The following is a 107,004-nucleotide window of genomic DNA, read 5'->3' on the forward strand; positions in this document are numbered from 1 at the left end:
CAGTAATGTGCCGTGTATCATCGTCTGCGCATGCCTCTCGTGCATCGTGGATTAGGTTTGGCGGGGGCGCCGGCTACCAGCTCTGCTTGTCTGTTACAGCTGGGTGATGTGGGGGGAGATGCGCGAGCTATTCTGGGACGAGGCTCTTTGGTTTGCGGTCGCACTATAGCGCCATTTAGTTTCACTTATGTAATGTGAGTTATGCGCAGGTGATACAAATAGTATATTTTCAGAAATGTAAATTGTCACGGGGAATTTTATGAAAACCTAATGAAAATGTTTTTAAATAATGCTATGGAAATTTTTTAAAAAGTCAATTAAATTAAAAAAAAAAAAGGAAAGTGCTTCAGTATTGGACAAAACCCCTAACGCCCACCATGAAAGCTGGAACACCCACTAGCGGGCGGTAGGGACCAGGTTGACTCCCACTGCTCTATACCAATGATGGCTAACTTTTTCCAGACTGAGGGCCCAAAGCGCGCAAGCGCGTGCATGAATGCACATGTCTGGGCTCAAACCCTCAAAATGTGATATCCGTGCACCCCTGCACTCACCCCACACACATGCGCACATGACCCCCCTGCACGATAGTGTGACCCTCCCACACACACACACATGCGTGGCAGAGACCCTAAAACCAGCTGGCCGGTGGGAGCTGCGTGCGCATTCGTGGCAGAGCTGAACTGGGCCGACGACTCGTGTGACATCAGAGATGATGCCGCGTGCCTCCTCTGGCACATGTGCCATAGGTTTGCCATCACGGCTCTTACAGGTCCTTGACTTACAACAGTTTGCTTAGCGACCCTTCGAAGTTACAACAGCACTGGAAAAAAAGCGACTGATGACCGTTTTTCACGCTGACGACCGTCGCAGCATTCCCCATGGTCGTATGAGTTACATTCGGATGCTTGACGACTGGTTCATATTTATTTATTTATTTATTTAATCATATTTTTATACCGCCCTATCTCCCAAGGGACTCAGGGCGGTTTACAGCCAAGTAAAACATAAATATAAATACAAGTTAAAACCCCAATTTAAAAAACTTATTCAATACGGCCGAATATTAAAACCACAATAAAATAGTAAAACCCCATTAAAACCAAATTTAAAATTTAAAATTCTAGTCCAGTGCTGCGCAAATAAACAGATGTGTCTTAAGCTCGCGGCGAAAGGTTCGAAGGTCAGGAAGTTGGCGAAGTCCTGGGGGAAGTTCGTTCCAGAGGGTGGGAGCCCCCACAGAAAAGGCCCTTCCCCTGGGCGTCGCCAGCCGGCACTGCCTGGCTGACGGCACCCTGAGGAGTCCCTCCCTGTGAGAGCGTACAGGTCAGTGGGAGGCAATCGGTGGCAGCAGACGGTCCCGTAAGTAACCCGGCCCTATGCCATGGAGCGCTTTGAAGATAGTTACCAAAACCTTGAAGCGCACCCGAAAGGCCACAGGTAGCCAGTGCAGTCTGCGCAGGAGAGGTGTCACATGGGAGCCACGAGGGGCTCCCTCTATCACCCGCGCAGCCGCATTCTGGACCAACTGGAGCCTCCGGGTGCTCCTCAAGGAGAGCCCCATGTAGAGAGCATTGCAGTAATCCAGACGAGATGTCACAAGAGCATGAGTGACCGTGCATAAGGCATCCCGGTCTAGAAAGGGACGCAACTGGCGGACCAGGCGAACCTGGTGAAAGGCTCTCCTGGAGACGGCCGTCAAGTGGTCTTCAAAAGACAGCTGTCCATCCAGGAGAACGGCCAAGTTGCGCAAGTTATGACGGTTGCAGTGTCCTGGAGTCATGCGATCTCCTTTTGCGACTTTCGGACAAGCAAAATCCATGAGGATTCACTTAACAATGGTGTTACTAATTTAACAACTTCAGTGATCCACTTAGCAAACGTGGCAAGAAAAGTCGTAAAATGGAGGGGGCAAAACTCACTTAACAAATTTCTCACTTAGCAACATAAATAATCATCCTCTTTTAATGACCCCATAATCCCTTGTGGGGTGGAGTCTGGGCAACTGAATGGAGCTAGCAGAGTGATTTAATGTCCAGATGCCCTTCCTGTTGCCAATGTGGAGTTTTGTTCAGCGGATATGTTCTCATTGTGCCCAGAGAGAGAAATATCTGCCTCTTCCTAGGATCGAACTCACAGCCTCCTGATTGTGAGGTGAGAGCTCCAGCTCTAGGCTGCCTCACCACTCAACTTAGCAACAGAACTGTTGGCCTCCGTTGCGCTCGTAAGCTGAGAACTACCTGTACTGCACTTAGGCAAGAAAAACCAAATGCACAAGGTGTAGAATAGCAGGTGAAAGGCTAAATAGCAGGAATATTTGAGAAGCTGTTGTTACAAAGAAGTGTGTGGTGGGGGGGGGGGAAGAACCCAATCTCCAACCCCTGAGACAGTGTTGAAATCCTCCGCGGATTGCCACCGGTTCGCTGCCCACTCATGCACGGCGTGCGGCAAAAGCAATCTACAACTACTACATTGCAAAAACATATAGATTACACATCTCGATCAGGGCAAAGCAATAGTTTACATAGACTTCTGTAAAGCTTTTGATTCAGTGGTACACGACAAATTACTTCTAAAACTAAAATTCTATGGCATTTCTGGGCTCCTACATAAATTGATAGCTGTCTTCCTGTCAAACAGGCAACAAGTGGTCCAAATAGGAAGCGCTCTATCAAATCCTGTACCTGTTAATAGTGGTGTTCCACAAGACAGTGTTTTAGATCCAGCACTCTTCATACTTTACATAAATGACCTTTGCGATCATATTAAAAGCAACTGTGTTCTCTTTGCTGATGATGTTAAACTATTCAACACCACCGACAATGCAACTACCCTTCAAAAAGACCTTGACTATGTGTCAGATTGGTCTAACAAGTGGCAACTTCAAATCTCAACCAACAAATGCTCTGTCTTGCACATTGGCAAAAAAATCAAAACATAAAATACAAATTAGATGGACATGACCTTGTAGATGACCCTCACTCTGTCAAGGACCTTGGAGTACTCATTTCTAAAGATCTAAGTGCCAGAGCCCACTGTAACAACATTGCCAAAAAGGCACTAAGAGTTGTTAACCTAATCTTGTGTAGCTTCTTCTCTGGTAATATTGTACTACTAACTAGAGCATACAAAACATTTGCTAGACCAATCCTTGAATACAGCCCATCTGTCTGGAACCCGCACTGCATATCGAACATAAATACAATCAAGAGAGTCCAGAGATATTTCACAATAAGAGTCCTCCACTCCTCTGCTCGCAATAAAATATCTTATGCCACCAGACTCCAAATTTTGGGCTTAGATAACTTAAAACTACGCAGACTTCAATCTGACCTAGGCATAGTACATAAAATTATCTACCACAATGTCCTACCTGTCAATGACTACTTCAGCTTTGACCACAACAATCCATGAGCAAATAATAGATACAAACTCAAGGTAAACCGCTCCAAACTTGATTGCAGAAAATACAACTTCAGTAACAGAGTGGTCAATGCCTGGAATGCACTACCTGACTCTGTAGTTTCTTCCCCAAATCCCCAAAACTTTAAGCTTAAACTGTCTACTGTTGACCTCATCCCATTCCTAAGAGGTCTGTAAGGTTTGCATAAGTGCACCTGAGTGCCTTCTGTCCCTGTCCTAACATTACTTTTGTTTTTACTTACTCTTTTCATGTATCCAAATTATGTTTATACTTTTACCTGTTACCTTATATGTTGTTGTGACCCAGGCCCAAGTAGGTGGTAATAAACTTAGTCTGTGGAAAAACAAACTTTATTCGAACAGCTGGGAATTACTTCATTCCCAGCATCGTTCAACTCAAATGCCTCCCAACACAAATTCCTCAGTTATCTCACAAATCTTAGTCCAATTAGGCAAACTGCCAAAGGCCCTTCCTGGCAAACATCCAGAAGCCACAAAAACAAAGATGTATATGAAGCAGAAGACGAAGCTGAAGACGCAGCTACAACGTTGTTTTCCGGCAAAGGCCAAATGCCGTTGCTGGTCTGTTTTAAGCCTTATGGGAGGGGCCAATCATCTCTTGGCCCTACTCCCGAGTCGTCCTCTTTGCCTGAGCTGCTCTTGCCTTCTGGCAACTCTTCTCATGCGTGCATTAGGGACAGGCTCCTCCTGTTCCTCTGCCTCACTACTATCAGGCTCCGAAGGCTCTGGAGTCCACACCTCACTTCCCGATGGCCCTGGCCACACCTGAGCCTCATTCCTGTCTGACTTCGTTGCCAGCTCCGTAGGCTGCTGACGGACCACAACATATGTGATTAACAAAATAAATAAATAAAAAAATAAAAAATAAAAAAAATAACTGTAGTCTGCATAACTGGAAGGCACTGAACCTAAAAAAGTTGGGTCATGGACTCGTGGTTGGTTTTTTCCAGGATAACCCAGAAAAAACGGCAGCCACTGAACGAGGGGATTTCTATATCACCGGAGACAGAGCGGTCAAAGATGAGGAAGGCTATTTTTGGTTTGTTGGCCGGGCCGATGACATCATCAATTCTTCTGGGTAGGTTTATCTTTTTCTACACCAGGGTGGGTTGCTTTCCTTTCCCATTCGCAGAAGGGTTAAAAAAACCGACAGCGTCTGTTTTAGATATCGCATTGGACCTTTTGAAGTGGAGAGCGCTTTGATGGAACACCCAGCAGTGGTCGAATCAGCTGTTGTCAGTAGCCCCGATCCTATTAGAGGAGAGGTAAGCTAGGCCCTTATTGTCGTGTCCCACTCCTCCGCTGACGGCCGGGTCAGGGAAATCCGAATCAGGCGTGCCTCTGCAGCTCTGCCAAAGTCCTAGCAAAGTCCTCAGGGCAGGCAGGAGACCAGAAAGTGACTTCAGCAAGATATGTTTAGACTTTGCCTGACTCAGAGAATGCCAGAAAGCAGGTCCTTTATATAGGCCATGGGGTGTGGCTCCATGACTCAGCACTTATCCAGGCCTGCCCCTCCCTTCCTTCTGTTGCCTCCGCCTATCAAGTCTTCTGACGCGAGGGTCACTCCAGTCGGCAGCTGTTGGCAATTGACCTCCCTCAGGCTCACATGCTGTGGAGGAGGGGGAGGGGTCTAGTTGCTCCGTTTGCCTGGGCATGGAGCCAGAGCTGGGGGCTGGAGATACTTCCTCCTCTTCAGCCTGTCTGGGCATGGAGCCAGGGCTGGGGGCTGGAGATACTTCCTCCTCTTCAGCCTGTCTGGGCATGGAGCCAGAGCTGGGGGCTGGAGATACTTCCTCCTCTTCAGCCTGTCTGGGCATGGAGCCAGGGCTGGGGCCGGGAGGCATACTAGGACATTCCTCCGTGTTCGGAAGCAGATAAGCAGGCCCCGGCTGTGGTGAGATTGGGCGAGACACAACACTTATGCCATCAATTATCCCATAGAACAGAATATTTGTAGCTCAAGGTCAAAAATGTGGGATCCTTGGCACTCTCTGAGCTTGGCTGTTTTCTTGCAGACATTTCATTCCCAAACTAGGTAGCATCATCAGTGCTAGAGGGAGGAGGGGGAGGAGGAGGAGGAAAAGGACTTTGGGATCCTTGGTGCTCTCTAAGCTTGGTGGTTTTCTTGCAGACGTTTCATTACCCAACTAAGTAACATCATCAGTACTAGAAGGGCGTGGGGTTTGCAGAGAGGAGGAGGGGGAGAAAGAGAAGGACGATGACTGAAGGGTTCTTGGTGCCCTCTGAGCTTGGTTGTTTTCTTGCAGACATTTCATGACCCAACTAGGTAATATCATCAGCTCAACTAGGAAACCTGATTAGGTAACATCACTCACACCCACTGATGATGTTACGGCACCTAGCTGGGTAATGAAATGTTTGCCCGCCAACAACCAAGCTCAAAGATCATCAAAATCTCAACAAATCATGTTACCCACACCAAGAAACACCCTGTAATGTGATGTAGAATAGATAGAATAGAATAGAATTTTTTTATTGGCCAAGTGTGATTGGACACACAAGGAATTTGTCTTGGTGCATATGCTCTCAGTGTACATAAAAGAAAAGATACCTTCATCAAGGTACAACATTTACAACACAATTGATGGTCAATATATCAATATAAATCATAAGGATTGCCAGCAACAAGTTACAGTCATACAGTCATAAGTGGAAAGAGATTGGTGATGGGAACGATGAGAAGATTAATAGTAGTGCAGATTCAGTAAATAGTTTGACAGTGTTGAGGGAATTATTTGTTTAGCAGAGTGATGGCCTTCGGGGGAAAAACTGTTCTTGTGTCTATGTAAATAAATTAATGTAAATTGAGGACTACCTGTAGTTAAGTCACTCCCCAGGAACCGTTTCTCAACCAAGAAAGAACAATGAATAGGCTGAATGGACAGAAGTCAGCTGTTGGGGGAAAAAAATGGGAAATAGCTACAGTAGGAAGTAAATTTACAAGAGCAGGCTTGAATTGTGGGCCCACCTGCATTGGCTAATCTGAACCAGGATTGAGATAATTCATGGAGTAACTTTATGACCAAGTTTCTCAAGGCGTTCACTTCCCAGGTGTGTTTGTGCCCACACAGGTCGTCAAAGCGTTTATCATCCTGTCTCCTGCTTTTCTATCCCACGATCCAGAAGCGTTAATCCAAGAGCTCCAGGACCATCTGAAAAAATCGACCGCTCCATATAAATATCCAAGGAAGGCAAGTCGGAGCGGGAAAGTTGCGGAAAAGAATGGTTTTGATGTCGCAAACGGAGAACCTTTAGCTCTGGGTTGATGAGTTGATGTTTGGTGGCTTTGGAAAATGCAGAAGCGGGAATTCAAATTTATTTTACTACCAGTTCCGTGGGCATGGCTTGGCGGGTGTGGTGTGGCTTGGCGGGCATGGCTTGGTGGGCATGGCAGGGGAAGGATACTGCAAAATCTCTATTCCCTCCACACTCTGGGGAAAGAATATTGCAAAATCCCCATTCCCACCCCACTCCAGGGGAAAGATACTGCAAAATCTCCATTCCCACCCTACTCCAGGGGAAGGATACTGCAAAATCCCCGTTCCCTCCCCATTCCAGGGGAAGGATACTGCAAAATCCCCATTCCCTCCCCACTCCTGGGGAAATAATAATGCAAAATCCCCGTTTCCACCCCACTCCAGGGGAAAGAATACTGCAAAATCTCCATTCCCACCCTACTCCAGGGGAAGGATACTGCAAAATCTCCGTTCCCTCCCCATTCCAGGGGAAGGATACTGCAAAATCCCCATTCCCTCCCCATTCCAGGAGAAGGATACTGCAAAATCCCCATTCCCTCCCCGCTCCTGGGGAAATAATAATGCAAAATCCCAATTCCCACCCCACTCCAGGGGAAGGATATTGCAAAATCTCCATTCCCTCTGGGACCAGCCAGGGGTGGTATTTGTCGGTTCTCTGACCTACTCAAAATTTCCGCTACCGGTTCTCCAGAACCTGTCAGTAGCTGCTGAATAGCACCCCTGATGGGTAGGGTGTCCACAGGATACGGCATCAGCCCTTCAAGGTAGACTAGACTTAGGATGGCCTTTGTGGATTCTAACGTTATTTTTATTACAGGGAGTTCTCGACTTACGACCATAATTTTGTTGCTAAGTAAGACAGTTAAGTGAATTTCCCCTTATTTTTACAATCCTTCTTGCCACCATTGTTAAGTGAATCGCTGCAGTTGTTCAGTCAGTACCACGGTTGTTAAGTGAATCTGGCTTCCACATTGACTTTGCTTGTCAGAAGGTCACAGAAGGGGAGTTTCCTCTTCAGGCTCTGGCCTTCTAAAGAGCAGTCAGGGTTGATCTCCTCTAGGACTGAGCGGTTGGATCGCCTTGCAGTCCAAGGGACTCGCAGGAGTCTTCTCTAGCACCAGAGTTCAAAGGCCTCAATTCTTTGGCGCTCAACCTTCCTTATGATCCAAATTTCACAGCCATCCATTGCAACTGGAAAAACCATCGCCTTGACTATACGCACTTTTGTTGGCAGGGTGATGTCTCTGCTTTTTAGGGTAAAAAAAAATTCAAGATAATGGGCCAAAGACGATTCAATTGCACTGTTGGGGCACACTATTCTAACCATTTTTTGACCATGCCCTGTGCATGCTCCTGCAGCACAGGATTATATAAATCTATAGGGTGGTCCAATATATAGGTTATGGGATCTGAGAGCCTGATTTATAAGTTGTCTACAAGTGGACGCAGTGGCTCAGGGGCTAAGATGCTGACCTTGTCGATCAAAAGATCGGCGGTTCAGCGGTTCGAATCTCTAGTGCTGCCGTGTAACGGGATGAGCTCCCATTACTTGTCCTAGTTTCTGCCAACCTAGCAGTTCGAAAGCACGTAAAAAATGCAAGTAGAAAAAATAGGGACCACCTTTGGTGGGAAGGGAACAGCGTTCCGTGCGCCTTTGGTGTTGTCATGCCGGCCACATGACCACGGAGACGTCTTCGGACAGCGCTGGCTCTTCGGCTTTGAAACAGAGATGAGATCACCCCCTAGAGTCAGGAACGACTAGCATGTATGTGCGAGGGGAACCTTTACCTTTACCATACAAGTGAAAGGTCCTTTTTGCAATCTAGCTATAGGTCTGAATTGTTAAGTGAATATGCAATCAAGCATGATTAATGGGCAGTGAATCAGTGGTGGTAATTCAATTTTGTCGGTTCTGTGGGTGTGGCTCGGTGGGCGTGGCATGGCTTGGTGGGTGTGGCAGGGGAAGGATACTGTAAAATCTCCATTCCCACCCCACTCCAGGGGAAGGTTACTGCAAAATCCGCATTCCCTCCCGATCAGCTGGGATTCGGGAGGCAGAGAATAGATGGGGGTGGGGCCAGCCAGAGGTGGTATTTACCGGTTCTCCGAACTACTCAAAATTTCCGCTACCGGTTTTCTAGAACTGGTCAGAACCTGCTGAAAGCCACCTCTGGAATGAATGTAGCCTGATTCTTAGCAGTGTTTATCTAAGTAATTTCCCTTTGCCTTCTTTATTTTATTTTTATATTTTATTTTATCGCATTTTCATTCCCTCGCCTAGCCAACCGCCTTGGGATTCCCACATGGCCCCTCCCTCCAAAATTCACATGAGTTCAGTGCTGCCGCGAAGGGGCAAAAAGAAAGATCTTTTTTTTTTTCTTTTTCATTTCCCCCCGAACAGATAGAATTTGTCCAAGAGCTTCCCAAAACGCCAGCGGGAAAAATTCAACGGAGCGTCTTACGGCAACAAGAATGGAGCGAAATCAAGCGGCGGCTTGACCTTCCCAAATAAAACGTTTATCCCGTCCTCTGCTGTCCCAGTTTTCATTCATTCTGTTATTCCGAGCAAATTGATTCCATGCTAGAAGGTTTTAAGTCAAATTTAGCGTTCTTTTTTTTGTTTTTTTTGTTTACATTTATACCCCGCCCTTCTCCGAAGACTCAGGGCGGCTTACAGTGTATAAGGCAATAGTCTCATTCTATTTGTATATTTTTACAAAGTCAACTTATTGCCCCCCCAACAATCTGGGTCCTCATTTTACCTACCTTTTAAAGGATGGAAGGCTGAGTCAACCTTGGGCCGGGCTTGAACCTGCAGCAATTGCAGGCTTTGTGTTCTTAATAACAGGCTTTTACCAGCCTGAGCTATCCAGCCCGTTCTTGGTGAGTGGCATTCAAAAGACTGAGCTCTTCTTATCTTTACAGATTGAAATGGAAAGAGATGATATGATTGATTGATTGATTGATTTTTCATGACAGAGAAGAAGAGGAGTAATGGAAACCGTCTTCATTCAGGCATGGATTTCATGACATGTAGTCCTCAACTTACAACAGACGGTTTAGCGACTGTTCAAAGTTACCACAGCACCGAAAAAAAGGTGACTTATGACCGTTTTTCACACTTACGACCGTTGAAGCATCCCCCAATGGTCACATGAACAAAATTCAGACACTTGGCAACTGACTCGCCAGCAAAGTCAATAACTTTTGTAAGACAAAAGTAACACAGCTGTGTTACTAACTTAACGACTGTGGTGATTCACTTAACAACCATGATAAGAAAGGTGGTAAAATGGGGCAAAAATCACTTAACAAAAATCTCACTTAGCAACAGTAGTGTTGGGCTCAGCTGTGGTCGTAAGTCGAGGACTACCTGTATTCATTTTTTGGCACTCTTGTTTCTAATGTGAAATCTATTGTTTCCTGAATAGTTTGTTGAGCTGTGGGCTAGTCGCCAATACAAAATAAACAATAATGGTAAAGTTGTTTTAACAAACGGTGACATGATTAAAAGCTAGAATAAGTGATAGAAATAAGAAAAGGAGGAATATTAGTGTATACATTTTTATATAACAAATATAAATACATTTTTATATAACAAATGAAAGTAATAACAAGAGGAAATGTGGAATAATTGAATAATGATCGATTGTAACCTACTATAAATGTGTATTATTATTTGAAATACGTAAGTTGATAAACGTAATAATTCTGATTAAATTTATTAGTTTTATTTGTATTAGAATGTATGCTACCCTGCTGCCCCACTGTTCACGCAGTGATTTGAGATATTTATAAAAAATAAAAAAACCGTTTAAATATATAAACAGTGAAAGTGTCTTAATTAAGAACACCAAATAATATCTTGGATCTCCCAAAGCATAGCATGAGTTCAAAATGAGTTAAGTTCTTGGAGAACCTAGACATGATGCACAAAGTTCACAGAAGTTGGACAAGTATTAGGAACAAACCAGTGGTAAAATCCAATTTTTTTTACTACCGGTTCTGTGGGCGTGGTGTGTCTTGGTGGGCGTGGCTTGGTGAGTGTGCCAGAGAAAGGATATTTATTTTATTTTATTTTATTTATTTTGTCACAACAATATATGTAGGAATCATACAAAAGATTATATAGTATATAAACATATATGGGTAAATATAAGGAGGTATAAGCATATATATAGAAAGAAGAAAAGAAAAACAATAGGACAGGAACGGTAGGCACGTTTGTGCGCTTATGCACGCCCCTTATGGTCCTCTTAGGAATGGGGTGAGGTCAATAGTAGAAAGTTTTTGGATAAAGCTTTTAGGATTATGGGAAGAGACCAGAGTCAGGTAAAGTGTTCCAAGCACTGATGATTCTGTTACAGAAGTCATATTTTCTGCAATCTAGATTAAAGCGGTTGACATTAAGTTTAAATCTATTAGTTGCTCTAAAATCCCCATTCCCTCCCCTCTCCTGGGGGAAGGATATTGCAAAAATCCCCATTCCCACCCATTCCCACCCCACTCTGGGACCAGCCAGAGGTGGCATTTGCCGGTTCTCCGAACTACTCAAAATTTCCGCTACTGGTTCTCCAGAACCTGCTGGATTTCACCTGTGGACAAGCCCAGCCTAACAAACTTCTAAGTTTCCACATATGAAGTGAATTTTAATTATATATTAGGAACCAACATACTAACACAAAGTGGAAGAGAAGAGGCTATATTTCTCTTGCGTGATCACGTGCGATCAAGGTGTGATCCAGCAGGTTCTGACCAGTTCTGGAGAACCTGTAGCGGAAATTTTGAGTAGTTCAGAGAACCGGTAGTAAAAATACTGACTGGCCCCGCCCCCATCTATTCTCTGCCTCCCGAGCCCCAGCTGATCGGGAGGAAATGGGGATTTTGCAATAACCTTCCCCTGGAGTGGGGAGGGAATGGGGATTTTGCAGAAACCTTCCCCTGGAGTGGGGTGGGAATGGAGATTTTGCAGTATCCTTCCCCTGCCACACCCACCATGCCACACCCACCAAGCCACACCCACAGAACCGATAGTAAAAAAATTTGAAACCCACCCCTGGTGTGATCATCACCAATTTTTTATCCTGCAATATTTTGTGCAAGACCTACGAAATCCTACTCCTTTCCCCCAGTTCTTAAGTCACTAATATGCATATAGTTGGGGTTTTACACGGACTGAAACCCTTTGCTGTCTTGGCTCCTGCTTTTTTATCTCACAATTCAGAAAAAAAAAATTAATCAAGAAACTCCAAAACCTCTTGAAAAGCTCCTTCCATTTTTATGTCCTTCCTTCTTTCACTCTTCGCCTTCCTTCCTTCCTTCCTTCCTTCCTTCCTTCCTTCCTTCCTTCCTTCCTTCCTTCCTCCCACCTTCCTTCCTTCCTTCCTTCCTTTCTTCCCTGTCTTTCTCTCCTTCCTTTTTTCACTCTGCCTTTCTTCCTTCTTTATTTTCTTCCTTCTTTCCTTGTCTTTCTCTCCTTTCTTCTTTAATTCTTTTCCTTCCTTCCTTTTTCCTTCCTTCCTTCCTTCCTTCCTTCCTCCTTCCTTCCTTCCTTCATTCCCTGTCTTTCTCTCCTTCCTTCTTTCACTCTGCCTTCCTTCCCTGCCTTTCTCTCCTTTCTTCTTTCACTCTTTGCCTTCCTTCCTTCTTTATTTTCTTCCTTCTTTCCTTGTCTTTCTCTCTTTTCTTCTTTAACTCTTTGCCTTCCTTCCTTCCTTCCTTCCTTCCTTCCTTCCTTCCTTCCTTCCTTCCTTCCTTCCAACATCTGCCTCTCCCAGGACCTTAGGAAATACATGATAGATGGATACAAATGTCCAATCCAATCTAAATACATAGCCAACTCTGCAACCAACCATAATAATTGCAATTGTCATGAATTTCTCTTCTAACTATACCTCCTGTTCAATTACTTTTGATCATGAATACCATCATCCCCAGTTGTATTTTCTACTTAATTTGGGTTTATTTCACTATGTAGGGTTATATGCTAATTTTAAATTTATTTTTTTCTATTTTCCCCTCTGATTTTTAATGGCTTCTTTTAGTGTAATTCAATGACATTGCAAAAAATGGTGAGACCTCTGACCACAGCATGTAGAAATCGAATCAGTTAATAAGTTTACATGCAACTCCATAAGTGAAGTAAATAATTAGCACGTTTAAAAATAAGCAACTGCTATTATTTCCACTAAGCGTATTATTTACAGTAAGTAAATTAAGTAAAAGTATTATTTACAGTAAATAATACACTAAGCGTATTATTTCCACTAAATATTTACAGACCCCTCGCATCCTGGACATAAACTGTTTCAACTCCTACCCTCAAAACGACGCTATAGAGCACTGCACACCAGAACAACTAGACACAAGAACAGTTTTTTCCCGAAGGCCATCACTCTGCTAAACAAATAATTCCCTCAACACTGTCAAACTATTTACTGAATCTGCACTACTATTAATCTTCTCATAGTTCCCATCACCAATCTCTTTCCACTTATGACTGTATGACTGTAACTTTGTTGCTGGCAATTCTTATGATTTATATTGATATATTGACCATCAATTGTGTTGTAAATGTTGTACCTTGATGAAGGTATCTTTTCTTTTATGTACACTGAGAGCATATGCACCAAAGACAAATTCCTTGTGTGTCCAATCACACTTGGCCAATAAAAATTTTTATTCTATTCTATTCTATTCTATTCTATTTGCGCAGTTGACTGGACGTTTGTGTTCTGCTATCCTCTCTCTCATTCCCACCCTTCGTTTATTGGCTCGCCTGCAAAAAAAAAAAGTAACTTATTTTTAGCAAGGATTGGCTACATTCATGCCAGAATAAGCTGCAATAAAGATCTAAGGAATCTCGTCAGACCATTCAGGTTATTGCTCCACTGGTAGACATAAACCTTGAAGTGTCTGGATTAAGATGATTGTGTAATTCAGTCGTTCTGTCAATAGCCATGGAAAAGCTTGAAAGGGAAGATAAAGCTTCGCTGAAGGATGGAGATGCAAGGTCTCAAAAGATTGAATTACATCATCGAGTAGGGGGGAAAAAATCAAAGAAAGATGGTTGTCCAGGACTCATGGGACAATCTCAAATCCCCAAGACATCTGACCTTTGAACGCAGGGGATGGAGGAATGGGAAAAAAAATCAGGATAATTAGAATTCTGTGTATTGTTTGCTGTGTTTATTTTTGGGCCAGAGTTCATCGTTTCTTCCTTTGAAAGGAGGAGTCAGTTTTAGGATAATATTTGACAAGCGTGTCAGTTATTAAAGGAGAAACTCGTGAGTTCTTTTGGATTGCACTCTGTCCTGCAACCATGGAATTTTATCTAAGGGGCACCGTGTCCAGTTAGTTTTCTCCAAGGAAAACGGAGTTCCGTTTTTAAGCCACCAGACAACTTGGAAAGGCAACCAACATACAAAGAATTTTCACAAATCTTCTCCAACCAGTTTCTTCACTAGCCCATCTTGCAGGTCAGTCTCTGCGTGGCCCAAACTCATGTTCCATGTTCAGCTTGAACCAGATTGAAATTTTAGTCTCGTCGTCCAGGTTATTATTTAAGTTCTAATGGGTTAGTAGTAGCGTGGCCCCTGCGGAAGGACTAGCTTCCTGAGTTAAATGTTTCTTCCCAAAATTGCTCCCAAATCTTCAACAGGGCGTTGACAACATTAGCTGAAATTTTGCCCTCCAGTTGTTGTTGAATCTTAGCAACCATAGAGAGAAACTTTCTTCAGAAGGATCTGTTTCTAATTGGTTGGAACCCTGACACCTAACTTGGTCCTTCAGCTCTTTCCCTTTTTGTATAATTTTTTTAAAAGGGATACAGAAAACGAATTAATATAAAAAGGGAGAGATGGAGGGAGGGAAGGAGATGAGGGAGGAAAGGAGATGGATGAGAAGTAAGGAAGGAAGGAAGCAAGCAAGCAAGCAAGCAAGCAAGCAATTTAGTTATATGTATTCAAGGAAGGAGGGAATTTAACTATAAAGAAGGGAGGGAGGGAGGGAGGGAGGGAGGGAGGGAGGGAGGAAGGAAGGAGGCAAGCAAGCAATTTAGTTATATGTATTAAAGGAAGGAAGGAATTTAGCTGGGAGGGAGGGAGGGAGGAATTTAGTTATATATATTCAAGTAGGAAGGAATTAGCTATAAAGAAGGAAGGAAGGAAGGAAGGAAGGAAGGAAGGAAGGAAGGAAGGAAGGAAGGAAGGAAGGAAGGAAGGAAGGAGATGGGGGAAGGAAGGAGCTTGATGAGAAAAGAAAAAGGAAGGGAGGGTTCAATTTCCTTTGCAGCAAATATAAGTACAATTACCAAATTATCTCTAACTCTGATATAGAAAATAGACAAAAATGAATTAATACAAAGGGAAGGAAGGAAGGGAAGGAAAGAGGGAGAGAAGGAAGGAAATGAGGGAAGGAAGGAGGTGGATGAGAGAAGGAAGGAAGGAAAGAAGGAGATGAGAGAAGAAAGGAGATGGATTACAAACTAAAAAGGAAGAGAGGGTTAATTTCCTTTGCAGCAAATATAAGTACAATTACAAAATTATCTCTTACTCAATGAAGTCACTTTTTTTCTATTATCCTTTCCCACCCCCAATCCTTAAAACCCACAAGTCATAGGTCCCTGTTTTTCTATTTCATGCCAAACTCTATAAAGGATTGCCAGACATCCATAAATGCAGATGTTGTTCATTTAGCCACCTCTGCGTGTCATCATCTTCACCAACCATTTCCTCCATTGTGGATAGCTTGACTCTTCCAATTTTTGAGCCTATAACAATCTTGCAGCAGCGGTCACCTACAAAAACAAAGCTTCCCTAACTTTTCCCCAAGTTTTCCAAAAGATTCTAGATTCAGTGGTATTTTAAATTTCCAAAATCTACTGGAAGAAAAAAGAAGTACCTACAATAGAAGAATGGATATTGAAAGTTGCCAATTTGGCTGAGATGGCGAAGATATCAGCCTTTTTGAAAGACAATATGCAAGAAAGATACTTAAAGGAATGGAAAAAATGGATTGACTATATTCAACGTAGATATCAGACTAAGAGTTATCAGACTGTCTTTAAATGATTATGATGTATTATTTTTGATTGTTTTCGGGGGAAGTTAGGAATTGATGATTGTAGGGGTATAATTAAGTTGGGACGAAATTTTTTTAGCATATGTTTGTTTTATTTTTAACTTATACCTTGTGCTCGTTCCGGGAAGTCGGGGAGGGGTTGTGAAGGAGGGGAGGGGGGGAAGTGGGGGGGAAATTTTCTGTAAAACTTTTTGAATTAAAAAAAAAATTCCAAAATCTTCTGAATTAATATACATATTTGTGTCTGTATTTTCTTTTCTTTTTTTTTACGTGCACCAAATGCGATAAAAATGTCCCTTCATTCTCTTGACCCATCAACTCTTTCAACAGCGAACGTGTTTATTTGAAAGGGCGATTATAAAAACTTGCAACAAGGAATACTTTGAAGGACTTCAATTTCCCCGCTGATTTTGATACTGTGATCTTGTCCTTTTTAATCTCCTTCTGTCTTGTAAATTGAGTCTCTGGGGGCTAATACTGGCTAACACCACTGCATTTCTTTTTTCCCCAGCCATGAAAACTTCACTTTCTTTCTACACGATATGGAAAAAGATCCCTAGATTAGTTCCAAGATACTCCAGATATCTCAGTTCTCCTATATCTGCACAGTATGAAGCTGTAAGCCAGGGACAGAATCAACTGCCAGAGTATTTCAACTTTGCCAGTGATGTGCTGGATAAATGGACTCAAATAGAAAAGGTAAAATCCCCCCTCACTTTTTTTTTACTTTTAAAAGCATTTTTTTATAAGCTCTTCAGCTGAAGAGGTTGTAGAAAAGATGCTTTTAAAGGGTTCTGACGATCCCAGCTGAGCCGCACGATCATCAGAGGCTTTTTTTTTAACTTTTAAAAGCATTTTTTAAATAACCTCTTCGGCTGAAGAGGTTGTAGAAAAGATGCTTTTAAAGGGTTCTGACGATCCCAGCTGAGTTGCCTGATTGCCAGAACCTTTTAAAAGCTTTTTTTTACAACCTCTTTGGCCGAAGAGGTTGTAGAAAAAAATGCTTTTAAAAGGTTCTGATGATCCCAGCTGAGCCGCGCGATCATCAGAGGCTTTTTTTTTACTTTTAAAAGTATTTTTTCTGCTGAAGAAAAAATGCTTTTAAAAGTTAAAAAAAAACCCTCTGATGATCGCACGGCTCAGCTGAGCATGGGGAAGGCAAGGATTTTTGCTACCGGTTCATTTCACCCCTGCCCTAAACCATTCCTTTTAGCAACTGATGGAACTGACTGAATAAAATGACTTCCAAATGGCCTTCGCACTTAAGGACCGTCATAGCATCCCCATGGTCCTCTGAACAAAACGAGGGCGCTTGGCAACCAAACACCCGAACTTTGATCACAGGAACATGGAGACAATGTGATTCTCGTTAAAGGTGAGGACCGTTAAGTCATTTTACTTGTATTTACACGTGTAGTTGCAGGACCGTGCGACTCTGAGTAAGCAATAAAGCTCAGGGTTAAAATGAGTGGTGCTCTCTGAGCTTGCTTGTTTTCTTGAAGACGTCTCATGTCCCAAACTAGGTAACATTATCAGTGCTAGAAGTGAGTGGCATTTTCAGGGGAGGGAGGGAGAGAGGAGGAGGAAGAGGAAGAGGATGACCGTGGAGTCCTTAGTGCTCTTAGTGGTAAGATGTATAATTAGAGTGCAGCATTGCAAGCTACTTCAGCTGACTGCTAGCTGCAGTTCGGCCGTTCAAATCTCACCGGCTAAATTAATAAATAAATATGTATTTATGCATATTGGACATAAATACAATCGAGAGAGTCCAAAGATATTTTACGAGAAGGGTCCTCCATTCCCCTACCCGCAATAAAATACCTTATGCCACCAGACTCCAAATTTTGGGCTTAGACAACTTAGAACTACGCAGACTTCAATCTGACCTAACCATAGTACATAAAATTATCTACCACAATGTCCTACCAGTCAATGACTACTTCAGCTTCAATCACAAACAATACACGAGCAAATAATAGATAGAAGAAAATAAGAAAAAAGCTGATTGACAGGTGGATTGGCTTTCCGGAATACCCCCAATCAGCTGTTCCGAGAGGTGAATTTTAGCAACAGATTCCTTGGTTGTGAGCTCTGTGCCTTGCTTTTTTTTTTTTGCTTTTTTTTTTTCTGCCTCTGAAACTCAGTTTCGGGGAAAAAAACATTCTGCCTCTGAAAGCCTCCAAAAAAAAAAAGCCTTTGAAGCTCTGTTTGGGGCTTCTTTTCTGAAGCTCTGTTTGGAGGCTTCTTTTCTGAAGCTCTGTTTGGAGGCTTTTTTTCTGAAGCTCTGTTTGGAGGCTTTTTTTCTGAAGCTCTGTTTGGGGGCTTCTTTTCTGAAGCTCTGTTTGGAGCCTTTTTTTTCTGAAGCTCTGTTTGGAGGCTTCTTTTCTGAAGCTCTGCTTGGGGGCTTCTTTTCTGAAGCTCTGTTTGGAGGCTTTTTTTCTGAAGCTCTGTTTGGGGGCTTTTTTTCTGAAGCTCTGTTTGGAGCCTTTTTTTTTCTGAAGCTCTGTTTGGGGGCTTCTTTTCTGAAGCTCTGTTTGGAGCCTTTTTTTTCTGAAGCTCTGTTTGGAGGCTTCTTTTCTGAAGCTTTGTTTCTAATGCTTTTTTCAGCCTCTGAAACCACCGTTTGAGAAGCTGGGCTGGGCTACATTCAGAGTATAAGATGCACCCAGATTTTCACCCTCTTTTTTTGGGGCGGGGGAGTTGCGTCTTATATGCTGAAAAATATGGTAGATATTTCTCTCTCTCTCTCTTTCGTCGGGATCCATGTTGTAGGATGGAAAAAGATCGTCCAACCCAGCCCTGTGGTGGATCAATGGAAGAGGAGGTGAGGTCAGATGGAGCTTTGAAGAGATGGGGCTCCACTCCAGGAAAGTAGCCAACATCCTCACCGACCGATGTGGACTACGCAAAGGCGACAGAATCCTGGTCATTCTCTCCCGGAACCCGGAATGGTGGCTGGTGATTATGGCTTGCATTAGGACAGGTCAATTTTTTAAAAATGTCATTTTTATTTCTTTTATTTGTTAAATTCATTTGCTGCCTGTCTTGCCTATCCTAGGTGGCTTGCAAGAGTAAAAAGGATGGCATGAAAAGAGTGAAAACAAAACAGAAGTAAAGTCGTTTTAGGAGATGACCAGACTGAGCCCAAAAAAGTCCCTTCATCCCCTCCAGCACACCTTGAATTCCCTTTGACTCATTCATTCATTCATTCATTCATTCATTCATTCATTCATTCATTCATTCATTCGCCAAACAGAAATGATCTATCGCCAATTTTTGGCTTTGACCAAGAGTGGTGCAGTGGCCTAGAGGTGGAGCTCTTGCCTCACAGTCAGGAGGCTGTGAGTTCAATCTTAGGTAGAGGCAGATATTTCTCTCTCTGGGCACGATGAGAATATATCTGCTGAATATTACTCCGCATTGGCAACAGAAGGGCATCCGGCCAGTGAACAGTCAATTGCCCAGACGCCACTCCGGAAGGGATTATGGAGTCATTAAATGGAATTGATGATGAATTTGCTTTGACCGTCAGTCGTTCAGACTCCCTGTCTTATCAACCTTGCAGGAATTGTAGCCATCCCCGCAACATTGCAACTAACCGCTAAGGACCTCGAGTACCGACTCCAAGCTTCGGAAGCCAAATGTCTTATCACTACAGAGGCCTTTGCATCTACTGTGGACTCCATTGCCCCGCGGGTCACCTCTCTGAAAACCAAGCTGCTGGTATCTTCCGAAGGCAAGCGAGAAGGATGGCTGGACTTCGATGAACTGCTCAGGTGAGCCACTTGGGGAGTGTATTTCTCAGACTGCACACTTGTGAATTTATGAGCTATTGTTCTGTCCCCCTTCGCCTCCGTCTGAGCGATGGCTTAATTAGCCGGCACTATCAGCTCTGGCAGCAAAATAGCGACCGTCTGCCAAGTGTCTCTGTTATCTCTCTCGACGCCGATGAGTCACCCAGGAACAAATGTCAGCTCTTAGTTAAGCAGTTAATTTGCCTGCTACGAAGAGGCACAGCAGCTCTTGCTGCCTTTATATCCTGTGGAGTGTGGCTCCATGAATCAGCACTTCTTAGGCCTGCCCCACCCCTGCTTCTGTTGTTCCCGCCTCTCCTACCTACGAAACCTAGGGTCCAGCCAGGCCTGATTGCCATCAGCTGAGTCTGGAGGCGTGGCCTGGGGGGGAAGAGTCAGGGGATGGAGGCCTCGTTATCTCTTCCACCTGGCCTGCCTCTGGCTCCTGGAGCTGAGCCAGGGAAGCCGGTGCTCCCGAGGTAAGTCCTGACGGCCCTTCCCCCTCACTTTCCAAGTCACTTTCTGGCAGGAGGCCCAGCTTGGGGGGCGCAGACACAACAGCTATATACTTCCTCACGCGGTGATCTTTCCTTGGTGGAACCTGAAAGAAGCAGTTTGGTTTTAGCCTGACTGTCTAATTTCCCCCGCCCCCCCCCCAAGTTTGATTCAAGATGCCGATTTTGAGATCCATCAAGTGGGGAGGGAATGGGGATTTTGCAATATCCTTCCCCCAGTTGTGGGGAGGGAATGGGGATTTTGCAGTATCCTTCCTCTGGAGTGGGGAGGGAATGGGGATTTTGCAATATCCTTCCCCCAGGAGTGGGGAGGGAATGGAGATTTTGCAGTATCCTTCCCCTGCCATGCCCACCAACCCACACTATGCCTCCCAAGCCACACCCACAGAACCAGTAGTAAAAAAAATATTTTGGATTTCACCACTGGGAGGAAGAATTCAAAATTGGAAGCCCTGTTTTCCGACAAGGCAGCGCAAAATTTAGTGCACAGCAACTGTTAAATAAGGATCAGCAAACTTTAGTTCAAAGTATTAATGCGTTTAAAGACAAAGAGTTTCATCCAGCCAGAATAATAACAGAGGGATGGATGAATAAATATTGTGATAACCAGCAGTATTATTATCATACAGGGTGGCTTGCAAGAATAAGAAGGAAGGCATGAAAAGAGTACAAACGAAACAGAAGTAAAATAATTTTACGAGATGACCAGACTGAGCCCAAGAAAGTCGCTTTGTCCCCTCCAGCACACCTTGAATTCCTCATTCATTCATTCATTCATTCATTTATTCGCCAAACAGAAATTATCTATTCGCCAATGTGACTGAATGTGACTGCATCAATAATCTGCCTTTCTAATGTTTTTTCACATTTGCTGGGATATTTATTCCACAGAGAGGCGCCCGCCGACCATACTTGTGCAAAAACCAAGATGCACGATCCCATGTTGGTTTATTTCACCAGCGGAACCACAGGGGCTCCCAAGATGGTTGAACACACTCAAGGGAGTCTGGGATTCAGAACCCTCATTAGCCAAAGGTATGAAAGAAGCTCCCTCAAAATCCCAGTGAAAATTTATAATAGTGAATTCATTGTTAGCAGAGGTGGGTTGCAGCAGGTTCTGACCAGTTCTGGAGAACCGGTAGCGGAAATTTTGAGTATGGTGGTGCTCTTATGCACGCCCCATACAGACCTCTTAGGAATGGGGTGAGGTCAATAGTAGATAGTCTTTGGTTAAAGCTTTGGGGATTTTGGGAAGAGACCACGGAGTCAGGTAGTGCATTCCAGGCATTAAAAACTCTGTTACTGAAGTCATAGTTTCTGCAATCGAGATTGGAGCGGTTCGCTCCAATCTATTGTGTGCTCGTGTATTGTTGTGATTGAAGCTGAAGTAGTCTTCGACAGGAAGGACATTGTAGCAGATGATTTTATGAGTTATACTCAGGTCATGCCCAAGCACAAAGGTGGCTTTGTGGATCATCAAATTGCTCCTTGTAATATGATTTCCTTTGTTTTATCAGGACCTGGTTGCACACAACCCCTTCAGACCTTGTATGGAGCACAGCAGATACGAGCTGGGTGGTGGCTGCCCTGGGTTCATTTTTTGATCCGTGGGTTTTGGGATCCTGCATCTTCATCCATAACTTACCAATGTTAGAGAAAACGACCATTCTAAGGGTAAGTTTTAGGGTTCCAATGGATGCCCTAATTAAATCATGCGCCTCAAGCCAAGCTTCGAAAGAAATCCAGTTATTTATTAGGAGCTTCAGGTCTTCATGTTCCAAGTGAAGCCAACTCTGACCCCGCATAATTTATGACCCAATCTTGACCTGTTTCCCCCACCCTCCCCCCAGGGTGTGTCATCAGTCACATTCACCAATGGAGCAATTTCGCAGGTTGTAGGGATCACTCCCCTCTGGCCGCTGTGGGTAACCCTGGGAGACAACCTTGAGAGAGATATGTCTGGAATGTGCTTTTGTTTTTGGCTGCCGTGCTGCTTCGCCGTTTTCCCATCCCCCTTGCCTATGGCAACTTGAGAGGAGGCCAGGAATGCTTTGCGAGTTGACAGTAAAATGACATTTCTTGAACAGAGTTTCTCGTGCTTCTTTATTCATTGGAAGAACCTATACAGCCACCTATCTCATCGAACAATCCTAGAGAACTCACAACCAATATTTGAAGATTATTTATCGAGATCTAACCTAGCTCCATTCTTGATGAGTTGCTTGATACCCTACGCCTAATGATATATTTATTGATATTTCGCAATTCTGGACTACCTATCTTCCTCAAAGAGGAACTCTGGGTGGTGTACAGTACAGTATCAAAATATAAAACAGTATATGAGAATGAAAAATGGTAGAACTGAAATTTAAAATTAGAATTATAAAAAGATTATAAAAGCATAAATCCATAAACTTTATAAAAAGTATACATTTATAAAGTTGATAAGAGTATAAAAGTATAAATTTATAAAATTACATTTTATATTGTAAAACAATAGCAAAACCATGAAAACTGCATGTCCCAGAAGTCAAGCTATACTCATGAGTGTCTTCCTTTATGCTCCAGCCAGAGGTGGGTTTCAAAAAATTTTTACTACTGGTTCTGTGGGTGTGGCTTGGTGGGCATGGCAGGGGAAGGATACTATAAAATCTCCATTCCCTCCCCACTCCAGGGGAAGGTTACTGCACAATCCTCATTTCCTCCTGATCAGCTGGGACTTGGGAGGCAGAGAATAGATGGGGGCGGGGCCAGTCAGAATTTTTACTACCGGTTCTGTGGGTGTGGCTTGGTGGGCATGGTAGGGCTTGGTGGGTGTGGCTTGGTGGGTGTGACAGGGGAAGGATACTGTAAAATCTCCATTCCCACCCCACCCCAGGGGAAGGTTACTGCACAGTCCCCATTTTTTCCCGATCAGCTGGGACTTGGGAAGCAGAGAATAAATGAGGGCGGGGCCAGTCAGAATTTTTACTACCGGTTCTCTGAACTACTCAAAATTTCTGCTACTGGTTCTGCAGAACTGATCAGAACCTGCTGAAACCCACCTCTGGCTCCAGCCTAAAAGATACGCAGATACATCTTCCAGTATGAGTAGGTGAAGTATCTTGAACTTCACCTTTGTGTCTTATCATTTCTTTGCATCAGCTCATGTGTGCTAGAACTCAACTCAATTAGCCTAATGTTGAATTGAATTAAACCCTTGGATTAGTTTAGTTTGTCATTTGTGCACAAACTTTCCTTGGTTTCTTATTGTACACATATATTCTTTTTAGACTCTCTCCCAATTTCCAATCACCGCTTTCCTGAGTCTTCCTACCTTCTTTCGCATGTTCTTGAGGGAAGATTTCACCAGGTATAGTGGGAAGCAACTTTTTAAAAAACTGTATTTTTGTACGGATGTGCCTCCTTTCAGAACCCATGTTGAAGCTTATCATTCCAATCTGCTCCTGAGGGTCAATGGAATAACCTTGATTCATTTTTGAGAACGCAATGTTTCTAAGCTGATAACACACTTAACCCCACCCCACCTAGTTTTGCTTACTCTTTTACAGTTAACAGTTCTTAAAATGAATCTTATTCTCAATAATACTTCTAGCAGAATACTTTTGGTGCTTTTTTTATAACCTGCCCCAAAATATTAATGTCCACCTTCCTAATAATCTTGTGTACTCTCTCATTAAGTTACAAGTTCAAGAGTCTTCAATACTGTATAAGTGGAGGAGAACCGATAAATCTTGAGGTGATGGAACAATGGAAGAACAAAACAGGACTGGACATTTATGAACTATATGGACAGACAGAAGCCGTGAGTTTATATATTTCTATCTATATTTAATTTATAGTGACAATTATTTTAAAACATTGTAAAACTCCCAGACACCTCTAGAGCAGTGTTCCTCTTCTTCAATAATGGCAAACAGATTAAAAATTACAGCAGCAAGAATTGTTTTTGTGCAAAATTGGAAAGCAGAGAAAATACCTCTGAAAGGAGAAATTATTAGAAAATTTTTAGATTGTGCAGAAATGAACAGATTAACTTTGATGATTAAAGAAAGAAAGGATTCAGAATATTTTAAGATATGGGATAAATTTTACCATTGGTTAGAAGAAAGATACAGATAAGCAATGGATAATTATGTAAAAAAATGACAGTAATGAATTTGTAGAAAAATGGTAATAGTTTAAATTGAAGTGAAGAAAGAAGAAACAATAAAATGATGGAGCCAGGAGGAAAACACCGAGACGCCACACGGAAGCAATTGCTGATGTTTTAAATGTATGTTTGTCTATAAAATAAAAAAACTTTTTTTTAAAAAAAATTAGAGCAGTGTTCCTCAACCTAACAATTTTAAGGTGTGTGTGGACTTCCATTCCCAGAATTCCCCAGCCAGCATCGATGGCTGGGGAATTCTGGGAATTGAAGTCCATCGATTTTAACATTGCTGAGTTTGAGAAACACCCCTCTAGAGGATGGAATATTGTTTTACCTTTAGAAGAAGAGTAAAGAAAAAATATATATTATTGACATATCCGTAGTAGTTCGGTAGCTTTTGGTTTCGAATATTTCAAATGTTTCCTACTGAGCAAATATTTTATGTTTTGGGGCACTAAACTTATAGACACTACTGAGGGTGAAAAAATAGACAAGGTGATTAGGAATCCAGTCCTAATCCAGTGGTGAGTTCCTACTGGTTCGTCCCGGTTCGCGCGAACCTGTAGCGGTGGCAGCTGGAAGCTCCGCCCGGATGTCATCACAGACAGTCTGCGCACACGCAGAAGGTTCTGTGGATGTGCAGAAGCGATGTGCGCGTGGAAAGCGTGTGCCCGTTCACGAGAGTGAACCGATAGCGACGATAAGTGGGACCCACCCCTGATCCAGTTCCAATTGATTTAAAATGATTTACCGTTGTCACAAAATAACTGACAGGAATCAGCATGATAGGATGAAATGACAGTCCTCTGCATACTTTTTCATGGGTAAATCTATTGAAACAGATTTCTGTGTGAATATGTGTGGGCCAAATTGTATGTGTTTCTCAAACCATGGGGAAGAAATGAGGAGGCTGGGTGTGTTTGTGTGTATGTGCATGTGTATTTCTTATAAACTAATTTTCTTTTATATAGGGCTCAATCTGTTCAGTTTCCAAAGAAATGAAAATTAAGCCGGGCACCATGGGAAAAGCCCTTTTTCCTTACGATGTCCAGGTTGGTATTTTTAATCTTCTTCTTCATATTGATTTTCAGATAAAACAAATTCAGGCCAGGGGTGAAATCTACTTACCTTCCTTACCGGTCCGGAAGTGCACGCACCGCGTGTGATTGCTTTCTTTACTCGCGTGTGTGCATGTGTCACAGGCATGCACAGACCTTCTTTTGCTCATGCGCAAAACCTTCTGCGCATGCGCAGAAGGTAAAAAACACATTACTTCTTGGTTAAAATCAGGAAGTAATGACACCAGGGCGGGTAGGCGGAGCTTCACTCCACCATCGCTACCGGATCGCCGAACTACCGGCCACGATCGCTACCAGATTGCGCGATCCGGTCCGATCCGGGAGCATTTCACCCCTGCTTCAAGCTATCAACATAGATTGCAGGTCGTCCTTGACTTATGAGCACAATTGAGCCCCAAATTTGGTTGCTAAACAAGACAGTTGTTAAAGGAGTTTTAGCCCATTTCACAACCTTTCTTGCCATGGTTGTTAAGTGAATCACTGCAGTTGTTTTAAGTTAGTGACCCGGTTGTTAAGCGAGCCTGGTTTCCTTGTTGACTTTGGTCGTCAGAAGGTCACAAAAGGGGATCACATGACCCCGGGAGACTGCAACCATCATAAATACCCATGTTTTTCCCGAAAATAAGACCCTTATAAGCGCTTATTTCAGGGTTCAAAAAATATAAGCGCTTGGCCTTATTTTCAGGGAGGTCTTACTATTTTGGGGCGCGTGGAAAAAGATGGGGCTCCTCTTGCCATCTTACCTGATTTCCCGCTCTGTCTCCCTAACCCTAACCAGAGGAAATGGCGGGGATTGGCCACTCATGCGCTTAAATATTTTTGGGGAGGGCTTATTTTCAGGGAGGGCTTATTTTCAGGGAAATACGGTAGTCCTCTACTTGAGGTTGCGCTCAAACGCCCGATTGGGCTTATTATCAGGGGATGTCTTATTTTCGGGGAAGCACGCTATAAAGGTCTGCAAACTTGGCTCTTTTAAGACTTGTGGACTTCAACTCCCAGAGTTCCTCAGCCAGCTTTGCTCTGAGAGTTGGAGTCCACAAGTCTTAAAAGAGCCAAGTTTGCAGACCCCTGGTATAGACCAGTTGCCAAGCCTCTGAATTTTGATCAGGTGACCACGGGAATTGTGCAACAGTCATAGGTCACTATCTTTCAGTGGGGTTGTAGTTTCAAAGAATCATTTAATTGGTGGTTTTAATTTGCAGATTACCCATATATCCGGATAAAGGCCAGTAGTTGAGTGGCTTATTTCTTTTCTAGATTGTAGACCAAGAAGCCAATATTTTACCTCCTGGAAAAGAAGGTGAAATAGCGATCAGAATAAAGCCTGAAAGACCCCTTGGTTTGTTCACTCAATACATTGTAAGTAAACTCTCTTGCAGCCTTGGGAAAACCCCAGTAATTGTCTTAAGGCTCGGGAAGATCCTTTGTTTAATAGAAGAAATTGGAGAATGTGTCACAATCTTCCTTAATTTTGCTCAACGTTTTTAGAGTTCTTAATTTCTCCCTGCAAAAAAAGAAAAAAGGGGGAAAAAAGTCCCAAGATGTGTCTAAAGCATGGCCGTCCAATCTTGGCAACTTTAAGACCTATGGACTTCAACTCCCAGAATTCCACAGCCAGCCATGCTGGCTGGGGAATTCTGGGAGTTGAAGTCCACAAGTCGCCACAGGTAGATGGATACCCCTGATCTAAAGAAGCAAGAACTGACTGAGGAATTCTGGGAATTGAAGTCCACAAGGCTTAAAGTTGCCAAGATGGGACACTCTTGGTCTAGACTAGAGAGTAAATTAGATTGTGTCCTTTTCTTTGTAGGGGAGATCTTTACATCTTTACTGACCTATCACAGTGGCCAATGAAAGGCTCCCTATGGACTTCCAAGTGGTAGTTATATGGCTAATTGTATCCTTCTGAAATATTCTCCTCAGAATGCACCTGAAAAAACAGCCGCCACAGCACGCGGGGACTTTTTCCTCACTGGAGACAGAGGAGTGATGGATGAAGATGGGTATTTTAGGTTTATCGGACGAGCTGACGATATCATCAAATCATCTGGGTCAGTTTCCTTTCTGTAGGTTGTTTCCGTAGCTTTGCGCTCCCGAGTTAAGAGGGAATCTTCCAATTTTGCAAACATTGAGCAAATATCACAATGCCACTTACAAATCAAAGCTCTGTTTAAAAAAATGCAGCTGAACCTGGGTTCTCTTCAGTACCAAGATCAACCAATGAGGTCGACCAGGATTTTCCTTCCATCTATACATTCTCATGGTATTTCCTGTCAATTCTCAAAGCATCCCCAGGCTGCTGTCAAGTTGCCATAAGCAAGGGGGGGATGGGAAACCGACGAAACGGCACAGCAGCCAAAGACAGATGCACATTTCAGACTTACCTCTCGCAAGGCTGTCTCCCAGGGTTACCCACAGCGGCCTGAGGGGAGCGGTCTCTACAACCTGCTCTGTTGGCGAATGTGATTGATGACACACCCTGGGGGGAGGGGGGAAGCAGGGTCATGATTGGGGTGTAAATTACGTAGGGTCAGAGCTGACTTCACTTGGGAATATGTCGACATGAAGCTCCTAATAAATAATTGGATTTCTTTTGAAGCGTGGCTCAGGGGTCATGATTTAATTAGGGCATCTGTCGGAACCCTGACTTTTCCACTGAGATCACTTAACAACTGCCTCACTGGAAATTTTCGGCTCAATTGTGATTATAGCCGTGGTGGCGCAGTAGTTAGAGTGCAGTACTGCAGGCTACGTCTGCTGACTGCCGGCTGCCTGCAATTTGGCAGTTTGATTCTCACCAGCTCAAGGTTGATTCAGCCTTCCATCCTTCCGAGGTGGGTAAAATGAGGACCCAGAATGTTGGGAGCAAAAGGCTGACTCTGTAAACCACTTAGAGAAGGCTGTAAAGTGGGGGGACAACAGCACCAAAATGACTACTACTGTAAAGCATTAACTATGGAGTGGTATATAAATCTAAGTGTTATTGCCCTTCCTTCCTTCCTTCCTTCCTTCCTTCCTTCCTTCCTTCCTTCCTTCCTTCCTTCCTTCTTTCCTTCCTTCCTTCCTTCCTTCTTTCCTTCTTTCCATCCATCCATCCATCCATGGTGCACAGTGGTTAGAATGCAGTATTGCAGACTGACTCTACCCACAAGCAGGAGTTCGATCCTGACAGGCTCGAGGTTGACTCAGCCTTCCATCTTTCCGAGATGGGTAAAATGAGGACCAGTATGTCAGGGGCAAATAGGCTGATTCTGTAAACCATTTAGAGAGGGCGATAAAAGCCCTGTGAAACTGTGAAGTCCAAGTGCTATTGCTGTTACAATAGCAATCTAGAACTACCAGTAATTCTACCGGCTTCTAATTTTACTGGGTTGACCTAGACACAGTATTGTGTATGGATTGAAGAGTCACTGCATACTTTATGTTCCAAATGTGCCCATCCACAATAGATTTTAGGACCATTTCCCTCTCGTTTATAAATGTGTACATTTCCCCCGTATTGACCGCTTTCGGTCCCTTTTTCCTAGGTATCGTATTGGACCATTTGAAGTGGAAAGTGTGCTCTTGAAACATCCCGCAGTAGCTGAAGTTGCAGCCGTTAACAGTCCAGATCCAATCAGAGGAGAGGTAAGAAGACCCCACCCGCTCCAGCGATAATCTCTACCCACTAACATTTAAGTCAGATTTGAATCCAAACTTTTTAAAATGTATTTGTTCATTTGTTTTCATTAGATTTATATTCTGCTTTTCCACCAGAAGTTGAAGTTGGCAAAGCTAACATTCCTTCCTTCAATGCCCCCCCCCCAAAAAATGCTTTCGTGACAGCTGAGGCTGAGAGACCCAAAGTCACTCAATGAGGTTTCATGGTTGAAGTTGGATCTGTCTTAGAGCTCCTGGTTCAACCCCTTAACCACTGCGCCATTCTGCCTCTCAGAGCTGGTGGAGGTTGTAATACTGAACAGGATCTGCTGTAATTGGAAAGTTTGTTCCTTCATGCTAGGAAAAAATCAAATTTGGATGACTCCCATTTATTTTAATCAGTATGAAATAAACAGAACTGAACTTGAGGAAATTTCTAAATCGGAATAGAGTAGAGTAGAGTAGAGTAGAGTAGAGTAGAGTAGAGTAGAGTAGAGTAGAGTGGAGTGGAGTATAGAGTAGGGTACAGTAGAGTAGAGGAATAGAATAGAGTAGAAGAATAGAGTAGAGTAGAGCAGAGCAGAGCAGAGTAGAGTAGAGTGGAGTGGAGTGGACTGGAGTGTAGAGTAGGGTACAGTAGAGTAGAGGAATAGAATAGAGTAGAAGAATAGAATAGAGTAGAGTAGAGTGTAGAGTAGAGTAGACAAATAGAATAGAGTAGAAGAATAGAGTAGAGTAGAGTATAGAATAGAGTAGAGGAATAGAATAGGGTAGAAGAATAAAGTAGGTGTAGAGTAGAGTAGAGTATAGAGTAGAGTAGAGTAGAGTAGAGTAGAGGTAGAGTAGAGAGTAGAGTAGAGTAGAGTAGAGTAGAGTGGGTGGAGTGGAGTATAGAGTAGGGTACAGTAGAGTAGAGGAATAGAATAGAGTAGAAGAATAGAGTAGAGTAGAGCAGAGCAGAGCAGAGTAGAGTAGAGTGGGTGGAGTGGACTGGAGTGTAGAGTAGGGTACAGTAGAGTAGAGGAATAGAATAGAGTAGAAGAATAGAATAGAGTAGAGTAGAGTGTAGAGTAGAGTAGACAAATAGAATAGAGTAGAAGAATAGAGTAGAGTAGAGTATAGAATAGAGTAGAGGAATAGAATAGGGTAGAAGAATAAAGTAGAGTGTAGAGTAGAGTAGAGTATAGAGTAGAGTAGAGTAGAGTAGAGTAGAGTAGAGTAGAGTAGAAGAATAGAGTAGAGTAGAGTAGAGGAATAAAATAGAAAGAATACAATAGAACAGAACAGAACAGAACAGAACAGAACAGAACAGAACAGAATAGAATAGAATTCTTTATTGGCCAAGTGTGATTGGATACACAAGGAATTTGATTTCGGTGCATAAATTCTCAGTGTACATAAAATCTATATGTGATAAATCATGATCATAGACATCATAAAAATACATTCATCGTAAATCATAAGATACAAAGCCTAGTGATAGTCATAGGATACTAAATAAGCAATCAACATAAATCAGACTAGGAAGCTAAAACAATATAAATTGTAAAGATCATGTGCTTAGGATCTAAATCATGTGCTTAGGATAGCTCTGTGAGATTCCTCTGAAATGAAAACATGAACCTTTCATCTTGGGAAGAAACATAGTCTAAATAGAATATACGATATTACATTCCATATATCTGTTATTCTTTTATATTCTTCTGTAAATGCACCCTGGAATTTAATTTCCGAGAATTTTAGAAGGTTTCAGGAGTGATAGGATACATTTTTTAAAAAAATCATTGTTTTGGGGTACTTGGGCATTTCCCATCTTTGCTTTTTAGGTAGTAAAGGTGTTTGTGGTTTTGTCTACGGACTACGCGACACACAACAAGGAGAAATTAACCGTGGAACTTCAGGAATATGTGAAAAAAATGACTGCTCCGTACAAATACCCAAGAAAGGCAAGTATTTATTCCAATATTGGAAGTGTGCTGAAAAAGAATCCCCCTGGAGATATGAGCATCCTTATTGCTCCCAATGGCACAGAATTGAATATAGACTAGTAGAATAAGAGGGTTAGAAGGGACCTTGAAGGTCTTCTAGTCCAGCGGTCACCAACTGGTGGTCCGTGGACCACTGGTAGTTCGCGAGAAAATTTTGGTGGTCCGCAGAAACATTATTTGCATTTTTTAAAATATTGCACTAAATCAGGGATCCTTAAACTACGGCCCCTTGGACTGGATAAGTGCAATGAACATTTGTGCTGCTGCAGAGTGTCTCTCCCTTCGGGTCAGAGGGGGGCAGAAATTCCAACTTGGGGTCTGCTTCAGCCTCCTGGTGTGGGGCTTTGGGTGAAGGCTGGAGAGAAGGGACGCTGGTGGTGAGAGCCGGAGGGCCTTGTTCCAGTGGGACTGCATCATGGCCTGGAACTGGCTGACTATCCCAGCCCGCTGAGCCGTCAGGTGCCCGTACCTGGCCTTGCACTCCCGCAGGTCTTCCCTCTGTTTAGAAAGCCTATGCTTGTAGTCCTGAGTGAGGTGCTTCTGTTGAGCCTCCTTCTCAGTCAGATTCAATTTGAACTGAGCAGCTGTTTTGCCAACTCTTTCTCGTGGTGGCTGCTTAGCTCCAACAACTGCTTTCTGTTGGGGCCCTAAGGAACCCGGGCAGGCAGGCAATGAGTGGCTGGGAGGGGAGGGGTAAGTAGAGGCCGGCGAGTTGGCCACACCCATCCAGTCACATGACCACCTAGCCACACCCACCCACCCAGTCATTAGGCAGATCATATTAGTGGTCCGTGGGATTTAAAATTATGAATTTAGTGGTCCCTGAGGTCTGAAAGGTTGGAGACTCCTGTTCTAGTCCAATTCACTGCTTGATCAGGAGACCCTATAAAATTCTGGACAAATGGCCGTCCAATCTCTTCTTGAAAACCTCCAGTGATGGAAGCCCACTCACAACTTCCAGAGGTAAGTCAGTCCACTGATGAATTGTTCTCACTATCAAGAAAGTTCTCCTTAGTTCTAGATTGAATTTCTTTGTAATGATTTCCCAGCTGTGTCTTCTTGTCCGTACCTCTTGCACTTTGGAAAATAAATGTCTCCTTTAGAGCCCCTCAAATATGGGAAGACTGCTATCCTTTCACCCCACTGCTTTTCTTGGTTGAACTAGACATACCTAGTTCCCTCAATAACAATGCCAAGAAATATTGACATTATACATGTCCATTCGTTAACAATTGACTTTATGAATGACAATGAACAAAATGTAAGAGTTGCCTCTCCTGAAACGATTGTTCTGCTAGTGATCTTTTCAAAATCCAATGACAAGAGCTTCCTTCTCGGGAAACCTAGTCGCTTGCTATATTTTCCGCTTTGATGGCTGCTTCCAAAAAGAAATGAGACTGTCTAGGTCTTGGCGATAGGAAACGCTGGCCATCGCATCCTCTCGCTGGAAAACTGGATCGCCTTCTTGTAGCAATCGAAATCTTGGCGTTGACGTTCCAACCGATTGAAAGAGTTTTCGTCGCGGATTCCAGAGTATCCATCGCTGATTAGTCATCAAGGTTGCAAAGACAGTCTCATCAAGATCTGCACTACATGGACCTTGTTTTGCACGTTTCTGTCTTTTAATAGGTGGAATTTGTCCAGCAGCTACCAAAATCCCAAACGGGGAAGATCCAACGGAATGAATTAAGAGATCGAGAATGGGGCCGAGTTTAAATCTATAGCAAGCTTGCTTTATCTGCACAGTTTCCTTTCATGGATGTGATCCAAAAGCCTGTTAACTCTTGAAATGACCTGTTCTTTGGCTTGACTTTGAATGCTCCTACTGAAACCTATAGATGCCGTACATTAAAAGCAGTCTTCCATGAAACCATGTAGCAAGAAGATGTTGTTGAGCCGCGGTGGCACAATGGTTACAATGCAGTATTGCAGGCCAGAGTGGTATTCAGCCGGTTCAGATCGGTTCGGGCGAACCGGTAGCGGCAACTGCGGGTGGTTGCCCACCCACCCGGATGTAATGCTGTCCTATTTAACCATGTTTTGAGGCTGGGCGCATGCATGGAAGGTGCGCGCATGTGCAGCGAAGCGAGGGTGCGCACGTGGGGCGAACCGGTGGTAAGAATATGTGAAACCCACATATGCAGGCTACTTCTGCTGACTGCCGGCTGCCAGCAGTTTGGCAGTTCGAATCTCCCCAGGCTCCAGGTTGACTCAGCCTTCCATCCTTCCGAAGTGGGTAAAATGGGGACCCAAATTTTGGGGGGGCAATAGGCTGACTCTGTAAACTGCTTAGGGAGGGCTGTAAAGGCCTGTGAAGCAGTATATAAGCCTAAGTGCTATTGCCCTTCCTTCCTTCCTTCCTTCCTTCCTTCCTTCCTTCCTTCCCTCCTTCCTTCCTTCCTTCCTTCCCTCCCCTCCTTCCTTCCTTCCTTCCTTCCTTTTAGAATTGCAGGCTAATTATGCTCACAGCCTGGAATTCGACCCTGATTGGCTCAAGGTTGACCGTGGGCCTTGAGTTTGACACCCCTGTACTAGACCAAAGGCAGGAGATAACTCTAAACATATCAACATTTCGCCCAGTTCAAGATCTATTTCCCCCCAATGGGTGTGATAGTCCATTTTTTTTTCAAGAAGGAACACAGCCCAACCAGACAACTACATGAATAGAAAATTATCTCACTGTGAGGTTCCTGCTTGTTGCAGGGGCCATTTGGTGTGTGAACTCCAACTGTTTTTGCATTGCGTGTGAATCAATTGTGTAGCTTTTGTGTTATTTTTGTGTAAAGTGTGATAGGGTTTTTTCCTGAGCTCTCTGTGAGGTTCCTGCTTGTTGCAGGGGCCATTTTGTGTGACGTCCAGCTGCTTTTGCATTGTGTGTGAGTTCAGTTGTGTAGCTTTTGTGTTATTTTCGTGTAAAGTGTGATAAGTTGGTTTTCCCGGTCACACGCCCACCAAGCCACAAACACAAAACCGGGAGGGAAAAATTTTTAATCTCACCACTGGTCAGACTAAATTAGCTAAACTTTATCCTCACCCTCAGGGAAGTTTCTCCCAGTATTTGCTTCGTTTCCCACTTGAACAGTTAAATAAAAATACAAATAAACAAAAGAACTGTGGCGGGAATATTAAATAAGACTCAAAAGCATGGCATGCCACAGCCCAGTGCCGGTCTAGGGACCAGGAGTTGGAGACCCTTGATCTAGAGTAGGGGTCTCCAACCTTGGTCCCTTTAATACTTGTGGACTTCAACTCCCAGAGTTGAACTCTGGGAGTTGAAGTCCACAAGTCTTAAAGGGACCAAGGTTGGAGACCCCTGATCTAGAGGACAAGTGGAATGGGGTGGGGTGGTGAAGATGCTGGACTTTCTGACTGGGGAGAACCAGATTCAAATCACCTCCTAGAAATTCTCTGAATTCCTCTTTCTCAACCGAGACGCGATGCCGGTTATTGTCAAGATACACAACAGATCTCTGTGTAAGCTACCTTGAGGTCCTAGACCAGGGGTGTCAAACTCAGTTTCTGTTGTGACTCCAGCCCCCGAACCTGGCCCTATGCCCGAAAATGACTCTGAGAGTGAGGGGGAAGGGCCAGTAAGGCTTACCTCGGGAGCACCGATGCCTTTGGCCTGGCTCCAGGAGCCAGAACCAGGCCAGTCAGAGGACGTAATGAGGCCGTCATCCCCTGATTCCTCCCTTCCTCAGGCTACGCCGTCACACCCAGCTGATAATAATCAAGCTTGGACTAACCCGCGCTTCAGAAGATTAGAGAGGCGGCGTCATCAAAGGGAAGGGTGGGGCAGGAGCCCCACCCCACAGGATATATAAGGAGCTTTGGGACTGCTTGCACTCCACGGGGAGCAAAAGATTAGCTGAACCGTTTCAAAGAGAGCTGAAGTCTTACTCTGCGAGTCATTTGTTTGAACTTTGGCAAGCAGCTGTGATTTCTCTGCCAGGACTGATAAGAGCCGTGAATCCACTGGCTGTAGGCCAGCTCATTACTCCGAAGTGGAGAAGGAGACAGAACAGTTTCATTGAGGGCCACATCAGGGTTGTGTTTGACCTCAGGGAGCTGGGCTGGGTGTGGCCAGGGTGGGTGTGGCCAAGGTCATTCCATTTCATAATAACATAATATGAGGGACCTTGGAGGTCTTCTAGTCCAACCCCCTGCCCAGGCAGGAAACCCTACACCATTTCAGACAAATAGCTATCCAACATTTTCTTAAACATTTCCAGTATTGGAGCATTCACAACTTCTGCAGGCAAGTTGTTCCACTGATTCATTGTTCTCACTGTCAGGAAATTTCTCCTTAGTTCTAAGTTGCTTCTCTCCTTGATTAGTTTCCACCCATTGCTTCTTGTGGGTGCGGCCAGCTCAATGTCACTCATGTCGGGGCATCTGTGGCGGCCCAAGCACTCTGCCAGCAAAAATAGGCTCCTGAGCTCCGTTTCCAGCTGCGACGGCCTCCTGCAACCTTCTGCCAGTGAAAATGGAGCTCCCATTTTCCCGCTGGCAGAGGTACCGTGGGCCGGATCTGGACCGTGGGCCTTGAGTTTGACACCCCTGTACTAGACCAAAGGCAGGAGATAAATCTAAACATATCAACATTTCTCCCAGTTCAAGATCTATTTCCCCCCAATGGGTGTGATAGTCCATTTTTTCCCCAAGAAGGAATACAGCCCAACTAGACAACTACATGAATAGAAAATGATCTCACTCTGAGAATGCTGACCTTGTAAACATCTGGGATAACCTTCACTTTGCACTTGTGGTATTCCCATTAACCATCATTCAAACTTAGTCGGAATTACGTTAACGATGAAACTGTCAGAGAACAACCCCGTTAGTCCGTGTTAGATAAAAAGTAGGTGTCTGGTACTAACACACTAACAAACTAAGCTAACAAACCATGTTCCAAGACCTAAACCGCAGCTCCTGAAAATTCCTTCCGGTTCATCAACTCTGAATGTGACATAGTTAGAAGGAAGCATAAATAACAAAACTCGCTTTCTTATACTCTGAAACCACCAAGATATTTATATCCTGAGCCACAAACTTCCTTTTTGGATATATGAACTGATCGTCTCTATTTAACTACAAAGGAGATCCACTGATTGGGAATCATACTAGGTCATTCAGACTAACGCATACTCGATCCACAAATGATTAAGTTGATGGTTTGGAGACCAACGGCCCCAGACGTGAACAAGACGGGGTTAATAATCATGATATAGACAGGTTCATAAAAAGAGGAGACGGGTTCAAATAAAATGCTGATGCGCGCGATTAAGTATTAACGAAGGTTACAATGCTTAGTTTTTAAAAAGGGAAGCTCTGCAAAATCAACCCGCCCTATGCAAGACCTGCGTTCACACCTGGTTGTTATGCTGGACAGCTGAATGATGTCTGTCCCAGCCAAAAGAAAAAAATAGAACGAATTTTTTTTTTAATTTACATTTATATCCCGCCCTTCTCCGAAGACTCAGGGCGGCTTACAGTGTATAAGGCAATAGTCTCATTCTATTTGTATATTTACAAAGTCAACTTATTGCCCCCCCAACAATCTGGGTCCTCATTTTACCTACCTTATAAAGGATGGAAGGCTGAGTCAACCTTGGGCCTGGTGGGGCTTGAACCTTCAGTAATTGCAGGCTGCTGTGTTCTAATAACAGGCTCCTTACAGCCTGAGCTATTTTATTAAAATAAAATTCCATGCAATCCATTAAGGTGCTCCTTAAAGCCTCTTTCCAGAGTGTTCTCAGTCTGAGAAAGCAATTAACTCTACAAGCAAATCCAAAGATTAATTTGCAGGCAAGACAATTGCTATCTATTTTCTGCATTCTGGTCTAGCAGTGATTTCTGGCTGAATCTTTCCTTGAAAAATCTTTCCCCATTTCGCCCTTCCAGGTAATCCTCGACTTACGACCGGAACGGTGCCCAAAATTTCCATAGCTAAGCGAGACAGTTGTTATGTGAGCTTTTGCCCCATTTAGCAACCTTTCTTGTCACAGTTGTTTAGTGAATCAATGCAGTTATTAACTTAGTAAGACCGCTGTGAAGTGAATCTGGCTTAACTGTTGACTTGGTTTGCCAGAAGGTCGCAAAAATTGATTTTTTTTAATTGATTTTTTATTTATTTTATTTATTTTGTCACAACATCATACAAAAAGATTATATAGTATATAAACATATATATGAGTAAATATTAGGAGGTATAAGCATATATATATATAGGAAGAAGAAAAGAAAAACAATAGGACAGGAACGGTAGGCACGTTTATGTGCTTATGCATGCCCCTTATGGTCCTCTTAGGAATGGGGTGAGGTCAATAGTAGAAAGTTTTTGGTTAAAGCTTTTGGGATTATGGGAAGAGACCACAGAGTCAGGTAAAGTGTTCCAAGCACTGATGATTCTGTTACAGAAGTCATATTTTCTGCAATCTAGATTAAAGCAGTTAACATTAAGTTTAAATCTATTGGTTGCTCTAGTATTATTGCAATTAAAGCTGAAGTAGTCTTTAACAGGAAGGACATTACAATAGATGATTCTATGAGTTAAACTTAGGTCTTGTCGAAGGCGATGGAGTTCCAAGTTTTCTAAACCTAGGATTTCAAGTCTGGTGGGGTAAGGTATTTTGTTGTTTTCAGAGGAATGGAGAACTCTTCTTGTAAAATATTTCTGGACATGTTCAATTGTATTGATGTCAGAGATGTGGTGAGGGTTCCAAACAGGTGAGCTGTATTCTAGAATTGGCCCAGCAAATGTTTTATATGCTCTGGTTAGTAGTATAGTGTTTTTGGAAAAGAAGCATCACATCACCCCAGGCAGTGGTGGGATTCAGCCAATTCAGGAGAACCGGTTGCTAACTTTCTGAGCAGTTTGGCAAACTGGTTGTTGGAAGAAATCATTAGGGCAATGAACCGGTTGTTAAATTACTTGAATCCCACCACTGATCCCAGGACACGGCAGCCGTCATAAGTATGAGTCTGAATTTTGATTGCGTGACCATGCGTGTAGGGATGCTACAATGGTTGTACGGGTGGAAACTGGTTGTAAGTCACTTTTTTCACTTTTTACCATTGTGACTTTGAACGGTCACTAAACGAGGACTACCTGTTATCATCCTTTCTGATAGAGTTGAGGAGGGCTAAATGAAGCGGAAGTAGTTGTATGGTGGTCAGTACAAGTTGAAGCTAGAACAGCTGCATTCGTATAGGCTACACGTGGTCACGGTTTCAATGGCTGGTTTGGGGCAGGGGGTCTCCAACCTTGGCAACTTTAAGCCCGGCGGACTTCAAATCCCAGAATTCCTCAGCCAGCTTTGCGGGTTCCTACTTTTGCTGGCTGGGGAATTCTGGGAGTTGAAGTCCGCCAGGCTTAAAGTTCCCAAGGTTGGAGACCCCTGGTTTGGGGAGGGGGGATTCAGTAGTTGCATGGTGTAATACAGGGGTCTGCAAACTTGGCTCTTTTAAGACTTGTGGACTTCAACTCCCAGAGTTCCTCAGCCGGCTTTGCTTTGCTGAGGAACTCTGGGAGTTGAAGTCCACAAGTCTTAAAAGAGCCAAGTTTGCAGACCCCTGGTGTAATATAATCAGAAGCTCGCTCCTGGCACAAGACTATGTGAGCCCGTTCTCACAACTTCTAAGAAGATTCCATAATTATTGATTTCATTTTTTATTAAATTTATATGCTGCTCATCTGACTATCCAAAGTGGCATACGGTTGGGTAAGAAGGTAAAATATAGCTCTCCCAAGTATTTTGGGTGATATTTCTGAGAGATTTTCTACTCTTTGATGGTGTTCTGACCTAGGCCTCCCTAGATCATGAAGCCGACTCCTCGTCCCGATAAAACCCCTTTTATTTAGTTTAAAGGGAATTCCTCACCAGCAAAGTTCCCAGCCAACAGTCTTTCAAGAGATTTCACAACTACAGACCTTTATCAGGCTTGGAGAGTGGCCAGGGTGATATCTTCCAAACGCCACTCTGTAGTAGACAATACTTGGCAAGAAGTCAGGAACAGATCTTCACTCTAATGAATTGAACTAATTGTCTCCTGCAAACTCCCCTCCCATTCGCTCCTCTTTATTCTCTATGGGAGGGACCATTCACCGTCCACCTGTGGCTTTACTCCTGAGTCGACCCTTGTTCCTTAGCTGTTCCCTTCATCTGGCAACTCTGCGCATGCGCACACTGGGAACAGGCTCCAGCTGTTCTTCTGCCCACTGATGTCCAACTCTGAAGGCAGCTGACAACTGTCAGATGGCCCTGGCCCTATCTCTGCCTCTGACGCAGAGCCCTCATCAGAGCCTTCCCCAGACTCCAGGACTGGCCCATGTTCCTCCCCAATCTCCTTACTGTCTGACTCTGCCATCAGCTCCACTGGCCGCTGGCAGGCCACAACAGACGGGGTCAAGTGAGAATGCATCAGAAGTGTGTTGTGATAGATTTCACAAAGCCCAGGAACAAGTATGGCTAGTTGCAGAACATTGCAGAACAAGAAGCGATGGATATTTTTGTGGTATCGAGGAGGTTATGAATCCCTTCCCCATTAAACCAAGACATGGTTAGAAAGAAGATCAAGAATTCCTACCAAGATACTGGGGGGAAAAACCTGGCACACATACCCAGTTTTCAAGATTTTTCAACTTAATCCCTTTTTCCTAGCAGTAAATCTACCCATGGAGAGTTTATGAGAACCTTACACAAAATAATATCCTCATCAGACTCAGGGGTGAAATGCTACTGGTTCGGGGTGTTTCGGCAAAATTGGTAGTAAAAAAAATGCTTTAAAAAGTAAAAGAAAAGTTCCAATGATCGCACGGCACAGCTGATTGTCTGAACTTTTTAAAAAAAAAATTTTTAGAATTTTTTTACTACCGGTTCAGGCAATAGGTAGTAAAAAAATGCTTTAAAAAGGAAAATAAAAAGTTCCAACAATCAGCTGTGACAATGAGCTCTGCTGCGTGATCCTCCAAACTTTTTTTTTTACTTTTTAAAGCATTTTTTTTACTACCTATTGCCCGAACCGGTATTTTTGTGTAAAGTGTGATAGTTTGTTTTTGAGCTCTCTGTGACTCGGTAGGTTCCTGCTTGTTGCAGGGGCCATTTAGCGTGAACTCCAGCTGCTTTTGCATTGTGTGTGAGTCAGTTGTGTAGCTTTTGTGTTATTTTTGTGTAAAGTGTGATAGTTTGTTTTTGAGCTCTCCGTGACTCGGTAGGTTCCTGCTTGTTGCAGGGGCCATTTAGCGTGAACTCCAGCTGCTTTTGCATTGTGTGTGAGTCAGTTGTGTAGCTTTTGTGTTATTTTTGTGTAAAGTGTGATAGTTGGTTTTCCCAGTCACACGCCCACCAAGCCACAAACACAGAACCGATAGGGAAAATTTTTGAATCTCACCACTGGTCAGACTAAATTAGCTAAACTTTATCCTCACCCTCAGGGAAGTTTCTCCCAGTATTTGCTTCGTTTCCCACTTGAACAGTTAAATAAAAATACAAATAAACAAAAGAATACACTGTAAGCCACCCTGAGTCTTCGGAGAAGGGCGGGATATAAATGTAAACAAACAAAAAAAAAAAAACTGCAGCGGGCATATTAAATAAGACCCAAAAGCTTCATTCGTAGTGTTCGTCTTACAGACTGCATCTGATTAAAGAGGTCATTAACGAGAAGGACAACCTCAGCAACCTCTTGCTGGGGTTTAAAAAATTACACAAGCAAAGAAGTCCAAGGAGGAAAGAGCAAAAAACTAAAGACAGTGACGTCAAATGTGATTGAAAACCAGTCCTCACTGCACCTGTAAAGCCCTAATGCAAACATGGCAAGAAATTAAGAAAAAACATTATATGAAAATCCCTAACTGGGTTTCGATGATGGAAGCAATGATCCATCCAAATACTCTGAATCTACAACCATGTAATCAAATTCTGCCTGCTTTCTTTTTCTGGCTCCTCCACATTTTTCTAGCCCCATTCCTGAGTTTTTCCAAAGAAAGGGCTCCATCCTATCTCGGTGCTACGGTAATTGAGTCTAGGAGGTATTATTTAACCAGTACAGTTAACACCACGGGATGGTCCGATGAGAACCAAAGTACAAGAATTGCAACACCGAATTGCAATATGGAAATATCGTTTCATGTCCCATTCGCTTCTTGCCAAGACTCTGTGGCTGAACCTTTTTTTTTTTTTTTGGAGTCTGGAGTGAATGAATTTAAAGGGACCCTTTTCCCTTAGAATTGGCCTACAGAGCTCACATTTGGAATGCGTGTAATCAGCTCTGCACCATTGAAGACAGTGTGAACGTTAGGCACCAAGACGGCGGTGACTCAGACGGTGTTCATCAAGCTAATACGATGACAAGCCTAGAATATTCATGAGATGCAAAGGGTATGCTTGAAAAACATATCACAAAAAGCAAGGCGATTTGACCTTAGTTTCTTCCTACTACATCCTGAGTCAATTTCAATTAAGGTTTATTACCTCTGTACGCATCATCAGGAAAGGAAGATGTGCAAAACGATGTCTCCTTTTTTTTTGGTGATGTCTCCATTTCCGTGATAACGCTCTACACAGGAGTGGGTTTCACATATTGTTGCCACCGGTTCGCCGGCCTTCCGCACGCTCGCTGCGTGCCCGCGCACCTTCCGCACAAGCGCTTTGCGCGTGCGCGTGCCTTCCGCCCATGCGCCTGGCCTTGAAAATGTGGCTAAATAGGACAGGATTACGTCTGGGCCAGTGGGTGCATCCGGGTGGGTGCGCAGACCCACCTACAGTTGCTGCTGCCAGTTTGCCCGAACCGGTCAGAACCGGTCCAAACTGGCTGAATACCACCGGTGCCTCCTCAAAAAAAAAGGCAATTGGTAGACCGGTGCCTCTATTTTTAAAGAAGGTAGACCAGTGCCTCCCAAAAAAAGGCAATTGGTAGACTGGTGCCTCCCAAAAAAAGGCAATTGGTAGACCGGTGCCTCCCAAAAAAAGGCAATTGGTAGACCGGTGTCTCCCAAAAAAAGGCAATTGGTAGACCGGTGCCTCCCAAAAAAGGCAATTGGTAGACCGGTGCCTCTATTTTTAAAGAAGGTAGACCGGTGCGCTCCCAAGTTTTGTATACTTTATTATTTTTATGATTTATTATTATTGGCCATGACCATTCAGTCACCTGACCACCAAGCCACGCCCACCAATTAAGCCACGCCCACAGAAGCGGTAGGGAAAATTTTTAGATTTCACTCCTGGTGTGGGCACACATGCGTGTGACTCCCCTTTGCCCCGCTGCTGGCACGTGATGGCAAAAAGTTTACCCATCACTGGTCTTTACAAAGAAAAAGTGACTTTTCACATGAGTGACATAGTGTAAGATTAACATTTGATTACAAAATACTTCAGGAAAATGTAACCACCTTTACCCTATATACAAGACGATGTTCTGAGTCAAAGTAAAGCATTAACTTTAACAATAATTTATCCCTTAAGTATTAAAACATCCAATTTTTTCATGTGCCTTTCCTTTGGGGAACTCGCGTTCTAATGAGGAGGCCTTTAAATCATCAGCAAAGGTATATATTCCATTTTAAACATTTTTGTCACCTGAAAGCATTTGCAGACTCCAGATTGAGAAGTCTTTTGTTTTTTAAATGAGTATCTGAGAGAATAATTTGGATTTGATCTAGGTGCATGAGAAAATAGGAAGTAATGCCACCATGAAAGAAATGGGACAGAAATTAATTGTGGGTTTTATGGATAAAAATTCCCCAGGTATTTTGAGATTTAATGTATAGTTTTTGATGAATCAGATATATAAGTTAACCTATACTTTAAAAAAGGACACAGTGGCTCAGGGGCTAGGACGCTGAGCTTGTCGATTGAAAGGTCGGCAGTTCAGCGGTTCGAAACCCTAGTGCTGCTGTCTAACGGGGTGAGCTCCCGTGACTTGTCCCAGCTTCTGCCAACCTAGCAGTTCGAAAGCATGTAAAAAATGTAGAAAAAATAGGGACCACCTTTGGTGGGAAGGGAACAGCGTTCCGTGCGCCTTTGGTGTTGAGTCATGCCGGCCACATGACCACAGAGACGTCTTTGGATAGCGCTGGCTCTTCGGCTTCGAAACAGAGATGAGCACCGCCGCCCTAGAGTCGGGAACAACTAGCACGTATGTGCAAGGGGAACCTTTAGCTTTACCTTATACTTTTAAAAAAATTATATTCTCTAAAGAAGGGCCTCTGACATTAATTTTTGGATTAATTGATGTGCCGTCAAATAATTCTTGATTCTTAACCGTGAGAACACTGCGTTAACGATGTTCGATGATCCATTTGTCCATCTAAAGGAGACTATTAGTGACACAGGCTTGAGAACAGAGGTCCTTTGTGCCCTTGTGAGCTTGGTGGTTTTCTTGCAGATGTTTTAGGACTCAAGCTAGATGATATCTGCCCTGCTAAGGAATGGGCTTTGCTCTCAATTTATATTTTAATGGCGTGCATGGTCAGTGTTGGTGGAAGTGGTATTGCAGTTTCTTTGGTTGGGCTGTTTACTGATCAGTTTGTTTGGCATGTCTGCAAGAAAACCACCAAGCTCGGAAAACACTTGAGACATTCAAGGAGAGACTGGACTGCCATCTGTCAGAAATGGTGTAGGGTATCCAGGAGTGAAATGCTCCCGGTTCGGCCCAGTTCGGCCGAACTGGTAGCAATGACAGCCGGTGGTTCGGAGAACCGGCAGCGATGGCAGCTCGAGGCTCCGCCCACCCACCTGGTCGTCATTACCTCCTGGTTTTAACCAGGAAGTAACATGTTTTTTAACCCTCTGCGCATGCGCAGAAGGGTTTGTGCGTGCGCAGAGGGTTGGCACGCGCAGCGTGTGCACTTCCGAACCGGTAGGGAAGGTAAGTAGATTTCACCCCTGGGCGGGAGGTTGGATTAGATGACCTACAAGGTCCCTTCCAACTCTGTTAATTTGTAATAAACACCGAGGACCTCACATTTCAACATCTTCTTGGCTGTCCGTGGCATTCTCCAACACCTAACTTCCAAAAGTATCAATATTTTTCCTATCCTGTGTCTTCAAAATCTTTTTGCTTGCATAGAATAGCACAGAGAATACCATGATTGGACGATTCTGATCACTATAGATATAGGCAAATCTCAATATTTGAATCTCTTTTCCAAGATCTTCATGGCTACCAAGATCTACCAAGGTCTATCAAGGCTATCCCTACTATTACAGTCTAAGACTTGAGGTTATAAAAATAAATTTCTGCTCGCCCATTAGGCAGCATGGAGCCTGCAAGCTGCTTGGCTTCCTTGTTCAACCTTCATCACAATTAGGTAAAGGTTCCCCTTTCACATACGTGCTAATCGTTCCTGACTCTAGGGGGCGGTGCTCATCTCCGTTTCAAAGCTGAAGAGCCAGCACTGTCCGAAGACGTCTCCGTGGTCATGTGGCCGGCATGACTCAATGCCAAAGGCGCACGGAACATTGTTCCCTTCCCACCAAAGGTGGTCCCTACTACTTGCATTTTTTTTAATGTGCTTTCGAATTGCTAGGTTGGCAGAAGCTGGGTCAAGTAACGGGAGCTCACCCCATTACACGTCACTAGGGATTCAAACCGCTGAACTGCTGACCTTTCGATCGACAAGCTCAGCGTCTTAGCTACTGAGCCACTGCGTCCCTATTTCGTGACAATTCGCTCCCTCAATTTTACTCCCTGTTTACTTTAGCTAGACGAGATATTACCCACGGTTGGTGCTATGAAGTTTCTCTCCAGACTTCCTCGCTTCCAGTCTGCCGGTCTTCCTACGTTCCCTTGCAAATTCAACAGTCAAACCACTCGTGCATTTACATCTTTGGCTAACTTAGATTCGGAGCCTCGTGACAAAGATGTGCCAGAATATTTTAATTTTGCAAGCGACGTCCTTGATAAATGGAGCCAAAGAGAAAAGGTAAGGTTGCATTAAAGTTCTTGAGAATTTCTATTAGCTTTCCTTTTAACTCTCTGATAGTATATAGAGAAAGAATTCAATTTTACAGGCAACTCTGACAATTAATCGTGGTTAATTCAGGCTGTTAATTTAATTGTCATACAGGTAGTCCTTGGCTTACAACCATTCATTTAGTGACCACCTGGAACTACAATGGCACTGAAAAAGTGATTTACAACTGTTTCTTGTACTTGCAACCGTTGTAGCATCCCCATGGTCACATGATCAAGATTTGCATGCTCGGCAGCCAGCATGTATTTATAACAGTGGTAGCTGCTGATCCAGTTCTACCGAGGAATGATTGAGTCTGTCATCTGCACCTCCATAACTTGTCTGGTTTGGCTCCGCAACCCAACAAGACAGACACAGACTTCAGAGGATAATTAGAACTGCAGAAAAAACAATGGCTACCAACCTGCCTTCCATTGAGGACCTGTTTACTGCACGAGTCAAAAAGAGGGCTGTGAAAATATCTACAGACCCTTCACATTCTGGACATTAATTGTTTCAACTCCTACCCTCAAAACGACACTATATACACCAGAACAACTAGAACAAGGACAGTTTTTTCCCCACATGCCATCCCTTGCTTAACAACTAATTCCCACAAGACTGTCAAATAATTTACTAAGTCTGTATTACTATTCTTCTTCTCTTCCTTACTAGTATCTATCTTCCCACTTATGACTATAACCACAGTTCTTATATCTTTCAATTTATATTGTTTTTATTTGTTTCCTATTATGATTTGATAGCTTATTCGTAACCTAAGTGTTGTATCTTTTTATTCTTGATGAATGTATTTTATTCTCCTTATGTACACTGAGAGCTTATGTACCAAAGACAAATCCCTTGTGTGTCCAATCATACTTGGCCAATAAAGGATTCTATTCTATTCTATTCTATTCTATTCTATTCTATTCTATTCTATTCCCAGGGTCACGTGATCACCATTTGCAAATAATTAGAATTTCCACTGCTAAGCAAGGCAGTTGTTAAGTTAAGTGGACCCGACTTTACTAACCTTCCTTGCCTTGGTTGTTAAGTGAATCCCTGCAAGTTGTTAAGTAAATTATGCATCTGGTAAGTGAATTTGCCACCCCCCCCCTTGACTGCTTCTCAAAAGCCAGCTGGGTGGGTCACAAATGGTGATCACATGACCATCGTAAATATGTGCTGGTTGCGAAGCACCTGAATTTTGATCACGTGACCATGGGAATGTTGCAACGGTCATCATTGCAAAGATCAGTTGTAAATCACTTTGTTCATGGCCGTTGTAACTTCAAACCGCCACTAAACAAATGGCTGTAAGTCAAAGACTACCCCTACCTATCAATATCGTTCTGCAATTGGTCCCAAGTAATCCAGTAAAATTTACTGAGCGCTGCAGTGGCCTAGAAGTGAAGATACCCGTCTTCCACTCAGAAGGTTGAGTGTTCAATTCTAGGCAGTGACTGATGTTTCTCTATCAGGGCGCAAGGATACGATATCTGCTGTGAACTCGGTGTAGGCGTCAGGAAGGGCATCTGGCTAGTAAACGCTCAGCTCCATTCTCCAAAGGGATTACAGCAGTGGTGCGTTCCAATCGGTGTTACCACCGGTTCGCTTCACGCATGTGCTTTGCACGCGATTGGCGCACACGTGATCGATTCACTTGCACGCATGCCAAACTTACACTTTGCACAAGTGCATTGACTTCCAGAACAGCTGAGGCATGGCAATCCGCACTGCCACACCTTTCAGCTGGGCTAAAAATGAGGTATAAAGGAAGGAATAGCGCAGGGGCGGCTGGGAGAGCCCAGAAGACGTTCGGAGCGAACCGGTTCGCTCTCACATCAACATCTCTGCTACCGGATCTCCTGAACCAGGGAGAACCGGTAGCAACCCACCACTGGATTACAGGGTTGTTAAAAGAAAAAAAAATGCAGTACGATTTACTGTTTCAAGACCGGGAGACAGTTCTATCTCTGAGGATGGAATCAAGATCATGTGAAGTGTTAATACCACTTTATAATGCCTTGGTAAGGCCACACTTGGAATATTGCATTCAGTTTTGGTCGCCACGATGTAAAAAAGATGTGGAGACTCTAGAAAGAGTGCAGAGAAGAGCAACAAAGATGATTAGGAGACTGGAGGCTAAAACATATGAAGAACAGTTGCAGGAACTTGGTATGTCTAGTTTAATGAAAAGAAGGACTAGGGGAGACATGATAGCAGTCTTCCAATATCTCAGGGGTTGCCACAAAGAAGAGGGAGTCAAACTATTCTCCAAAGCACCTGCGGGTAGAACAAGAAGCAATGGGTGGAAACTGATCAAGGAAAGAAGCAACTTAGAACTAAGGAGAAATTTCCTGACAGTTAGAACAATCAATAAGTGGAACAACTTGCCTGCAGACGTTGTGAATGCTCCAACACTGGAATTTTTTAAGAAAATGTTGGATAGCCATTTGTCTGAAATGGTGTAGGGTTTCCTGCCTCGGCAGGGGGTTGGACTAGAAGACCTCCAAGGTCCCTTCCAACTCTGTTATTATGTTACGTTACGTTACGTTACGTTACATTACGTTACGTTACGTTACGTTACGTTACGTTACGTTATGTTATGTTATGTTATGTTATGATGTCCATAATATCATTTCTCCTACATTGTCTGCCAGGAAGGGAAGAGGCCTTCCAATCCAGCGCTCTGGTGGGCTAGAGAGAATGATGAAGAAGTGAAGTGGAGCTTTGAGGAGTTGAGCTACTTATCTAGGAAAACTGCCAATGTGCTCTCAGAGGCCTGTAACCTGTGCAAGGGAGATCAACTCCTCATGATACTTCCAAGGGTTCCTGAGTGGTGGCTGCTCAGTTTGGCTTGCATCCGAACAGGTCAGTCCAAAGGGTGCTCCATGTATCAAGGGATCTTGTAATGGCATGTGGAAAAGACCTTGGAAGAGGGGGCAAAGAGAGGCTGCCTACGGTATGGTCAGATAAGAGCAGTGGTGAAATCCAATTTTTTTTTTACTACCAGCTCTGTGGGCATGGCTTGGGTGGGCGTGGTGAGGTGTGGTGTGGTGCGGTGTGGCTTGGTGGGCATGGCAGGGGAAGGATACTGCAAAGTCCCCATTCCCACCCCACTTCTGGGGGAAGGATACTGCAAAATATTTGTAGCTCGGGTTGAAACGGGGGGGGGGGTCCTTGGTGCTCTCTGAGCTTGGTAGCTTTCTTGTAGATGTTTCATTATCAAACTAGGTAAAGAAAACAACCCAAATCCTAACCCTCTATTCTATTCTACTCTACTCTACTCTACTCTACTCTACTCTACTCTACTCTACTCTACTCTACTCTACTCTACTCTATTCTATTCTATTCTATTCTAATATTCTACTCTACTCTAGTCTATTAATATTCTATTCTATTCTATTCTATTCTAATATTCTATTTTAATATTTTATTCTATTAATATTCTATTCTATTCTAATATTCTACTCTAGTCTATTAATATTCTATTCAAATATTCTATTCTACTCTACTCTATTCTATTCTATTCTATTCTATTCTATTCTAATATTCTATTCTATTCTAATATTCTACTCTATTCTGTTCTATTCTATTCTAATATTCTATTCTAATATTCTATTCTATTAATATTCTATTCTATTCTAATATTCTACTCTACTCTAGTCTATTAATATTCTATTCTAATATTCTATTCTAATATTCTATTCTATTCTATTCTATTCTTTCTCTCTCTTCCTTTTTTTCTCACAGTCCTTTGTTCTGCTTTGCCAGGCATTGTCTTCATTCCAGCTACAATCCTCTTGACGGCTCCAGACATATTATACAGGCTCCAGCAATCCAAAGTCAGCTGTATTGTTGCCAATGAGGCTACCGCACCGTTAGTAGATGCCGTGGGCTCCGAATGCAGCTGGCTGAAAACTCGGATCCTGGTTTCCAAGAGCAGCAAAAGGGAAGGTTGGCTGAGCTTCCATGATTTGCTCCAGTGAGTATCCTTCCTATTGCTTCAAGACCTTTGCGAAACCATCTATAAATATTACCCATCGATGATGAAAATCCTGGCATTTCTGTCAAATAGCATCTAAACCCACAAGCTTTATTGTGTACAGGTAGTTCTGGCTATGTCCATTTCTACTCCAATTTAGAGATTTCTTGGGTGTTCTGTCTCCTTCCCAACTTCAGATCCACGAGCTGGCCTTCAGCCAGTGGATTCACGGCTCTTATCAGTCCTGGCAGAGAAATCGCAACTGCCTGCCAAAGTTCAAACAAATGACTCACGTAGCAAGACTTTCAGCTCTTTTTGAAACGGATCAGCTAAACTTTGCTTCCCGTGGATTGAGAGCAGTCCCAAAGCTCCTTATATATCCTTCCTTTTGATGAGGCCGCCTCTCTAATCTTCTGAAGCGCGGGTCAAGCCAAACTTGATTATTATTATCAGCTGGGTCTGAAGGCGTAGCCTGGGGAAGGGAGGAATCAGGGGATGACGGCCTCATTACGTCCTCTGACTGGTCTGGTTCTGGCTCCTGGAGCCGAGCCAAAGGAATCGGTGCTCCCGAGGTAAGCCTTACCGGCCCTTCCCCCTCACTCTCAGAGTCACTTTCGGGCATGGGGCCAGGTTCGGGGGCTGGAGTCACAACATTGGGCTAAGCCTAAGCTCCATATGTTGCTTGGCTCTGCTAACCTTCCCTGCTTCTAAATATCTATGAAGCTTCTCAGTCATCCAGCTCATGGTTGTCCCATTCTTTTGGAGAGTTGTTGAGGCCACTTGGTGGTTTGTCTGTGTCCTCGGGGTCACCCGAATAGTGCAAATCAGGGGTAGGCTTAAAATTTAGTAAGGGGTTCTCTGCCCAGTTGCTTGGTGGGTGTGGCCATGATGAGTGTGGCCTAGTTAGCCTCCTGCACCTCGGTGTGTGTGGGGGGGGGTTATTTTTGCCCTCCCCACCCCGGGCGCTGGAGGAGTTCCTTGAGCCTCCAGGAGAGCAAAAACAGCCTCCCCAGAATCCAGAGGTTCTCCCGAACTTCCAGTAGGCCCGTTTTTCGCCCTACTCGATCCTCCATGTCGGCCCTGCACTTACCTGTATCCAAAATGGGCCATATGGGGACTCCTGGGAGGGGAAGGGAGGAGTGGGGTGGGTGGGGCAGGGCCAGCCAGGAGTGGGACTTGGGGGGAGGGTCTCTGAACTGCACAGAATCTTAGCTAGAGGTTCTCCCGAATTCCTGCGAACCCCCAGCAGCCCCAACCCTAGTGCAAATGGGTGTGGAGCCTTCTTGGAACTGCTGCAGATAAACCTTCCAAGTGGCCTCAACGCCTCTCTAAAAAGGATGCAAATGACCAGCTTTCTGCAAGAAACATAAACCCTTCCATTCCCCACCATCATCCAGTCAGAGCTGAAGAAGCTTCTTGGATGGGAAGCAAAACGTCTTCAAAGAAAAAAAACAGAAAGTCCAGTTGCCTATTGGAAAAAACGCCCTTTGGGGCTTCCCTGCTTCTGTTTTGCAGAGCCGCCTCTGACCGGCATCAACCGGTTCAGACGAAGAGTGTCGATCCGATGACCATCTACTTCACCAGTGGGACCATGGGCTACCCCAAAATGGTGCAGCATTCCCAGAGCAGTTTGGGGTTTGGGCTGGCCAGTATTGGAAGGTAGTTCTACGGGTCTCCCCTTGACCCATCTCTATGTATTTCTTCATTGATTAATTGATTGATTGCAGGTGGTCCTTGACTTACAACCCATTCGCTGGTTCAGAGTTGCAAGGGTTCAAAGCAAGGGTGAAACCTAGCCAGTTCTGACAGGTTCTGGAGAACCTGTAGCGGAAATTTTGAGTAGTTCAAAGAACCGGCAAATACCACCTCTGGCTGGTGGTATTTTACAGTTATTTCACAACTGGGGCAAGGAAGGTTATAAAATGGGGCAAAATTCACTTAACAAACGTTTCGCTTAGCAACAGAAATTCTGGGCTCAATTGTGGTCTTAAGTCGAGGACTACCTGTGTAGCAATTTCTGAATAAACTCATCTTGCGGCTTCTGTTGGCCTGATCCCTTTTGAGAATGATGACCCCTACATCATCATCATTTAACGACCACATAATCCCTTGCGGGGTAGAGTCTGGGCAACTGAATGGAGCTAGCAGAGTGTTTGAATGGCTGGATGCCCTTCCCTGTTGCCAATGCGGAGTTTTGTTCAGCAGATATATTCTCATTGTATCCAGAGAGAGAAACATCTGCCTCTACCTAGGATCGAACTCACAGCCTCCTGATTGTGAGGCTAGAGCTCCACCTCTAAGCCGCCATACCACTCTATAATTTGAGTCTGAATGTGGTTCACAAAATATCTATTGGCTTTTTATTATTATTATTAACAGAGAATGGATGGGTCTGACTTCTTCGGACATTGTGTGGGGTCTTTCTGATCCTGGCTGGGTAAAATTTGCCATAGGATCTTTCTACTCTACTTGGAGCCATGGATCGTGTATATTTCAACATGGTTTGCTCCAGTTTGATCCCAAAGTAGTTTTGGAGGTAAGAACTCAGGTGCCTTATTTGAAAAGTCCCATACAGATAGATAATGATTCTCCCCAAAGGTGCATATAGTTTCAAGGTTGACTCAGCCGAGGTGGGTAAAATGAGGACCCAGATTGTAGGGGCAAATAGGCTGACTCTAAACCGCTTAGAGAGGGCTATAAAGCACTGTGAAGCAGTATATAAGTCTAAGTGCTATTGCTCTTCCTTTTCTCCTTCCTTCCTTCCTTCCTTCCTTCCTTCCTTCCTTCCTTCCTTCCTTCCTTCCTTCCTTTCTTCCTTTCCGTCTTCCCTCCCTTCTTCCATCCATCCATGGTGCACAGTGGTTAGAATGCAGTATTACAGGCTAACTCTGCCGACTGCCAGCAGTTCGATCCTGACTAGCTCAAGGTTGACTCAGCCTTTTATCCTTCCGAGGTCGGTAAAATGAGAACCCAGATTGTTGGGGAAAATATGCTAACTCTGTAAACCGCTTAGAGACAGCTGTAAGGCATTGTGAAGCAGTATATAAGTCTAAGTGCTATTTGCTCATGTCTGATTACCCACCCACCCCAAATTGTCTGAAAAAATTTACTGATTTCTTCACTACAATTCAAACTTGAGAAAGCATGAAAATCAGTATCCATTCTGTCCAGACCCCCTCTGTTCATGGAGAGTCTCAATCATGTGCGAGGGATCATGGAGTCTTAGTAGACAACCATTTAAATATGAGCCAGCAGTGTGGGGCAGCTGCCCAAAAAGCCAACACAGTTCTGGGCTGCATAACAGAGGGATAGATTCAAGATCACGTGAAGTGTTAATAGAATAGAATAGAATAGAATAGAATAGAATAGAATTTTATTGGCCAAGTGTGATTGGACACACAAGGAATTTGTCTAATACCACTTTATTCCACACTGCATGGAATACTGCATTCAGTTTTGGTTTCCACGATGTCAAAAAGATGTGGAGACTCTAGAAAGAGTGCAGAGAAGAGCAACAAAGAGGATTAGGGGACTGGAGGCTAAAACATATAAAGAACAGTTGGAGGAACTGGGTATGTCTAGTTTAGTGAAAAGAAGGACTAGGGGAGAGATGATAGCAGTCTTCCAATATCTCAGGGTCTGCCCCAAAGAAGAGGAGTCAAGCTATTCTCCAAAGCCTCTGAGGGCAGGACAAGAAGCAACAGATAGAAACTAATCAAGGAGAGAACTAAGGAGAAATTTCCTGACAGTTAGAACAATTAATCCGTGGAACAACTTGCCTCCAGAAGTTGTGAATGCTCCAACGCTGGAAGTTTTTAAGAAGAGGTTGGATAACCATTTGTCTGAATTGGGGGTTGGACTGGAAGACCTCCAAGGTCCCTCCCGACTCTGTCATTCTATTCTAATATAGAGCAGTTCTTTTTATCTTTATCCAGGTCATAGTGGTCCCAAAGCTATTAATTTATCTGTGTTTGTAATTGATATAGGTTTTATCTTTTGTGATTGTAAGCCACCAGAATTACCTTGAGGTAAGATTTTAAGGCCTATAGATTTTATAAACAAGCAAACTGTGCACTAGCATCTAAATGAGAGTTATAGGGGAACGCTACAAGATTTGGTTATTTGTATATGTATTACTCAATTATATTTCTCTATGCCAACTGCCAAAACCTCACTCAATGGTATTAAAATGGCTCCCTCCCTTTTACTCAGTCTCTTGCCAAGTATCCGGTGACAACCTTCTGTGGCACACCAACCATATTTCGGATGCTGCTCCAACACGATGTTAGAAGGTACAACTCATTTGCATAAGAAGACCCCCCCAATTTTGGGGTGCTTTAGCTTTTGTGTAATTTTGTATCACTTTTGGAAGATGTGAAGGACCGGGATGAGGGACAAATAGTTCTCCCAGAGAAGATCTACCTATGTCGGAGATGGGGAACAATGGCTCCTTTATGTTCTGAAGGATATGATCTGAAGGATATTGCAAAATCTCCATTCCCACCGCACTCCAAGGGAAGGATACTGCCAAATCCCCATTCCCTCCCCAATCCAGGGGAAGGATACTGCAAAATCTCCATTCCCACCGCACTCCAGGGGAAGGATACTGCAAAAATCTCCATTCCCACCCCATTCTGGGGCCAGCCAGAGGTGGTATTTGCCAGTTCTCCAAACTACTCAAAATTTCCACTACCAGTTGTTCGAACTACTCAAAATTTCTGCTACCGGTTCTCCAGAACTTGTCAGAACCTGCTGGATTTCACCCCTGATGTAAGGGTAGACTTGTGATCACAATTGAGCCCAACATTTCTGTTGCTAAGTGAGACATTTGTTAAGTGAATTTTGCCCCATTTTACAATCTTCCTTGGCACATTAGTTAAGCAAATCACTGCCATTGTTAAATTAGTAACACAGCTGTGAAGTGAACCTGGCTTCCCGATTGATTTTGCTGGTCAGAAGATTCATTAAAAGGGACTCCGGGACACTGCAACCCATCATAAATATGAGTCCATTGCCAAGCGTCTAAATTTTGATCACGTGCTGCTTACAGTCGTACGTGTGAAAAATGGTCATAAGTCTCTTTTTTTGGTGCCCTTGTAATTTCCAACTATCACTAAATGAACTGTTGTAAGTCGAGATCGATCTGTAATCAATCCAAGTGATCCATTCTTCATATTTTGGACTTCATTGATCTACTTGAAGATCCCTTCTCCGAAGAATATTGCTTTCTCCTTCTCTTCGTTCAGGTATAAGTTCAAGAGTCTGCAGACCTGCTTGGGTGGTGGAGAACCAAGTAATCTAGAAGTGCTCAAAGAGTGGAAAGCAGAAACTGGGTTTGATATCTATGAAGGCTACGGGCAGACAGAAACTGTAAGTTTGCAACCAGTTGTGTCTTTAATATAAATGTGTAGGGTGAAAAGGTGCGCAACACAAACTCTTGGAACTTTTCCAGACTGTTGTGGCCCACCAGCGGCCAGTGGAGCTGGCGGGAGAGTCGGACAATGAGGAGGTTGGGGAGGAACATGGGCCAGTCCTGGAGTCTGGGGAAGGCTCTGTTGGGGGCTCTGCGTTGGAGGCAGAGATGGGGCCAGGGCCGTCTGACAGTTGTCAACTGCCTTCGGAGTCGGACATCAGTGGGGCAGAAGAACAGCTGGAGCCTGTTCACAATGTGCGCATGCGCAGAGCTGCCAGGAGAAGGGAACGATTAAGGAACAAGGGCCAACTCAGGAGTAAAGGCACAGGTGGACGGTGAATGGCCCCTCCCATAGGAAACAAAGAGGAGCGAAAGGGGAGGGGAGTTTGCAGGAGACAATTACTTCATTTCGTGAGGGTGAAAATCTGTTCGTGTCTCTCAGAGACTCCTTCCCAAGTATTTCATTGTACAGCATTGCGTTTGGAAGATATCGGCCTGGCAGCTCTCCAAGCCTGATACGGTCTGTGGTTGTAAATTTTCCCCTTGAAAGACTGTTTGCCGGATGTGAATGAGAGGAATTCACATTAGCTTAATAAAAAGGGGTTTTGTCGGGACAAGAAGCCTGCTTCGTGCTTTTGTGAAGCCTAGATCAGAACACAGATTTCCTCAGACTTCAGTCCACAAAGCCAGAATGCGATGGGGTCAATGCACGCATGTCAGAAGCACCAAAGTCCTTCTGGGTTGGAAGGATTAGCCGGTGACATCACTGTCACCCAGGGGATGCCCAGTTGAAGGCTTCTTTTATATCCCCGGCAGGAGCTGGAGTGAAGGACGGGAGCTCAACCCCACCCGAGGCAGCTGTCGGGTCTCAAACGTGGGCTTGCTAACCTCTTGCCCAGTGGTCCAACCACTCACGCCAGCCAGCCAGCCAGCAGTAGAGTAGTAATGTCAGTAAGTGTTGGAATGAGACTAGATACATCTAGCTTCAACTCCACACCAGACCATGGAGTTCCCAAAGTAGCTACGGACCAGTCCTTGGTACTTAGTCTAAACTACTTTATAAAGTTCTTGAAATCTAGTCGCTTTGTAGCAATGGGACCTCCAAATCCACAGGATGTAACTCAGGGGTTTTTACTTAGCTTTACTATCAGTAAATTAGGATGTCCAGGCGGGTGGGCAGAGCCTCTTGCCGCTTTTACTACCGGTTCGAAAGAACTGGACAGAACCAGGAGCAACCCATCACTGATGTAACTGGAACGCACACCTGTTTTCCCCGATGTTGTGCTATCCAAATATATTGGATGACCATCCCCAATACTTTCTATCAACACAGCCATGCATAAATCTTAAAATAACTTGGTTAAAAACCAGGTATTTTGACCCACATGTACTTGTTTATTAAGCAGAAGAAACTCTGGGTGCCAAGCAAAATAAATAGTGCAAAAAAAATTAGTTAAAACAATAAACAACGATGAGGCCCTGATAAAATTCACATCCATCCACTATAGGAAGTCCTTGAGTTACAACCATATGTTTAGCGACCATTTAAAGTTGCAACAGCCCTGGAAAAAATGAGATTTTCAGCCGGTCCTCACCCTTACAACGATTGCAGGCTCCCCAGAGTCCCATGATTAAAATTTGGATAATAAGTATAACTTAATTGCACTCCTATAATTTGTCCTCACAGTCCATGCTATGCGGCACCGGGAAAGGGATGAAAATTAAACCTGGATTCATTGGAAAACCTCTTTCTGGCGTTGATCTCCAGGTAAATCCGTTTTGTCATGGATTTCATCAATGCAAGTAGTGGAGTAGTGCAGTGGCCTAGAGGTGGAACTATCACCTCACAATCAGGAGGCTGCGAGTTCGATCCTAGGTAGAAGCTGATATTTCTCTCTCCGGGCACACTGAGAATATATCTGCTGAACAAAACTCCGCATTGGCAACAGGGAAGGGCATCCGGCCATTCAAACACTCTGCTAACTCCATTCAGTTGCCCAGACTCTACCCCGCAAGGGATTATGTGGTCGTTAAATGAAGATGATGATCATCATCAATAAAAGTAGTCTTCAACTTAAAACAATTCGTTTAATGACCTTTCATGGTTATAGTGGCCCTGAAAAAAGGGGCTTATGACCGTTTTTCACGCTTAACAACCATTGCAGCATCTCTGTGCTCACGTGATCAAAATTCAGATGCCTGACAATTGATTCACATTTATGACGCTTGCTGGATCCCAGGGTCATGCCATCCTTGCTTTGCGACCTTCTGCCAAGCAATTTAGAATGGGGAAAGGCAGATTCACTTAACAACCATGTTATTAAGTTAACCGCTGCAGGTGATTCGCTTAACAACGGTGGCAAGAAAGGTTGCAAAATGGGGCAAAACTCACCAACCAAATTGCTCACTTCACAGCAGAAATTGGGGGCTCGATTGTGGTCATAAGTCGAGGACTACCTGAATTGTAAGGTGGGGAAATTCCTTGGCATAGCATAGCCTAATACCATGAGAATATTACGTTACAATGAATCTGCTAGCCAAGGAGGTCCTGTCCAGAGGTTGGCTGGTGGGGGTTCACAGGGGTTCGGGAGAACCTCTAGCTAAGATTTTGTGCAGTTTGGAGAACCCCCAAATCCCACTCCTGGCTGGCTCCTCCCCACCCACCCCATCCCACCTAGGAGTCCCCACGCAGCCCATTTTGGATGCAAGTAACTGCAGGGTGCGCATGGAGGCTCAGGGAGGGTGAAAAATGGGCCTACCAGAAGTTTGGGAAGAGCCTCCAGAGCCTGGGGAGGCTGTTTTCACCCTCCCGGAGGCTCAAGGAAAGCTTCCAGAGCCCATGGAGGGCAAAAATGCCCCCTGCTGCCATGGGGCAGGAGGCTGACTAGGCCACGCGCACCATGGCCACGCCCACCCAGCAACCAGGCACAAAACCCCTTGCTAAAATTTTTGAAGCCGACCCCTGGTCCTATCCCAAAAAAAAAAAAAGAAATCAAAAGGGAATCTTGAATGACCATTTCTTTCTAGATCATTGATGAAAATAACAACCGTCTTCCTCCTGGAGAAGAAGGAGACATCGCCGTGAAGATCAAGCCGCAAAAGCCTGTGGGTCTTTTCAGTGGTTATGTGGTAAGGAAGAACCCCCTCCAACAACCGAGCAAATATCGAAAAGTAAAAGAGGTTAGGGGAGACACCTCCCAGCCGTTGTCCCTCAGCCCTAATAATGATCGTGGAGAAGCTACAGAAATGAACCAAGGATGAAGCTTCAAACGAAGCATCAGTCCTTCTCGGTTCCCAACCTGGAAGTTGGAAAGCTACAACAAAGGCGACAATTGTTGGTTCCAAAACCACCCCACGCCAGTCCACTTTGGGCGAATCAGTGATATCATGGTGGTAGTGAACATAAGGAGATCTGATTGGATAACCAGGGAGGTGGGGAAGAGTATCGAACAGAGAGGGTTGAGGACGTTCTACTTTGTGATCCTGTGGGTTTCAACCAGGGGTGAAATCCAGCAGGTTCTGACAGATTCTGGAGAACCAGTAGCAGAAATTTTGAGTAGTTCGGAGAACCAGTAGCGGAAATTTGGCTGGCCCCAGAGTGGAGTGGGAATGGATATTTTGCAATATCCTTCCCCCTGGAGTGGGGAGGGAATGGGGATTTTGCAGTATCCTTCCCCTGGAGTGGGGTGGGAATGGGGATTTTGCAGTATCCTTCCCCTGGAGTGGGGTGGGAATGGGGATTCTGCAGTATCCTTCCCCTGGAGTGGGGTGGGAATGGGGATTTTGCAGTATCCTTCCCCTGGAGTGGGGTGGGAATGGGGATTTTGCAGTATCCTTCCCCCAGGAGTGGGGAGGGAATGGGGATTTTGCAGTATCCTTCCCCCAGGAGTGGGGAGGGAATGGAGATTTTGCAGTATCCTTCCCCCAGGAGTGGGGAGGGAATGGGGATTTTGCAGTATCCTTCCCCTGGAGCGGGGAGGGAATGGGGATTTTGCAGTATCCTTCCCCCAGGAGTGGGGAGGGAATGGGGATTTTGCAGTATCCTTCCCCTGGAGTAGGGTGGGAATGGAGATTTTGCAGTATCCTTCCCCCAGGAGTGGGGAGGGAATGGGGATTTTGCAGTATCCTTCCCCCAGGAGTGGGGAGGGAATGGAGATTTTGCAGTATCCTTCCCCTGGAGTGGGGTGGGAATGGGGATTTTGCAGTATCCTTCCCCCAGGAGTGGGGAGGGAATGGAGATTTTGCAGTATCCTTCCCCCAGGAGTGGGGAGGGAATGGGGATTTTGCAGTATCCTTCCCCTGGAGCGGGGAGGGAATGGGGATTTTGCAGTATCCTTCCCCCAGGAGTGGGGAGGGAATGGGGATTTTGCAGTATCCTTCCCCTGGAGTGGGGTGGGAATGGGGATTTTGCAGTATCCTTCCCCCAGGAGTGGGGAGGGAATGGGGATTTTGCAGTATCCTTCCCCCAGGAGTGGGGAGGGAATGGGGATTTTGCAGTATCCTTCCCCTGGAGTGGGGTGGGAATGGGGATTTTGCAGTATCCTTCCCCTGGAGTGGGGAGGAATGGGATTTTGCAGTATCCTTCCCCAGGAGTGGGAGGAATGGGATTTTGCAGTATCCTTCCCCTGGAGTAGGGTGGGAATGGAGATTTTGCAGTATCCTTCCCCCAGGAGTGGGGAGGGAATGGGGATTTTGCAGTATCCTTCCCCCAGGAGTGGGGGGGGAATGGAGATTTTGCAGTATCCTTCCCCTGCCACGCCCACAGAACCGGTAGTAAAAAAAATTGGATTTCACCATTGGTTTCAACAAGCTGAATGATGCGGCTACTACGGGCCCATGCAGAGCCTATGGGGCTTCCACCCTATGATAGTCCAGTGATGGATCACATTCACAAGTGTGGCCATACCCATCAACGACGTCGCAGCCACCCAGCCAGGAATGTGAGGTGTGGCTTGTCTGCTTCTTTGCCCTTAGAATGATCCGGAAAAAACGGCCGCTACTGAACGTGGGGACTACTACATCACTGGAGACCGAGGACTCATGGATGAAGACGGGTACCTCCAGTTCATTGCAAGAGCGGACGATATCATCCTGTCTTCTGGGTAGACTTTGTTTGCTAATGCTTTGCAAGATATCTGAGATGCTTAACACCAACAATGGCAGTGCAAAATCTAGATGCCTTCGTAGGCCAGATACTCAATCCTGTACCACAATGATAGACTACCACCCCCAAACACACACACACACACACACACATACCAGAGAGAGAGAGACAGAGAGAATAGAATAGAATAAAATAGAATAGAATAGAATAGAATAGAATTTTTTTATTGGCCAAGTGTGATTGGACACACAAGGAATTTGTCTTGGTGCATATGCTCTCAGTGTACATAAAAGAAAAGATACGTTCATCAAGGTACAACATTTACAACACAATTGAGATTGGTGATGGGAACTATGAGAAGATTAATAGTAGTGCAGATTCAGTAAATAGTTTGACAGTGTTGATGGAATTATTTGTTTAGCAGAGTGATGGCCTTAGGGAAAAAACTGTTCTTGTGTCTAGTTGTTCTGGTGTGCAGTGCTCTATAGCGACGTTTTGAGGGTAGGAGTTGAAACAGTTTATGTCCAGGATGCGAGGGATCTGCAAATATTTTCACGGCCCTCTTCTTGATTCGTGCAGTATACAGGTCCTCAATGGAAGGCAGGTTGGTAGCAATTATTTTTTCTGCAGTTCTAATTATCCTCTGAAGTCTGTGTTTTTCTTGTTGGGTTGCAGAACCGAACCAACCCAACAAGAAAAACAAAAAAAAAGAAAAAGAAAAGAAAAAGAGAGGGAGAAAGAGAGAGGGAGGGAGAGGGAGAGAGAGGAAGATCCCATCAACATGAATAAAATCAAAACTCATGGAAATGAGGTCAACAATTCCCTCAGCACTATCAAAACATTTCCACCGAGGAAGCGAAAATTTGAGGTCTCCAAGGTGTGTGCTGAGATTGGCTCTTTCCATTAAGTGACCTTCCAATGTCCATGTGTTACTTTTTGTGCACGCTCAGAGGTACATTGGCTCCTTCAACTGAAGTATACAAACAAGTTCTAGATAAACGCATCAAGCACAATAAACTTGCCAAAATCAAATGCTTCCTGTTAAATTTGGAAAGCAATGAAGTATTTTAATTCTACATGGTAGCTCCCAGTATCCATTAGCCTTTGGCCTATCAACATCTGGGTAGCCAATGATGGGCAGCGACTCTTCAGAGATCAGACTGGAGCTTTTGGGCTTCAACCTACAGTCTCCCTTGATTTATGGTATTCTCTTGTTTAGATATCGCATTGGCCCATTTGAAGTGGAGAACGCTTTGATGAAGCATCCGGCCGTAGCTGAAGCCGCTGTTGTTAGCAGCCCAGATCCCATCAGAGGAGAGGTAAAGTGTCCATAATGCTGTGTGTTATGTCCCCTGGGTCAAGAACCCAGCCAGGGTGTAGAACATAATCACTCCAGGTCACCAAATTGCTGAGAATCCCTCATCAATCCCTTCTCATGTGCCTTCTCATAGATGGGGATAGATGGGGAACTCATCAAATGTACAGGTGACATCAAGCTGGCAGGAATAGCCAACACTCCAGAAGATAGGCTTAAGATACAGAAAGATCTTGACAGACTTGAACATTGGCTGCTATCTAACAAAATGAAATTCAATGGTGAAAAAAAGCAAGGTTCTACATTTAAGCAAGAAAAACAAAATGCACAGATACAGTATATGTGGTACCTTAGTCAATAGTAGTAACTGTGAGAGGGATCTTGGAATCCTAGTGGACAACCATTTAAATATGAGCCAGCAGCTGCCAAAAGAAGCCAACACAGTTCTGGGCTGCATAAACAGAGGGATAGAATCAAGATCACATGAAGTGTTAATATCACTTTATAATGCCCTGATAAGGCCACACTTAGAATAGTGCATTCAGTTTTGGTCACCACGATGTAAAAAAGATGTTGAGAGTCTATAAAAAGTGCAGAGAAGAGCAACAAAGATAATTAGGGGACTGGAGGCTAAAACATATGAAGAACGGTTGCACAAACTGGGTATGTCTAGTTTAATGAAAAGAAGGACTAGGGGAGACATGATAGCAGTGTTCCAATATCTCAGGGGATGCCACAAAGAAGAGGGAGTCAAACTATTCTCCAAAGCACCTGAGGGTAGAACAAGAAGCAATGGGTGGAAACTCATCAAGGAGAGAAGCAACTTAGAACTAAGGAGAAATTTCCTGAGAGTTAGAACAATTAACCAGCGGAACTGCTTGCCTCCAGAAGTTGTGAATGCTCCAACACTGGAAGTTTTTAAGAAGAGGTTGGATAACCATTTGTCTGAAGTGGTGTAGGGTTTCCTGCCTAAGCAGGGGGTTGGACTAGAAGACCTCCAAAGTTCCTTCCAACTATTCTATTCTATTCTATTCTATTCTATTCTATTCTATTCTATTCTATTCTATTCTATTCTTCTGAGGCCATAGTCTCCCACAACCCAAGATTTCAGATTTAGTGACCAGTCTTCCTTGGCTTCTGTAGTTTCTCAGTCAAGGAAAGTGTTCAGAATGGGTTATTTTATTCCATAGTCAACATTACAAATGGATAGAGATCACCTCTCACAAGGCTTATGCTGAGCACGATATCTATTGAAGCAACAGCTCTCTTCTTCAGGGCTATTTTAGTCTATGGAGTTCTATGGGGAGCTCTCCAGGGTCCTGAAATCCAGTTTCTTAGTCATACAGTCAATCAGATGTCTTGGATTTGGCATTTTGATCCATCTATTGTGGCATCTATTGTGTCCTTCCTAAAAATTTGAGATAAGCAGATGTTGATGCTTGATGATGTGAGAGGCATCATCGCAGGATGTAAGCTGTTTCGAGTAAAGCTGCCTTTTGTAATTGATTGATTATGTCAATGCCGACAATGTTCGAGAAATGGCCTGGTTGTTTTGGGATTGCACCCAAGATATCTATCACTATTGGTATTATCATTTTTTAATCACTAACATTATTATTAATTTATTATTAATTCTTAAACATTAATCCTATAGTACCCAGAAAACTACCTTTGCACAAATCTCGAAAGCCATTGCTAATTCATCTTCTTTTATGCATGGCTGTAGGTGGTAAAAGCGTTTATCATCCTAATGCCTGCCTACCAATTGCAAGACAGAGAGAAATTAAGTGTGGAGCTGCAAGGACACGTGAAGAAAATTACAGCTCCATATAAGTACCCCAGAAAGGTGAGTCCTTTGCACAACAGGAAGTTGTTTGGCTTGAACCATTGGTAGGACCTTGAAGGTTGCTGAAGTGACACCATCTCCAAGGGTCATCACATGACTACAGCCTGAGTTGTGGGCTGTTTCTGTTGATGAAAAAATAGACAGATGCTTTAGATCAGGAGTCTGCAACTGGTGGCTCTGGAGCCACATGTGGCTCTTTCATCTCTCTGCTGCAACTCCCTGTCACTCAAAATATGCGTCACTGTCATGTCCCACTCCTCCGCTGATGGCCGGGTCAGGGAAATCTGAATCAGATGTGCCTCTGCAGCTCTGCCAAAGTTCTAGCAAAGTCCTCAAAGCAGGCAGGAGACCAGAAAGTGACTTCAGCAAGATATGTTTAGACTTTGCCTAACTCAGAGACTGCCAGAAAGCAGATCCTTTATATAGGCCATGGGGTGTGGCTCCATGACTCAGCACTTATCCAGGCCTGCCCCTCCCTTCCTTCTGTTGCCTCCGTCTATCAAGTCTTCTGAAGCGAGGGTCACTCCAATCGGCAGCTGTTGGTAATTGACCTTCCTCAGGCTCACATGCTGTGGAGGAGGGGGAGGGGTCTAGTTGCTCCGTTTGCCTGGGCATGGAGCCAGAGCTGGGGGCTGGAGATACTTGCTCTTCTTCAGCCTGTCTGGGCATGGAGCCAGGGCTGGGGCCGGGAGATGCCCCCTCCTCAGCCTGTCTGCGCATGGAGCCAGGGCTGGGGCCGGGAGGCATGCTAGGATATTCTTCAGCGTTCGGAAGCAGATAAGCAGACCCCGGCTGTGGTGAGATTGGGAGAGACACAACAGTCACAACCGCCAGTGTGCAATAGCAACCAGCATGTGATTTATTGAGGTTTTCAACTCATCTTTTTTTTCGGAGTTCAAAATGTTTTTGTTGCCTGCAGAAATAAAAATTTGTTTTCTCTGTAGCAGTTCATTGATTTCATAAATGCAACACACAATAGTTTTTTTTATACATAGCATAAAGGTAAAAAAAATAATATATGCAGTGCAAGCATTTCAGAAGGGACCATTCCCAGCTTCTTAGACTGTAAAGGCGAAGGAGGAGACAGGTACTTTCCGACTTGCAAGGTTTTGTTAACGCAGCCTTAAGCAGCTAGAATTCCTAGTTTTCTTGTTTAGGCAACCTTGAAGGACTGACATTTTTTCCTCTCTTTTTTTTTTAAAAAAAAATAAAAATAAAATTTCATTCTGTTTTTCTTAGATCGAGTTTGTTCAAGACCTACCCAAGACCATTTCTGGAAAAATCCAAAAGAGGTTGCTGAGAAAAAAAGAATGGGAAAAAGCCTAATAATGGACTTCAGAGCTAATAATGGACTTTGGGGAAGTTTTCTTTCTGTTGTTTCAGTTTTGTAACGTTGCCAGAGTCACCGGTGAGATAGGCGATCAGCTGGATGACTTGGGGCCAATCGACAGGAGAGGGGAAGTTCTAGTCCCGTCTTAGGCATTCAAAGCAGCTGGGTGACTTTGGGTCACTCCCTCGAGGACGTTGTGGGGGATATCTTCACCACCTTGACTTATTTGTACCAACAATAAAGGCAGGATAGAAGTAAATAAATATTTAGTAAATAAATACACATATGGACCAGGCAACTTACTACCTAGAAAAAGGTGGGCAATCCAGCCCATATTAGGCCCAAATCCCTTTCTTTTGTAGTCCTCAACACCACGCCAGTAATGGGTTGCCTCCGGTTCAGACCGGTTCTCAAGAACCGGTAGTAAAACCGGTGGGAGGCTCCGCCCACCGACCCAGACATCATCAGGAAGATTCTGCGCATGCGCAGAAATGCACAAGCGTGCGCAGAAGTACACGAGTGTGCGCACATGGTCCCGTTGCGAACCGGTAGTGAAGGTAAGTAGAACCCATCCTGCTCCACACCAACCCACCACAAATCAACCTGTGAAATTTAGAAGACCCGTTTTCCTTCTCTTGATCTACCAAAGGATGTGAACTGACTTGATCTCGATAACAGCAACACTAAATCCCCAATCCCTTCCTAGAAAGATCCCCTAATCTGATCAGAAAAAAAAAAACCCAGGCCCAACTTTTGCTGTGACACATTAATACTGTTATGTGTCCATATGGTGAAATCCAGCAGGTTCTGGAGAATCGGTTGTGGAAATTTTGAGCAGTTCGGAAAACCGGCAAATACCACCTCTGGCTGGCCCCAGAGTGGGGTAGGAATGGAGATTTTGCAGTATTCTTCCCCTAGAGTGGGGTGGGAATGGAGATTTTGCAGTACCCTTACTCTGGAGTGCAATGGAAATGGGGATTTTGCAGTATCCTTCCCTGGAGTGGGGTGGGAATGGGGATTTTGTAGTATCCCTCCCCTGGAGTGGGGAGGAAATGGAGATCTAGCAGTATCCTTCCCCTGAAGTGGGGAGTGAATGGGGATTTTGCAATATCCTTCCCCCAGGAGTGGGGTAGGAATGGAAATTTTGCAGTATTCTTCCCCTGGAGTGGGGTAGGAATGGAGATTTTGCAGTATCCTTACTCTGGCGTGCAATGGGAATGGGGATCTTGCAGTATCCTTCCCCTGGAGTGGGGTGGGAATGGGGATTTTGCAGTATCCTTACTCTGGCGTGCAATGGGAATGGGGATTTTGCAGTATCCTTCCCCTGGAGTGGGGTGGGAATGAAGATTTTGCAATATCTTCCCCTGCCACGTCCATCAAGCCATGCCCACAGAACTGGTAGTAAAAAAAATTTGAATTCCATCACTGGTCCACATACGCTCTGATAAGAATATTTGTAGCGCAGGTTGGAAATGAATGGGGCCTTGGTGCTATCTGAGCTTGGTTGTTTTTATACAGATGTTTCATAAAATGTCTAAATGTTTGATTAAGATTGATGATGTTGTCTAGTTTGGATAATGAAACATCTGCATAAAAACAACCAAGCTCAGAGAGCACCCGGGACCCCTCATATATGCTCTGAAACATTATTAATTATATGTGAAGATCTCAGCCACCAAAAAGTTGGTATCTGGAATATAATTTCCAGGCTATTTCCTAGCCAGTACGAGAGAAGAAGACTTCTGTGTTGTAACATCAGAATATCACCATTACGAAATGCCAGAATTTTCCCAGCAGAAAGCAGCTGGTCTCTTCCTAAGATATATTCTCATCCGTGAAACTATTTTAGGAGGCGGACATTTTCTTTGCCCAGAAATTACAACATCGAATGAAGAAGAAAGGAGAACTTAATTAATGGACGTACACAAGGCAGGAGATTCTAAACGCAGTTCAAGAAAACACCGTTGTGATCCTCAGCTGAGCTCCGTCCCAAAGAAATAAATCCTATTAGGGCTTAGCAAATTGACTTGGTTCACACACCTGCAAAGAGAAGCTAGGTCTGCCAGTCTGCCAAATCTTAGTTTGTCAGTTGTGTTTTAGTTTTAATCTAATGGTTTGTCGTAAAATGTGAATCCAATTAACCTTAGGGGTGGGCTTCAAAAATTTAGCAAGGGTTCTCTGCCCGATTGCTGGGTGGGCGTGGCCATGGTGGGTTGGGCCTAGTCAGCCTCCTGCACCACAGCGGGGAGGTTGTATTTTTGCCTTCCTGGGTGGGGTGGAATGAAGATTTTGCAATATCTTCCCCTGCCACGTCCATCAAGCCATGCCCACAGAACTGGTAGTAAAAAATTTGAATTCCATCACTGGTCCACATACGCCTGATAAGAATATTTGTAGCGCAGGTTGGAAATGAATGGGGCCTTGGTGCTATCTGAGCTTGGTTGTTTTTATACAGATGTTTCATAAAATGTCTAAATGTTTGATTAAGATTGATGATGTTGTCTAGTTTGGATAATGAAACATCTGCATAAAAACAACCAAGCTCAGAGAGCACCCGGGACCCCTCATATATGCTCTGAAACATTATTAATTATATGTGAAGATCTCAGCCACCAAAAAGTTGGTATCTGGAATATAATTTCCAGGCTATTTCCTAGCCAGTACGAGAGAAGAAGACTTCTGTGTTGTAACATCAGAATATCACCATTACGAAATGCCAGAATTTTCCCAGCAGAAAGCAGCTGGTCTCTTCCTAAGATATATTCTCATCCGTGAAACTATTTTAGGAGGCGGACATTTTCTTTGCCCAGAAATTACAACATCGAATGAAGAAGAAAGGAGAACTTAATTAATGGACGTACACAAGGCAGGAGATTCTAAACGCAGTTCAAGAAAACACCGTTGTGATCCTCAGCTGAGCTCCGTCCCAAAGAAATAAATCCTATTAGGGCTTAGCAAATTGACTTGGTTCACACACCTGCAAAGAGAAGCTAGGTCTGCCAGTCTGCCAAATCTTAGTTTGTCAGTTGTGTTTTAGTTTTAATCTAATGGTTTGTCGTAAAATGTGAATCCAATTAACCTTAGGGGTGGGCTTCAAAAATTTAGCAAGGGTTCTCTGCCCGATTGCTGGGTGGGCGTGGCCATGGTGGGTTGGGCCTAGTCAGCCTCCTGCACCACAGCGGGAGGTTGTATTTTGCCTTCCTGGGTGGGGTGGAATGAAGATTTTGCAATATCTTCCCCTGCCACGTCCATCAAGCCATGCCCACAGAACTGGTAGTAAAAAATTTGAATTCCATCACTGGTCCACATACGCCTGATAAGAATATTTGTAGCGCAGGTTGGAAATGAATGGGGCCTTGGTGCTATCTGAGCTTGGTTGTTTTTATACAGATGTTTCATAAAATGTCTAAATGTTTGATTAAGATTGATGATGTTGTCTAGTTTGGATAATGAAACATCTGCATAAAAACAACCAAGCTCAGAGAGCACCCGGGACCCCTCATATATGCTCTGAAACATTATTAATTATATGTGAAGATCTCAGCCACCAAAAAGTTGGTATCTGGAATATAATTTCCAGGCTATTTCCTAGCCAGTACGAGAGAAGAAGACTTCTGTGTTGTAACATCAGAATATCACCATTACGAAATGCCAGAATTTTCCCAGCAGAAAGCAGCTGGTCTCTTCCTAAGATATATTCTCATCCGTGAAACTATTTTAGGAGGCGGACATTTTCTTTGCCCAGAAATTACAACATCGAATGAAGAAGAAAGGAGAACTTAATTAATGGACGTACACAAGGCAGGAGATTCTAAACGCAGTTCAAGAAAACACCGTTGTGATCCTCAGCTGAGCTCCGTCCCAAAGAAATAAATCCTATTAGGGCTTAGCAAATTGACTTGGTTCACACACCTGCAAAGAGAAGCTAGGTCTGCCAGTCTGCCAAATCTTAGTTTGTCAGTTGTGTTTTAGTTTTAATCTAATGGTTTGTCGTAAAATGTGAATCCAATTAACCTTAGGGGTGGGCTTCAAAAATTTAGCAAGGGTTCTCTGCCCGATTGCTGGGTGGGCGTGGCCATGGTGGGTTGGGCCTAGTCAGCCTCCTGCACCACAGCGGGGAGGTTGTATTTTTGCCTTCCCTGGGCTCTGGAGGCTTTCCTCAAGCCTCTGAGAGGGTGAAAACGGCCTTCCCAGGCTCCGGAGGCCCTCTGGAGGCCAGAAACAGGCCCGTTTCCAGCCTTCCCAATCTTCTGGTAGGCCCGATTTTCACCCTCCCTGAGCCTCTGCACATGCCCTGCACTTAGGTAAAGGTAAAGGTTCCCCCCGCACATACGTGCTAGTCGTTCCCGACTCTAGGGGGCATTGCTCATCTCCATTTGAAAGCCGAAGAGCCAGCGCTGTCCGAAGATGTCTCCGTGGTCATGTGGCCAGCATGACTCAATGCCAAAGGTGCACAGAATGCTCTTATCTTCCCACCAAAGGTGGTCCCTATTTTTCTACTTGCATTTTTTACCTGCTTTCGAACTGCTAGGTTGGCAGAAGCTGGGACAAGTCACGGGAGCTCAACCCATTACGCGGCACTAGGGATTCAAACCACTGAACTGCCGACCTTTCGATCGACAAGCTCAGCGTCTTACCCACTAAGCCACCGCGTCCCTGCATTTACCTGTATCCAAAACGGGCCACGTGGGGATTCCTGGGAGGTGCAGGGTGGGCGGGGCCAGCCAGGAGTGGGATTTGGGGGTTCTCCGAACGGCACAGAATAAAATGTTAGATGAGGCTAATTGAAAATAACACTGAACGGAATAACAGAGTTGGAAGGGACGCTGGGGGGGGGAGGGTCCAACCCCCTGCTTTTTGCTCAAGCAGAAGACCCTATGCAATTTTGGCAGTGATTTGTTCTCCAAGCTTGCTTCGATTTAGTTTCTAAACGTTTTGTTACCAGACCAGTTACATCAACAGCAGGGTTTTCTTGTCCTCTTCCTCTTTAGCTTATAATATTTGCAGATCCCTCGCATCCTGGACATAAACTGTTTCAACTCCTACCCTCAAAACGACGCTATAGAGCACTGCACACCAGAACAACTAGACACAAGAACAGTTTTTCCCCGAAGGCCATCACTCTGCTAAACAAATAATTCCATCAACACGGTCAGACTATTTGCTGAATCTGCACTACTATTAATCGTTTCATAGTTCCCATCACCAATCTCTTTCCACTTATGACTGTATGACTATAACTTGTTGCTGGCAATCCTTATGATTTATATTGATATATTGACCATCAATGGTGTTGCAAATGTTGTACCTTGATGAACGTATCTTTTCTTTTATGTACACTGAGAGCATATGCACCAAGACAAATTCCTTGTGTGTCCAATCACACTTGGCCAATAAAATTCTATTCTATTCTATTCTATTTTATTCTATTCTATTCTATTCTAAACGTCTTGTGTATACAATTATATATACCCTATACAATTTCAACACATGCTTGCCAATTAGAAAAATAAATACATCCGTCTGGAAAGTGGGATATTAAATGTCTAAGGCATCTCGAATGGTAATACGACCCCGGTATCTGATGACATTTCCAACAACTAGCTAATTTGTCTTTAAACATTTTTGCCAATCTTTCCGGTGACAAACACCATCTATAAAATGTCTTATATAAATTTTCCTTGTATGCAGTTGACATCGTTAATGTATAATTTCTATTCCATAGTTGCTGCCGTTTATCTAACTTTATCGTATAACCAAAAAATTTTTTTTGTTTTTTTTGTTTTTTTTTTGTTTACATTTATACCCCGCCCTTCTCCGAAGACTCAGGGCGGCTTACAGTGTATAAGGCAATAGTCTCATTCTATTTGTATATTTTTTACAAAGTCAACTTATTGCCCACCCCCAACAATCTGGGTCCTCATTTTACCTACCTTATAAAGGATGGAAGGCTGAGTCAACCTTGGGCCGGGCTCGAACCTGCAGTAATTTTCCCACGGAAGGCAATTTTTCCCTATTGGAGACCTGGCTTTGTTTCTCCGCAGGAAACACACTTGGCGGAGCATATCGCTGCATTTGGGAAATTGATTAAGTTACAAAGCGGTGTGTTACGGTTTCAAGGGGAAAAAATAATAATTGGAGTGCAAAGAAACACATCCGTTCCCCAAAGGAGCCACACCAAGCATTGTCCCCTAGGTGGATTGTAAATACCTCAATAATCTCAGGTTTGGAAGGGCTTCTCCAATGGCTAAGCAGTTAATTGCCTCTGAGAAAGAACAGATTACCTATTCGCACCTGGCGGAAAGGATTCTAACTTTCAGTACAGAAAAACGCCTGGCCTTTTGTACTTTCTCTAGAATACAGGTAGTCCTCGACTTATGGCCACAATTGAGAGGAGAATTTAGGTTGCTAAGCGATACGGTCATTGAAAAGACCCGTGTTTACAACCATTTTTCACTCTGGTGGTTCAGCAAATCATACAATTGTTAAGTGAGCCAAAGATAGTCCTGACTGACCCAGTTAGGAACAGCTGATAATTTTCCCACAAGCCAACTTAACAAAGCCAGATAGGAGTCAGGTTTACAAAACCTGGTTACGAATCCAAACAGAGACACTCTACAATCCAGGTTGGTTTTAGAATATTTTGTTGGGACCACGCAAAATATCTTGCAAAGGTAGCTAGATCTGTCTGCAGATTCGCTTCCTCAACCTTGGTGCAGGGATGCGTGTAGTTCTTCGGCCACGGCAGAACTGGGAGAAAAAAGCGAGAGGCTCAGAAAAGGAAACCCTATTCCAAAGACCTAATAATACTAAGACGCAATTTAATTTGCTTGAAGGACAAGGAGACACTATTCTGCCAGCGTACAGTATGTCTGCTCTGCACAAAATAGGAGCAAAAAGGGTGAGGGAGAAGCAAGCCATCCCTTCAGTGAAGACCAATTTCATTGCAATGAGTCACCTTTAATGAGCTCCCCGGAGTGCCCGTTTATCACACTTAATTGTGCTCTTTTTCTACTGAGGCTTCTTTAGGAACACACAAACATAAAGGCGATATCAGCTGCCGCTCTGCAGCCTGTTGAGATCCAATTATTTTTCCACCAGACACTGTCCATGACAGGGAAGATCTAAATTCAAGTTATGGGTCAATTGGAATGGTCCTTTTTAGCTTCAGCGTTTTTTCCCTAGGATCCATCAAGACAAAACACGGGCACTGTAAAATCAGTGAGGGCCTGAATTTTAATGGAGGATGTTACGTGCATGTCGTTGTTCCTCCTTAACTTGCCCACAAAACAAGGGGTCTCTAATTGTTAAGAACTGATGGCCACATCTGGAATTTGGGCGCCACCAAAATGAGGTGGGACCAGTCAAAAAAAAATCTATTTACTGAGAAGCCAAAGTAACGATTCATCATCTCCTCCACCTTCTCAAGATGGTCTCCATCATATCTAACCATCTCTTCTTTTCCTGGGCACACATTTCCGGATTGTGCGATGAGTTGTAGGCAGACACAATTTTTTTTTTTAATGTACCAAGGATGCCTCCAAGACCTATGTGGAACTTAGAAGTAGTTATGAAGTATTGATTTGGCTAGAAGCTGATGCCCGTCAGTTTTCTTTCTCCAAGATACGATGTTTAGAAAATTAGGATCTGGTAGGACTTGGTTAGGATCTGGTAGGAAAATTAGGATCTGGTAGGACCCTGACTGCTCTTTAGAAGGCCAAATCCTGAAGATGAAACTGAAATACTTTGGCCACCTAATGAGAAAGAAGGACTCACTGGAGAAGAGCCTAATGCTGGGAACGATGGAGGGCAAAAGAAGAAGGGGACGACAGAGAACGAGGTGGCTGGATGGAGTCACTGAAGCAGTCTGTGTGAGCTTAAATGGACTCCAGAGGATGGTAGAGGACAGGAAGGCCTGGAGGAATGTTGTCCATGGGGTTGCAATGGGTCGGACACGACTTCGCAACTAACAACAACAACAAAGGACTTGGTGCTTGTTGGATGCCAAAAGAAGGTGATATACCCTCTGATCCATTGGGTGCTGGGTGTTTAGGAAATTTTCTTTTTAAAAAATCCTTTAATCCCAGTTTAAAACTAGTTTCAGCTTAGCCCCAATATGAGAGATCTAGCTACCTCTTCAAGATATTTTGCATAGTCCCAGCAAAATAGTCTAAAATCAACCTGGATTGCAGAATGTCTCTGTTTTCTGTCTTCTAAACCTGACTCCTATTTGACTTTGTTAAATTGGCTTGCGGGAAAATTATCAACCATTCCTAACTGGGTCAGTTAGGAAGGAAAGACTCCTGGCCCATGATTGGCCAAAAGTATACCTGACTAAAGTGAAGCAAAGCTGGATCTGAGATTTTCCTGTGCAAAAGATACAATCATCTTTCCCTTGTTCCCGCCCAACCCGCCCTGGTTATCGCTTAATGTCCAATCAGGTGTTAACAAATTGTTTGGGGAATGGTCCTTGGGCCAGCCTCTATGATGCTTGCTTGCTATCGGCTGCCATTGTAACGGGGGGGTGGGGGGGGTGGGGAAATGTATAGGTAGTTGGGTGGGAGAAGTGAGCTTGTGGAGATGTCTCGTGATGTGACCAAAAGGGAAGAATATTCTCATCATTTTCTGCGCATCTGAATGAACATGCTGATAGCCAATCAAGGTCAACCACTTTATGCATCTCACATGACACCTTGGGGAGCTGGGGATTGGACATTCAGCTAGGGTCCTTGAGGGTGGGGGAGGGATTTGGGAACACTTTCAATGTGTCATTTTTGCATGTATTGCCTCCGACCTTGCTTTCTTTTCGTTGCTATCAGTTCATGCTCAGTAAAAGTACCTTTCTCTACAAACGTGAAGCTGGGGGTTTTCTTTCTTGGGTTTTGAACGGAGGCACACCTGACACCCTGAGATGGCTGGTGCTTCTCACGGTTTTCTTACGGGACGGTCGTTTCCTCTGAGTCCCCTCCTGGTGTCCCCCCCAGCCCCGTTAGTGATGTCAGGCTGTCAACTTGTAATGCGTAGCTTATTTATTTTATTTATTTATTTATTTTGTCACACAGTATATATAAGCATAAGCATAAAATAACTAAACAATATATAAGCATATATATAAGCATGAGTATATAATAACTATATTAATTGGATAGAACGAAAGGAAACAATAGGACAGGAACGGTAGGCACACTTGTGCTCTTATGCACACCCCTTATAGACCTCTTAAGAATGGGGTGAGGTCAATAGTAGACAGTTTTTGGTTGAAGCTTTGGGGATTTTGGGAAGAGACCACAGAGTCAGGTAGTGTATTCCAAGTATTAACAACTCTGTTACTGAAGTCAAATTTTCTGCACTCAAGATTGGAGCAGTTAACATTAATCTTAAATCTATTGTGTGTTCGTGTATTGTTGCAATTGAAGCTGAAGTAGTCTTCGACAGGAAGGACATTGTAATAGATGATTCTATGAGTTAAACTCAGGTCATGTCGAAGGCAGCGTAGTTCTAAATTTTCTAAACCCAGGATTTCAGGTCTGGTGGCATAAGGTATTTTAGTATTTAAGAATGACCAAACAAAATCTTGTTTGATGGGGGGGGGAACGCTCAAATCTCTGTAAAACTATATTTAGAGAACATTTATTAGATGTTTTCCTTCCATCCTTACTCCCTAGAGTAGAAAAAGGATAGATTACTATCATTTTTCTTCCTGTGGCTTTTCCACTTACACACACACACACATATCCCAGAAATCCTGTGGGCTTCTAAAACAATGCCAAGAGATCAGTGGTGGATTTCAAAATTTTTTACTACTGGTTCTGTGGGTGTGGCTTAGTGGGCGTGGCATGGCTTGGTGGGCATGGCTTGGTTGCCATTGCAGGGGAAAAATACTGTAAAATCTCCATTCCCTCCCAATCAGCTGGGACTTGGGAGGCAGAGAATAGATGGGGGCGGGGCCAGTCAGAATTTTTTACTACCGGTTCTCTGAACTACTCAAAATTTCCGCTACCGGTTCTCCAGAACTGGTCAGAACCTGCTGAAACCCACCTCTGCAACGGGATGGCCAGGCTGCTGAATCTTACTACTTACAGTCATTAAATAAACACCACAAATCCTTTATCTACGTAAATAAATAAGGACATTTGCCACACTCATTGCGGAAGCCAACAGAGTAAGAGAATTGGAAGGGCCCTTGGAGGTCTTCTAGTCCAGCCCCATGCTCAAGCAGGAAAAAACCCTATACTATTTCAGACAAATGCTTACCCAATCTCTTCTTTAAAACCCCCCCCCCACAACTTCTGGAGGCAAGACGTAGGGTCTGTGAAACGTTCCTCTTCTCTTGGAGAGATTACATGACTTGTCACCTGCATAGAATTAATCCTGAAGCAACAATACCCTCCTCTTCTCCTTTTCACTGTTTTGCCTTTTTAAAAAAAAAGAAAAAAGAAAAAAGGAGGGGTGTAATTGGAGAAATTTTTAAAAAAAACAAACCCTCTGTTCCCATGAAGGCATAATTCTTTTCTGTCAGGCTCCAAGCAATGAACCTATCACAAATCGAATGTGACTGTAGCTGTGGCTGTGGCTGTGGACTCATCAGTTAGGAATGCTGTTTTGGATTGAAGGCTCCATCCACTCTTCGTCTCCAAACTGTGTCAAACTGAAGACATGTCAGAATGCCCAAGGATACAAACCCATCCCACACCCCCATCAAATTCAGGCTTGACATTTTCATTGAAAGCCGCCTACTGCACAAAGATAAATCTTCTGGGCTTTTGAAAGCGTGATTAGGGAAAAGAAGCCGAGGAGGTGACACTTCCATCCACCTGTAGAAGCTTCAGAAAGACCAATTAAACAGAGCTTGTCCCCTTCTGGTCACTTTCAGGTAAGAACAACCGTGTCATTTTATCCTTCCTTGCCATTTCTACCTGGCAATTTCTCCCCGCTTTGCTACGGTTCCCACAATTATTATTTGTACCCTATGACTATCATTAAGTGTTGTACCTTAGAATTCTTGATGAACGTATCTTTTCTTTTATGTAAACTGAGAGCATATGCACCAAGACAAATTCCTTGTGTGTCCAATCACACTTGGCCAATAAAGAATTCAATTCAATTCAATTCAATTCTATTCTATTCTATTCTATTCTATTCTATTCTATTCTATTCTATTCTATTCTATTCTATTCTATTCTATTCTATCATCTATCTATCTATCTTATGCACCGAAGACAAATTCCTTGTGTGTCCAGTCACACTTGGCCAATAAAAAATTCTATTCTATTCTAGTCTAGTCTAGTCTAGTCTAGTCTAATCTAGTTTAGTCTAGTCTAGTCTAGTCTAGTCTATCCTATTCTAGTCTAGTCTAGTCTAGTCTAGTCTAGTCTAGTCTATTATCTATCATCTATCTATCTATTTTATGCACCGAAGACAAATTCCTTGTGTGTCCAGTCACACTTGGCCAATAAAGAATTCTATTCTATTCTAATTGCTTATCTGACCTCACAAGAGTGTGGTGAGGAGCCTTCAAGAACACTGACTCTCCAAGGTCTCTTTCTGCCTGAGTTAGATGTGATTCTGCAAGTGATTGGTGTCTTTGGACTAATTCTGTGTGGGAGAGGGGTTTGAAGAGAGGTGAAGGAACGAGCGATGCCCAATGTTATTAACATGATGGTAGAACATGCCTTATCCCACCTCATTCATCTCAGTGGGTTTAGGCCGCTAGTTTATGAATTGCATTGGTTTTTTCCTCTTGAATAAAATTATTTCCTGGACCGTACCTGCTGCTAACAGACATTTTAGAAGGAGAAGACTCAACATGCATCTCACCATCCAGCTTAAGTATTCTTTGAAAAGCTATAAAGATAAAGGTTCCCCTCACACATATGTGCTAGTCGTTCCCGACTCTAGGGGGCGGTGCTCAACTCCGTTTCAAAGCCGAAGAGCCAGCGCTGTCCGAAGACGTCTCCGTGGTCATGTCGCCAGCGTGACTCAATGCCAAAGGCGCACGGAACGCCGTTCCTTTCCCACCAAAGGTGGTCCCTATTTTTCTACTTGCATTTTTTAACGTGCTTTCGAACTGCTAGGTTGGCAGAAGCTGGGACAAGTCACGGGAGCTCACCCTCTTACGCGGCACTGGGGATTCAAACTGCCGAACTGCCGACCTTTCGATCGACAAGCTCAGCATCTTAGCCATTGAGCCACCACGTCCCTTACGACATGCTATCCGTGATAACAAATCCATTTCTAATCTCTTCCTTCCCCGAAGAGCCAACTCTAAGGTACTGCGTGGTCTTCACCGCAGCCTCAGTTCAACCATGAAGATCTTATTCAACAACCACAAGTTGCTGAAGTCCGTCTGGAGGAGCAGCAGGAAACTTGGTGGATCGGTCCCCCAAGCAGCGAGGCTGTTTACGTCTCTCAATCTTTCTGAGTTTGAAGCCATCAATCGAGGGGACAAAGAGGTGCCGAAGTACTTTAATTTCGCAAGCGACGTGCTGGATAAATGGTCTAAAATTGAAAAGGTAAGATTCCTTCTGAAGAATTTTAGGGGGGGGGGCTCCTGACTGATGTGCAATGCCCCCATCTCTCTTTTCTTTTTTTCTTCAAACAATTGAAGAGAAATGAGACAACATACCAGATTGGGACCTGATACTTTGTCAGCCCCCAAATTTTAAGCAAATCATGTAGTGTTTGTTTGTTTTTAAGTATTAAAGTATTAATACTTTTAAATATTTAAGTATTAAGCACCATGGAAGAAAATATTGTTTGGAACTTCATTCCCTTGTACAGTTCACAAAGCGTGCCTGAACTTCAGCCAATGTAAATTTGGAAATTATAACCATAAGTCGCGTCTCACCACTTAACCTGATAACCTGCATGCTTGCTTTTTATTTATTTTTCTCGTTTTTAATTATTACATTTGTTTTCTGCCCTTCTTGCCACAAGACTACTCTAGGCGGCTTACAAGCTTATAATGAAACCATAAATATAGGTATAAATGTATAAAATTACACTAAAATTGTGACAAATAAATACCACTTTTTCTTCTGTCCAGGTGAGATTTCTCTTCTTAGGATATATAGTCTATCTTACCTTTTTAAATTAAAAATGGTTTATTTGTTTTCATTTTTCTCTTTTTTGTATTCTTTTTTTAACAATTGCATAACGTAAATAAGAAAGAGATTTGCAAGAATTATAAATTCAAAAATGTCAGAAGTAACATGAATATAGTTCTGTGTGCTACGATTTCCTGCATCAGTTTAGAATTTAAAAACATAAGTAAAATAAAATTGGTCTACAATGGTTTAACAGCAAAACCCAAGGTGATATAAATTATAAATCAAAATGAGAGATCGTAACAATTTCTGCCTCTTTTAAGAATTCTATTCTTAAGGAGAATAAAAGAAGGAGACTAGAAAAATATTTTTCTCTAAGAACAAGAATAAAAAAGGACAAGAAAGAAGAAAATAAAAACAGCTAAATCCTGAAAATCCACTCCCTGCTGACTAGAATTTTTTTTACATTTCTATTTTATTTTAAACATTTATATAGCAGCTCATCTTCTAATGAACTCTGGACAGCTGCCAATCATGTATTTAAAAAACACATAAAGTTATATTAAAACTATAAAACCAAACAGATTAAAACATTAAACTATCTTTCTTCAGAACAATGAAGTCAACAATGATCCTTTCTTTTTTTTAATTTTTTGTCAAGCATATATAAGATTACAGATAAAAGTATAAACATGATTATGAATACATGAAATGCATAAACATGATTTTGAATACATGAAATGGATACGAATAAAAAGGAACATTAGGACAGGGACGGTAGGCACGCTGGTGCGCTTATGCACGCCCCTTCCAGACCTCTTAGGAATGGGGTGAGGTCAACAGTAGACAGTCTTAGGTTAAAGTTTTGGGGGTTTGGGGAAGAAACCACAGAGTCAGGTAGTGCATTCCACGCATTGACCACTCTGTTGCTGAAGTTGTATTTTCTGCAATCAAGTTTAGATTGGTTTACCATGAGTTTGTATCTATTGTGTGCTCGTGTATTGTTGTATAGTCATTGGCTGGTAGGACATTGTAGCAGATGATTTTATGTACTACTTTTAGGTCAGACCGAAGACAGCAAAGTTCTAAGTTGTCTAAGCCCAAAATTTCAAGTCCGGTGGCATAAGGTATTCTATTGTGAGCAGAGGAGTGGAGGACTCTTCTCGTGAACTATCTCTGGACTCGTTCGATTGTATTAATGTCCGATATGCAGTGTGGGTTCCAGGCAGACGAGCTGTATTCAAGAATTGGTCTAGCAAAGGTTTTGTATGCCCTAATTTGCAGTACAATGCTACCAAAGAAGCTTCGCAAGATTAGGTTGACAACTCTTAATGCCTTTTTGGCAATGTTTTCTGAAGTCTCTTTCAATATTGTTTTGCAGGATGGAGGGAGACCCTATCACCCAGCTTTCTGGTGGATTGATGGAAAAGGAGGGGAAGTGAAATGGAGCTTTGAAAAACTGGGCTTTGTCTCCAGGAAAGTGGCCAACGTACTCACAGGACCCTGTGGCCTACAGAGAGGAGAGAGGGTGATCCTCATTCTGCCGCGGATCCCAGAGTGGTGGATGCTAACCGTAGCATGTATTAGAACAGGTAAACAAAGAAAAAACCCTCATCAGATGAGGATGCAATTCGGAAAATATTAGACTGTGCAGAGATGGATAGACTGACTTTAACAATAAAAGATAAAGAAGACACAGAATGTTACTTGACATGGAATAGATCAGAGGTGGGTTTCAGCAGATTCCGACCAGTTCTGGAGAACCGATAGCGGAAATTTTGAGTAGTTCAGAGAACCGGTAGTAAAAATTCTGACTGGTCCCACCTCCATCTATTCTCTGCCTCCCAAGTCCCAGCTGATGGGGAGGAAATGGGGATTTTACAGTATCCTTCCCCTGCCACACTCACCAAGCCACACCCACCAAGCCACACCCACAGAACCAGTAGTAAAAAATTTTGAAACCCACCACTGGAATAGATGTTACGAGTGTCTAGAGATAAGAGGTAGAAATTAGATGACGAAAGTTTATTGCTATGCATGAATTAAATATAAAGATGGTTTATAATTATAAATATGCCAATATAATCAACAGAATTATAAATAAGCTACTATAAAGAGAAATTTAGCCAAAACTATTCTTTTACATTATTATTATTGTTACCAGTATATGTGCTGATATTTCTTTTTGTTTCTTCTTTGTTTTTCTTTTGTAAATGAATACAATAAACTGTATTCAAAATGTTTATGAATTAAAAAAAAACCCCAAAAAAACCATCTAGGCATAGAAAGACCTGTTCAGATATCTCACCAGGAATTGCTTCCATCCTTGAATAACAGAATAGTACACTTGGAAGAGACCTTGAAGGTTTTCTAGTCCAACCTACTGCTCAGGCAGGAAACCTTATACGATTTCAGACAAATGGTTGTCCAATCTATTCTTAAAAGCCTCCACTGATGGAGCAACCACAACTTCTGGAGGCAAGTCGTTCCACTGGTTGTTCTAGGTCGCTTCTCTCCTTGATTAGTGTCCATTCATTGCTTCTTGTCTTGCCCTTCTGCTGCTATGGAGACTAGGTTAACCACCTCCTCTTTGTGGCAGATATTGGAACACTGCTATCAAATCATCCCAAGTCCTTCTTTTCATTAAGCCAGACATACCCAATTTATGACATGGGCTTTCCATGTCCGGAAGAAGACTATCTTTTAATACCCATCTTTGTAGACAACAAAGAGACAACAGCTATGGTCTTTAGCTTCTGGATTTTCCTAGAGAACCGATGGTCTACCACAGAGGGAAAGTAGACCCACCAGATTTAGAAGCTGGGATTCTTGAACACCAATTGATGGGCAATGAATCTAAGAAGAATTGCAATGGTTGTTCGTGTTGTTGTACTCTTCTGCCTCTGTTGGATAATGGGCAATGAGTTTAAGAAGAATTGCAAATGGTGCAAAGGTAAAGGTTCCCCTTGTACATATGTGCTAGTCGTTCCTGACTCTAGGGGGCGGTGCTCATCTCCGTTTCAAAGCTAAAGAGCCAGCGCTATCCGAAGACATCTCCGTGGTCATGTGGCCAGCATGACTCAGCGCCAAAGGTGCACGGAACGCTGTTACCTTCCCACCAGAGGTGGTCCCTATTTTTCTACTTGCATTTTTTATGTGCTTTCAAACTGCTAGGTTGGCAGAAGCTGGGACAAGGAACGGGAGAGCTCACCCCGTTATGCGGCGCTAGGGATTCGAACCGTCAAACTGCCAACCTTTTGATTGACAAGCTCAGCGTCTCTTACCCATTAAGCCACCACATCCCTAGCAATTGCAATGGTATGGCTAGCTAATTTTAGGTTGGCCTTACAGGTTTCATAAAGGGTAGGCTTCTTGACATGGACAGGTGTACGATAATATCATCACGTAGGTAGCACTATTGTACTGGGGGAGGCAGGTATCCTGGTAGGATCTTAATTTGAGACGGGTGAAGTTCTACCTTATCTTGTCACTGCCTTCAGTGTCCTGCCTCCAGACTTCCCTAAAGTTGAAATGATGGGTGCAGGAATGAATCTCATCTTCCATTCTTGCTTTTTTGGGGGGATGGAACAAGGTGACTTTCAAAGCTTCTCCGAACGAGCAACGTTTGTAAGAACATCCTCAAAGTTATGTATTTATTGACCTTGCCAGGGATCATCTTCATCCCGGGGACCCCACAGCTGACAGCCAAAGATATCCAGTACAGGCTCCAGGTTTCCAAAGCTAAAGGCATCATCACGAATGATTCGCTGGCCCCTGTGGTGGAGACCGTCTCTTCGTCATGTCCTTCTCTGCGAAGCAAGTTGTTGGTCTCCGAGGGCAGGCGAGAAGGATGGCAACATTTCAAGGAGCTGTTTGAGTAAGGCACAATGAATAACAGATTAACAGAGTTGGAAGGGACCTTGTAGGTCATCTAGTTCAAACCCCCCCCCCATTGAAGCTGGAGACCCTACACCATTTCTGACAGATGGCAGTCCAGTCTTTTCTTGAAAGCCTCCAGTGATGAAGCTCCCACAACTTCTGAATAGCACACACCAGGGGTGGGATTCAGCCGGTTTGGACCCGTTCAGGCGGACCGGATGTTAATTTTAATCCAGTTCACCGAACTGGTAGTTGCAAGGACTGGCTGCCCGCAACCACCCCACCCCTCCCCTCCCCTCCCAGGAGACTCCACATGGCCCGTTTTGGATGCCAGGTAAGTGCAAGGCCCACGTGGAGGCTCTGAAGGGGCGAAAAACTGGCCTACTGGAACTACTGGAAGTCCAGAAATGGGCTCATTTCCGACCTCTGGAGGACCTCCAGAGTCCAGGGAAGGCCGTTTTCACCCTCCCAGTGGCTCGAGGAAAGTCTCTCAAGCCTGGGGAGGGCAAAAATGCTCCCCCCACACCGTGGTGCAAGAAGCCAACTAGGCCACGCCCCCATGGCCACACCTACCAAGCAACCAGGCAGACCAGTTGCTAAAATTTTTCAATCCCACTCCTGGCACACACCTTTGCACAGAATGGATAGGAAATATGTTAGGGAGGGCAGGCACTCAATAACCATAGTGTTCTGTCCCCCCCACCTCAGTCCGGGAGACATGTGAACTGACTCCATTAGCCAGCAATTTAGTCCACGGCAGCTATCAGCTCTGGCAGCACACCAGCGAACATCTGCCAAGGTTTTCTTTATCTTTCCTGATGCCGGCATCACAGAAGCTCATTACCGGAGCAACCAGGAAGTCAGGAACAAACAGCAATCCAGGCCAAATGCTCAGTCAAATAGTTCAGCTCAAGTTTTCTCCAGTCAGTTTGTTTTGTCCGTCACGAAGTAGTAGAGCAGCCCCTCCTGCTTTTATACCCTGTGAGGTGTGGCTCCGTGACTCAGCACTCTCTAAGCCTGCCCCACCCCTTCTTTTGTTGTTCCTGCCTCTCTTGTCTACGAAACCTGGGATCTAACCAGGACTGATTGTCCACAGCTGGGTCTGGAAGCGTTGCCTGGGCGGGTGGAGATAAAGGAGACAGAGGCCTCGTCACCTCCTCCACTTGGCCTGCCTCTGCAGAAGGGAGCCCCGACGGCCCTTCCCCCTCACTCTCTGAGTCACTTTCTGGCAGGGGGCCAGGCCCCGGGGGGGGGGGGGCTGGAGCCACAACACATAGCTTTTGAGAAGGGAGAAACTCATTTTGGCTAAATGACCATCCAGAAGGACAAATGCAACAAAGTTGCATGCTAAAACACTTTGAAATTGATAACCATTTTAATTACTGAGCCATTTTAATATATATATATATATATAAAGATAGATAGTGTTGTGACTCATCCTCCCTCCTCTCTTCAGCCGGGCCCCTCCCATCTCCAACCAGGCCTGTTATCAGACTCCGAGTCTGATAATGAAGATGAACGGCCTGTCATGCCTCCAGCCCCCGGCCCTGGCCCCATGCCCGGAGAGGATTCCAGGAATAACAAACAAATCCGATAAACCTCACTCATACGGCGTGTGTTCCTTTGGCTCAGCCGTCAGAGGAAGCCAACCAGGGATTGGAATTGCTCGGGCCTACTCCTTCTGACCCCTCCCTTTCCCAAACAGCAGAAGACAATTCAGTGGGAGGATCCTCGCTTCCAGAGATCTGAGAGGCAACGCCAGCAGAAGGAAGGGAGGGGCAGGCCTGGATAAATGCTGAGTCATGGAGCCACATCCCACAGCCTATATAAAGGACCTGCTTTTGGCTTTCCAACCTTGAGTCAAGCAAAGTCTCATCTAGTTTGCTGATATTAGACTCTATCGCTGAAGTCACAACTTGGACTCCTACCTGCCCTGATAAACCTCGAAGGAATTTGGCCAAGCTGCAGAGGCTTCGTTGCCACGTTTGATACGGACTTCTTTAACCCGGTCATCAGAGGGGGAGTGAGACATGACAGATAGATAGATAGATAGATAGATAGATAGATAGATAGATAGATAGATAGATAGATAGTGGGATTCAACCAGTGTAACAACCGGTTCACTTCGTGCACGCAGTACATTTCAAAACAGCTTTAAAACTTACCTTCTACTGCAGCCCTGATGAATAAAACAGCTGAGGCATGACAATCCACTCTGCCGCGCCAATCAGCCGGGCTTCAAACAAAGGAAATATAGGTCAGTATAGTTCAGGGGTGGGCAGGCCAGCTGATCGTCGGAGCGAACCTGTTCACTCTCAGCTGATCGTTGGAGCTACCAGTACGTTCGAACCGGTGCAAATCTGCTGAATCCCACCCCTGGGTTGTCCTCTTCTTCTCTTTCCTTCCACCTTTCCCACCACCAGAATCTTCTCCAGAGAGCTGGGTCTTTGCATAATGTGTCCAAAGTAGGATCATTTGAACCTGAGAACCTGAGAAATAGGGAAATGGATCTGGCAAGGGTAGATAAGCACCGAGAAGGGGCAGGTTACACCTGGGAGTCTATATCGTGTTCCAGAAATCCGTGAATGTATAATTGTTCAAAACAGTTTTGAAAGATTTGTGGTCTGCAGTTGTTGACGTCCCTTTTGAGCTCAGCTTCTCCATGCAAAACAGGGCACGATCGAAATGTAAATTGTGAAGGCAGTGTTCAAGGTAGCAATTTTGTAAAGCAATCATTCAGAAATCTACTTCCTGGGGGAGAAAAACAAGCTCTTTAAGAGACACTCCCGGCTGAGGTGCTTTTTAAATATTGTGAAAAATAAAATAAGCAGGTGCTTCAAATGCCCTTTGCATGCCTGAGTGCCACTTTCCACCATCGTTATAGGTCAGCGAGGCATTTAAGTCTGCAAATGAAACACCTACCTGGGAATAATTCTCAGCACACGCAACCAGCTTTTTTTTCCAGTCAACACACATTAGACTCTGCTGTGGCAGGTAATTACTTCATTCAGGCAGGGAAGGCAACAGGGAGCTCTGAGACGGTCAACGCTCTAGATCAGGGGGGGTCAAACTCAAAGCCTGCAGGCTTCATCCGGCCCGCGGGTTGCTTAAATCTGGCCCACGGGGCTGGGCTGGAAATATCAAAGGACCGGGCCACGGTGCAGGGGTGCTATTCAGCAGGTTCTGACAGGTTCTGGAGAACCGGTAGCGGAAATTTTGAGCAGTTCGGAGAACCGGCAAAGACCACCTCTGGCTGGCCCGAGTGGGGTGGGAATGGAGATTTTGCAATATCCTTCCCCCAGGAGTGGGGAGGGAATATGGATTTTGCAGTAGCCTTCCCAGTGGTGGGTTTCGAAATTCAAAACTACCAGTTCTGTGGGTGTGGCTTGATGGGTGTGGCAGGGCAAGGATACTGTAAAATCTCCATTCCCAATCCACTCCAGGGGAAGGATACTGCAAAATCCTCATTTCCTCCCGATCAGCTGGGACTTGGGAGGCAGAGAATAGATGGGGGCAGGGCCAGTCAGAAGTGGTATTTACCGGTTCTCCGAACTACTCAAAATTTCCACTATCGGTTCTCCCGAACTGGTCAGAACCTGCTGAAACCCACCTCTGATCCTTCCCCTGGAGTAGGGTGGGAATGGAGATTTTGCAGTATCCTTCCCCTGCCACACCCACCAAGCCACGCCCACCAAGCCATGCGCACAGAACTGGTAGTAAAAAAATTTGAATTCCATCACTGCCGCGGTGCCTCTGCTGGCCAAAACGGGCCGTGGGGTGGTCCCCACGAGGCCCATTTATGACCGGAAGAATACTGCAGGAGGCTGTCCAGGCCGAAAACGGAGTGAGAAGGATGAAGTTTCTTTCTGTTCACGGCTGATGTCCTTGCTTGGGTCTCTTTCAGGGCAGCTCCTTCCAGCCACAACTGTGTTCAAACCCGGAGCGATGATCCAATGGTTATATACTTCACCAGTGGAACCACAGGTTCTCCAAAGATGGCTGAACACTCTCAAGTCAGCTTAGCCTTGGGCTTGGCCCTGATGGGAAGGTATCCTTCTTAGTTTTCTTGCAGGTCACAAACTTGACCCCAACCAACCATAATTCGGTCTATTCAACCTCTTGGAGTTTCATGGAAGGCCTCTGGAGAAGTGACGGCCCCGGAGGACAATTGCCAATAAAGAACCAAGGAACCCTGTAGAAAATTTAAGGCCACTAAAAATGAGGTGAGATCTTGTTTGTTTGAAGGTAATCCAGAGTCTCTCACCTAAAATGTCTGTGCCTCGCAGGTGTTGGCTGGATTTCAAACCTTCAGGTGTCATATGGAACATGTCGGATACTGGTTGGGTGAAGGGGTCTTTGGGATCTGTCTTCGGCCCTTGGCTTCGGGGGACCAGTGTCTTCATACACAGCATGCCAGAGTTTGACCCAAAGGAGCTTCTAAAAGTAAGAATTATACATCCAATCATTGAGGGGGTGGGTGGGGAGAATGTATTTTGACTTTTGATACACTCAACAACCAGCGCCTTCCTTGGTCCATCTGTCTGCTGGTTTAGACAGGAACACAATGTTGTATTTTGGCAGCTTGGAACTGACTTCCAGGGGAGGAAGATGTAACTCCATCATTTTTATAACCGTTTATTCCTTTTTTCCTCTCTTCAGACACTTTCCAAGTATCCAGTGACAAACTTGTGCACTGCTCCAACAGTCTACTGCATGCTGGTGCAGCAGGACCTTAGCAGGTAGCTAGTTATCGGTTAATCCATCTATATGTTTGATTGATTGATCGATTGATCGGTCAATGGTGAGACCGAAGGAATCTGTAAAACTAAAACCTTCAGAGTGTTAAAACATACGATGGAGGCTAAAACATAGGAAGAACGGTTGCAGGAACTGGGTATGTCTCGTTTAATGAAAAGAAGGACTAGGAGTGACATGATAGCAGTATTGCAATATCTCAGGGGTTGCCACAAAGAAGAGGGAGTCAAACTATTCTCCAAAGCACCTGGGGGCAGGACAAGAAGCAATGGGTGGAAACTAATAAAAGGAGAGAAGCTCTTCGGCTTTGAAACGGAGATGAGCATCGTCCCCTAGAGTCAGGAACAACTAGCACATACGTGCAAAGGAAACCTTGACCTTTTACTAGTGGTTTATTTTCCCAGTACATTTTTTTTAAAATATTGAGTTTCTTTTTTAAATGAGAAAGATGTATATTACTTCTGGGGATAATAATCCAGTCTAAAAACAATCCCAAAATATATATTTTTTTCTTTTTGTACCTCTCTTCCTCTCTCGTTGACTTTCTGAATTTCTGCTTGTATTTTATTTTATAATAAACTTTAATTTTAAAAAAAAATTAAAATGAAAAGTGAAATCTATACAGGCCCAGACAGACAGAGGCAAAAGTTCCAATCAGCGAAAATTTGCTGGAGAGGCTCTTACTACACACAGCTTTGTCTAGCAACATCCAAGGCTGTCTCTGACTAGAATTTGCAAGCAGCATTTACACCCTGCCAATATAGGAGAATATTTGTAGCTCATCCATTACTGATGATGTTATCTAGCTGGGTAATGAAACATCTGCAAGAAAACCACCAAGCTCAGAGAGCATCAAGCCCCCCTCATTACACCCTTCATTACACAATCATAGAGGCTCTGAATAACAATAGAAAACCAATTTCTTTTCTTCTTTTTCTCTGCATAAAGCTACACATTCAAGAGCCTGTCCCATTGTTTGACTGGAGGGGAACCAATGAACCCGGAAGCGATGTCCCAATGGAAAAAACAGACCGGGTTGCAAATCTACGAAGGCTACGGACAAACTGAAGTCGTACGTGCATGTTCATAAAAGCTCCTTTCTCTTAATCAGGATAGTTAAGGACCCAGTAGCTAAAGGTGGTTAAGATTTAGGACTGAGATTTTTTTGATGTCGTTGTTTTTAACGGCTGGGTTTGAATGCAGCCCGTCTTATTAATTCACAGTTCAGGGTATTGTCTGAACCAAGAAACTGGGTAAATTAATTAAGCAGGGACGATTTGTAGTGTGGCCCTCCAAGTATAGGGCAGCTGAAGGCAATGGAGCTACATGATAAAAAATATATAATTTGGAAGCCCACTAAGGTATCATACAAAAGATTGTGTTTTCTATCACAGAATGGTATTTGAAGACTGGGGATTGCTCAGTGAAGTTACAGATATTTTATAAGTCCAAATAGCAATAGCATACCATATTTTTCGGAGTACAAGACGCTCCGGACTATAAGACGCACTTACCTTTTTTGGGGGAGGAAAACAAGAAAAAAAAATCATCTTCTTCCTCCCAGCAATTTGCCTCCTTGCAACAAACAGCCTGTTTCAGTTTCAGCTTCAGCACAGCCTGATTAGCACAAGCAGCTGATTGTCGGTTGGATCAGCCTCCCGAAGATCAGCTGTTTCAGGCTGCAGGGATTGCCATAGCCTATTGCTGCCTCCGCACGCCCCATTTTCCAGGGGGCCGGCGGGTGGGTGGGCTACATTCAGTGTATAAGATGCACTCATATTTTCACCCTCTTATGGGGGGAAAAAGTGCCTCTTATACTCTGAAAAATATGGTATATAGACTTATTGTCATGTCCCACTCCTCCTCTGACGGCCGGGTCTGGGAAGTCTGTATCAAGCGTGGCCATGAAGCCTCTGCAGCTTTGCCAAATTCCTGTCAGAGTTCTCAGGGCAGGAAGGAATCCAAGGTATGACTTCAGCAACCAGATGAGACTTTGCCTGACTCAAGGAATGCCAAAAAGCAGATCCTTTATATAGGCCATGGGGTGTGGCTCCATGACTCAGCACTTATCCAGGCCTGCCCCTCCCTTCCTTTTGCTGACGTCGCCTCTCCATTCTCCGGAAGCGGGGATCTGTCCACTGTGTCTTTTCGTCCTCAGCTGCCGGCAATTCTAGCTCGTGGCTGGCTTCGTGCTCACACGCTGTAGGGAGGTTTGTTTGCTCAGTCTGTCCGGGCATGGTGCCAGGGCTGGGGGCTGGAGGCATGCCAGGCCATTCTTCTTCACTATCAGTCTCTGGCTCAGATAGCAGGAGATGGGAGGGGCCCGGCTGAGGAGAGGAGGGCGGGCGAGGCACAACACTTATATACCGCTTCACAGTGCTTTACAGCCCTCTCTAAGCGGTTTACAGAGTCAGCATATTGCCTCCAACAATCTGGGTCCTCATTTTATCGACCATGGAAGGATGGAAATGTCGAAAAGAAGGGCAATTCCAGGAGTATTCAAAATTGTTTGCTGCAGGGGATGATAACAGGCAACGAAAAAGGGAAACCAGTTAAACTGGGCTCCATGGGGACTGCAGCTCCACCTTACGACGTTCAGGTAGGACCATTCTCCTGACTCAGATGAGATCTAGATTGGAAGGTCTACTTTTAGCAGGGGAGGAAAATAATGGGGGATGGGGTGGCTTTTCTTTTTTGACCTCCCCATCAACTTCAACTGATGGCAAGCAAACAGTGATAATATGTAGGATCAGACCTGGATAGGACTTAGATTTGCGAGCCCAGAAATTCCAGGGCCAATCTGAGATTAAAAAAAGAAAAAAGAAAAATAGTTGAGATTAAGGGAAGCCCGTTTCTCTCTTCTTGCCAAAAAAATGATATGGATGTGCCAGGGTGCTATTCAGCAGGTTCTGACAGGTTCTGGAGAACCGGTAGCGAGAATTTTGAGTAGTTTGGAGAACCGGCAAATACCACCTCTGGCTGGCCCCAGAGTGAAGTGGGAATGGAGATTTTGCAATATCGTTCTCCCAGGAATGGGGAGGGAATGGAGATTTTGCAATATTGTTCCCCGAGGAGTGGGGAGGGAATGGAGATTTTGCAATATCCTTCCCCCTAGAGTGGGGAGGGAATGGGGATTTTGCAGTATCCTTCCCCTGCCAAGCCCACCAAGCCACGCCTACAGAACCAGTAATAAAAAAAATTGAATTCCACCATTGGATGGGCCCCAAAGTCAACAGGAAATTTGCTTCTTTGTTTTTCCTTAACTCTAACTCTTCTTTCATCTTCCTTGCTGTTTTCTAGATTGTAGATGAAGATGGCAAGATTTTGCCCCACGGACAAGAAGGAGACATTGCTATCAGGATAAAACCCAAGCGTCCCTTTAGCTTCTTCTCTCACTATGTGGTAAGTAAGGAAATGTTCTGTGCCCCTCGCCTCCGTCCGAGCAATGGCTTAATTAGCCGGCACTATCAGCTCTGGCAGCAAAATAGCGAGTGTCTGCCAAGTGTCTCCGTTATCTCCCTCGACGCCGATGAATCACCCAGGAACAAACAGTACTTCAGCTCTAGTTAAGCAGTTGATTTGCTTGCCACGAAGAGGTATAGCAGCTCTTGCTGCTTTTATATCCTGTGGGGTGTGGCTCCATGACTCAGCACTTCCTAGGCCTGCCCCACCCCTGCTTCTGTTGTTCCCGCCTCTCCTGGCTATGAAACCTAGGGTCCAGCCAGGCCTGATTGCCATCAGCCGGGTCTGGAGGCATGGCCTGGGGGGTGAAGAGTCAGGGGACGGAGGCCTCATTATCTCCTCCACCTGGCCTGCCTCTGGCTCCTGGAGCTGAGCCAGGGAAGCCGGTGCTCCCGAGGTAAGTCCTGATGGCCCTTCCCCCTCCCTTTCCGAGTCCCTTTCTGGCAGGAGGACCGGCTCGGGGGGCGCAGACACAACAGCATAGTTTAAAATGGTGCCAGTAGAAGCCAGCATCCATGTCATTTTGTTAATGTCCAGGACAACCCAGAAAAAAACTCAGCAGTTGTCCGGGGAAACTTCTACATCACTGGTGACCAAGGCTGGATGGATGAAGATGGCTATTTCTGGTTTATTGGAAGGTCTGATGATGTCATCATTTCCTCAGGGTTGGTCCATCTCAATATATGTTATAGAAAAAATGCATCGTTAGCACCATCTGGGTCAGGACCAGCTTGGTCTTGAAAGGCCCTTCCGTTGATCTTTGATTTCATTCCGATGTCAAGCTTGGCCAAGCCGAACTCCAATTGGGCTGACTTCTGCTAAACTCCGCATAGCTGCTCAAAACCAAGGAACCTCTGAATTAGTCAAAGATCCAATAGAATTGAGGATAAATAAAGAGACTTGGAAAGGATATAGGAATTGTCAACCCTGATTTATTATTGATTTCATGAAACGTCATTATTAACCTCCTTATTAAAATATGAAAGGCAGGATAATAAATAAATAAAAGCGGAGTCTTTTTGATGACGGGAAATATTTCTTTTCAGTTCCTCGTTGCCACCTAGACTGAGCCTCTGTGGCTCAGGCTGCTAATGCAGTCTGTTATTAACAGCAGCTGCCTGCAGTTACTGCAGGTTCAAGTCCCACCAGGCCCAAAGTTGACTCAGCCTTCCATCCTTTATAGGGTAGGTAAAATGAGGACCCAGATTGTTGGGGGCAATAAAAGTTGACTTTGTATATAAATATACAAATAGAATGAAGACTATTGCTAACATAGTGTAAGCCACCCTGAGTCTTCGGAGAAGGGCAGGATATAAATGCAAATTTTTTTTTTTAAAAAATGAGTTGCTAAGATGAATCAATGAACAGCTTCCAATCTTTTGATAGTTTATTTCTAATATTCTTTCATTCCTTGTTCTTTATTGCACACCAGAACAACTAGACACAAGAACAGTTTTTTCCCCGAAGGCCATCACTCTGCTAAACAAATAATTCCCTCAACAATGTCAAACTATTTACTAAATCTACACTACTATTAATCTTCTCATCGTTTTCATCACCAATCTCTTTCCACTTATGACTGTATGACTATAACTTTTTGTTGCTATCACTAAGGGTTAAATTGCAACCTATGGCCATCATTTGTGTTGTAAATGTTGTACCTTTGATGAAGGTATTTTTCTTTCTTTCTTTTTCTTTTTCTTTTCTTTTATGTACACTGAGAGCATATGCACCAAAACAAATTCCTTGTGTGTCCAATCACACTTGGCCAATAAATTCTATTCTATTTCTATTTCTATTCTATTTAATTTCCAATCCTGGTTTTGAGATCTTTTTTTATCATTGAAGTAGATCCAATGGGCCTCTGTGGCTCAGACTGCTAATGCAGTCTGTTATTAACAGCAGCTGCTTGCAATTACTGCAGGTTCTAGTCCCACCAGGCCCAAGGTTGACTCAGCCTTCCATCCTTTATAAGGTAGGTAAAATGAGGACCCAGATTGTTGGGGGCAATAAGTTGACTTTGTATATAAATATACAAATAGGATGAAGACTATTGCTAACATAGTGTAAGCCGCCCTGAGTCTTCGGAGAAGGGCGGGATATAAATGCAAATTAAAAAAAAATCTTGCTCAATGTTTTAAATTAAGATAAGATCAGCTAAGGAGCAGCCCCCCCCCCCCCCCGCAAAAAAACTAAGCACTTGGATTGTAAATTATATTTAAATATACAAATAACATGGGTCTGGGTCCCATTTACCAATTGCCACACCTACACCCAAAGTCCTACATTCCATTTTACAGGCAATAATTTGTTTTTGTTTTTCTTCCCCAGATACCGCATTGGGCCTTTTGAAGTAGAAAGTGCTTTGATTGAACATCCAGCAGTGGTTGAATCAGCTGTTGTCAGCAGTCCGCATATTGTCCGGGGGGAGGTAATGAAGGTTTTCTATACATCTGAAAATCAGTTGCAGATTTAAGGAGGTTTTTTAAGAAGAGATTGGACAACCATTTGTCTGAAATAGTACAGGGTTTCCTGTCTGAGCAGGGGGTTGGACTAGAACAGGGATCACCAAACTTTTGGACTTCAGGGACCACTGAATTCATAATATTAAATCCCACGGACCCGTTTCCAGCCTCCAAAGGGCCTCCAGAGCCTGGGAGGGCTGTTTTCGCCCTTCCACAGGTTCAAGGAAAGCCTCTGGAGCCCAGGGAGGGCAAAAACACCCCCCCCCACCTTCACCATGCTGCAGGAGGCCAACGACGCCATGCCCACCATAGCCACGCCCACCCAGCAACCGGACAAAGAACCCTGTTGTGCCTCGTCCTCCCTCCTCTCCTCAGCCGGGCCCCTCCCGTCTCCTCCCGGGCCTGCTATCAGATTTGGAGTCTGATAATGAAGATGAACGGCCTGTTATGCCTCCAGCCCCCAGCCCTGGCCCCATGCCCGGACAGGATGTCAGGAATGAACAAACAAACCTCACTCCTACAGTGTGTGAGCAGGGAGCCAGCCACATGCTGGAATTACTGGCAGCAGATCCAGTGGAAGAGAATTCACAGTGGGAGGATCCCCGCTTCCGGAGATCTGAGAGGCGACGTCAGCAGAAGGAAGGGAGGGGCAGGCCTGGATAAGTGCTGAGTCTTGGAGCCACACCCCACAGCCTATATAAAGGACCAGCTTGAGTCAAGCAACTTTGAGTCAAGCAAAAGTCTCATTTAGTGTCGTGTCCCACTCCTCCGTTGACGACCGGGTCAGGGAAATCCGAATCAGGTGTGCCTCTGCAGCTCTGCCAAAGTCCTAGCAAAGTCCTCAGGGCAGGCAGGAGACCAGAAAGTGACTTCAGCAAGATATGTTTAGACTTTGCCTGACTCAGAGAATGCCAGAAAGCAGATCCTTTATATAGGCCATGGGGTGTGGCTCCATGACTCAGCACTTATCCAGGCCTGCCCCTCCCTTCCTTCTGTTGCCTCCGCCTATCAAGTCTTCTGACACGAGGGTCACTCCAATCGGCAGCTGTTGGCAATTGACCTTCCTCAGGCTCACATGCTGTGGAGGAGGGGGAGGGGTCTAGTTGCTCCGTTTGCCTGGGCATGGAGCCAGAGCTGGGGGCTGGAGATACTTGCTCTTCTTCAGCCTGTCTGGGCATGGAGCCAGGGCTGGGGCCGGGAGATGCCCCCTCCTCAGCCTGTCTGGGCATGGAGCCAGGGCTGGGGCCGGGAGGACATTCTTCAGCATTCGGAAGCAGATAAGCAGACCCCGGCTGCGGTGAGAGCGAGCAAGACACAACATTTAGTTTGCTGAAGTCACAACTTGGATTCCTGCCTGCCCTGAGAAATCTGAAAGGAATTTGGCAAAGCTGCAGAGGCTTCATGGCCACGCTTGACTTCCTAGACCCGGTCGTCGGAGGGGGAGGGGGACACAACAAACCCCTTGCTAAAATTTTTGAAGCCCACCTCTGGAAGTCTCCTTCTTTGGGGTGGGAGGGAAAGTTGCCACCTGCTTTTTGGTTTTCCTAAAATAAAGACTTGCCTGCTTTTAGTCTGACCTCTTGATCGGTAGCTGCTCTGGGTGGTTTTGTTTTCCAGGTGGTAAAAGCATTTGTGGTTTTGTCTCCCGAGTTCGCATCGCACGACCCAGAGAAATTAACTCGGGAGCTGCAAGACCACGTCAAGAAAGCGACAGCTCCATACAAGTATCCCAGAAAGGTGAGTGTTATAACAAGGTGGTGTTGAATCATACAGAAGCTGGCTCTGAAGAGCGGTAACAGAATATCAAGAGATGGAAGGGACCTTGGAGGTCTTCAAGTCCAACCCGCTGCTCAAACAGGAAACCCTGTACTATTTTTTTTTTTTATTCGCATTTATATCCCGCCCTTCTCCGAAGACTCAGGGCGGCTTACAATGTGTTAAGCAATAGTCTTCATCCATTTGTATATTATATATAAAGTCAACTTAATTGCTCCCAACAATCCGGGTCCTCATTTTACCTACCTTATAAAGGATGGAAGGCTGAGTCAACCTTGGGCCTGGTGGGACTAGAACCTGCAGTAATTGCAAGCAGTTGCTGTTAATAACAGGCTGCATTAGCCTGTTGAGCCACCAGAGGCCCTATTTCACACTAATGGTTGTCCAATTCCTTCTTAAAAACCTCCAGTGATGGAACACCCACAACTTCTGGTGGCATGCAGTTCCAATGATTGTCCTCATTGTCAGAAAATTTCTCCTTGGTTCTAAGTTGCTTCTCTCCTTGATTGGTTTCCATCGTTTCTGGTTCTGCCCTCAGGTGCTTTGGAGAATAGGTTGACTCCCTCTTCTTTGTGGCAGCCCGTTAGATATTGGAACGCTACTATCAGGTCACCCCTAGTCCATTGGGTGGGGGGTTGGGCTAGATGACCTTCAAGATCCCTTCCAACTCTGTTATTCTGTATTCTAGTCCTTCTTTTTTTATTATTATTTGCATTTATATCCCGCCCTTCCCCGAAGACTCAGGGTGGCTTACACTTGATTTTAAAATTTTTAATTTGTTTTTATGGGTTTTAAATTTTTGTAAATTTTTTATAGGGTGTCATTATATTTTAAATTTTCTGCCAATTGAATAAGCTTTTTAAGGGGTGTTCTTAATATTATATGTATTGTTTTTCTTTGTATTTTTATTCTGGCTGTGCACCGCCCTGAGTCCTTCGGGAGAAGGGCGGTATACAAATTAAAATATTATTATTATTATTATTATTATTATTATTATTATTATTATTATTATTATTATTATTATTATTATTATTATTACTACTACTACTACTATGTCAAGCAATAGTCTTCATCCATTTGTATATTATATACAAAGTCAACTTATTGCCCCCAACAATCTGGGTCCTCATTTTACCTACCTTATAAAGGATGGAAGGCTGAGTCAACCTTGGGCCTGGTGGGACTTGAACCTGCAGTAATTGCAAGCAGCTGCTGTTAATAACAGACTGTCTTAACAGTCTGAGCCACCAGAGGCTTTTCATGAAATACCATTGTGGTGTTTGCGGCTTAACAACATGACAAAAAAGGGTGTGAATCATTTAACAACGCTTAGTGGCGGAAATTCTGATCTCAGCTGGGATCGTATATTCAGGAACTACGGTACTTCAATCTCCCCGAACTTAGAAAGGAAGGAGTTACGATTCTTTTTCTTTCTTTTTATTATTTCATAAGGTGGAATTTGTACAAGAGCTGCCCAAGACGATCAGTGGCAAAATCCGAAGGAACGAACTACGAAAACGGGAATGGGGACAAATTTAATTCCACGTCATCCCATCATTATTTGCAGAAGGATCAGATGACAGATTTCTGTGCGTCCAGTTGCATTTGCAAAGCTTGAAAGCCGAGCAGCTCCCTGGGCCCAGTGAAGTATGCAACTTCTGAAAAGTGTTCCCCTACCAGTAAAAATAAATTGGTTTGAGGGAGCCTCACTTTCTGAACAGGGATATTCTGGTGGAGTGAATCATGTTTTTGCCCTTTTTTTTTTAGCCAATATTGCATTCAGGGACACTCCTGCGTTTTAATTTTTTTTTCTTAATTTCTGTAAATTTCTGGGTTTTCTGACAAGTATCAATATTGTTTCTTTTGTTGCTAATTTGTTTAAAAAAATTTCCAATGTTATGTTTGTTTAAAACTTCCTTTTATTCCTTTTTGACTTGGCAACTGCAGTTGTTTTGTGTTACTGGCCAAGCTGCAAATCACTTTCTTTCCACTTTTTTAACGTCTTTCATTTTATTGAGGGAGCCAGACCAATAAAAGATGCAATGCAATCTTTTAAAATGCAGAACCGCCAAAATTCTGAATTTTGTTAGAATTTTGTGACAGCCTCTTGCAAATGCTTTTAAAGTCGTGCTGGCATTAAGTCATTAAACAGGATTATTTTATGTGTCAATGAATTTCTTAATCCAAGGTAGGCTGCTGGTTCACCTTCCTATGTCTTAATTAATCAATTGATATTAGCTCTCAAATGGTACATGCGCAAAGTTTCTACATTCAAAATTGAAAATTGAACTCTTTGAATTACTTTGGATCGCAATGTTGAGATCACAAACGTCCCCAATCAAAGCTGTCTATTGGGCCATCACAACAGTTGTCTCAAACTTGAGGTTTGAAACTCTATAGAGCATTTTTCAAATGTGGTAACTTTTCCGATTTATAGACTTAAAACTCCCAGAATTCCTCAACCAGCCAGGTTGGCTGGGAAATTCTGGATGTCAAAGTCGGCATGTCTTAAAGCATGCCAGCTGGAGAATTCTGAGAGTTGAGGTCCATATATCTTAAAAGTTGCCAAGTTTGAAAAACACGACTCTAGATTCTCCTATCCCGTGTGTGTGTGTATGTGTGTGAGAGGGAGGGGGGAGGGGGGGAGGGAGATGACAGGAGAAAGAGATAGGTATAAATAGACAATAGATATATATAGATGATGATAGAAGATACATAGATAGACAGACAGACTGACAGAGACAAAGATATGGGAGATTTTTCTTCTACGAAACAGATATCCTTGCCAGTTGGCACAGATAGCAACAGGTGAATAAATGAGCTAACACCGATCTGTTCCTTTGCATGCTGATTTTAAAAAGGCAGAATTGCTCCCACTGATCGTTTATTTTCACACACCAAATCTCGATTTTTACAGAGAAGCGTAGTTTTTAAAAAAAACAGAAGCAGCAGCAAAGAACATGGGTTAGCCAATCTGTTCCAAATCAAACGAAGGTCAATTTAATAGAAAACAACGTACAAAAAAAGAAAGACCACGTACAAACTGGAAAGTATTATACCCCTGCAATGATGTTACGCTGTGAATGTTTATTTTCAGACAAGAAATCCCTCCCAGAGAAAAGCTGGATTTTTCTCTCCTTAAACATCTGCGCAAGAATTATAAGTTTGGAGCGTTAACATGCCTTTCTAACAATGTAACTGCGAATAGAACATTTTCCAACGAAAGATGTATATTTTCCCCAAAGCCCCGTTCGGTTAATATTTTACAATTTGCTTAAGAAGGCTCTCTACAAAGCAAGCCCATAAAAGTTCCTCCAGGCTCAATATTCACCTGTTAAAAAGAATTACAAGAAAAACCTGAACATGTTTCCAGGTTAGAAAAAGTACCAAAACATTAAACTACCTATTCTCATAGACTTGAGGGGGGGGGGGGAGTCTCCAAACTTGGCCACTTTTAAGACTTTGTGGACTTCAACTCCCAGAATTCACGCATGGCTGAAGCTGAGGAATTCTGGGAGTCAAAACCCACCTGTCTCAAAGTTGCCAAGTTTAGAGACCCCTGTCATAGACTGAATGACATCTTAAGAGGTGCTGTTTTTCCAGAGGGGATCAGAATACGAGATCCCCAGATCCACCAGCTCAAGAGGAGAGGGATCACTTTTGTTCTCACGTCCTGCTAGACTTCGCATCAGGATGCCGGCTTGGTAACTAGAACCGTGATCACACATGAAAATCTGGCAGTAAACAGCTGCCATAATTTCCTTGGGGAAAAAAATCTACGATTTGGAGACACAAACGGTTGAGGATCAAGAGTTAAAAACAGGATTAAAAAAATACCAACTACAAGCGAATAGGCAGCGTAGCCTTTGTTGACCTCCCTACTCCAGAATAAAAAAAAAAACTGGGAGTTTTTTTGTCATGATAATCAGAATAGGAAGGGATAATTTTAAAACCTTTAATAAGCCAACTTTTCTAGTATCAACTACTTTCAACCTCAGGCATAATTTAGGAACGATCCACACATACACCCAGCCCCACCTCCCATTACCCAAACTTGGCTGCGGTTTTGTAATTTTAACTTTAAACTTTAAAAAGCCAGAACGTGGGGCCATCTGGATTGGGAAGAAAATCCAGCAGAAAAATATTTGGCGGGTCAGCATAGTGCTTTTTCGTCCAAAGGATAGGACTCATAAGTGGCTCTGGGTCAGGAAACGGCTAGCCAGAGTTTGATCCAACCACAATTGTTTTGTATGGAACACGTGGCCCTTGGACCATCTTTGACAGCATGAAAACCTATGGACTACAACTCCCAGAATAGCTGAATGGGGAATTCTGGGAGTTGGAAGTCCACAGATTTTAAAAGTTGCCGAGACTGGACAGCCCTGAATTACAGGTTGTGAAAACCGTGGCTTGAATCATTCAGTTGGAACCCCGCACCTCCCAATCCAGAATACATAACTACAAGGCAGGAATGGTGGGGGGAGATTGTCTGAGACGAACTGCGCTTTAGCCAAGTCACCTACAGCAGAGGTCTCCAACTCTTACTAACTTTAAGGCTTGTGGACTTCAACTCCCAGCTTTGCTGGCTGAGGAACTCTGGGAGTTGAAGTCCACAAACCTTAAAGTTACTAAGGTTGGAGACTCCTGACCTAGAGAACAAACATCAACCCCTGACATCATCAACCAGCCACCCATCCTGCAGATTTTTCCTTTTTTAAATTCTTGGCTCTTTCATTCACGGTCCTAGTCCTCATGATTGTCGTTGGAAGCGGTCTCCGTCTTCCCTTGGCGCTCGTTTTGGTTTTCCTTCTGCGCTTCGGTTGTTTCCGCTCCAGGCGTGTCGTTCTCGTGGGATGGTTTAGGAGCCTCTGGCTGCCCCTCTGCTTTGCTTTTCACCACCTCCTGAAGGTTGTACTTTCGGAAGAGAACGTAGTCCTTGACCACACTCAAGCAGCAGATGTTCTTGATGATCTCCACCACAATGGTGTATTCGGGGTTACTCAGGTCGACCTTGTTTTCTGGGTTGAGGTGGCCCACTACGCCTGTAAGGCAACGATGGAAAGAAGGCTTAAATTATTGCCTTAATTTAATTTCATAACTCACTCTTTCATAACTCTTCGGACAGTGCTGGCTCTTGGGCTTTGAAACGGAGATGTCAGGAACAACTAGCACAGATGATTAGGGGACTGGAGGCTAAAACATATGAAGAACGGTTACTAGATGGACATTACCTTACAGATGACCCCATTCCTGTTAAAGACCTCGGAGTTTTCATGTCAAATGATCTAAGTGCCAAAGCCCACTGCAACTACATAGCAAAAAAAGCTCTAAGAGTTGTAAACCTAATCTTGCGTAGCTTCTTTTCCAAAAACACCACACTACTAACCAGAGCATATAAAACATTTGCTAGACCAATTCTAGAATACAGCTCCCCTTTTTGGAACCCTCACCACATCTCTGACATCAATACAATTGAACGTGTCCAGAAATATTTTACAAGAAGAGTTCTCCATTCTTCTGAAAACAACAAAATACCTTATCCCACCAGACTTGAAATCCTAGGCTTAGAAAACTTGGAACTCCGTCGCCTATGACAAAACCTAAGTTTAACTCATAGAATCATCTATTGTAATGTCCTTCCTGTTAAAGACTACTTCAGCTTTAATTGCAATAATACTAGAGCAACCAATAGATTTAAACTTAATGTCAACCGCTTTAATCTAGATTGCAGAAAATATGACTTCTATAACAGAATCATCAGTGCTTGGAATACTTTACCTGACTCTGTGGTCTCTTCCCATAATCCTAAAATCTTCAACCAAAAACTGTCTACTATTGACCTCACCCCATTCCTAAGGGGACCATAAGGGGCGTGCATAAGCGCACAAACGTGCCTACCGTTCCTGTCCTATTGTTTTTCTTTTCTTCTTCCTATATACATATATGCTTATACCTCCTTATATTTACCCATATATGTGTTTATATATTATATAATCTTTTTGTATGATACCTACATATATTGTTATGACAAAATAAATAAATAAAATAATAAATAAATAAATAAACAGTTGCAGGAACTGGGTATGTCTAGTTTAATAAAAAGAAGGACTAGGGGAGACATGATAGCAGTCTTCCAATATCTCAGGGGTTGCCCCAAAGAAGAGGGAGTCAAGCTATTCTCCAAAGCACCTGAGGGTAGAACAAGAAGCAATGGGTGGAAACTGATCAAAGAAAGAAGCAACTTAGAACTAAGGAGAAATTTCCTGACAGTTAGAACAATTAATAAGTGGAACGACTTGCTTGCAGAAGTTGTAAATGCTCCAACACTGGAAATTTTTAAGAAAATGTTGGATAACCATCAGACTGAGATGGTGTAGGGTTTCCTGCCTGGGCAGGGGGTTGGACTAGAAGGCCTCCAAGGTCCCTTCCAACTCTGTTGTTATATTGTTATATTATATTATAGATGTGTAAGGGGAATCTTTACCTTTACCTTACCTGCTAGCTCTTTTATAACTTCTTCCCTGCTGAGGTGGCTGTTATTTCGCGCCTTGTAAACAATCTGGAAAGTGCCCTTTTGGGGGCTTTTGAACCAGGGTTCGAAAAAGGTCTCTGCATACCGCTTCATGTCTTCGAGAAAGGCTTTGCAGGTGCCCGACACAGGGAGCATGCGCAAGATGACCCTAGTTTTCTTCTTTTTGGTGGCATGCATGTCCTTTAGGATGTGGTGGACCAACTTCTCAGGTTCTGCAAGGACACACAAGCGTGAGGATTCAAAGGGAGGCTGTTTCAAGTGAGAAGCACCGGCGTTCTTAGAAGCACAGTTCTCTGGACATGAAAAAGAACTTAAGGTAGTCCTCGGTTTTATGACTGTAATGGAGGCTGCCTATTATGGTCATAAGCCACGTGGTCCTAAAATCAGGTCCATCATGTGAACAGACCCGATTTTACGACCTTTTCTTGTGGCGGTTGTGTTGTGACTTCAGCCCCCGAACCTGGCCCCATGCCCGAAAATGACTCTGAGAGTGAGGGGGAAGGGCCGGTAAGGCTTACCTCGGGAGCACCGATGCCTTTGGCTCGGCTCCAGGAGCCAGAACCAGACCAGTCAGAGGATGTAATGAGGCCGTCATCCCCTGATTCCTCCCTTCCCCAGGCTATGCCTTCAGACCCAGCTGATAATAATAATAATCAAGCTTGGATTGACCCACGCTTCAGAAGATTAGAGAGGCGGCGTCATCAAAAGGAAGAGTGGGGCAGGAGCCCCACCCCACAGGATATATAAGGAGCTTTGGGACTGCTCTCACTCCACGGGAAGCAAAAGTTTAGCTGAACCGTTTCAAAAAGAGCTGAAAGTCTTGCTACGTGAATCATTCGTTTGAACTTTGGCAGGCAGCTGCGATTTCTCTGCCAGGACTGATAAGAGCCGTGAATCCACTGGCCGAAGGCCAGCTCGTGGGTCTGAAGTGGGGAAAGAGACAGAACAGGTTGTTAAGCCAATCATCATGGGCGTTAAGTGAATCCGCAGTCATTAAACAAGTGTTGCGGATGTTAAGCCAACTCATTGTTCACCATGGGGTGTTTTTTGGCTAAAAAAAAAACAGGAATAAAGCTTTTGGGATGCTGGCTAGGAATTCTGGGATCTACCCTTGTTTTTAAATTGCCATGGTTATTTTTTGTTTCTTCGTAAGTCGTTTGGGCTCTTTTAGGAAGGGTGATGTATAAATAAAATTAGGAATAAAGCAAATCCTAATCATTTTATTGGCAGACTCTTTGCACACATACCGACACCCAGCGTCCGAATAAAAACCACGTTGTTAGCACCACTCTCCACCGACTGGAACCGACGCTGCTTCTGTTCCGTAGAGGTACGGATCTGATCCACTTCTTTTTTCAAAGCTGCCTCAGCATCATCTTCCTCCTCTTCTTCCTCCTCCTCATTCCCAGAGAGCCTGTCATCCTCTCGCTCTGCAAACTTAGCACAGGCAAAAATACATAAATACAAAAACACATATTGTCTTATGACCACAGGGAGCCCAAACTTTCCGCTGCTAAGCAAGACGGTTGAGTGACTTCTGTCCCATTTTATAACCTTGCCTACAAAAGGTTAAGCGAATCCCTGCAATTGTTAAGTGACTGAATCTGTCATTAATCTGGCAAATCTGGCTTTCCCCCCATTGACTTAGCTTGTCGAAAAAGCCAGCTGGGAAGGTTACAAACAGTGGTCACATGTGACCCGAGGAAATGGAACCATCATATATATATATATATGCCAATTGAGTGGTGCAGTGGCCTAATCGGGAGGCTGAGTGAGTTCGATCCTAGGTAGTGGCAGATATTTCTCTCTCTGGGCACAATGAGTAAAATATCTGCTGCGAACTCTGCATTGGTGACAGGAAGGGCATCCGGCCAGTAAACACTCAGCTCCATTCAGTTGCCCCGACTACACCCCGATGCAAGAGATTATGGGGGTCATTAACAGACAAAAAAAAAAAGGTCATGAAAAGAGCAAAAAAAAAAAAAACCTACGCCAGTTGCCCAACGTCCAGATTTTGATCATGTGACCATGGGGGTGCTGCATCGGTCCTAAGTGTGAAAACCCATCTTATATAATATGACAGAGTTGGAAGGGACCTTGGAGGTCTTCTAGTCCAACCCACTGCCTAGGCAGGAAACCCTACACCACTTCAGACAAATGGTCATCCAACATCTTCTTAAAAACTTCCAGTGTTGGAGCATTCACAACTTCTGGAGGTGAGTTTTTCCCACTGATGAATTGTTCTAACTATCAGGAATTTTCTCCTTAGTTCTAAGGAGAACTTAGTTCTTAGTTCATTCGAGACAATGACGAATCCGCATATAGACGAGAGGTCGAACGACTAGCCTTGTGGTGCAACCAAAACAATCTGGAACTGAACACACTCAAAACCGTAGAAATGGTGGTAGACTTTAGGAGAAACCCTTCCATACTTCCACCTCTCACAATACTTGACAACACAGTAGAAACCTTCAAATTTCTAGGTTCTATCATATTGCAAGATCTCAAATGGACAGCTAACATCAAAAACATCATTAAAAAAGGACAACAAAGAATATTCTTTCTGCGCCAACTCAGTAAGCTCAAACTGCCCAAGGAGCTGCTGACTCAGTTCTACAGAGGAATTATTGAGACTGTCATTTGCACCTCTAGAACTGTCTGGTTTGGTTCTGCAACCCAACAAGAAAAACACAGACTTCAGAGGATAATTAGAACTGCAGAAAAAATAACTGCTGCCAACCAGCCTTCCATTGAGGACCTGTATACTGCACGAATCAAGAAGAGGGCCGTGAAAATATTTGCAGATCCCTCGCATCCAGGACATAAACTGTTTCAACTCCTACCCTCAAAACGACGCTATAGAGCACTGCACACCAGAACAACTAGACACAAGAACAGTTTTTTCCCGAAGGCCATCACTCTGCTAAACAAATAATTCCCTCAACACTGTCAGACTATTTACTGAATCTGCACTACTATTAATCGTTTCATAGTTCCCATCACCAATCTCTTTCCACTTATGACTGTATGACTATAACTTGTTGCTGGCAATCCTTATGATTTATATTGATATATTGACCATCAATTGTGTTGTAAATGACCATCAATTGTGTTGTAAATGACCATCAATTGTGTTGTAAATGACCATCAATTGTGTTGTAAATGTACCTTGATGAACGTATCTTTTCTTTTATGTACACTGAGAGCATCTGCACCAGGACAAATTCCTTTTGTGTCCAATCACACTTGGCCAATAAAATTCTATTCTATTCTATTCTAAGTTACTTCTCTCCTTGATGAGTTTCCACCCGTTGCTTCTTGTTCTACCCTCAGGTGCTTTGGAGAATAACTTGACTCCCTCTTCTTTGTGGCAGCCCCTGAGATATTGGAAGACTGCTATCATGTCTCCCCTAATCCTTCTTTTCATTAAACTAGACACACCCAGTTCCTGCAACCGTTCTTCATATGTTTCAGCCTCCAGTCCCCTAATCATCTTTGTTGCGCTTCTCTGCACTCTTTCTAGAGTCTCCACATCTTTTTTACATCGTGGCGACCAAAACTGAATGCAGGATTCCAAGTGTGGCCTTACCAAGGCATTATAAAGTGGTATTAACACTTCACGTGATCTTGATTCTATCCATCTGTTTACGCAGCCCAGAACTGTGTTGGCTTTTTTAGCAGCCGTGGCCACTTCAGCCGCAGAACGAATGGTTGTAAGTCGAGGACTCCCTGCATTAGAACTATTTTTTAAAAAAAATATTTATTTATAACACAACACAACATAACATAACAAACACAAAACACATAATGTACATTCCCTTTTTACAACTGTTTTGTAGCAGCAATCTCCTAATGATTACATTTTCTCCCAATTCCCTTTATAATCTTTAGACCCTTCCTGTCCCATTATCCCTTATTACTCTATAATCCCTATCACGTATAAAATTAAATTTAGACATCTTTATACACTATCTAACATACTTCTGCATTAGAACTATTTTTACCTTTTCCCACTTCGGGCCATAGAAGAAGAAGAAAAAAAAAACACCCACCACCCACCCCAGCTTTATTTTTTTATTTTATTTATTTGTCAAACACAACAGTATATATAAGTATAAGCATGAAATAACCATATGAATTGGATACAATCAAAGGGAACATTAGGACAGGAATGGTAGGCACGCTGGTGCTCTTATGCACGCCTCCTTACAGACCTCTTAGGAATGGGGTGAGGTCAATAGTAGATAGTCTTTGGTTAAAGCTTTGGGGATTTTGGGAAGAGACCACAGAGTCTGGTAGTGCATTCCAGGCATTAACAACTCTGTTACTGAAGTCACATTTTCTGCAATCGAGATTGGAGCGGTTCACATTAAGTTTAAATCTATTGTGTGCTCGTGTATTGTTGTGATTGAAGCTGAAGTAGTCTTCAACTGGTAGGACGTTGTAACAGATGATTCCATGAGTTAAACACAGGTCCTGTCGAAGGCGGCGTAGCTCTAAGCAACTAGGTAATATCATCACTGCTAGAAGGGAGAGGTAGTTTATTTATTTATTTTATTTATTTATTTTATTTATTTATTTTGTCACAACAGTATATATAAGCCTAAGCATGAAAGTAACTCTATAATATATAAGCATATATATATAAGCATAAGCACGCAATAACTATATTAATTGGATATAATGAAAGAAAACAATAGGACAGGAACGGTAGGCACGTTTGTGCTCTTATGCACGCCCCTTACACCTCTTAGGAATGGGGTGAGGTCAATAGTAGAGTTTTTGGTTAAAGTTTTGGGGATTTTGAGAAGAGACCACAGAGTCAGGCAGTGTGTTCCAAGCATTAACAACTCTGTTACAAAAGTCATATTTTCTGCAATCAAGGTTGGAGTGGTTAACATTAAGCTTGAATCTATTGTTTGCTCCTGTATTATTGCGATTGAAGCTGAAGTAGTCTTTAACAGAAAGGACATTGCAATAGATGATTCTGTGTTTTAAACACAGGTCTTGTCGGAGTCGGCGGAGTTCTAAATTTTCTAAGCCCAGGATTTCAAGTCTGTTGGCATAAGGTATTTTGCTGTATTCAGAGGAGTGGAGGACTCTTCTTGTAAAATATTTCTGGACACGCTCAACTGTCAACAAGCCAGCAGGAGAAAAAAAAGCAAGAGGGGCTGCCAACGTCGCGGGACTACATTTCCCAGCATTCCCACTGGGGCGCTCGGCTGAGCGGGAATCCTGGGAGTTGTAGTCCCGAGCCTTCCAGGCCGTCTCTGGAAGCGGGACAAGCAGCCAGGTAGTCCCCAGTGGCTTCTTCTCCTCCCCACCAAACCACCCCCCCCCACCCGGGCTCACCTGCTCGGGCCCGTAGAGCTGCTCTCCGTACTCGCCCAGCAGGCTGTAAGCTTCGGCCACGCACTTGCGCTCGTTCATGTTGCAAGTGATGAGGATGCCGCACATGCCGGCCTCTAGCTGGCGCCGACCGCCCGGCCGGGCTCGCTTGGCCGCCTGCGAGTACTGCCCTTTGGGCGGCCGTCGCTTGCGAGACGCCGCCGACGCCGTTGCCACCACCGCCGGCGGCGTCGTCTCCACGGCAGCCATGGGGAAGGCGGCGGGTGAAAGGCGGCGCAGGCGCAGCAAGGCGCCGCCACCCGGGAGCGGCCGCGAGCGCGCGAGGCGGGCCTTGATGGCGTCATCCGACCGCGCGCCCGGAGCGCGTTTTGTTGCTAGACCGTCGGAGATTAAAAAAAAAGAAAAAAAAAAGGTAGAAGGCCATAGAGTCGAGGCGCGGAAATTCCAGAGAGAGTTGGGTGTTGGGTGGCTCCAGCTAGTGGCCGTCCCGAGTTCTGCAGCCCGGGTCTGACAGAAGTGGATTGTTAAAAAAGAGACAGACGGCCGAAAATGAACGCAATAAAAGGACGCGCGCTTTTGTGCAATAGTGAAACTCTAAACAGAGAGAAAGGGATTAGATAAATCACATAGATTGGTTGATAGACAGACATAGAGAAAAGAGGTAGATAACGGTAGAACGAGTTCAAAGGGAGAGCGAGCATGTAAATTTACGAGAGATTCATAAGGATAAAATTCGTTGATGTTTACTACTTCTTCCTTACAAAGGCACCTTCAACAGCAAAACCCCCAAAAAAAGGAGAAATATGCATACTTGAATAGATATCTAGATTTTTTTTTTATTGGCCAAGTGTGATTGGACACACAAGGAATTTGTCTTTGGTGCATATGAATAGAATAGAATAGAATAGAATAGAATAGAATAGAGTAGAGTAGAGTAGAGTAGAGTAGAGTAGAGTAGAATAGAGTAGAATATAGAATAGAATAGAATAAAATAGAATAGAATAGAATAGAATAGAATTCAATTCTTTATTGGCCAAGTGTAATTGGACACACAAGGAATTTGTCTTTGGTGCATATGAATAGAATAGAATAGAATAGAATAGAATAGAATAGAATAGAGTAGAATATAGAATAGAATAAAATAAAATAGAATAGAATAGAATAGAATAGAATAGAATTCAATTCTTTATTGGCCAAGTGTAATTGGACACACAAGGAATTTGTCTTTGGTGCATATGAATAGAATAGAATAGAATAGAATAGAATAGAATAGAATAGAATAGAATAGAATAGAATAGAGTAGAATATAGAATAGAATAGAATAGAATAGAATAGAATAGAATAGAATAGAATAGAATAGAATTCAATTCTTTATTGGCCAAGTGTAATTGGACACACAAGGAATTTGTCTTTGGTGCATATGAATAGAATAGAATAGAATAGAATAGAATAGAATAGAATAGAATAGAATAGAATAGAATAGAGAGTAAAATATAGAATAGAACAGAATAGAATAGAATAGAATTCTTTATTGGCCAGGTGTGATTGGACACACAAGGAATTTGTCTTTGGTGCAGACGCTCTCAGTGTACATAAAAGAAAAAGATACGTTCATAAAAACCATAACAAGCCATGAAATTACAAGACACACAATTATATTGATTTACATGCAGTTAAATCAAAGGAAGAGCTAGAAACTAAAGAAAAGAAAGAAAAGCATGCAAGAAAAGAAAATTAAAGTTATGAAATCTAAGGGATTTCCTGCCAATTCCTTCAACTGATAATTTACACTCTTACAGTCTTCTAGCTAAAGAAG

The 107,004-nt window shown here is 43.8% G+C and overlaps 5 protein-coding genes across 5 annotated transcripts in view; 4 read left to right on the forward strand and 1 right to left on the reverse strand.

Moving 5' to 3' along the window:
* The window catches only part of LOC131185083 (acyl-coenzyme A synthetase ACSM5, mitochondrial-like), a 27,466-nt gene extending 16,882 nt beyond the window's left edge, over positions 1–10,584 (forward strand). Inside the window, exons 11-14 of the mRNA XM_058157184.1 lie at positions 4,395–4,522; positions 4,610–4,709; positions 6,537–6,656; positions 9,124–10,584. Coding sequence (XP_058013167.1) covers positions 4,395–4,522; positions 4,610–4,709; positions 6,537–6,656; positions 9,124–9,234 — 459 coding nt within the window. The 3' untranslated portion in view covers positions 9,235–10,584. The remainder of the gene's footprint in view (positions 1–4,394; positions 4,523–4,609; positions 4,710–6,536; positions 6,657–9,123) is intronic.
* Positions 10,585–16,316: 5,732 nt separating this feature from the next.
* LOC131185319 (acyl-coenzyme A synthetase ACSM4, mitochondrial-like) lies at positions 16,317–32,687 on the forward strand. Its single transcript, XM_058157758.1, has 13 exons — positions 16,317–16,502; positions 18,576–18,786; positions 19,369–19,579; positions 21,004–21,147; positions 21,630–21,786; positions 23,385–23,464; positions 23,794–23,917; positions 25,237–25,317; positions 26,602–26,703; positions 27,268–27,395; positions 28,872–28,971; positions 30,810–30,929; positions 32,601–32,687. The coding sequence occupies exons 1-13, from the start codon at positions 16,317–16,319 to the stop codon at positions 32,685–32,687; spliced, it is 1,731 nt and encodes a 576-aa protein (XP_058013741.1).
* A 10,569-nt stretch (positions 32,688–43,256) lies between these two features.
* Positions 43,257–63,920, forward strand: LOC131185320 (acyl-coenzyme A synthetase ACSM4, mitochondrial-like). Its single transcript, XM_058157759.1, has 14 exons — positions 43,257–43,334; positions 44,677–44,898; positions 47,592–47,802; positions 48,706–48,916; positions 50,432–50,575; positions 51,296–51,452; positions 53,129–53,208; positions 54,163–54,286; positions 56,017–56,097; positions 57,357–57,458; positions 59,304–59,431; positions 60,653–60,752; positions 62,475–62,594; positions 63,834–63,920. Exons 1-14 carry the CDS (start codon positions 43,257–43,259, stop codon positions 63,918–63,920), a joined length of 1,845 nt encoding a protein of 614 aa, XP_058013742.1.
* Positions 63,921–76,229: 12,309 nt separating this feature from the next.
* Positions 76,230–96,028, forward strand: LOC131185321 (acyl-coenzyme A synthetase ACSM4, mitochondrial-like). The gene is made up of 13 exons (XM_058157760.1): positions 76,230–76,436; positions 78,352–78,562; positions 80,640–80,847; positions 84,754–84,897; positions 85,136–85,292; positions 85,509–85,588; positions 86,553–86,676; positions 88,123–88,203; positions 88,905–89,006; positions 89,604–89,731; positions 91,398–91,497; positions 93,149–93,268; positions 94,760–96,028. Exons 1-13 carry the CDS (start codon positions 76,230–76,232, stop codon positions 94,844–94,846), a joined length of 1,749 nt encoding a protein of 582 aa, XP_058013743.1. The 3' UTR covers positions 94,847–96,028.
* A 256-nt stretch (positions 96,029–96,284) lies between these two features.
* THUMPD1 (THUMP domain containing 1) lies at positions 96,285–105,510 on the reverse strand. The gene is made up of 4 exons (XM_058157185.1): positions 105,192–105,510; positions 101,087–101,276; positions 99,803–100,051; positions 96,285–98,349 (listed from the first exon to the last, which is right to left on the reverse strand). The coding sequence occupies exons 1-4, from the start codon at positions 105,435–105,437 to the stop codon at positions 98,051–98,053; spliced, it is 984 nt and encodes a 327-aa protein (XP_058013168.1). The 5' UTR covers positions 105,438–105,510; the 3' UTR covers positions 96,285–98,050.
* Positions 105,511–107,004: the final 1,494 nt, after the last annotated feature.

The sequence above is a fragment of the Ahaetulla prasina genome, chromosome 14 (assembly GCF_028640845.1).
Source record: "Ahaetulla prasina isolate Xishuangbanna chromosome 14, ASM2864084v1, whole genome shotgun sequence".
Classification (NCBI taxonomy): Eukaryota; Metazoa; Chordata; class Lepidosauria; order Squamata; family Colubridae; genus Ahaetulla; species Ahaetulla prasina.

Bases quoted from the DNA above. Each gene is read 5' to 3' on its own strand.
- LOC131185319 (XM_058157758.1), top strand. From the start codon at position 16,317: ATGAAAACTTCACTTTCTTTCTACACGATATGGAAAAAGATCCCTAGA. The intron at 21,787-23,384 runs GTAAGTTTTAGG...TATTCTTTTTAG, and splicing joins AGAAAACGACCATTCTAAGG to ACTCTCTCCCAATTTCCAAT. The intron at 23,918-25,236 runs GTGAGTTTATAT...TCTTTTATATAG, and splicing joins TATATGGACAGACAGAAGCC to GGCTCAATCTGTTCAGTTTC.
- LOC131185320 (XM_058157759.1), top strand. From the start codon at position 43,257: ATGTTCGATGATCCATTTGTCCATCTAAAGGAGACTATTAGTGACACA. The intron at 59,432-60,652 runs GTAGACTTTGTT...TCTCTTGTTTAG, and splicing joins GATATCATCCTGTCTTCTGG to ATATCGCATTGGCCCATTTG. The intron at 60,753-62,474 runs GTAAAGTGTCCA...GCATGGCTGTAG, and splicing joins CAGATCCCATCAGAGGAGAG to GTGGTAAAAGCGTTTATCAT.
- LOC131185321 (XM_058157760.1), top strand. From the start codon at position 76,230: ATGAAGATCTTATTCAACAACCACAAGTTGCTGAAGTCCGTCTGGAGG. The intron at 85,293-85,508 runs GTAAGAATTATA...TCCTCTCTTCAG, and splicing joins ACCCAAAGGAGCTTCTAAAA to ACACTTTCCAAGTATCCAGT. The intron at 85,589-86,552 runs GTAGCTAGTTAT...CTCTGCATAAAG, and splicing joins GTGCAGCAGGACCTTAGCAG to CTACACATTCAAGAGCCTGT.
- THUMPD1 (XM_058157185.1), bottom strand. From the start codon at position 105,437: ATGGCTGCCGTGGAGACGACGCCGCCGGCGGTGGTGGCAACGGCGTCG. The intron at 101,277-105,191 runs GTGAGCCCGGGT...GCCTGTGCTAAG, and splicing joins AGCTCTACGGGCCCGAGCAG to TTTGCAGAGCGAGAGGATGA. The intron at 98,350-99,802 runs GTAAGGTAAAGG...GTTGCCTTACAG, and splicing joins AGTTATAAAAGAGCTAGCAG to GCGTAGTGGGCCACCTCAAC.